The sequence below is a fragment of the Bufo gargarizans genome, chromosome 2 (genome assembly GCF_014858855.1).
Source record: "Bufo gargarizans isolate SCDJY-AF-19 chromosome 2, ASM1485885v1, whole genome shotgun sequence".
Taxonomy (NCBI): Eukaryota; Metazoa; Chordata; class Amphibia; order Anura; family Bufonidae; genus Bufo; species Bufo gargarizans.
This window is the reverse complement of record NC_058081.1, coordinates 57,221,258-57,365,436: the sequence shown is the minus strand read 5'-3', so window position 1 is coordinate 57,365,436 and position 144,179 is coordinate 57,221,258. Positions and strand designations below refer to the sequence as shown.

The 144,179-nt window shown below is 46.8% G+C and overlaps 3 protein-coding genes across 4 annotated transcripts; 1 reads left to right on the top strand and 2 right to left on the bottom strand.

The window, feature by feature from the left end:
* Positions 1 to 9,279: 9,279 nt before the first annotated feature.
* On the bottom strand, positions 9,280 to 16,807 carry NPM2 (nucleophosmin/nucleoplasmin 2). 2 transcript variants are annotated; one of them, XM_044282941.1, is made up of 9 exons: positions 16,738 to 16,807; positions 14,286 to 14,371; positions 13,992 to 14,111; positions 13,819 to 13,912; positions 12,262 to 12,395; positions 10,977 to 11,011; positions 10,592 to 10,622; positions 9,518 to 9,563; positions 9,280 to 9,443 (listed from the first exon to the last, which is right to left on the bottom strand). In XM_044282941.1, the coding sequence occupies exons 1-8, from the start codon at positions 16,793 to 16,795 to the stop codon at positions 9,519 to 9,521; spliced, it is 603 nt and encodes a 200-aa protein (XP_044138876.1). In that variant the 5' UTR covers positions 16,796 to 16,807; the 3' UTR covers positions 9,280 to 9,443; position 9,518. The 2 variants fall into 2 exon arrangements, with proteins under 2 accessions (XP_044138876.1, XP_044138877.1); XM_044282942.1 differs by having other exon boundaries at positions 10,977 to 11,008.
* Positions 16,808 to 53,533: 36,726 nt separating this feature from the next.
* On the top strand, positions 53,534 to 68,434 carry PBDC1 (polysaccharide biosynthesis domain containing 1). Its single transcript, XM_044278983.1, has 6 exons — positions 53,534 to 53,617; positions 62,446 to 62,511; positions 62,668 to 62,727; positions 63,680 to 63,820; positions 63,900 to 64,011; positions 68,047 to 68,434. The coding sequence occupies exons 1-6, from the start codon at positions 53,579 to 53,581 to the stop codon at positions 68,142 to 68,144; spliced, it is 516 nt and encodes a 171-aa protein (XP_044134918.1). The 5' UTR covers positions 53,534 to 53,578; the 3' UTR covers positions 68,145 to 68,434.
* Positions 68,435 to 74,495: 6,061 nt separating this feature from the next.
* XPO7 (exportin 7) lies at positions 74,496 to 131,786 on the bottom strand. The gene is given in 29 exon segments (XM_044278982.1): positions 74,496 to 76,634; positions 77,811 to 77,938; positions 78,034 to 78,132; positions 80,098 to 80,258; positions 80,824 to 80,962; positions 81,143 to 81,357; positions 81,776 to 81,858; positions 83,388 to 83,495; positions 83,896 to 83,984; positions 84,299 to 84,405; positions 84,487 to 84,595; positions 85,410 to 85,473; positions 90,580 to 90,660; positions 90,765 to 90,838; positions 91,696 to 91,831; positions 92,596 to 92,701; positions 109,524 to 109,680; positions 109,682 to 109,718; positions 110,599 to 110,771; positions 111,719 to 111,865; positions 113,144 to 113,263; positions 113,347 to 113,420; positions 113,504 to 113,669; positions 115,156 to 115,260; positions 116,377 to 116,442; positions 121,164 to 121,330; positions 121,751 to 121,844; positions 125,302 to 125,448; positions 131,672 to 131,786. Coding segments are annotated over 29 exon segments (3,264 nt in total). The 5' UTR covers positions 131,690 to 131,786; the 3' UTR covers positions 74,496 to 76,540.
* Positions 131,787 to 144,179: the final 12,393 nt, after the last annotated feature.

The window sequence follows — 144,179 nt, the reverse complement described above, 5'->3', positions numbered from 1 at the left end:
TACACTGATATACAGACCAGAGAACAGTCCTATTATATAAATTATATATATACACCGGAGACTGCATCCTATACACTGATATACAGCAGGAGAACAGTCCTATTATATAAATGATGTATATACACTGGAGACTGCGTCCTATACACTAATATACAGACCAGAGCACAGTCCTATTATATAAATGATATATATACACCGGAGACTGCATCCTATACACTGATATACAGACCAGAGAACAGTCCTATTATATAAATTATATATATACACCGGAGACTGCGTCCTATACACTGATATACAGCAGGAGAACAGTCCTATTATATAAATGATGTATATACACTGGAGACTGCGTCCTATACACTGATATACAGACCAGAGAACAGTCCTATTATATAAATTATATATATACACCGGAGACTGCGTCCTATACACTGATATACAGCAGGAGAACAGTCCTATTATATAAATGATATATATATACACCGGAGCCTGTGTCCTATACACTGATATACAGACCGGAGAACAGTCCTATTATATAAATGATATATATACACCGGAGACTGTGTCCTATACACTGATATACAGACCAGAGAACATTCCTATTATATAAATGGTATATATACATCGGAGACTGTGTCCTATACACTGATATACAGACCGGAGAACAGTCCTATTATGTAAATGATATATATACACCGGAGACTGCGTCCTATACACTGATATACAGACAAAAGAACAGTCCTATTATATATATATATATATATGAGATATATACATCAGAGACTGTGTCCTATACACTGATATACAGATCTAAGGACAGTCCTGTTATATAATATGTACATGAATATATTGAATTACCTGGTTAGGATATTGTTTGGAATGGTGTACGCTGGCATGTGCCCACCATAGCAGTGAGACTGACCGCAAGCAAGGAGAGGTAAACATTAACCAAGATAATTAAATGGTTGTAGTATAATCTAGCTATGGACACGTGGGTATGTCCATTCTGGCTGTATAAAGAACACAAGTACTGTTGGTTTTATTTGTAATATTCAGACTTGTGATAGAAATTTGTAGTGTATTTTTTATTATTTATAAGGATTTGACATCTTTACTACTCTAGATTTTTAAATGCAAACAATATTACATGGAAATCAGGGGCTAAGATCTGATATGTTGTTCCTTTAATCATTACTCACAGTTCCTTTGTCAGGAGTTGAAAGCCGTTCACTGTGAAATGTCATTTAGTGCGCTGGCCAATCAGCAACTGTCCTCCTAGGTCATGTGATGGAAGGTCAGTATAGCCATCAACTCATCAGGCTCTTATAAATCATTAGGATCAGTGACCAGTAAGTAGAGAAGAACTTTTTTTCTTTTAACCCTATATATTTTTCTATTTTGGCTTTTTTTTTATTTGATAGCGTGAAGTTTTTTTTTCTACACTTGTTTCATTGAATTCATATGAGATCTTTCTGTACGCAATATTAATAATATATATAAATAATATACCATATTACATTTATTGTGCATGTTGTATCAGTGGAGATATTATGTGTATTTTGATGTTTTATACATATTTATTAAAAATCAGTTTTATTAAAATTAATTTTATTTTATTTTTATATTGTGTTTTTTAACTTTTAAAATAAACGCCATTCTACCGTTGTATTCCACTTTAATACTGCCCGTGCATTTATTTTATATATTTATTTTATGCACTTATATAGCGCCACTATATCCCGCAGTGCTTTTACAGACATTAGCATCCAACTGTCCCCAATGGGGATCTCAATCTAAGTTCCCTATCAGTCTGTCTTTGGAGCCCGTGCATGGGGCTCATCTCAGAACAGCCCTGGGTGATCACACTGGGATAACCACTGTGCCCATGTGGCATTATGAATATATATACATGGTACTTGGCTCTAAATACCAGAACATAGTGCCATACATTTAGGCTGGGTTCACACCTGAGCGTTTTACAGCGCATTCCTACGCGCTGTAAAACACTCAACAAGGAGAAACCAATGATTCCCTATGGGAATGGTTCTCACCTTGGCGTTTTACAGTGCGTACGATCGCGCTGTAAAACGCCCGACGCCCCAAGAAGTACATGAGCTTCTTTGGGGCGTCTTGTTGCGCGTTCCCGTACATAGACTTTCGGGAACGCACGACAATGGGCGGTCGCTTGTCCCTGTATGCGCGATTGCAAACGCTGGTACAATCGCGCATACAGAGCGCTCCTTTCAGAATTCTGAGGTCTAAAACCAGCGTTATGGCATGTGGTGTGAAGGGGTTCGACTCCGTACAAAGCTTATACTGTAGAATGCATTATACCGAGTACAGGAACTGAAATAACATGGGGATCCTTTCCCATGTCCTTTGCCCTGCCCCTTCAGGCTCTGTACTAAGTAGAACACAGATTATACGTTTTGTCTGGAGTTTTACTTTAAGAAATTGGATTCCCTTGGTCTTTAACATTTCCATGTCTTAGTTTTCATATACAAACCACTAAAGACTGGAAAAGGTAGACGCAAGTGTAAATCTAGACTTGGTCTCTGTCACAGGAGTACGTCAGGATCTACCCTTCCATCTTCAAGGGCGATTCTGAGTAACCCATAGAAGAAAGTCAGTAATGGTTGAGTGGTAGTTCTCGTTGGAGCTAAATTCCCAAAGGACAGATCATATGACAGTAGATTGTAGAATGGAAATTTACACCTGAAACCACTGCAGCCTTATAACGGACAGAGCATCTGACGGTGTCACAGGGATTCTTAAGCCAAATACGGTATATATAATCTTCACACCCCCCTTCCCCACAAAGCTCATATCGGCTTGTGTGAAGGAGGCTTATATAGCCTAACTCCACTAGAGTGACTGCACTCATAGCATCAGCAGCATTACAGACCTCTCTAGAGTCTTCTTTTTCTTGCCTCTTTTAGCTACTCCATAAAGGCGTTCTTTGGGAATTAAATGTTGATGAACATTCCTCAGGATGTCACGATTATCAGACTAGTCGTTGTCCAACTCCCAGCAGCCTTGCCAGTCAGCTGTTTGAAGGGGGCTATATTGGTCAGATGAATGCTGTGGCCTTGCACCATACATTGTATAGCTTGGGGACATGTCACTGCTGAAGCCAGGCAACGGCTGCAGCAGTGCGTGTGACTAGTGATGAGCGAAGCGAGTTTTAGATGCTACATCCGAAGTCGCTTTGTTCAAAACTTCAGATTAATACTGTACGGAGATCCTGTCCCCTTACAGCATAAAAATGTACGGGCTCCAATGAGCCAAAGTCAGTTATTTGCCAAGTCGCACAAGTCTTCGTTTAAAAATCAACTACTGAAGTTATTTAAGTGGAAAACCACTTTGAAACTTGGAACCGAACTCTGCTTCCAGGTACCAGCCAGAACCGAAGCAGAGTTCAGTTCTAAGTTTTAAAGTGGTTTTCCACTTTAAAAATCAACTACTGAAGTTATTTAACGAAGTCTCACGTGACTTCGCAAATTACTGGCTTCGCCTCAGCAGAGGCCATACATTTTAATGCTGTAAGGAGACAGATCGCCATATAGCATTAATCCGAAGTTTTGAACAAAGCGACTTCAGATGTAGCATCCACAGCTTGCTTCCCTCATCACTACTTGTGACCATATTACGGCCAGTAGAAAATAAGCCAGGAACTGGAACAAGAGCTGGCGTGCAGGACTGCAGCCGTGTAGAGAGGCAAGTAGGTCGCTTTCAATAGGCGATGCAGGCTAGGGGCCTTTATTGTAAATTATTCATAGAAAACCAAATTTAGGCTAGGGCTACATGGCAAAATTTGTCAGGCGAATTTAGAATGCTAGTCTATGGTGTTACAATGCGACAACAGTCACAAAAACCCATCCAAGATGGCTGTTTGTGCGACTGTCGTGTTGCAGTCACAGCACAACACCATAGACTTGCATTGTAAAACATGTTGCGCAACTAGGGTTGCCACCCTGTCTGTGCCGGTAATTTTATTCTACCGGCAATGTTAAATGCCGGTGTTTTCTGGTTACTAATGAGCGCTTCCATTGCAGAGCACTCATTAGTACAGCCCTTACAATAGTAAATTCTTCTGGCAGAGGAACAGCCTGTCAGAAGACAGTGTTCAGCATAGTTTGAAAAGGCCAGAGCACCGCCAGCCCCCACTGACTATAATAGAACTTGGCAGGGATTCAGATGACCAAATACCACTCCAAGCGGCAGTTTTTGGCCGGCCGAATTCCAGCACTAATGCCCTCGGGGAGTCCAATTGCAGTCAATGGCCCCCAGCAGTGTCAGGTAGCAGGCCGTGACAAGCCTCCCTAGTGTCACCCACAATGCTAGGAAGGCTCATCCCCCCCCCATCACAGCCCGTTACTGGCTGCACCAAAAAAGCAGCTGTGTGAACAGGCCCCTAAGGGTAAGGCCAGACAGTTGCTCCATAGCAGATGTTGCTGCAGTAACGACCATAAATTGGCTCCTCTGCATCACAGAATGGAAGACCATTGCAGCTCCTATATGAGCCTCAAGGACCAGTAAGTGCATTTGAACTTTTTCCTCTAAACCCTTCAATCTCCCATTTGGGCCTTTACGCATTCTGGAGACCCAGATCTTTGCAAAAAAAAATAAACCTCATGTGTTAAAAAGGCAATTGTTTTATTAAATTAATCCAAAATGTACAATCAAGAACAGAAGTTCTGTGTTAGGTTTAAAACTGCAGCATATATTGACAAGCCAGTTCTCTGCTGTGTGTGAATAAGATCTTATCCGCTTTGCTTGTACCATAACGCTGTTTATTTTCTGCACAAAAACTCTACTGCACTGAAATCAACAGCATTTACACCAAGCGTGGCCACAGAACCCACCGCATCAATAGAAGGATGACCATCCACATGTGAAACCATAACTGTAAATGGCATGTCCTTTCTTGACACTGTTCAGAAGGCAGCACAGATTCCCACTGAAAACAATGGGAGGCACGGGCCCCATACCTACATGACAGATTTTCTACAGAGATGAATCCCCATCAGTCTCCATAGGAAGGTATGAGGTGGCATTGCCTGTGGAGAATAGCTCTGCATACTTTGGGAATGGAATAACGCAACATGGGTATTATGCTGGGTGCCAGTTTTTGCTTTACAAAAGCAATTGAAAAATAAAAAACAAAATAAAAACTTGAGTCTAATTACTCTGCAAACACTATATTTAAGTGGCCTTAGTATGGCTGCCCCCAGATCTAAGCTAATGTAGTCCTCTGGTTCCTTATGCGATTTACAGTTCTTACATCACCATTGATTAAAAGGGTTGTTTCATCATGGACAATGGGGGCATATCGCTAGGATATGCCCCCATTGTTTTATAGGTTAGAGTCCCTCCACTGGGATCCGCACCTATATAGAGATTGGAGCCCCACAAGGTGGTGGCTGGAGGACTCCAATCTGACCACCACCAAGCCAGCTCCCCATAGAAGTGAATGGAAGCGTACCGTGCATGCATGGCCCCCCGCTCCCATTCATTTTCTATGGGGCAGATAGAAATAGTCCCTTTTTTGACCCAAGTCCCTCTTTGATCCTTAACCGCTACAGGACCGCCATACGCAGGATTGCGTCCTGCCGGCGGCCCTGCTCTTCTGGGTGGATGCATATACGCGTCCTCCCGCGATACCCGAGATTTCCTGTGAACGCGCGCTCACAGGAACGGAAGGTAAGAGAGTGGATCTCCAGCCTGCCAGCGGCGATCACTCGCTGGCAGGCTGGAGATCTGATTTATTTATTTTTTTTAACAGGTATATTAGATGCTGTTTTGATAACAGCATCTAATATACCTGCTACCTGGTCCTCTGGTGGTCCCTTTTGTTTGGTGCGACTTTACTGAGCTACCTGTGTCCTCTGGTGGTCGATCCTACCACCACACTACACCCCCTCACCATTGATTCCCCCCTGTCATTGATCCGTTCAGACGTCCGTATGATTTTTACAGATCGGATCCGCAAAACACATACGGACGTCTGAATGGAGCCTTACAGGAGGGTGATCAATGACAGGTGGGTGATCACCCATATAGATTCCCTGATCACCCCCTGTCATTGATCACCCCCCTGTAAGGCTCCATTCAGACGTCCGCATGTGTTTTGCGGATCCGATCCATGTATCCGTAAAAATCATACGGACGTCTGAACGGAGCCTGACGGGGGGGGGGGGGGGGTGATCAATGACAGGGGGGGTGATCAGGGAGTTTATAAATGGGTGATCACCCCCCTGTCATGCTCCATTCAGACATTTTTTTGGCCCAAGTTAGCGGAAATATATATTTTTTTTGTTTGTTTTTTTCTTACCAAGTCTCATATTCCACTAACTTGTGTCAAAAAATAAAATCTCACATGAACTCACCATACCCCTCACGGAATCCGAATGCGTAACATTTTTTAGACATTTATATTCCAGACTTCTTCTCACGCTTTAGGGCCCCTAAAAAGCCAGGGCAGTATAAATACCCCACATGTGACCCCATTTTGCAAAGAAGACACCCCAAGGTATTCCGTGAGGGGCATATTGAGTCCATGAAAGATCGAAATTTTTGTCCTAAGTTAGCGGAAAGTGAGACTTTGTGAGAAAAAAAAAAAAATTCCGCTAACTTATGCAAAAAAAAAAAAAAAATTATGAACTCGCCAGGCCCCTCATTGAATACCTTGGGGTGTCTTCTTTCCAAAGTGGGGTATTTATACTGCCCTGGCTTTTTAGGGGCCTGAAAGTGTGAGAAGAAGTCTGTGATCCAAATGTCTAAAAATGCCCTCCTAAAAGGAATTTGGGCACCTTTGCGCATCTAGGCTGCAAAAAAGTGTCACACATGTGGTATCGCCGTACTCAGGAGAAGTTGGGGAATGTGTTTTGGGGTGTCATTTTACATATACCCATGCTGGGTGAGAAAAATATCTTGGTCAAATGCCAACTTTGTATAATAAAAAAAAAAAAAAAAAAAGGGAAAAGTTGTCTTTTGCCAAGATATTTCTCTCACCCAGCATGGGTATATGTAAAATGACACCCCAAAACACATTCCCCAACTTCTCCTGAGTATGGCGATACCAGATGTGTGACACTTTTTTGCAGCCAAGGTGGGCAAAGGGGCACATATTCCAAAGTGCACCTTTCGGATTTCGCAGGCCATTTTTTTTTTTACATTTTTATTGCAAAGTACTTACACATTTGGGCCCCTAAATTGCCAGGGCAGTATAACTACCCCACAAGTGACCCCATTTTGGAAAGAAGACACCCCAAGGTATTCTGTGAGGGGCATGGCGAGTTCCTAGAATTAATTTTTTGTCGCAAGTTAGTGGAATGAGACTTTGTAAGAAAAAAAAAAATAATTTAAATAAAAATTTTCCGCTAACTTATGACAAAAAAAATAAAGTTCTATTAACTCACTATGCCCATCAGTGAATACCTTAGGGTGTCTACTTTCCGAAATGGGGTCATTTGTGTGATTTTTCTACTGTTTGGGCATTGTAGAACCTCAGGAAACATGACAGGTGCTCAGAAAGTCAGAGCTGCTTCAAAAAGCGGAAATTCACATTTTTGTACACGCTATAACTTTTGCCCAAACATTTTTTTTTATCAAAGACATGTAGAACAATAAATTTGGCGAAAAATTTATATATGGATGTCGGTTTTTTTGCAAAATTTTACAGCTGAAAGTGAAAAGTTATTTTTCTGCAAAAAAATCGTTACATTTTGATTAATAAAAAAGTAAGTCAGCAGCAATGAAATACCACCAAATAAAAGCTCTATTAGTGAGAAGAAAAGGAGGTAAAAGTCATTTGGGTGGTAAGTTGTATGGCCGAGCAATAAACGGTGAAAGTAGTGTAGTGCCGAAGTGTAAAAAGTGGCCTGGTCATGAAGGGGGTTTCACCTAGCGGGGCTGAAGTGGTTAAAATGTCCCTCTTTTTGACCTGAGAAATCAATGTAAATATGCATTAATATATTTACTAAATTGCTTCTTCCTAAAGTGTCTGTCTGGTTGCTACCTGGATATCAGACCAGAACTTCATTTTTTTTGTGCAATTTGGACCTTAAAATAACAATCCAATGTTTTACATGACTATTTAATGGATATTGTAGCACAAGAATAGAAGTCCCAGGGGCTCTACATGCCGGGGGAAAAAAAAAAAATTAAATCTACTCGCCTAACTGATTCCAGCTGCTGCCATTGTGGTGGAGCAAGTAATTATTTGGGCAGTTAGAGGTGTGGCCTAGTACAAAAAAACTGGTCCCTCTTTGCGATTTTCAAAAGTTAGGAGGTATGACTTCTGCACCTGGCCAGCAGCCACAGTGCCCTCCTGAATTCAACTGTACCACCATCCCAAGTATGACAGTATTTTATGCTGCATTGTGGTACTGCTGGCCCACCTTCTGTCAATTAGGACTCAAGGGCTCTGGGGGAAAAAAAAAGTGGCCTCCAAGTTTTATGTTCCCAGGTTGACCCTGCTGACAGTAAGGCCTCATGCACACAACTATGTATTTTGTGGTCTTCAAAATGCAGATACTGTCCATATTGCATCCACAGGACAGGAGGAAGGAGAAATGCAAAACACAACTGACCCATTGAAGTGAAGGGTCCACAAAAATAAAATTTATATATATATTTGCAGACTACAGAATGGATACGGTCATGTGCATGAGGCCTGAGATACTACTGAGCTTTATGTTACTGTATTTTAGTGATAAGGTAGCTGTAAAGTGACAGTAAAGGAATATTTCAGCTCTGCCACCATGTGGTCATTATTGGTACTGCACTTAAGTTTAGGCAAATATTGGTTAGAGGAATGTCAGCTCGGCAAAAATGTCCACTTTAGAAAATACTTGTGATGGCCTTAAGACAATAATGGAGCATCTTCTCTTAGAAACCTGCATTATGATATTATTAGACAGTTAACTGTCTCTCCCCCCCCTCCCCTTTAACTGCCCATTAGGGACACGCCCTTTTGACAAGGGGAATGGCAACACCAGGTTCCCAGTTTATTCAGTGATCTCCAACAGGAACAGGAGTGACAACACCGAGAAGACACTCCATAAGTGTATAGTTCTAACATGGGGAATAGTCAAAGTTTCACAGACATGTAGCTGACTGTCACCACCCCCTTAGGGCTATATTACAACTTTAAGGTTCACCTTAAAGAAAACGCTCTACAGCTTAGAGGTATGACATCCATGAAGAGCCAGCATTCTCACTTCCCGTAGAAAAGGGACTTTATTTTACAAGTTACAAGACATGAACATTAGTGCATATATTACATCACATAGAGACGATATCCAGCCTGCCATCATCATAAGAGGAACGTGGTGAAAGGAAGGACCGGCGGCCATGATGGATGATATAGGCCACAAACGTTGATAGTGCTACAGGATATTTAAATACAGCCAAGTACATCTAGACAAGATGGCATCCAGCACCTGCAGAGACAAGAGAAGTGTCAGCTTCTAGCGCTGTGGTGGTTAGATTCACGTAGAACGTCAGATTAACCAACCTCATTTCTTAGCAGCTGGCTTCCTGCCTCGTCCTGCGCCTTTGCCCTGAAATATACGGTTGTAGTCACTCAAGAGGCAAAAAAAAAGTTTCAGGATGGGGCAGTACAGGGTCCACTTAGAGTACCCGTCACAAGCACCTCCCTGAACTGTTTGCATACACAGCTGTGGTTCACTTGTTGATCCAAGGCTGTTCCAAAGTTATACTTAACATGCAAATTGACCTGTGGAGCAATGAGGGCGTCACCGTTGCACCTGAGCTCCACTCCTTCCTGTGGCCACTTTGAGTGACAGGGCCAGGTAGTGGCAAGGGAGGTGCTGACCACAAAAGTGGAGCTTGGGTATAATGAGCAATGGTGACACCCTCATTGCACCAGAGTTCTAATTTGCATATAAGTATCATAACTCAAACAGCCTTAATCAACAAAAGAAAAAAGGAGCACTTTAATCAGGTGAACCGCAGCCCGCTATGCAAACAGTCTGTTAGGGAGGCCACTGGGACAGATCCCTGAAGGCAAATACTTTTGGGAATGCTCCCGCACCTTCAGCTTGACAACCACACGTTTATGCATTCTTCACATCAGCATTGCAAAAATAATATCAGTGCCAGATCTGTTGGCATTGCGGACACAAGTGGCACCAGACTGATCTCCTTGATCAATGCTAGGCCATTAATAAAATCTTGAGGAAAACCCCTTCAGGGCTCATTCACACAGCCATTGTTCTGTGCATTGTGGGCTGCAATATGCTGTCCCCAATGTACAGGCACCATCTGCATCTGCCGTGACAAATCCAGACCCGTTCAACTTGAGTCCATGATCAGTCTATTTTTTTTGCAGTGTGGAGGCACAGAGAAACTCCATGGAAGCACTCCGTGACTCCATTCAGCATCGACCTTCCAGATTGTGGACCTATTCAAGTGAATGGGTCTGCATCAGTGATGCGGGGTGCACATGGCCAGTGCCTGCAAATTGTGGACCTGCTGTTTGCGGGCTGCAATATGGGCAGTGCGAATGGGCCCCTTAACCTGCCCAGAGTTGCCTCCTTAGATTTTAAGGGTGTTTTAAAGACATTACCTTTTTTGCTGGACTGTCTTCTTCAGAACTTCTGCAAAAAAAAAAAAAAAAAAAAAAAAAAAACTTCCATCATATGAATCAATACTGTAGCCCATACACAAGCCCAACAAGTAGAAGCTGGGCACTGTTCGCACCAGATTTGAGTTCAAGGGTTTGTGATTAATGGCACCCACAGGCTCCCATGTTAGAACATATTGCACATTATACTCTGGGTACAGTATAGAAAAGCCAAGTCTAAGCCATTGGGGGCATAAGGTCCTATGGGTATGCTTGGCATCTGCTGTGGGAGCTTTACAAATGCAGTATTAATAGCCTTACCAACCAATACAAGCCAGCAAGGGCCCTCACTGTACACCACGAGCTGTGGCATCAAGGCTATACTTACTCTTCCTCCTTCTCATCTTTGTCCATTTTCTTCTTCTAGGACAAACACAATGTATTAACATGGAGTAAGAATGAATACTATAGACTCCGACCCAACAGAACACCAGCTTCAAAAAATTTCCAAAATAGAATTTTAAACTTTATGGGCTTATTCGTGCAAAGATTAGTAAACCATTCTGTTTTCAGAGCTCTGCAGGATGGAAGAGCATGGCGTTCTATGCTTCTGTACCCACACATATGAAACAGGTGGCAAAAATATGGTGGTACAGAAACTGGACAGTCAAAGCAATTGAGCTAAAGATGCACCATATGTAACAGACATCGTGTGACATTTGACAAGTAAGGGTCCATTCAGACATCTGTAGAATGTGTCCGGACCCATTCACTCTCTATGGGGTAGGAATGGATGCGGACTGCACGATCCGGTAAAACGTACGCCAACTGATGGCATTTGTTTTGTAAGACTGATCAGTCAGAAAAATGGCGGATCCGTCTTTTCGGTGTCATCTGCATACATTTTTTTTACTTTTTTCGGTCTGCGTATGCGCAGCCCGGAAGGACAGATCTGGCATTTTGAATGCTGGATCCGGCACTAATACATCTCTTAAAGTTCAGCAAAGCAGCTGAATCGAGTTTCAGAAAACTTGTGCATCTCTACTGACTATAAGTGAATAAGTTACATGTTTAGTGAATCTCTTCCCATAAAAGTATATCAATATGCTCAGCCCCCCCTGCAGCTCAACCTGAACGTCATGGTGAAAGACACCAAGAGTATTCTGCATTTCCCAACTCTATAGACGGCACACACTTAGATGGGCTCTCTAGGTCAGCATCAGAGGCTCAGGGAGAGATATGCTTCCCTGTCTGTATACCAAATTTTGGTTGTCTTATGGCAAGACAGAAATTACCACCACAACTGTGGTGCAAAATGGTGCATCTTAGACCACCACCCTCCCAAACCCTACTTGTGCCACATTGCACCAGTTTAGACTGATTGCAGCCGTTTTAGTTAATCTGGGCCTCTATAGCAAGACTGGCATTTGTAATACCAGTCTTAGTATTTCCCCCCCCCCCCCCCCCCCCTTAGAGCTTCAGTCATGATGACACTACTGGCTGCTGAAGTAACCTACAGATAGCCAAGTGCCAGGCTGAACCTGTACCATGTAAAGTCATGTCAAGCACAGATGCAGCCCTAGGCCACATGTAAACAATCTAAGTGTGGGCCAGCGCCATAAGAGTCTGCTGGGAACCAATTTCAATTTAAGTGTAAAGACAGTGGAGAGTACCTTAGCCTGGCTCCCCTTTTTGGAGGCTGCTGGCCTTTTTACTGCTTTTGGAGGAGATTCGGGATCTTCCTCCTCCTCTTCCTCTTCTACTTCCTCCTCACCTTCTTCCTCAGCCCATGAGTAGTCTTCTTCCACTAGGAACACATTTCTGTATTACAAACTAAAAAAAAATAGCCTTCTACAAGCATAGTAATAGTCCATGTTCTATAGCAAGATGACCATCGGCGGCTTCAGTGTGATGTCACCTTCCTATGACTAGTACCCACTTGGATACTGGAGGTTTTTGCTTTTTTTCATTTTTTAGCATGATGTGTAGTTTGATACTATTTTGGAGTGGATTTTTTATCAGATTTTATTCACTTTTTTGGGGCAAGTGAAGGGACAAAATAGGCAAATCAGCAATTTTTATTTTTGCCATTCCACTATTAGTTTGAGGGATAAATATTTTTATATTTTAATAGTACGGGTGTTTTCAGACGTGGCGATGCCCATGGTGTTTGTATATATTATGCGTTTTATTCTAGGGAAAATAGTCGATTTAAGTTAGTTTTTCATTTGCAACATTTTTAACCCCTCTAGGAGGCTACAGTACCATCAGATTTTTTAGCTTGTACTGTATTTCCATAGTACTACAGTATAGCTGAATTTGCCATTATCCATGTTGGCCTGCCCCCTGCAGCTCTAATACACTGGGTCTCTTCAGAGAGACTCCGCTTATTAACACGAAGACAGTCTCCTGGTCTCTGATAGCAGGTGCGTCTGTTATACATCCCCTGCACGCCATGCATGTACAGCTGTGTTAAGCCTCTTGCGCACAAACGTTTTGCGTTCCGTATATGGAACCATTCATTTCAATGGATCTGAAAAAATAAATATATATGGTACGCCGTATGGCTTCAGTTTCCGTATTTCCATTCAAAGATAGAACATGTCCTATTTTTTGCATAATGGACAAGGATAGTACAGTTCCATCAGGGGCCAGCTGTTCTGTAAAAAAAATCAAAACGCTATACGGTCATGTGCAAAAGACCTTAAGGGGTTTAAGTGCTTCTGAGTTTTTTCAAAGTTTGGCAGGGAGCAAGAGGTTGGCCGATTTAGTGATATCACATTCACTGTTCATACGACGGCTGCAGGCAACCACCGTGGTCGATGTGCCAAAACCGCGCATGACCGCTAAGGCTAGAGATAACCTGCTGTTCATCATTCCTGTGACTGCTGCAGCAACTACTGTAGGTCCTGCGGGACATTAAAAGGAGTTTACATGGGTCCCTGCCAGATTTTTAAAAAAAAAATCTTGGAAAAGCCCTTTCATTTTACATGGAAATATTGGACCATCTAGTTTTACATGTTGCACTGCAGTACTGTATGCACTACCATAACCAGGTGAATTTGCAAGCTAAGCAAGCCTCATTGCCTGACGGCAACACGGCATCATGTGACCCCTCCCAAAGTGATATTACCCACAGTATATAACTTACCCATAGGGAATTAATCCGCTTACACTGGCAGTTAAAACCACTATAATGACTCCATATGGACCCATAATACAATACTTACATGCGATATGCTGGCCGCTAATATATACTGGTCCGGAGCCAGCTTTGAGCCGGAAGGTGATTGGAGGAGTTAACTCGATGCCCACCATTGTAGCCTATGAGAGAATATTGCATTCAATAGCCAGCGACACTTAAGATTAATTCAAGGGAACCCATTCGCCAGTGTCAACTTACCATAGGCAGAATAGATGGCTTTAGACTGGCTATGGGAACAGGTTGTACATCGCTCCCTTCTACCTGAGGAACGATTTCTACCACATGAAATTCATCTTTGGCCTTGTCCCCCAGACATACCTTAAAGAAAGGGTCATCCTTACATCAGTACAGCTTAATGAAGTCTCAAATGTTCAAGTAGGGCTGCACCCAAAACGGATTGTGACCCCATCCCCAGACACCAGGAAGATTTTCTTAACCCATACCCCGACGTGCCCAGGAGGGTGCAGGTTAGCAGACCACCAGCGTACTCACAGTTCTCAGGGCCAGCTGGTGCTCGCTCTTGTCGTCATCCGACACTTTAAACACAAAGGTCTTGTTCTGCTCGTTCAGCTCACACCCTGTGGAGGCAGAAGGCCAGAAAGTGTAGTGAGGCACATTTATCACGCTCGCCTGTTTTTGGCCATAAATTAGGTGCAATTTATTAGTCTCTTTTGCAGAGTATTTCTTAAGACTCACAGCACTTTACAAGTTAGACTCAACATATTTTATTAGTCTGCCCTCTGGTGGTCATTTCAGTACAGCAGGTTCATATTCACTTTGACAGGTCCAATTTATTTGCGCATGAAGATTATAATATATATTTTTTTATTAAAGTAGTCAAACAAGGCACAATCTCAGTAAATGCCCAAAAAAAAAAAAGCTATAACAGCTCTTTACACTAAAAACAGGTAAACACTTTAGTAGATGTGCCCCAAATACACATTTTACATATGCCGCTACACCAGGGGTGCACAACCATTTTCTGGTTGGGGGCCACATTGTCAACCTGAACCAATTCCAAGGGTCAAAAATAAACTTTAAAGGGGTACTGCCAAGTGAAATACTATATTTATGGCATATTGAACATACAATATATATCATAAATGTCCATTTACACTTCTAGTAGTCCAATCTAATGGGACAATACATGAAAGATTCATGTGAGCAGCCACAAGACAGAGATACATGTCTGCTACCAGATGTTTGGGGGCCGCATAGAATTGTATTGAGGGCTGCATGTGGCCCCCGGGCCGCAGGTTGTGCACCCCTGATCTACACAGAAACAGGGCAATATATTCCGTTTCCATTTGCTTCTGCAACAAAATGTGCAGCATGTGAGCGCACCTTGAGCTAGGGCTACACGGCAACGAGTGACATTCGTGTCTCAACTTTTATAATGGTCAATGGTGTCACACTGCAACGAGAGTCACAAAAATCCAATTTTGCTGGATTTATTGCGACTGTCGTGTCACATGTTAAAGTGAGACACCATTGACCACCATGAAAACTGCTGTGCAACTTTTCAGCGAGAAGACGCCCCGGCATGTAGCCCTAGCCTAAAGGCTCATACACGGCAGAATTATGGTCTCATTTTGTATACAGCCATAATGGCACTCCCCTAGAGGTACATGGAGATCTAACTACCTCCCGATTTGGGAGAGAACACCAAGCTTGTCTTCTGTCTGCCTTGGCGTATGACCCCCATTGTTTACAGTGCTGAGCAGCTCAGAAAGTGATTGACAGCTCTGCCCCAAGCATGGGTGCCATGCTACAATAAAAATTTTCATTTTGTGACCCTGTATGTAGGGGCAAGTTTATTAGGGTTTGCACGTGTTTTTGTTAAAAAAAAAAAAAAAGCCATTTAAAAAAAAATAAAAATTACAATACTGTTTAGGTGCATTTCCTACTGAAAGTGACTGTTGTCATCTTTTGACACATTTTTATGACTGAAATATGCACAAAAACAGTAATTTTTACTACACTCCAGGGACGGCTTATTATGAATCAGTTCTGAGTTAAGAAATTAGACTTTCTGCATTAAAAAAGTCACTCAGGTAGACGTGGGACTTTTCACAGTCTTTTTTCATGCACATACTAATCAGACCAGTCTAATTGAAATTGAAGCCCCAGAGACCTGACTAAGGGCTCATGCACACGACCATTGCCCGTTTTGCGGGTCCACAGAACACAGATACCGGCTGCGTGTGCGCCACATTTTGCAGAATGGAACATCCGACCCACGATAGAACAATTCTATCATTGCCGGACAAGAATAGGACATGTTCTATGGTTTTGTAGGTCCACAGAACATACATATGGATGCAGACAGCACACGGTGTGCCGTCTGCACCTTTTGCAGCCCTGTTGAGGTAAAGGGACCCACATCCGATCTGCAAAAATAAATATTTAATTGTGGATCCGCAAAACAGATACCAGCCCATGTGCATTCCACTATTCACGAACCGCACATGACCGCCACCCTCATACAAAACACCTATGCTAGTTGACATTAGGACATGCTCCATATTTTTTTGGGGGGGGCTGTGGAACAGAATTGCAGATAGCACACCGTGTGCTATCCGCATCTTTTGCAGCCCTGTTGAAATGAATGGGTCCGCTCCCGTTCCACAAAGTTGTAGAACAGGTACAGACCCGTTCATATGGCCGTGTGAATGAGCCTTTAAAAAAAATAGCCTGCAAAATCCGGAGAGAATCCACTACTCCAGCCTAAGGGCTCATGCACATGGCCATACTGTCCATCCACATTTTTTTTGCAGATCAGAGGCCGACCCATTCATCTCAATAGGGCGGTAGAAGAAGCAGACTGCACACCCAACAGGTCTACAGAAAAAAATTATATAAAATAAAAATAAGTGACAAACTTGATGAATGTGCCCCATAAAGAAGAGTTAATGGACACATCAAGAACAATTGTGATACGTACCCCATATAAGAGACACTGGTTTCTCAAGCTTGCTGGTGTTACTGACGGTAGAGGCCATGTTTACAGCACACTCTGTAGAAGACACAGGTTATATGTATAGTGCAGAAAACACACTGCTAGGGTCAGCACCATACATCACAGAGCACCACCCCACCCTCCAAAAAGTAAGGCTCTATACGCCCCAGCGGTCACACACACAAACCCAGTTTCAGTTAAACCCACACCCAAAAGTACCCCCCAAGTACACAGAGCAGACCTGCAAGTCTACAGCAGGGAGACAAGTGAATGGCAGACAGCACCTGCAGGTTTATATGGCTGTAGGCAGACACCTGACCCTGATCAGACATTATTGTGTAACACTATTTAACCCATTATGTGCACAAATCTCAGCTGAACCCCATGAGAAATTGCTTTGTGAAGACTGCAAATACAAAGCGGGACATTTATTAGGCTAGGTCTACACGACGACATTTGTCATAATGGCAGTCTATGGTGTCGCACTGCAACATGCGACATGCTGCGACTGCGACGCGACAGTCGCAGAAAATCCATTCGAGATGGATTTTTCTGCGACTGTCGCGTCGCAGTTGCAGCATGTCGCATGTTGCAGTGCGACACCATAGACTGCCATTATAAAAATTGTCACGCGACATTAGTGCAACAAAATGTTGCGCGACAAATGTTGCGCCCTATCTGTCGCGCAACAAATGTCGTCGTGTAGACCTAGCCTTATTTCCTTTGTGCCAGAAAACTGCTTTTATCAAAGCTGGTGCAAAGGAAAACTGGCTTAGTTGCCCAAAGCAATAAAAAAAATTAAAGGCGGAATCTGATTGGTCGCTACTAGGGATGAGCGAATCTACTTTTGGATGAAACATCCGAAGTCGATTCGCATAAAACGTCGTTCTAATACTGTACGGAGAAGGAGCTCCATACAGTATTAGAATGTATTGGCTCCGATGAGCCGAAGTTATTGCTTTGCAAAGTCTCGCGAGACTTCGGGTAATAACTTCATAAATTAATTTGTACTGAAAAAAAAAAAAATTCCCGAAACTTGGAACCGAACCTGAGTTTGGAAAATGTTTTTTGACAGTAGAAATCAATTTATTAAGTTATTACCCAATAGTCTCGCGAGACTTTGCGAAGCAATAACTTCGGCTCATCGGAGCCAATACATTCTAGTACTATACAGAGCATTATATTGATTTATGATGCTATGTAACCCTTACAGTTCTGGAATGTATTGGATAACACTGGCAGAATGCTGCCTGTGTTATCCAATACATTCCAGAACTGTAAGGCCTCATGCACACGACCGTTGTTTTATTCCGTGTCCGTTGTGCCGTTTTTCGTGATTTTCTGCGGACCCATTGACTTTCAATGGGTCAGTTGAAAACTCGGCTAATGCATCGTTTGTCATCCGCGTCCGTGATCCGTGGTTCCAGTCCATCAAAAAAATATAACCTGTCCAATTATTTTCGCGGAAAACGGTTAGCGGACCCATTCAAGTCAATGGGACCGCTAAAAAACACGGAGGCACACAAGATTGTCATCCCCGTCCGCGTCTGTTTTTTTCCTATCATTTGCATGGCAAACCTGTCTTAGATTTTTTTTTACTTTCCTTCATGTCTGGTGATCCTCCAAAAATAAAGGAAGACACACGGAAACAAAAACGGAAACGGATCACGGAACAACAGAACCCCATTTTGCGGAACGGAACACAACAACGGTCGTGTGCATGAGGCCTAAGGGTTACATCAATATAGTGCTATGTGACCCCCAGCAGCAAGAGCAGTTCAGACCGGGTGCTGCGATGCGGACTCTCTGCGGGAGGAACGCTCGTCTGCAAGGGGCCTAGATGTTCAGCGTGCTAGCTAGAACAACAGTATGAAATAACCTAAGATAACGGCTGCTGCGCAGTTTTGCCGTACTTTTTCAAAATTGATTGCAAAAATAGCTAAAAAAATTGTAGGCCAGCTGTGTGTAGTCGAAGAAAAATGGTCCATGTGATGGCCCCGTGTCCTTCACCAACTGCTGCTTATCTGACCCAAGCTCACTGCAGCATAGTGATTTATGATGCTGTGAGTTCCACGCCCGACTGCTGGTATACTGTCACAGTGCCCTGTGAATACCGTACGGTAGACTCAGGATCAGGCAAGAACGCACAGCATTATAAATCACTATCATCCCATGAAACCAGGGGCTCATGCACACAAACGTATTTTCTTTCTGTGTCCGTTACTTTTTTTGAGGAACCATTCATTTCAATGGGTCCGCAAAAAAAAACAGAAGGTACTCCGTGTGCATTCTGTTTCTGTATGTCCGTATTTCCGTTCCGCAAAAAAATAGAACATGTCCTATTATTCTCCGCATTACGGACAAGGATAGGACTGTTCTATTAGGGGCAACCTGTTCCATTCCGCAAAATACGGAATGCACACGGACGTCATCCGTATTTTTGCAGATCCGTTTTTTGCAGACTGCAAAATACATACGGTTGTGTGCATGAGGCCTTACTGTAAGATTCTGCTAATTTACGACGAGGTATCAAGACTGATGCAAAGAAAAAACGTCTTAGTTGCCCATAGCAACCAATCAGATTCCACCTTTCATTTTTCAGAGCTCCTTTAGAAAATGAAAGGTGGAATCTGATTGGTTGCTATCGGCAACTAATACAGTTTTCCTTTGCACCAGTTCAGTGACGTGTCAAGGGGTGGGGGTGGGGGACCGATCTGCCCCGGGTGCCTGCTGTTAGGGGGGTGCCAGAAGTGATGTGTACTTCCATCAATAGAGTCACTGACCGCTCAGCTCCCCGGGCTCCTTCTCTTCCGTACTGAATGGTGCTTTACCAGGGGCGGATTAGCCATAGACCTTACAGGGAAAGTTCCTGGTGGGCCGATGCCGAAGGGCCACCTGGGCCCTCCTCACAGCTGGCCAGTGGAAGCTTTTGGGGATGTATTTTGTGCTCCTGGCAGTATTTTGTGCCGGACTTAGGTATTTGGCTCTGTTGGGGTGGTATAATGTGCCACAATATGGTATTGCTGCCTTCCATCCATTTGGACCCAACTACAAAACGGGGCCACTTTTAGTGTTTTTTTTCCAGGGCCACTTTAAGTTCCCAATCCGCCCCTGTGCTTCACAGTGGTCTGTGTGGGAGGAGCCTGCAGCCTGGGAATCTGCCTGTGCTCCTCCCACACAGTGCTGCAGCACTATCTGTGTATGGCTGCCTGCAGGGGAGAGCTGGATCTAAGCATCAGGAACGGGACATGGTGAGTAGTTACAGTTTATTTTATTTTATTAAGTGCTCATGCACACGACCGTATGGCTTTTTCTGTGTTTTGCAGTCCGTTTTTTACGGATCCGTTTTTTGTTTCTGTTGTGTTTCCTTTCCTTTCTGTTTTTCTGTTTGCCATATACAGTAATTACATAGAAAAAATTGGGCTGGGCATAACATTTTCATTAGATGGTTCCGCAAAAACGGAACAGATACGGAAGACATATTAGCGGACTTATTGACTTGAATGGAGCCAAGCACCGTGATTTGCGGACAAGAATAGGACATGTTCTATCTTTTCACGGTACGGAAATACTGAAACGGAATGCACATGGAGACACTTCAGTATTTTTTGCTGAACCATTGAAATAAATGGTTCAGTATATGTACCGCATACTGAACTAAAAAAACGGCCAGTATACTGAACGCAAAATACTGTCGTTTGCATGAGCCCTAACATTGAGTGGGCACTGAGGGATTTACTACTATGAGGGAGGCACAATGGACATTACTACTTTGAAGGTGGCACATATGACATTACTACTATGAACAGCATAAGGGTCCATTTACACGTCCGCAATTTCGTTCCGCAAAATTGCGGACCCATTCATTTCTATGGGGCAGCACGATGTGCTGCCCGGATCAGGAATTGCGTATCCGCACTTCCAGGTCCGCAATTCCGATCCCGAAAAATATAGAACATGTCCTATTCTTGTCCGCAATTGCGGACAAGATTAGTCATTTTCTATTAGGTGCCGGCGATGTGTGGTCCGCAAAATGCGGAACACACATCGCCGATGTCCGTGTTTTGCGGATCCGCAAAACACACACGGACGTGTGAATGGACCCTAACTGTTATGGAGGCACAAAGAGGGCATTACTACTGTGAAGGGGCATATCTGTTATGGGGCACAGAGTGGGCATTATTACTGTGAAGAGCGCACAGAGGGTATTACTACTGTTATGGGGCATAACTGTTATGAGGCACATGAAGTGCATAGCTACTCTGAAGGGGCACAGAGAGGGCATACCTACTGTGAAGGGGGCACAATGAAGGGATATGTACTTTAAGGGCATAAATACTGTGAAAGTTGTACAATGAGGGCATTATAATGTGAGGTGGCACGATTTTTTTTAAAAGTATTGGGGGGGGGGGGGCAGAGAAAGGATACACCACTGCACCAGTTTTTTTTTTTACTTTCCTTCATGTCCGTGGATCCTCCAAAAATCAAGGAAGACCCACGGAAGAAAAAACGGACACAGATCACGGAACTACGGAACCCGTTTTTGCGGACCGCAAAAAAAACGGTCGTGTGCATGAGGCCTTAGTCTGGTTGTGAGGTAGAAACACAATGGCTACAATGGATGTTTAAACTGGACTGTTGATTGGAATACTTCTCAGGCTGAGGGGAGGGAATGTGTGGGCTGTAACCAGTCTGTGATTGAAGAGCGTATCATTTTCTGTGGGTGTCTCCATTGCATGGGAGAGTTGCATAAAAGCAGGGTATGTGGCATTAAACCGGGTTCTGCTCCTGATACTGTGTGTCGTCCAGTTATAAGAGTGATCAGATATTCATGGAGGGTTTTATTTACTACTGATGCTGTTCTTCCTGTGCTAACTACTTGATCCCGAAGTAATCGGTGGAATACCGGCGGGGAAAGCCTATGTCGCACTAGCGCTCCGCTACAAACCTTTTTGAAGCTGCTTGAAAAATATTCCATAGAGAGAACCAAAACATTGCATCTGGTGTAATAAATACACAATTTTTTGGGAAGTGCCGTGGAATTTTTTCGCCTTATATAAATAAATATATATATAATATATGTATGTATATGGAGATACGGGTGAAACTCGAAAAATTTAAATATCGTGCAAAGTTCATTTATTTCAGTAATGCAACTTAAAAGGCAAAGGCGAAACTAAGGCCTCTTTCACACGGGCGTTACGGATTGGGCCGGATAGGATGCGGGTGCTAAGAGGGGAAATTGTGCAAGTGAGCACGCAATTTCAGTCAGTTTTGAATGCGATTGCGTTGTTCAGTTTTTTCCGCGCGAGTGCAATGCATTTTGCATGCGTGTGAGAAAACATGGTTATAAGGGAAAATAATAGCATTTAATACTGAATGCTTCGTAGAAGGTCAATTGAGGGTTAAAAATTTTTATAATTAACTCACCTCCTCCATAACTGCCGGTCTCTGCTCTTTCTTCAGGACCTGTGGTGACGTCACTGAGCTCATCACATGGTCCAATCACATGGTCCATCACCATGGTGATTGACCATGTGATTGGACCATGTGATGTGACGTCACCACAGGTCCTTTAGCCGGCAGCTCATGATTAAAGAAGTAAGACGAGATCGGCAACTACGCGATCAAGAGGAGGTGAGTTAATTTTTTTTTTTTTTTAAATCCCTCAATCCACATTTTACAAAGCATTCTGTATTGTGTATTGAGAATGCTATTATTTTCCCTTATAAACATGTTATAAGGGAAAATAATAAAGATCGGGCCCCATCCCGATCATCACTTGGCAACCATGCGTGAAAATCGCACCGCATCCGCACTTGCTTGCGGATGCTTGCAACTTTCACGCAGCCCCATTCATGCAACGCAGCGTGAAAAATGCACAAAATAGAGCTTGCTGCGATTTTTATGCAACGCTCAAGTGATGCGTGAAAATCACTGATCATGTGCACAGCCCCATAGAAATGAATGGGTCCGGATTCAGTGCAGGTGCAATGCGTTCACCTCAAACATTGCACCCGCGCGGAAATCTCGCCCGTGTGAAAGAGGCCTAACATGTGAGATAGACTCATTACATGCAAAGCGAGATATTTTAAGACTTTATTTGTTAGAATTTGGATGATTATGGCTTACAGCTTATTAAACCCCAAAGTCAAAATTTTGAGGTCCCCTTTGCTCAGGGGGTATGGATTAATTAGCTGACTAGAGGGTAACACTTTGAGCCTAGAATATTGAACCTTTTCACAAAATTCTAATTTTTAGCTGCATTAATGCAATTCCTTTAAATTTGCATTACTGAAATAAATTTTTTGCTTTACTGAAATAAACTTTTGCACGAGTTTCACCTGTATATATTTGCTGATCTATATCTCTATATACATATATATGTATATAGTGTATATGTATATAGTGATATAGATCGGTAAATAGATATCTCTATATACATAAGATATATATATATATATATATATATATACACTCACCTAAAGAATTATTAGGAACACCTGTTCTATTTCTCATTAATGCGATTATCTAGTCAACCAATCACATGGCAGTTGCTTCAATGCATGTAGGGTTGTGGTCCTGGTCAAGACAATCTCCTGAACTCCAAACTGAATGTCAGAATGGGAAAGAAAGGTGGGCTACAACAGCAGAAGACCCCACCGGGTACCACTCATCTCCACTACAAATAGGAAAAAGAGGCTACAATTTGCACGAGCTCACCAAAAATGGACTGTTGAAGACTGGAAAAATGTTGCCTGGTCTGATGAGTCTCGATTTCTGTTGAGACATTCAAATGGTAGAGTCCGAATTTGGCGTAAACAGAATGAGAACATGTATCCATCATGCCTTGTTACCACTGTGCAGGCTGGTGGTGGTGGTGTAATGGTGTGGGGGATGTTTTCTGGGCACACTTTAGGCCCCTTAGTGCCAATTGGCCATCGTTTAAATGCCACGGGCTACCTGAGCATTGTTTCTGACCATGTCCATCCTTTCATGACCACCATGTACCCATCCTCTGATGGCTACTTCCAGCAGGATAATGCACCATGTCACAAAGCTCGAATCACTTCAAATTGGTTTCTTGAACATGACAATGAGTTCACTGTACTAAAATGGCCCCACAGTCACCAGATCTCAACCCAATAGAGCATCTTTGGGATGTGGTGGAACGGGAGCTTCGTGCCCTGGATGTGCATCCCTCAAATCTCCATCAACTGCAAGATGCTATCCTATCTATATGGGCCAACATTTCTAAAGAATGCTATCAGCACCTTGTTGAATCAATGCCACGTAGAATTAGGCTAGGTCTACACAACGACATTTGTCGCGCGACAATTTTTATAATGCCAGTCTATGGTGTCGCACTGCAACATGCGACATGCTGCCACTGTGACGGGACAGTCGCAGAAAATCCATTCGCGATGGATTTTTCTGCGACTGTCGCGTCGCAGTCGCAGCATGTCGCATGTTGCAGTGCGACACCATAAACTGCCATTATAAAAATTGTTGCGCGACATTAGTGCAACAAAATGTTGCGCGACATATGTTGCGCCCTATCTGTCGCGCGACTTTTTGTCGCGCAACAAATGTCGTTGTGTAGACCTAGCCTTAAGGCAGTTCTGAAGGCAAAAGGGGGTCCAACACCGTATTAGTATGGTGTTCCTAATAATTCTTTAGGTGAGTATATATCGTCTATATAAAAAAAAAAAGTTTTTTTGCTGAACTTTGCAGGATGGAAAAACGTGGTACACTACACTTTCCCATCCTAATAGAAGCCTATGGGAAAGCATAACGGATCCGTCTGGGTCCCGTTATGCAAGACGGAAAACAAAGTGCTGTCGACAGGACTTTGTTTTCCGTCTTGCATAACAGGACCCAGACGGATCCGCTTTAATTCCTATAGACTTCTATTAGGACGGAAAGCAAACAGAATGCCTTTTAAAGGCTTCCGTTTTGCATTCCGTCATAATACAAGTCTATGGGCAGAAGAACGGATCCGTCCTTCCGTCTTATGGATTCCGTTATTTTTCGTTATAACCATGTTATACCGGAAAGCCATAACGGAATCCCTAACGCTAGTGTGAACCCACCCTATGTTGATCGTATAACAAAAACCAACCCTTGCGTGCCCGATCCAGTACTTCCGTTATTTTTGTGGTTCTGCTCTTTTAGGGTCCATTCACACGTCCGTATGTGTTTGGCGGATCTGAAATTTGCAGATCCGCAAAACATGGACACCGGCAATGTGCGTTCCGCATTTTGCGGACCGCACATCGCCGGCACTCTCATAGAAAATGCCTTTTCTTGTTCACAATTGCGGACAAGAATAGGACATGTTCTATTTTTTTGCGGAACGGAAGTGCGGATACGCAAATGCGGATGTGGACAGCACATTCCGGCCCCATTGAAAATAAATGAGTCCGCACCTGTTCTGCAAAATTGCGGAACGGATGCTGACCCATTTTGCGGACGTGTGAATGGAACCTAAGATGAGAAGAACAACGGAAATAAATAGCGCTGGTGTAAATGGGGCCCATTACTTGTGTAACATCAGGCGGATCTTCCCTGTACTTTATCACTTGGCTATAATAGCCTGTCTGCATTCATGCGTGTGATGTATTTGGTGCAGCGTGTGATGTGTGTGGTGCAGCTTGTGATGTATGTAGTGCAGGGTGTTATGTATATATGTGTGATGTATGTAGTGCAGCTCGTGATGTATGTAGTGTAGGGTGTGATGTGTACGTGTGCAGTGTCGGACTGGGGTACCTAGGGACCACCAGTATTATTTATTTTGAGGGCCCACCGTACGGATACATTCAAATATAATAAATAATCTAACAAGTTTTTTTATATGAACATAAGCTGGTTGAGGTGCTGTACATTGAATATCTGTATGTAGTGTACTAAATCTAATGTGTTATGTGCCACTTGTGCAGGGGGTGGGAGACTAGGGGCCCACCTTGCTCAGGGGCCCACCGGGGGATTCCCCTGTACCCCTGTGGGCCAGTCCGAGCCTGTACGTGTGTGATGTATACATGTGTGTGATGTATGTAGTGCAGATCTTCTGCCTGTGTGAGCTAGGAGATGATCATGTGACAGCAGGGCCGGGCTGGGGATAAAAACCAGCCCTGGAAAAAGTTGCACACCAGCTCCACAGCTTTGCGTCATTATTTACTTGTTGATAATAGGAGAAAGCATTCATTTTAAAACACGTGTGTAAACACGAATATGAACTTTGCCCCACGATAGCTCTTTTGTAGAACCCCTATTGTTCATATTATCACAGTAGACCAGCTTTTCGCAACCAGCGTGCCTCCAGCTGTTGCAAAACTACAACTCTCAGCATGCCCAGACAGCGTTTGGCTGTCAGGGCATGCTGGGAAATGTAGTTTTGCAACAGCTGGAGGCATCCTGGTAGGGAAACACTACAGTAGACCATTATCCCATCCAATTGGGTGAGAACTAAGAATAATCAAAGAACTTTACTTTAAAGTAGAGGTGGGACGAATCCAATTTCTTTCAAATCCGAATCCGAAAAGGTTCTCAAATCTTTCGAATCTCGAATCCTACGAATCCTGTACATAAGAATTGTGTGAACGGTGTAAGAAACAAAGTGTTTCAAACTCAATATTCTTTTAATATGAAGAAATAAAGAGTCCTTTTTTAACCACCTCCTGCCCGCACGTTGACTATAAACGTCCGGGAGGTGGTTCTCTATTTCTGAATGGACGTTCCAGAACGTCTGTTCAAAAACTGCAGCTGCACGCTAATCGTGACGTCAGTGACAGCAGGGCAACCCAGAGAGAAGGCAGGGACAGTGCCCAGGTGTCCCTGCCTTCTGGATCGCTGCATACACAGCGCTCACCGAGCGCTGTGTATGCAGAGCATGAAGCGCTATGCGCTTCCTGTTCTGGCTCGGCAGTCATGTGATCGCCGGGACCGGAGAGTGCAGGAGCTGTATGTGCAGGAGCGCTGTATTCTGCTGTACAGCCTCTCTGGGGGTGTATTTATCTTGTAACTGGGGCTACTATGTCAGCCCCAGTTACAGGAGAAATCAACAGTGAAAAAAAAGTGAAGTAAATGTCCCCCGGAGGTCTTGCATGACCTTATGGGGGACGAAAAGTGTAAAATAAAAAAATAAAGTGTTAAAAAAATTAAATAAAAAAAAAGGTTTCACATGTAAAAAAAAAAATTCGTAAGGAATAAGAAATGTTTTTTCACGCAACACGCAAGCAGGCTACTGGGGGAGCTAATGACCAGCACCAACATTATGTATCTTTCCTGGTAGATGTACTCATCATGCCTTCTGGTAATGCTGTATCTACGCCTTCTTCTCTGAACATCTTTAGCTAAGTATCATTGCATTCATACTATCACCCTTGTATCAGTTTCACATCTATATCTTAGCTGGACTCAGTCCAAATCTCTACCTACCTCCTGATGAGCCTGATTTCATACAGGCGAAACGCGTTGAGGTGTGTGTAATAGGATGTGTTTTTTTTTTTTTAAACGTGCGTATTGTATAGTTGAGTGGAACGGTTAGTATCTGGACTCCCCTCCACTCCTATATTGTGTATTTTTGATTTTCGGAAAAGGGTGGGTGGTGACCCCATATATTGTACCACCTTCCATTCCCGTGATATCTCTATCATATCATATAATTCTCCCTGGCTAGGGTCAATCTAGGGATTTGATAGTCTTAGGTTCGGGGACAGGGAACCCCCACCATTAGGAGGTCACCCTGGGCTGAGCAGCTTTTAGGGCTATTTAGGGTAAGCATTGTGTCTGCCCTGCCCTTTTCTCAGACCCTGTCTTATTCTTATTTTTTTATATGATCCTTGAACCGTATAAGTCTATGGACAGCATTGTATCACTAGTAGGGGTCACTACTCCCCTGTCAAAAGAAATTTATATATAATCCCTTTTGAAATTGTAGTACACTCTGTTGGTATATACATACCTATACCCACAATATCACTAATAAAGGTATTTTTAAAAGTCACTAATTCTAAATAGCTACCAATCTCTGAATGACTTGGATAAGTAAAGGCGTTCCAAAGTTATTACCACATAAAGTGAGATATGTCAGATTTGCAAAATTAGGCCTGGTCAGGAAGGGGGCAAATGGCCCCGATGGGAAGTGGTTAATAAAGTATTCGGATTTGGATTTGAAAAAAATTGGAAATCCAGGGTAATATAGCGCACATACCTCTTACATCCAGGGTAATATAGCGCACATACCTCTTACATCCAGGGTAATACAGCGCACATACCTCTTAAATCCAGGGTAATACAGTGCACATACCTCTTACATCCAGGGTAATACAGCGCACATACCTCTTACATCCAGGGTAATACAGCGCACATACCTCTTACATCCAGGGTAATACAGCGCACATACCTCTTACATCCAGGGTAACACAGCGCACATACCTCTTACATCCAGGGTAATACAGCGCACATACCTCCTACATCCAGGGTAATACAGCGCACATACCTCTTACATCCAGGGTAATACAGCGCACATACCTCCTACATCCAGGGTAATACAGCGCACATACCTCTTACATCCAGGGTAATACAGCGCACATACCTCCTACATCCAGGGTAATACAGCGCACATACCTCTTACATCCAGGGTAACACAGCGCACATACCTCTTACATCCAGGGTAATACAGCGCACATACCTCTTACATCCAGGGTAATACAGCGCACATACCTCTTACATCCAGGGTAATACAGCGCACATACCTCTTACATCCAGGGTAATACAGCGCACATACCTCTTACATCCAGGGTAATACAGCACACATACCTCTTACATCCAGGGTAATACAGCGCACATACCTCTTACATCCAGGGTAATACAGCGCACATACCTCTTACATCCAGGGTAATACAGCGCACATACCTCATACATCCAGGGTAATACAGCGCACATACCTCTTACATCCAGGGTAATACAGCGCACATACCTCTTACATCCAGGGTAACACAGCGCACATACCTCTTACATCCAGGGTAATACAGCGCACATACCTCCTACATCCAGGGTAATACAGCGCACATACCTCTTACATCCAGGGTAATACAGCGCACATACCTCCTACATCCAGGGTAATACAGCGCACATACCTCTTACATCCAGGGTAATACAGCGCACATACCTCTTACATCCAGGGTAATACAGCGCACATACCTCTTACATCCAGGGTAATACAGCGCACATACCTCTTACATCCAGGGTAATACAGCGCACATACCTCTTACATCCAGGGTAATACAGCGCACATACCTCCTACATCCAGGGTAATACAGCGCACATACCTCTTACATACAGGGTAATACAGCGCACACACCTCTTACATACAGGGTAATACAGCACCACATACTTCTTACATCCAGTGATGTCTCTTTGATGTAGATGTTCTCTTTCCTCATCTTCTCCTTTCGGACCTTCCGATCAGACCTCCAGTTTTCAGCCATTTTTCGTCTCTGCAGTTTGACAAACAAAATCTTAGTTTACTACTTTTCCATCATCCTCCCATCTTATGGACAAATCATCCTAAAACCCCCAATACTGTGCCGCTGTGCTCTCCAATATTATACTGCAGAAACAGATAAACCCCCTAATAATACTAGTACCACACAGAGCCCCACCATATAAAATACCCCTTCTTTGTGGCCTCAGTAAATGCACCCATAGTGCCCCCCAATAATGTGCCAGTAAAAAGGGCCCCCCAATAATGTGCCAGTAAGTGTCCCAATAGATGCCCCCCTTCATGTGCCAGTAGTAAGTGCCTCTCTCATCCCCCCACATGTCCCAGTATCATAATGCCATCTCGCCCCCCCAAAGTGCCAGTATCATAGTGACATCTCCCCCCCAATGTGCCAGTATCAAGTGCCTTTCTCCTTCCCACCCCCCCCCCCATGTGCCAGTATCAAGTGCCTCTCCCCCCCGTGTCCCAGTATCATAGTGCCATCTCGCCCCCCAAAGTGCCAGTATCATAGTGCCATCTCTCCACCCAATGTGCCAGTATCATAGTGACATCCCCCCCCTCAATGTGCCAGTATCAAGTGCCTCTCCCCTACCCCCATGTGCCAGTATCATAGTGCCACCCCACCCAATGTGCCAGTATCAAGTGCCTCTTTCCTTCCCATGCACACCCCCATGTGGCAGTATCATAGTGCCATCTCCACCCCCAATGTGCCAGTATTAAGTGCCTCTCTCCTTCCCACCCCCATGTGCCAGTATCATAGTGCCAACCCCCCATGTGCCAGTATCAAGTGCCATCCCCCCTCCCAATGTGCCAGTACCAAGTGCCTCTCTCCTTCCCACCCACACCCCCATGTGCCAGTATCATAGTGCCATCTCGCCCCCAATGTGCCAGTATTAAGTGCCTCTCTCCTTCCCACCCCCCACATGTGCCAGTATCATAGTGCCACCCCCCCATGTGCCAGTACCCAGTGCCTCTCTCCTTCCCACCCCCCCATGTGCCAATATCATAGTGCCATCTCCACCCTCAATGTGCCAGTATTAAGTGCTTCTCTCCTTCCTACCCACCCCATATGTGCCAGTATCTTAGTGCCATCTCTCCCCTCCCAATGTGCCAGTACCAAGTGCCTCTCTCCTTCCCACCCACACACCCATGTGCCAGTATCATAGTGCCATCTCCCCACCCCTCCCAATGTGCCAGAACCAAGTGCCTCTCTCCTTCCCACCCCCCATGTGCCAGTATCAAGTGCCTCTCTTCTTCTCACGCACACCCCCATGTGCCAGTATCATAGTGCCATCTTGCCCCCAATGTGCCAGTACCAAGTGCCTCTCTCCTTCCCACCCACACCCCCATGTGCCAGTATCATAGTGCCATCTCGCTCCCAATGTGCCAGTATTAAGTGTCTCTCTCCTTCCCACCCCCCACCCCCACATGTGCCAGTATCATAGTGCCATCCCCCCCAATGTGCCAGTACCAAGTGCCTCTCTCCTTCCCACCCCCCATGTGCCAGTATCAAGTGCCTCTCTCCTTCCCACCCACCTCTCTATGTGCCAGTATCATAGTGCCAACCCCCCCCCCCATGTGCCATTGTGCAGGTATCAAGTGCCTCTCTCCTTCCCCCATGTGCCAGTATCAGGTGCCAACCCCCCTTCCCCATGTGCCAGTATCAAGTGCCATCCCGCTCCCCCCATGTGGCAGTAACAGTCCAGTATTAAAAAAATAAAATAATAAACACTTATACTTACCTCCATGTCAGCGATGTGATGCAGCCTTCCGGCCTGTGTCCCGCGCTGTATGTCCATATATGGAGTCAGTGCTTGTGTATTCTAATTTAGCCTGTATTTCAGAAAAGTTTCAGATGGCACTATGATACTGGCACATGGGGGGGAGAGAGGCACTTTATACTGGCACATTTGAAGGGGGGAGATGGCACTATAATACTGGCACATGTGGTGGGGGGAGGAAAGAGGCACTTAATACTGGCACATTGGGGGGGAGATGGCACTATCATACTGGCACATGAAGCGGGTGGGAAGGAGATAGGCACTTGATACTGGCACATGGGGGGGTTAGCACTTGATACTGGCACATGGGGGGGGGAGATGGCACTATGATACTGGCACATGGGGTGGGTGGGAAGGAGATAGGCACTTGATACTGGCACATTGGGGGGGATGGCACTTGATACTGGCACATTGGGGGGGAGATGGCACTATGATGCTGGCACATTGGGGGGGAGATGGCACTATGATACTGGCACATGGGGGGAGAGAGGCACTTGATACATGGGAGGTTTTAGCACTTGATACTGGCACATGGGGGGGTTGGAAGGAGAGAGACACTTGATACTGGCACATTGGGGGGGAGATGTCACTCTGATACTGGCACATTGGGGGAGAGATGGCACTATGACACTGGCACTTTGGGGGGGGGGGGCGAGATGGCACTATGATACTGGGACATGGGGGGGAGACAGGCACTTGATACTGGCACATGGGGGGGTTAGCACTTGATATTGGCACATGGGGGGTGGGAAGGAGAGAGGCACTGTAATATTGTGGGGAGATGTCACTATGATACTGGCACGTTGGGGGAGAGATGGCACTATGATACTGGCACTTTGGGGGGGGCGAGGTGGCGTGTGCTGGGTGTGTTGGGGTAGCTGTCATGTGTATAGATGTACACTGGCTATAACAGCTGTGCTCTCCAATATTATACTGCAGAAACAGATAAACTCCATGATAATACTAGTACCACACAGAGCCCCACCATATAAAATACCTCTTCTTTGTGGCCTCAGTAGATGCCCCCATAGTGCCCCCCAATAATGTGCCATTAAAAAGGGACCCCCATAATGCCCCCCAATAATGTGCCAGTAAGTGTTCCCATAGATGCCCTCCCATCATGTGCCAGTATCAAGTGCCTCTCTCCTCCCCCCCACATGTCCCAGTATCATAATGCCATCTCGCCCCCCCCCAAAGTGCCAGTATCATAGTGCCATCTCTCCCCCCCAATGTGCCAGTATCAAGTGCCTCTCTCCTTTCCACCGCCCCATGTGCCAGTATCAATTGCCTCTCTCTATAGAGATATAACAGAGCTGAGTGTGCTGGGGCAGCTGTCATATAGAGATATAGCAGTGCTGGGTGTGTTGGGGTAGCTGTCATGTATATAGATGTACACTGGCTATAACAGCTATAACAGAGTCTACAGTAGAAGTCTCATATTTTTTCAGTCAGTAGTTATGCAGCTCTTATAGCTGTGTGGGTAAGTGCTTTGCCTCTGATACAGATGCATCACAAGGTCCCAGACGACTATGCCTGTAGCGTGCAAATTGTAACACAGGCAGAGCGTCTATACAGTAGTAAGGGAGGTGAGAGAAGGCTGCCGTCGTTATAGTATGAGGTGTTTGTGGCAGTTGCTACACCAGCCAAGGAGCCTCCTCGCTGTTGGCACACGGTAGTTGCCTTGCGAAAAGTCTATACCGGAAGTGACGCAGTCGCATGGGAATTAGCTGGAGGAGGGTGTGCGTGGTGCTGCGCAAGCACACATCCACTGGCTTAGCAAAGAATTATTGCAGTGCCGTGATAGAAATAAATAATAGTAAAAGTCCAGCTCACCTGCATCAACAATTTTAAGAGTGCACGGATGGGATGAGACCCAAGCATATAAACTTGAACGGAAAGGAAGAAAGATCCAGCACCTTGTTTTTCTTGCTTGACGTTTATTCCACAAACCAAATATACAGCGGTGATAGAAACCTCCAAAAATAAGCCCCAGTACGGTCTACATGTTTCGAACCAGATGGTTCTTAATCATCATGATTAAGAACCATCTGGTTCGAAACATGTAAACCGTACTGGGGCTTATTTTTGGAGGTTTCTATCACCGCTGTATATTTGGTTTGTGGAATAAACGTCAAGCAAGAAAAACAAGGTGCTGGATCTTTCTTCCTTTCCGTGATAGAAATACTTTGAACTGCAACTGATGATTTGTGCGCGCGTGAGCACTCAGGGGTAGGGAGATCTGATTAAACATTTTGCGCTGCAAAATCTCTATACCCCTAAGTGCACATGCGCAGTGTACGAAGTACTTCTATCGCGGTGCTGCAATTATTCTTTGCTAAGGCGGTGAATGTGCGCTTGCGCAGCGCCGCGCACACCCTCCTCCAGCTGATTCCTGTGTGGCCGCGTCACTTCCGGTGCAGCCGCGTCACTTCCGGTATAGACTTTTTGCAGGGTATAGAGATTTGGCAGAACACCTGTGTGACAGTGTTTGTATGCAAGGTTAGGTTGTGCAGAGCAAGCAGTGCAGAGGGAGGGGAGGGCAGATTATTCCCACCCACAAATATTCATGAGGGAGAGCTCAGTCATTGTTGTTACACGCCCCCACAGCTTTGCTGCAGCATGTAAACAACGCATGAATAACAAAACTATGCAAAGGTGTAAGGGTCCATTCACACGTCCGTAGTGGATTGCGGATCCACAATACACCCGGCCGGCACCCCCATAGAACTGCCCATTGTCCTATTTTTTTTCCCCGGAACTTCGGGACCGCGCTCCGGAAATGCGGATGCCCCTTTAACTAGAAAAAGCACAAGAAAACCAATATAAAATTGGTACCGCTGTAATCGTACTGACCTGCGCCATAAAGGTGACATAATTTTAGTACACAGTGAATCCTGTAAAAGAAAAAAAAAAAACACTAAAAAAACAATGGTGGAATTGAGTTTCTTTCTCAACTTTACCCCACAGAGAATTTTTTTCTTTTTTCCATTAAAAGATATGGTAAATTAAATGGTGCCATTAAAAATACAACTTGGCCCACAAAAAAACAGACCCTGCTATGGGTATGTCAATGGAAAATGTATGCGAGGAGGAAAAAATTTAAGCAAAAAAAATAAAAGTTTATGGCACCTAGGTGTATTCTGGGATTTTATTACTGATGGCCTACCCTCGGGATGGGTCATGAATATCTGATCGGTGGGGGTCTAAAACCTCGCTGATCAGCTGATTTGGGGTAGCTCGACAACTACACAGCTCCTGGAGTGCATGGGACCAGCTCTATCTGCAATGAGCTGGACCGGGGTATGCACTCTGACACCAAATTATGCAATGGCTTGGTCAGGTGTAGGTGATAGTCTATAGTTTTGTTTGTGACGCTTATTGCAGTGTGCGCAGGGTACAATCACAGGGCCATCCAAGGTGTTATAACTCACGCCCCAGGTTAGGAATGCCAGAGTGGTGTAATGTCTCTGTATGGTAGTAGTATTGGTGTCAACGGTGTCTCCTACCTGGGTACAGCTGGACTCCTGGATCCTGGCTCACTTGCAATAAATTGAGTGTGGTGCTAGTAGGTGTAACGGATCACCTGGCACCCCGACTGAGTACCTCCGTTGCTGGATGCTCCTAGCGTTTTCCTGAGGTCTCCAAGCACTCTGGCAGACACCACCATCACCGAACCGAAGAAGCAGATAAATCCTCTTCAAACATATGAATGCTGTAGACAGTGGAATAGGAAACCATACGAATAGGTTTACACTCCTATCAGTCAAACTGGAACAGCATACCATAAATCCTTCCCCAAGAATGAGACGACACTTCACTTTGAGGGTTAAAACAGGAACTCACTGTACTTCACGTACAGCCTCTTTTATTCACAAACCACCAACATAGTACTGCCCACAGGGTTTTGAAATACAACCAATCAATATATTACAACACATACAATGTAAGTACAGCAACCAATCGTTCACGCCCCTAGGGGACCAGAAGGGAGACTGCGACACAGGACAGATACAACACATCCCCACAATGCATCATGGTTTCCTCCTCTCTGTCCTGAAGACAACCGAGGAGCAATCCAATTATCTCTCAGGACAAAGGGAAATCGCCAATACACATGTGGAGACAACAGGACAGACATCACCATTTAAACACACAATGGGACAATAGAAACACACCCAGCATATTCCTCCCCTCTGTCTATCCACTCAACTATCTCCCAAGCTGACAAGTTACACTTATTATAAATTGATACAACTTTGTGAGTTTACATTGTACATACATATAACTTACATCAATTTAACCAGTATAACTTGGGGACAAACCTATCCAAAATTCACTTGAATAGGTTCAGGGGTTTAAAAGTGTCACGGACGGTGTACAGGAAACAAGACAAAGCAACATGCATATATGACTTACTGGATCCAATGCTAAGGAACCAAAAGGGGGACCCCTGCACAAGACCTAGCACTTTCCTTGGCTGCTCAGCCCATGCAAAGATCCTAAAGGTGGATGGTTGCATATCCACGTACCTCGACTATATAACCCCTGAACACCCTACAATGGTGAGGGGACACGACCACCGGCTCCCTACACCAGACACGGAGGGAGTCAGGGTCACCTGGGATCCAGCAAACAGAACATAACAGATAAATGTACAGCACTTAACTTTGTAGCAGACTGGGAAACAGGATCAGCATGCACACACACTCCAGGAATGCCCAGTAATGCATTATGGGGAGGAATTTAAAGGGAAGCAATCAGTCCAACTACATGACAGCTGAGAGAGGCTAACGAGATGAGGAACTGAACAGCACAACAAAGAAAACTCAAGGAGGAGGTTCTGAAAGGCTTCTGTCAGAGCTTCTCAGCTGTCTGGTTGTGACAAAAAGTTAGTATGGGCCATAATCCTGAGGCAAGAGGCTGGTAAACAGGCCTCTCCAAAACCCAGTGGCGAGGTTGGTTTCGCCACACATCTCCCCCTCCCAGGGAAGACTAACTAGATAACTGACCTCACGGTCAGTACCTGAGTTAGTCTGACAGTCCAACCATAACCCAATACTGGACCTGTTGAATCTTGGGGCCTGGCTCTGTTCTGTATGTCCCCAGATGTTGAGTGGGCATCTGCTACTCCTTGCTTCCTTGTGGTTCTCCAGCTTGGAGCTGTAGGCACTTGGTGGGCAGAGGCCGACTGCGCTCTGCCAAGATGCCAGCTCTTCCGCTGGGGATGCCTGTGGGAAGTCAGTCTCTGGACAAGAGGATAGGGGAGGGCAGAGGCCGACTGCGCTCTGCCCAGAAGCCAGCTCTTCCGCTGGGGTAGCCTGTGGGAAGTCCGGCTCTGGAGAAGATGATAGGGGAGGGCAGAGGCCAACTGCGCTCTGCCCAGATGCCAGCTCTTCCGCTGGGGTAGCCGGTGGGGAGTCAGCCTCTGAACAAGAGGATAGGGGAGGGCAGAGGCCGACTGCGCTCTGCCCAGAAGCCAGCTCTTCCGCTGGGGTAGCCTGTGGGAAGTCCGGCTCTGGAGAAGATGATAGGGGAGGGCAGAGGCCAACTGCGCTCTGCCCAGATGCCAGCGCTTCCGCTGGGGTAGCCTGTGGAAAGTCAGCCTCTGGACAAGAGGATAGGGGAGGGCAGAGGCCGACTGCGCTCTGCCCTGATGCCAGCTCTTCTGCTGGGGTGAGGGGGGTACAAGCCAGTCCTGTAACAAGGGGGTTGGTGGAGCAGAGGCTAGCGGCTCTCTTCCCTGATGCCAGCTCTTCCACTGGGAAGGGATCAGTGGGTATTGCAGGCTCATCCCCTGCCCCCAGAACTCGGTTGGAGAGATCAGTGGGTATCGCAGGCTCATCCCCTGCCCCCAGAACTCGGTTGGGAAGTAGCTGGGAAGGGGAGGGCTTGCTTACCTTCTCCTCCTGGTATCCCTGCGGAGATGGCTGGAGATCTGGACCAACCGTCCAGCATCCCTGTAGGACTGGCACCGAACCCGCGGTCTCATCTGCGCCCGTGTAGAGGGGTTTGTGTTCGCCTTTTCCCGGTATCTCTGGCTGCTGTTGGAAGGTGAGGCCGGTTGCCTCTCCTCCCCAGGACTCTGGTTGCTGTAGGGCAGAGGGACCCCGCATCTCCTCCCCCTGGAACTCAGGTTGCCGCTGGGGAGACAGACCGGTTGTCTCCTCTCCCTGTGATATGCACTGCCGCTGGAGATCTGGGCAGGCGGCCCAGCATCCTTGTAGGGCCGGTAGAGAGACCTCGGTCCCATCTCCACCTGCCATCTGTGGGTCCTCCCAGGACCAGTCTGTGAGGTCCCTCAACATTTGCGAGTAAGGACCACCTGGGTCCACACCTGGCAACTCCGGCTGCTGCTGAGGGTCTGGGCCAGCTGCCCAGCATCCCGGTGGAGAGCCCTCGGTCCCGTCTCCACCTGCCTGTTGTGGTTCCTCACAGGACCAGTCTATGAGGTCCCCTACCTCTGTAGCTGGTACTGAAGCAGGGGATACTTCAGTCGGGTCTCCCCAGCTGTAGGGTTGTAGGTCTGGGACTGCCACCCAGCTCTCTGGCAGTGTATATTGGGACCGAATTGAGCTGAAGAGGTATTGGTAGTCCTGCTCCAGCTCCCACTCCTTTATCACTAGAGATGCCAGGTCTTGTCTCACCTCTCTCACTGTAGCCCAATCATAGCCTCCCTGTAGTCATAAATATCCCAGAACCGGGACTCTCCAGCATCTCCGAACTCCGGTTCTGCGAAGGCCTCAAACAACAGGCCAGGGCCATCATAATCTTCACCCTCGGGTCTGTCGTGCTCAGCCATCCAGGGGGAGTGCCGAATCACATACCACCAGAGTGCCTGGTAGGCGTTGTCTAGCCAAAGCTCCTTCCATACCAGGCTCTCCAGTTCTGTCACCCACTCATTCAGGGGCTTCTCTCCCAGAAGGGGCATTCGCAGGGCCACTCGCATCCGCAACTGCTGCTCCTCACTGGTGAGACACTCGCCCCGCCGACGCTGTACATCTTCCAGGGCCTCGTGCCAGACGCCTTTCCGGACTGCATCCCTCCAGTCCGGGTCATCCTCCTCCTCGTAGTGGAACGCTGTTCGAAGACTAACCGATTCCATCCTGCTGTCGCCAGGGGCGCTGTACGGATACTAGCGTTGCCCTCAATATACTCCACGAACAGTGTCTCCGAGCTGCTTCTCCTAACACTAGGATGCCATCCCACTGCTTGCCACCAATGTAACGGATCACCTGGCACCCCGACTGAGTACCTCCGTTGCTGGATGCTCCTAGCGTTTTCCTGAGGTCTCCAAGCACTCTGGCAGACACCACCATCACTGAACCGAAGAAGCAGATAAATCCTCTTCAAACATATGAATGCTGTAGACAGTGGAATAGGAAACCATACGAATAGGTTTATGCTCCTAGTAGTCAAACTGGAACAGCATACCATAAATCCTTCCCCAAGAATGAGACGACACTTCACTTTGAGGGTTAAAACAGGAACTCACTGTACTTCACGTACAGCCTCTTCTATTCACAAACCACCAACATAGTACTGCCCACAGGGTTTTGAAATACAACCAATCAATATATTACAACACATACAATGTAAGTACAGCAACCAATCGTTCACGCCCCTAGGGGACCAGAAGGGAGACTGCGACACAGGACAGATACAACACATCCCCACAATGCATCATGGTTTTCTCCTCTCTGCCCTGGAGACAACCGAGGAGCAATCCAATTATCTCTCAGGACAAAGGGAAATCGCCAATACACATGTGGAGACAACAGGACAGACATCACCATTTAAACACACAATGGGACAATGGGACAATAGAAACACACCCAGCATATTCCTCCCCTCTGTCTATCCACTCAACTATCTCCCAAGCTGACAAGTTACACTTATTATAAATTGATACAACTTTGTGAGTTTACATTGTACATACATATAACTTACATCAATTTAACCAAGATAACTTGGGGACAAACCTATCCAAAATTCACTTGAATAGGTTCAGGGGTATAAAAGTTAGTATGGGCCATAATCCTGAGGCAAGAGGCTGGTAAACAGGCCTCTCCAAAACCCAGTGGCGAGGTTGGTTTCGCCACAGTAGGAATAATAGAGGAATTTGAGATCCAGACCTTGGGCGAAGTTCAAACTTGTTTTTACTTATTGTAACTTTCATCCAAGCAAGATACAGCTTTAGTCTTAAGTCCCAGCAGGTATTGACAATGGTTGGCAGGAATTTATCTTCTGCTCTCATGTACCTGGAGCTTGCAGGAAAATTCGTCTGCTTGTTAGCTCTATACTGTGGCAGGAATTTGGCTTCTGCACTCTCTATATTCTTCTGTCTGGGGACTTCTCCTGGGTCTCTGGATCTTGACTTACAGTTATCTTTTCAGGGTATGCTTTCTTCCTGTAACTGGAGTTGTCTGCTTGCTTCATCCAGCCGAGGCTGCAGGGCTCAGGCTGGGGATGATGATCAGTATCTCAGCCGAGACAAGATCCTGGCTTGGTTCCCTATGCAGGGGGACTCCTAACATGCACACCCTACCCCTAGCAGGGGGTGGGCTACACTCCTCTAACTTCCTTCTCCACACAGGGAGTAGGTTGTGGGATTAGTCCACACCTCCACAGAGGGGGAGCTAAACTGGAATGCACTATTCCAGATTTCCAGATTAGAAACACTAAACTGAAACTAACTGCTTACCAGAACATTGCTGCCACCTGCTGGTGAAAATGGAAATTACAGCAATATACATTTAACATGGTTTAAAATGCACAGTTGTGAGGATATAATGTAAAATTACATCAGATGACAAGGTTAATGCTCTTAGGAGATTGGAAAATTTCAAGATTTGCTTCTAAACTTCTAAGCCCTCTAACGTCCCAAAAAAAGAAAATGTAATTTACAAAATGATCCAAACATGAAGTAGACATATGAAAATTTCAAATTTTTCTGTAAATTGGATATTTTTTTTTATAAATAAAAATGAAATATTTTGACTCAAATTTACCACTGTCATGAAGTCATGAAGTACAATAGGTGACAAGAAAACTATCTCGGGCCTCTTTCACACTTGCGTTGTCCGGATCCGGCGTGTACTCCACTTGCCGGAATTACACGCCGGATCCGGAAAAACGCAAGTGTACTGAAAGCATTTGAAGACGGATCCGTCTTCAAAATGCTTTCAGTGTTACTATGGCACCCAGGACGCTATTAAAGTCCTGGTTGCCATAGTAGGAGCGGGGGAGCGGTATACTTACCATCCGTGCGGCTTCCGGGGCGCTCCAGAGTGACGTCAGAGCGCCCCAGGCGCATGGATGACGTGCCGTGCGATCATGTCATCCATGCGCCTGGGGCGCCCTGACGTCACTCTGGAGCGCCCCGGGAGCCGCACGGATGGTAAGTATGCTGCTCCCCCGCTCCCCACTACACTTTACCATGGCTGCCAGGACTTTAGCGTCCTGGCAGCCATGGTAACCATTCAGAAAATGCTAAACGTCGGATCCGGCAATGCGCTGAAACGACGTTTAGCTTAAGGCCGGATCCGGATCAATGCCTTTCAATGGGCATTCATTCCAGATCCGGTCTTGCGGCAAGTCTTCAGTTTTTTTGGCCGGAGCAAAAAGCGCAGCATGCAGCGGTATTTTCTCCGGCCAAAAAACGTTCCGTTCCGGAACTGAAGACTTCCTGATGCATCCTGAACGGATTTCACTCCATTCAGGATGCATTAGGATAATCCTGATCAGGATTCTTCCGGCATAGAGCCCCGACGACGGAACTCTATGCCGGAAGACAATAACGCAGATGTGAAAGAGCCCTCAGAATGGCTGGGATAAGTAAAAGTGTTTTAAAGTTATTACCACATAAAGGCCTCATGCACACGGCCGTTGTTTTGGTCCGCATCTGAGCCGCCGTTTTGGCGGCTCGGATGAGGACTCATTCACTTCAATGGGGCCGCAAAAGATGGGGACAGCACTCCGTTGCTCCGTTCCGTGGCCCCGTAAAAAAAATAGAACATGTCCTATTCTTGTCCATTTTGCGGACAATAGGCATTTCTACAATGGGCCGCCCATTCCGTAAATTGCGGAAGGCAAACTGAACGGTCGTGTGCATATGACACATCTCAGATTTGCAAAAAATGCCCTGTTCCTTAACCCGTTTAGGACACAGCCTTATTTCACCTTAAGGACCAGGTCATTTTTTGCAAATCTGACCAGTGTCACTTTAAGTGGTGATAACTTTAAAACACTTTGATTGATCCAGGCCATTTTGAGATTGTTTTTTCGTCACATATTGTACTTCATGACACTGGTAAAATTAAGTTTAAAAAAATAAATAAAAATTATTTATAAAAAAATACCAAATTTACCAAAAATTGGTAAAAATTGCAAATTTCCAAGTTTCAATTTCTCTACTTCTATAATACATAGTAATACCTACAAAAATAGTTATTACTTTACATTCCCTATATGTCTACTTCATGTTTGGATCATTTTGGGAATGACATTTTATCTTTTGGGGATGTTACAAGGCTTAGAAGTTCAGAAGCAAATCTTGACATTTTTCTGAAATTTTCAAAAACCCACTTTTCAAGGACCAGTTCAGGTCCAAAGTCACTTTGTGAGACTTACATAATAGAAACCACCCCAATCTAGAAACGACACCCCTCAAGGTATTCAAAACTGATTTTTACAAACTTTGTTAACCCTTTAGGTGTTCCACAAGAATTAATGGAAAATAGAAATACAATTTCAAAATTTCACTTTTTTGGCAGATTTTCCATTTTAATATTTTTTTTCCAGTTACAAAGTAAGGGTTAACAGCCAAACAAAACTCAATATTTATGGCTCTGATTCTGTAGTTTACAGAAACACCCCATATGTGGTCGTAAACCGCTGTACAGGCACACGGCAGGGCGCAGAAGGAAAGGAATTCCCTACGGTTTTTGGAAGGCAGATTTAGCTGGACTGTTTTTTTGACACCATATCCCATTTGAAGCCCCCCTGATGCACCCCTAGAGTAGAAACTCCAAAAAAAGTGACCCCATTCTAGAAAATACACCCCTCAAGGTATTCAAAACTGATTTTACAAACTTTGTTAACCCTTTAGGTGTTGCATAAGATTTAATGAAAAATAGAGATACAATTTCAAAATTTCACTTTTTGGGCAGATTTTCCATTTTAATAATTTTTTTCCAGTTACAAAGCAAGGGTTAACAGCCAAACAAAACTTAATATTTATGGCTCTGATTCTGTAGTTTACAGAAACACCCCATATATGGTCGTAAACCGCTGTACGGGCACACGGCAGGGCGCAGAAGGAAAGGAATGCCATACGGTTTTTGGAAGGCAGATTTTGCTGGACTGGTTTTTTGACACCATGTCCCATTTTAAGCCTCCCTGATGCACCCCTAGAGTAGAAACTCCAAAAAAGTGACCCCATTTTAGAAATTACGGAATAGGGTGGCAGTTTTGTTGGTACTATTTTAGGGTACATATGATTTTTGGTTGCTCTATATTACACTTTTTGTGAGGCAAGGTAACAAGAAATAGCTGTTTTGGCACCGTTTATGTTTTATGTTATTTACAACATTCATCTGACAGGTTAGATCATGTGGTATTTTTATAGACCAGGTTATCACGGACGCGGCGATACCTAATATGTATACTTTTTTTTTACACAATGATTTAATTTTTGAAACAAAAAAAATCATGTTTTAGTGTTTCCATAGTCTGAGAGCCATAGTTTTTTCCGTTTTTGGGGCGATTATCTTGGGTAGGGTATGATTTTTGCGGCATGAGATGATGGTTTGATTGGCACTATTTTGGGGTGCGTGTGACTTTTTGATCGCTTGCTATTACACTTTTTGTGATGTAAGGTGACAAAAAATTGTTTATTTAGCACAGTTTTTATTTTTTATGGTGTTCATCTGAGGGGTTAGTTCATGTGATATTTTTATAGAGCAAGTTATTACGGACACGGCGATACCTAATATGTATACTTTTTCTTTTATTTATGTAAGTTTTACACAATGATTTATTTTTTGAAACATAAAATCATGTTTTAGTATTTCCATAGTCTGAGAGCCATAGTTTTGGGGAATTATCTTGGGTAGGGTATGATTTTTGTGGGATGAGATAACGGTTTGATTGGCACTATTTTGGGGTGCATATGACTTTTTGATCGCTTGCTATTACACTTTTTGTGATGTAAGGTGACAAAAAATTGTTTATTTAGCAGTTTTTATTTTTTATGGTGTTCATCTGAGGGGTTAGTTCATGTGATATTTTTATAGAGCCAGTCGTATCGGACACGGCGATACCTAATATGTATACTTTTTTTGTTTATGTAAGTTTTACACAATGATTTCATTTTTTAAACAAAAAATAGTGTTTTAGTGTCTCCACATTCTGAAAGCCATAGTTTTTTTCAGTTTTTGGGTGATTATCTTAGGTAGGGTCTCATTTTTGGCGGGATGAGGTGACGGTTATATTGGTACTATTTTGGTGGGCATACGTCTTTTTGATCGCTTGCTGTTTTACTTTTGTGATGTAAGGTGACAAAAAAATTGTTTATTTAGCAGTTTTTATTTTTTACGGTGTTCACCTGAGGGGTTAGGTCATGTGATATGTTTATAGAGCCGGTCGATACGGACACGGCGATACCTAAAATGTCTACTCTTTCCCCCCTATATTTTTAACTTTATTTAGGGAAAATTACGTTTTTGTTTATTTTTACTTTAAATTTTACATTTTTTTGCGGGAAAACTTTATTTTTTCAACTTTTTTTTTCACTTTATTTTTTGTCCCACTTTGGGACTTCAACTTTTGGGGGTCTAATCCTCTACAATGCATTCCAATACTTCTGTATTGGAATGCATTGGCTGTATGAGTAATACAGGGGGCTGGATCTCACAAGCTCGTCACCGGAAGGCAGCGCGATGCCTTCCTTAGGCATCGCGCTGCCTTCCATGCCATCGTGTCCCCCCTACAGCCGCACGGGGACCCGATGGCACCGTCGCCCGCAACATAAAAAGCCACAAACTGCAGGTCTAAATTGACACCCCCCGCGCGCATTTAGTCAAGGTGTCTGCTCAATGATTTGAGCAGGCACCCTGTTTCGATCACCGCCCGCTGGGCGGCGGTCATCGGAAATACACATGACGTACCGGTACGTCATGTGTCCTAAATTACCGGGACAACATGCCGTACCGGTACGTCATGTGTCCTTAATTACCGGGACAACATGCCGTACCGGTACGTCATGTGTCCTGAAGAGATTAAGGTGAAAAATGGCAGGGTCCTTAACCCCTTAAGGACTCAGCCCTATTTCACCTTAAGGACTTGGCCATTTTTTGCAAATCTGACCAGTGTCACTTTAAGTGCTGATAACTTTAAAACACTTTGACTTATCCAGGCCATTCTGAGATAGTTTTTTCGTCACATATTGTACTTCATGACACTGGTAAAATTAAGTCAATTTTTTTTATTTTTTTGCATAATAAAATACCTAATTTACCAAAAAATTTGAAAAATTAGCAAATTTCAAAGTTTCAGTTTCTCTACTTCTGTAATACATAGTAATACCCCCAAAAATTGTGATGACTTAACATTCCCTATATGTCTACTTCATGTTTGAATTATTTTGGGAATGATATTTTATTTTTTGGGGATGTTTACAAGGCTTAGAAGTTTAGAAGCAAATCTTGGAATTTTTTAGAAATTTACAAAAAACCCAATTTTTAGGGACCAGTTCAGGTCTGAAGTCACTTTGCGAGGCTTACATAATAGAAACCGCCCAAAAATGACCCCATTCTATAAACTACACCCCTCAAGGTATTCAAAACTGATTTTTACAAACTTCGTTAACCCTTTAGGTGTTGAACAAGAGTTATTGGCAAATGGGGATGAAATTTGAGAATTTCATTTTTTTGCCAAATTTTCAATTTTAACCAATTTTTTCCACTAACAAAGCAAGGGTTAACAGCCAAACAAGACTGTATCTTTATTGTCCTGACTCTGCCGTTTACAGAAACACCCCATATGTGGCCGTAAACTACTGTACGGCCACACAGCGGGGCGTAGAGTGAAAGGTGCGCCGTATGGTTTTTGGAAGCCAGATTTTGCTGGACTGTTTTTTTGACACCATGTCCCATTTGAAGCCCCCTGATGCACCTCTAGAGTAGAAACTCCATAAAAGTGACCCCATCTAAGAAACTACACCCCTCAAGGTATTCAAAACTGATTTTACAAACTTTGTTAACCCTTTAGGTGTTGCATAAGATTTAATGGAAAATAGAGATACAATTTCAAAATTTCACTTTTTGGGCAGATTTTCCATTTTAATTTTTTTTTTCCAGTTACAAAGCAAGGGTTAACAGCCAAACAAAACTCATTATTTATGGCCCTGATTCTGTAGTTTACAGATACACCCCATATGTGGTCGTAAACTGCTGTTCAGGCACACGGCAGGGCGCAGAAGGAAAGGAATGCCATACGGTTTTTGGAAGGCAGATTTTGCTGGACTGTTTTTTTTTGACACCATGTCCCATTTGAAGCCCCCCTGTTGCACCCCTAGAGTAGAAACTCCAAAAAAGTGACCCCATGTTAGAAAGTACGGAATAGGGTGGCAGCTTTGTTGGTACTAGTTTAGGGTACATATGATTTTTGGTTGCTCTATATTACACTTTTTGTGCGGCAAGGTACCAAGAAATAGCTTTTTTGGCATTTTTTTTTTTTTACAACATTCATCTGACAGGTTAGATCATGTGGTAATTTTATAGAGCAGGTTGTCACGGACGTGGCGATACCTAATATGTATACAATTTTTTTTATTTATGTAAGTTTTATACAATAACTTCATTTTTAAAACCAAAAAAATGTTTTAGTGTCTCCATAGTCTAAGAGCCATATTTTTTTTTAGTTTTTGGCGATTATCTTGAGTAGGGTCTCATTTTTTGCGGGATGAGATGACGGTTTGATTGGCACTATTTTGGGGTGCATATGACTTTTTGATCGCTTGCTATTACACTTTTTGTGACGTAAGATGACAAAAAATGGCTTTTTTTACACCGTTTTTATTTTTTACGATGGTCACCTGAGGGGTTAGGTCATGTGATATTTTTATAGAGCCGGTCGATACGGACGAGGCGATACCTAATATGTATACTTTATTTTTATTTATGTAAGTTTTACACAATGATTTCATTTTTGAAACAAAAAAAATCATGTTTTAGTGTTTCCATAGTCTAAGAGCCATAGTTTTTTCAGGTTTTGGGCGATTATCTTGGGTAGGGTCTCATTTTTTGCGGGATGAGATGACGGTTTGATTGGTACTATTTTGGCGTACATGCAACTTTTTTGATCACTTTTATTACCTTTTTTGGGAAGTAAGGTGGTCAAAATTTCAATTTTCTCATAGTTTTTTTTTTTTATGGCGTTCACCGTGCGGGGAAAGTAATATGACCGTTTTATAGATCAGGTCGTTACGGACGCGGCGATACCTAATATGTGTAGTGTATTTTTTTAATTTTTATTCAGTGATAAATGTATTTTTTTATCTTAACTTTTTTTTTGACCCAGACCCACTTGGTTCTTGAAGATCCAGTGGGTCTGATGTCTGTATAATACAGTACAGAACCCTATATAGGGTTCTGTACTGTATTTTACTTTCACTGAACACATCTATGATTTTAACATAGATCTATTCAGCACCTGAGCAGGCGTCCTGTTGCCATGGGAACCTTCCCCGTCTGCCACAACTTCGCAGACGGGGAAGGGTAAGCACAGGGCTGAGCGGGGGCTGTCTCCCTCTCCATCGGGGGGCTGCAAAGGCACAGCAGCCCCCCGATGGAGAGGGAGGGAGCTCCCTGACCGATGACAGTTAACCTTTTCCATACAGCGGTCCGTACGGACCGCGGTATGGAAAGGGTTAAACGGCTGACATCTGCGCAGATGTCAGCCATTTATACCAGGGTGTCAGCAATATGCTGGCACCCTGGTATAACCCACTAGAAGCCAAACAAATTTTCAAGGGGAGGCGGGCAGGGGATCGCGATCCCGCCTGCCTCCCGCAACGCCCCTACCGCCTACGACACCCCCCCCCCCCCCCCGCCGGCATAAAATCGTGCAGGGGGGGGTGAAAAATTTAGGCACTCAAAAGTTTATGATCCCCGCGGTCCCTGACAGCAAAAAGCGCAGCAAACAGCAAAAAGCGCAACAAACCACAGGTCTGAATTGACCTGCGGTTTGCTGCGATAGCCGACATCCTGTTCAAATTAACCCCTGGGGCGCCGGAATCTGCATTTAAAGTTAGGACGTACCGGTACGCCCTGAGTCCTTAACCCCTTAAGGACACAGCCCTATTTCACCTTAAGGACCAGGCCATTTTTTGCAAATCTGACCACTGTCACTTTAAGTGCTGATAACTTTAAAACGCTTTGACTTACCCAGGCCGTTCTGAGATTGTTTTTTCGTCGCATATTGTACTTCATGACACTGCTAAAATTGGGTCAAAAAAGTTAATTTTTTTGCATAAAAAAATACCATATTTACCAAAAATTTTGAAAAATTTGCAAATTTCAAAGTTTCAGTTTCTCTACTTCTGTAATACATAGTAATACCCCCAAAAATTGTGATGACTTTACATTCCCCATATGTCTACTTCATGTTTGTAGCATTTTGGGAATGATATTTTATTTTTTGGGGATGTTACAAGGCTTAGAAGTTTAGAAGCAAATTTTGAAATTTTCGGAAATCTTCAAAATCCCACTTTTTATGGACCAGTTCAGGTTTGAAGTCACTTTGTGAGGCTTACATAATAGAAACCACCCAAAAATGACCCCATTCTAGAAACTACACCCCTCAAGGTATTCAAAACTGTTTTTACAAACTTTGTTAACCCTTTAGGTCTTCCACAACACTTCATGGCAAATGGACATACATTTTTAGAATTTAGATTTTTTGGAAAATTTTCCAATATAATAAATTTTTTCCTGGAAAAAAACAAGGGTTAACTGCCAAACAAAACTCAAAATGGGTTGCCCTGATTCTGTAGTTTGCAGAAACACCCCATATGTGGTCGTAAACTACTGTTTGGCCGAACGGGAGGACATAGAAGGAGGGGAACACCATATGGGTTTTGGAAGGCAGATTTGGCAGGACTGGTTTTGTTTATACCATGTCCCATTTGAAGCCCCCTGTTGCACCCCTAGAATAGAAATTTCAAAAAAGTGACTCCATCTAAGAAAGTACACCCCTCAAGGTATTCAAAACTGGGTTTACAAACTTTGTTAACCCTTTAGGTGTTCCACAAGAGTTATTGGCAGATGGAGAAACAATTTAGAAATTTCTATTTTTTGGAAAATTTTCCAATATAATCAATTTTTTCCAGGAGTAAAACAAGGGTTAACTGCCAAACAAAACTCAAAATGGGTTGCCCTGATTCTGTAGTTTGCAAAAACACCCCATATGTGGTCGTAAACTACTGTTTGGCCGAACGGGAGGACATAGAAGGAGGGGAACACCATATGGGTTTTGGAAGGCAGATTTTGCAGGACTGGTTTTGTTTATACCATGTCCCATTTGAAGCCCCCTGTTGTACCCCTAGAATAAAAATTTCAAAAAAGTGACTCCATCTAAGAAAGTACACCCCTCAAGGTATTCAAAACTGGGTTTACAAACTTTGTTAACCCTTTAGGTGTTCCACAAGAGTTAATGGCAGATGGAGAAACAATTTAGAAATTTCTATTTTTTGGAAAATTTTCCATTTTAACCCATTTTTTCCAGCAATAAAGTAAGGGTTAACAGCCAAACAAAACTCAATATGGGTTGCCCTGATTCTGTAGTTTGCAAAAACACCCCATATGTGGTCGTAAACTACTGTTTGGCCAAACGGGAGCACGTAGAAAGAGGGGAACGCCATATGGGTTTTGGAAGGCAGATTTTGCAGGACTGGTTTTGTTTATACCATGTCCCATTTGAAGCCCCCTGTTGCACCCCTAGAATAGAAATTTCAAAAAAGTGACTCCATCTAAGAAAGTACACCCCTCAAGGTATTCAAAACTGGGTTTACAAACTTTGTTAACCCTTTAGGTGTTCCACAAGAGTTAATGGCAGATGGAGAAACAATTTAGAAATTTCTATTTTTTGGAAAATTTTCCATTTTAACCCTTACTTTATTACTGAAAAAAATGGGTTAACAGCCAAACAAAACTCAAAATGGGTTGCCCTGATTCTGTAGTTTGCAGAAACACCCCAAATGTGGTCGTAAACTACTATTTGGCTAAACGGCAGGACATAGAAGAAGGGGAACGCCATACGGTTTTTGGAAGGCAGATTTTGCTGGACTGGTTTATTTACACCATGTACCCTTTCAAGCCCCCTGATGCACCCCTAGAGTAGAAACTCCATAAAAGTGACCCCATCTAGGAAACTACGGGATAAGGTGGTTGTTGATTTGGTACTATTTTAGGGGTAAATATGATTTTTGGTTGCTCTATATTACACTTTTTTGAGGCAAGGTAACAAAAAAATTAAATTCTAAAATTTTTCTACATTTGCTATTTAGTTTTGTGGAACACCTAAAGGGTTAACAAAGTTTATAAAGTAACTTTTGAATACCTTGAGGGGTGTAGTTTCTTAGATGGGGTCACTTTTTTGGAGTTTCTAGTCTAGGCTACATCAGGGGGGGCTTCTAATGGGACATGGTGTCAAAAAAAAAAACTGTCCATCAAAATCTGCCTTCCAGAAACCATATGGAGTTCCCTTCGTTCTATGCCCTGCCGTGCGGCTATATAGCCATTTACGACCACATATGGGGTGTTTCTGCAAACTACAGAATCAGGGCCATAAATATTGAGGTTTTTTTGGCTGTTAACCCTTGCTTTATTACTGGAAAAAAAGGATTCAAATGGAAATTTTGCCCAAAAATGGGTGTTTTGGCACCGTTTTTATTTTATATTTTTAACACCGTTCATCCGAGGGGTTTGGTCAAATGTTATTTTTATAGCGACGACTTTTACGCACGCGACGATGCCCAATATGTATGGCTCTCAGACTTTGGAGACACTAAGCAGGCATCCTAAAACTGCGGCCCTCCAGATGTTGTAAAACTACAATTCCCACCATGCCCTGCTGATGGCTGTAGGTTGTCTGGGCATGCTGGGAGTTATAGTTTTACAACATCTGGAGGGCCGCAGTTTGAGGATGCCTGTACTAAAACTAATATTTTTTTGGGGAAAAAAAATTGTTTCTGTGTCTCCAAAGTCTGAGAGCCATAGTGTTTTATGTTCTCTAGGGGACTGTTGGAGATTATAAAAATTTAGTACTCCATGGAAGTGTGATACTCCCTGAAGTAATCGATAATGCAGAGGCCCGGATGATCGGGGCAAGTGTCACACTGAGTAGTGGTGTCCTTCCGTATCCCCCTCTTGTGACACACTCTGCATCTTTTTTGGGTTCGTCCCTTCTTTCCAGTATGGGGGACCACACCTGGAAAGTGTTGGCCAGGGACGATCCGGGCGCCTCCAGTTCCCGAGGTACTCCGGCCTGCTCTTTCCCGGTCCGAAAAGATCAGGTCTTTGAGGACTGCCTCATAGAATTGGAGGAATGTCCCTGTGCTGCCAGCGCTTCGGGATAGTACAAAAGAGTTGTACATGGCAACCTGCACCATGTAGACCGCAACTTTTTTGTACCATGCCCGGGTTTTGCGCATGGCATTATATGGCTTGAGGACTTGATCAGAGAGATCAACTCCTCCCATATACCGATTGTAGGCGACGATACAATCGGGCTTGAGGACCGTTGCCGTGGTACCTCGCACAGAGACTGGGGTGGTGCTGTTACCGTGGATTGTGGACAGCATAAGGACATCCCTCTTGTCCTTATACCTGACCAGCAACAGGTTTCCACTGGTAAGTGCACGGGTCTCACCCCTGGGGATAGGTACCTGGAGGGGGTGGGCAGGAAGGCCGCGTTGATTTTTCCGCACGGTCCCACAAGCGAACGTGGATCTGGCGGCAAGGGACCTGAACAAGGGAATGCTGGTATAAAAGTTGTCCACGTACAAGTGGTAACCCTTATCCAGCAGTGGGTACATAAGGTCCCACACGAGTTTCCCGGTAACACCCAGAGTGGGGGGACATTCTGGTGGTTGAATCCGGGAATCTCGCCCCTCGTACACACGAAATTTGTAAGTGTACCCTGAGGTACTCTCACAAATTTTGTATAGCTTCACGCCATACCTCGCCCGCTTTGTGGGAATGTATTGGCGGAAACTGAGTCTCCCCTTGAACGCAACGAGAGACTCATCAACCGCGACCTCCCTTCCAGGTACGTAGGCCTGCTGAAATGTGGCCCCAAAGTGATCGATGACCGGCCGTATCTTGTACAGCCGGTCATAGGCAGGATCACTTCGGGGGGGACATGCTGCATTATCGGAATAATGCAGACATTTCCGGATGGCCTCAAACCGGGAGCGTGTCATGGCCGTACTGTACAGTGGGGTCTGGTATAGGACGTCCCCACTCCAGTACAGCCTGACACTGGGTTTTTGCACTAGACCCATATGCAGCACGAGGCCCCAAAATGTCCTCATCTCGGCTGCACTGACCGGCGTCCAGCCACCGGGTCTAGCCAAAAATGAGCCCGGGTTTTGAGCGACGAACTGTTGGGCGTACAGATTCGTCTGCTCCACCATCAGATTCACCAGTGGGTTACTGAAAAAAAAACTAAAAAAGTCTATTTCAGTAAACCCCACTGTGGGAATCTGGATTCCAGGATTGCCAGCGAAATCCGGAATCTCAGGCTCAAAGTCCACTGGGGGACACCAGCTAAGTTCATCGGCAGGGGGCTCCGGTGAACTTATTTGGTGGGCCGGGAAACCAGTACGAACCCCAGGGCGGCTCGTACTAGGGTGGGCCACAGGATCCCTAGCATGTGTGGCCCCTGGCTCCGCCTGGCGGCGTCTCCGCTGCCTTGGTGGCTCATCGTCATCCGATGATGATGAGGAGGATGCGGATGACAAAAGGAACGTGGGGTCATCCTCATCCTCACTGGGGCTCTCAGAGTCGGAGGCAATCTGGGCATATGCCTCCTCGGCCGAGAACACCCGGCGGGCCATGGGTGTGTGTGTGTGCGTGTGTATGTGCGTGCGTGTAAACCTTTATTCTATGTGCGTGTGTGTGGGGGCACGGGTGTTCACGTACTAAAAGTCCAGGCAAAAAAAATGGGCAAGTGTTAGAAAAAAAAAAAAAAAAAGTTCAAACTTGCTGATCAGCGGTTCAACGCTGATCAGCGGTCGGTGGGGTGGTGGGGCGGTGGGGCGGGCGATGCGCTAACAGTGGACGGACGCTAAAAAGTGCCGGCCAGTCAGCGCACGCAGAAAAAAAAAAGTGGTGGGGGGGGGGTCTGGTGGGGGGGCTGGTGGTGAGGGGGGGGCTGGTGGTGGGGGGGGGCAAGTGGCAGGGGGGGTCTGGTAGCTGAAACTACTAACTTTTCCCTTCTATCCCTGCCTAAAGGTGCCTCTCCCTCACTGACCCTAACCTACCTGGGTGGCGATGGGTGCAGGAGGGTGATGGATGGCGATTAGGGGGACACAGGAGCTGGTGCTGGACGATGCTGCCGGGTGCTCGTGCAGAACAGGAAGAGGAGGGGAGAGAGGAGCGCAGGAAGTTTGAATCTCGCGCCTCTCTCCCCTGCACCAATCAGCACCCTGGACAGCGGCGTTCAGCACCAGGGCCAGCTCCGCCTCTGCAAATCCTCGGACTGCGATTGGTGGTGTAAAATTACGCCACCGATCGCAGTCTTTTTCCGGTTCATCGGGTCACAGGACACCCGAATGGACCGGAAACGCAGAAAACCGCAGGTCTGAATTGACCTGCGGTTTTCTGCGATCGTCGATGCGGGGGGGTCAAATGACCCCCCCCTGCGTTGTTACGGGATGCCGGCTGAATGATTTCAGCCGGCATCCCGTTCCGATTAACCCCCGCGGCGCCGGCATCGCTATTTAAAGCCATGACGTACCGGTACGTCATGTGTCCTTAAGGACTCGGGAAACATGCCGTACCGGTACGTCATGTGTCCTTAAGGGGTTAAAGGGTTACTAAGACAGGTGCCATGGCTGCCCTGCTTGAATTATTCTAGAAACAGCTAGCTTTCCTCTCCACCTCCAACTACTCCCTGAAAAACTCCATCTAAAATCTCCTCACAACTCACATTCACTAACTAAGCGAGCGTCATTCACGGCGCAGTACACATCGACAAAAATAAAAAAGGCGGGAAACGGCTCTGTCCGTCACGTGGCTACCCCGTCTCCAGCTCATCAACAAACCTGCCAGGCTTCCATAGCAACCCCCATAACCCTGCACTGTCATTGGCTGGAGTGTCTGCCGCTTCATAGCGGCGTGCCAATAGGCGGACGCTTTGTGCGCAGGCGCACGCAGGATTCTGTGCTTACAGATGGCGGAACGAGCTTCATAATGATGGAAGAAGTGGGAGTGTGATCACTTCCGGGTGAGAGGGGAAATAGCACAGGGTGTCAAACATGGCGGCTCCGGGAGAGTTGGGTGGCTTGGGTTCACTGGTGAGGATTTCATAGTAACGTCTTGCTTTATAGATGACGTTGCAGTCTTATTATAATGTAGGGGGCGGACGGACGGACGTGTAATAGCTCAGCAGCCCCCCTACCTACTGCAGCCATACTGGTGCTGTCGGGAACACGTGTTATACTGGTGTGACTGGGGGCACTGGTGGAGTTGGCTTTGTGACTCTTGGCCCCATCACATGATCGTTATGAGGCCTCTATAGCAGTGCCTAGGACGTGTCTTGGGCGCCGTTCACACTGCTTTTGTTGTATCCTCACGAGGGGTATGAGCCACAGGATGGGGTGTGAGGAGTTGTGCCCCTCTGTATGGGGCTGTATTATGGCGGTGCCCCTGGAAGGGGAGTGCTTCCATAATGTGGCATTTGCTGAAACGTGCCGCAGTCTTTCTTCTGATTGCTTAAGGCAGGGCCACACTGGGAGGCGTCGTCATGGCTGAAAGCTGCCCCGCGTGCCACGCTGGACACAGACGCTTCGCCCACAGAACGGGGCGGCCATTACAGCAGAGGTTTCTCAGTTCCTGGAAGCTGTGGTCTGGAGATGATGGATATCTGTGGGGAGTGTTGTGACTGCCACCCATTGTGATGTCAATACAGAGGTGTTCTTTTGACATTGTAATCCTGCCTGTGATGATAATGTGATGACTGATGAGAGGTGATATGTGCAGAACAGGGAGTGTCAGTCTGTTATAAGGCTTGGTGGTCAGTGTACAAAAAATAAATATATTTATATTATAATAACCAAAAAGCTAAAAAAAAAAAAAATATTGGATCTCAGATGTAATTGGCTCTAACAGATGCCAAATGTGCATAACTAATGCTCAGGATTTTATATATAATTTTTTTTCTTTATTCTGTTTTCTGATCAGAAGAAGGGAAAAATAACGGAGATGTGAATTCAGCCTGTCGTTTAATCTTCTTTATTAGAGGAATTTGTATTTATTGTTTTTATAGAAAAATAAACTGCTGTAAAGTTTTCCATTTGCAGTCCCACCTAAAATGAGCGTTGGTAAGGACAACCCATCTTCGGCCGGCTGCCTCTAGCCCCCCTCCTACAGGTATATCCTTATCCAATATATAAAACTGACCTTATATTGCTGTAAATTCACGCCTTCCCTGTCCTATGTATACCGCCAGTGGTGAGCACTGACAGTGTATGGCCGGCACACTGACTAATGAGCCTCCGGGAGAGCGGTCAGCCAGAGCTCGCTATTGATGGTAAGTATAGAAGGCAGGGAGAAGCAGTTCTCCAGTATATAGTCACATACACTGACAGTCTACACAGATGGCAGGGAGACGGGGCAGAAGTGAAGTTACAGTAATATAAAGTCAGTTTTATTTGCGCCTGTTTGGCTGGTTTCACACCAGCGAGTGTCACGCTCCGGACTCGCAGCGCAGCTCCTGTCCTGACCTCCCAGCACATAGCATTATAGTGATTTATGATGCTATGTAACCCTTACAATTCTGGAATGTATTGGATAACACTGACAGCATTATGTCAGTTTTATACAATACATTCCTTCCAGACCTTTAAGGGTTACATAGCATCATAAATCAATGTAATGCTATGTGCTGGTAGGTCAGGACGGGAGCTGCGCTGCGAGTCCGGAGCGTGACACTCGCTGGTGTGAAGGCTAGAGGCAGCCTGGCGCTGGGAGCGTCTGCCGTACTGGATGGTGCTGAAGCAGCGTGTTCCTTAGCACTGGTTATTTAGGTAGGGTTCACATCCAGCAGAGGAACAGACTGCTGGAGTTACTGTATCTGGCACCGCCGGATCCCCATTCACTGTAATAGGATCTGGCTGCTTACCAGCGTATATGCCGCTCTTTCGGCTGGACAAACAATGCTGCATGCCGCATTTTTTTTTGTCTGTCCGGGGTCCGGCATGTACACCGGATACAGTGAATTCCTGCAGTCTGTCCCCCCCCCCCCAATGAAACAGACTGCCGGCATTAAGGACGCACATGTGAACCCAGCCTTAGCGAGCAATGCTAAGGGAAAACCTCAGAGCCAATTTTTCAGTAGAAAAGTACAAATTCACCTAATATATACATTTCTTATCACTTTCCCTACACATTAGAAGAAAAAAAACAAAGAAATGACATTCACACTTTAAGGCCTCTTTAACACTACAGTATGTTGAATTCAGTGTTTTGCGTTCCGTTTTTCACGGATCCGTTGTTCCGTTTTTTGCTTCCGTTTCCGTTCCGTTTTTCCGTATGGCATATACAGGATACAGTAATTACATAGAAAAAATTGGGCTGGGCATAACATTTTCAATAGATGGTTCCGCAAAAAACGGAACGGATACGGATGCATTTCCGTATGTGTTCCGTTTTTTTTTGCGGACCCATTGACTTGAATGGAGCCACGGACCGTGATTTGCGGCCAAATATAGGACATGTTCTATCTTTTCAACGGAACGGAAAAACGGAAACGGAATGCATACGGAACACATTCCGTTTTTTTGCGGAACCATTGAAATGAATGGTTCCGTATACGGACCGCAAAACGGAAAAAAAAAACGGTAGTGTGAAAGAGGCCTAAGCAATAGGTCATTTTCTGTTGACGCATTCCCTTTAACAACCAGGGTTGATGGGCTGACCCCACAGTGAAGTCCGGGGTATCTACCTGAAAACCTCCAAAATCAGAGACCGAGTCCACACGTGGCTGGTATTTCTCGCCCAGTTTCCTTGGGGGACACAGAAGACCTTGGGTATAGCTCATCTCCCTAGGAGGCGTGACACTAAGTGAAAACTGTTAAGCCCCTCCTCCACAGCTATACCCTCAGCCTGGAGAGAGAGACTGCCAGTTTTTGCTTAGTGTCCAAGGAGGCAAGACACTCCCTGCTACTGCAGGGCTGTTTTCTCCTGTTTAGTTTTAGTTTTGCTTTTTACTTTTTTTCTTTTCTTTTTCTTCAGATCATCAGGGACAACAGAGACGCACTAGACCTCTCTGTTTCTCCCGGGGTTGAGCTGCGCCAGTGCCGGCATCCGCACTGCTGCCTCCCCCACAGAAGACAAGGTGGACCAGGGCAGCCTAGCTCCCCTGCATCCCGCCAGCGTAAGGGTCGCCCGCACGCCAAGTCCCTCTTCCAGCGTCCTGCCACTACGGTGCCAGTAGCTGAAGGGGCGACCCTGCTGGAACAGACCGAGGGTGAAGACGGCTATGGTGAGAGATTGGCTTCTCCAGCCCTACGTCCCCCCCCTCACCCCTCACCCCACCCCGGTCTCCTGCGTGCCTGACCCCCATACTGGGCCTCTGGACCCTTCTGTCCCTGCTAGACTAGGCTGGCCCCTGGGCTGCCGCAGGGCGACATTCTGCTCCCTCTCTCCTGGTCTCCATAGGACATTAGCACCTTCTCTCTGCAAGAAGGATGCCTAGGGAGCTGCAGAGGTCCGCACCTAGCTGCCCCTGACGGAGGGGTTATGCAGGCTTCCCACCCTCACTGGCACCCGGTCTCAGGTCTCCCTCTCTTACCGGCCACTGCTTCAGGGCCAGGGGGCCCGCGCCTTGCTGCCCCTGACCCTCCTCTACCCTCATGGGCACCGGTCCAAGGGCAAGGTGGTTGTGGCTGCCGGCCATATGGTGCAGTGAAATGGCTGCCGGGCGCAGGGTCCTCGCTTCCGGGCAGCGGGGTGGGCACCCGCGGCCTGCAAATGAGCGCTATGCTTCAAGCCCCCGGCCGACCGTCGGAACATTCCGGTCGGCCGGGCGCAGCGAAATCAGGGTCCCCGGCTCTTCCGGCCCGCGGGGTGGGCATCCGCGGCCGGTATGTGCAGGCGCCGCTCCGTAGGCCCGGCCGGTATTTGAATACTGTGCGGCCCCGGTCAGCCGGGCGCCGCTACAAATTTAGGCCCCGGCTTCACGGCCTGCTAGGCCGCAAAATTCCGGCCTCTGTTGGAGGGGGCTGGAACTTCTCCAGGCGCGAATTCTTCGCGCCTGGAGGTTCCCCCGCCCCCAGGGGATCGCAGCGCCGCCCCCCAGGCCGGATCCCTGTTAACCCTTTGGGTACAGGCCGGCTTCGGATGGGCCTGTGTGGCTGCCCCCCCCTTTTTTTCCCTGCTTCTCAGGGATTCTGTGCCCCTATAGGTGGCTCACCTTTCTGCCTCAGTGAGGCTGTTATAATAATAAAAAAAAAAAAAAAAAAAAATATATATATATATTATTTATTTATCTATTATATATACCTTGTGGGCTGCGCAGGACGCTGCAGCCTGATCTCAGTAGTGCTGCCTGTATACATGCCCCCCTTCCATAGGCGGCATGTCGCGCTCCCCGGCTGCGGCGCTGCCAGGGTCATTTTCCCCTTCTAGGCGTTTTTCTTGCCCTCTTCCGCGATACGGCGCTGGTCAAGTGCATGCGGCCCTTTCTGTAGGCAGGATTCGTCACCCTCTCCAGTTATGACGCCTGCCATGTGCAGGACCCCCCTCCTCGGCGGGATACTGCACTCTCCCTGGCTGCGGGTTGGCCTTGTGCATGAACCCCTCTTCATTGGCAGACTACGGCAGTTTCTCCGGATACGGTGCTGGCCATGTGCACGGCCCCCTTCCACAAGTGGGACGCTGCCTCTCACTGGTTTCGTTGCCGATGATGTGCATGACCCCCATCATTCTTAAGCGGAATACTGCACTCACCGGATACGGTGCTGGCCATGTGCACGACCCCCTTCCATAGGTGGAACGCTGCACTCTCACTGGATTCGCTGCTGACCATGTGCGTGACCCCCTTCCATAGGCGGAACGCTACACTTGTGCGTCGCTGACGCCCATAGGCATGGCTCCCTTCCGTGGACGGCATTCGGCACTCTCACTGGATTCACTGCCAGCCATGTGCATGACCGCTTTTCCATAGGCGGTACGATGCGCTCTCATTGGATTCGTTGCCGGCCTTGGGCATGCCTCCTTCCCTGTGGCGGCATACATACACTCCCTCGGTCGGTGGTTGTTCTCTAACCGGTACGTTGTTGGCCATGTGCATGAACCCCATACGTGGCGGGGTGCTTGCACTCTCACTGGATCCGCTGCCGGCCGTATGCATGACCACTCTTCCGTGGGCGGTGTACGCACTCTCACTGGTTTCGCTGCCGGCCATGGGCATGCCTCCTTCAGGTGACATACACACATTCTCACCGACTGCTCGCACTCTCCCTGGATGCGATGCTGGCCATGTGCATGACCCCCCCCCCCCCCCCACTTTTTTCTGGGCGGCATACTACACTCTCACCGGATACGTTGCTGGCCTTGAGCATGGCCCTCTAACATGGGTGGAACGTTTACGCTCCCTTTGTATACGGTGCTGGCCTTGTGCGTGACCACCCCTCATTCCTGGGCGGAAATTTGCACGCTCACGAGGTTCAAGGCTGTTCTTGTATGTGCTGTGTTGGACTTGCACATGTTTCCCTTTATTAGCGGAGTTGTTACACTCTCACGAAATTTCGGTGTTGGGTGGATTGTTGCACACTCACTTAATGCTAGGATAGCCCTGTGCATGTCCCCCTTTCACTAGGTGGACTTCCTGCTGGATACTGTGTGGCTATGTGCATGGCCCCCTTCTGGGCGAAGTATGGTACGCCCTACTTCTCTGACGTAGGTACGACCTTGGGCATCACCCCCCTTTTTGGGGCGGGCCTTTGCACTCTTACAGACTACAGTTTGCCAGGTACATTTCCCCCCTTTCGGGGCGGTCAGTTTGCGTTCCATCGCATAAAATACTAGTCTTGTGCATAACTCTTTTTCAGTTTGCACTTTGCACTTCCGTAGATTCTGTGGCGCTCTGTGGCTGGCCCTCTTCGCTGAGTGATATTTTTGCAGTGAGCGGACGCTCTCGTGCGTTGTTCGGGCCGCGTATGCCTCCTCGTTCCGTAGGTGGGTTGGCCTCACTGCTTACGGGGCTACTCGTACGTATGCCTCCTTTCCTCCTGCGACATATTTATTATCTTGGGAGTCGGTGGTTGCAGCAAGACTTGCATTATTCTCTACAGAGATCATTCTGTCCACCTGTGTGAGCCTCAGGTGTTGTCCAATGAACAACAAATGAATACCTTTTATATATATAAGTAAACGGGCTCTACCTGCTCGCTACTGCACCGAGCTGGGCGGTGCTCATTCATTTCGTTGGCCCTTCCGCCCGGGGAGTGTTCGTGGTTCCTAGATACGTACCCATTCGTCCTCCCGTGGCATTGTTTCCCTGCGCTGGTGGTTACATGGTCGAGAGTGCTGTCTGCAGCGCCCGTCGCATTCTATGTTGGCTCTGGCGGGTCTACAGTCCCCTCACCTACTACTATTTCCTCCTCTGCGAGTGCGGTGTGGTATGATTCTTTCCGGTTGGCGCCCTCGGCGTTCAGTCTGCTCTGCTACCAGGTTCGGCCACTCTTCTTGGGAAGGTCATCCAACTTCTCTTGGGTGCTCGCTTACCCAGGTCCGGAGGACCTCCACCTTGGGTTCTTCAGGGTATTCGCCTTCTGCGAGGCGGTGAACCGGGCGTCTCAGTGTAGCGGGGTTCTGCCTTTGAGCTGTCCTATGGCTTCTCTGTTACCCACTCCTCCTTTCGTTTGGAGGGTGTTATGCCGGCCTCTTTCTCGACTGCCTTTTCTCGCCGTCTCTGTTTGGCTCCCACTCGGTACGGATCACTCCGAATGTGGCTTCTGTTCCGGCCACGCTTCAGAGGCTGTTCCTTCACTGCCCTCCCCTCTGGGGAGAGCATGGTTGTTCATGTTGATGGTTCTGGTGTTCCTTTTGGCCTCGTACTGTCCCCCTTGTTCAAACTGGCTGTACTTGCTGTGTGCCTATTTACCGGGTCTACCGCGTTCTGTCCTCCCGCTGGGTGCAGATTGCGTTTTTTCCATTCTAGGCAACGTTTCTGCTATGGACTTACCTTCTCGGTAACTTGGGAGGACTACCATTTAGTCAAGATTGTCTTTAGATCCCCCACACCGGGACTGTAGTCCGTCTTCCTGTGGTGGCTACATCGGCTTGGGCTTTAGCCTGTCTTGTACTGGCATCTGGCGGTTGCTGGACGGACCCTTTGGTCCCTGTCTGTCTGTCCTTCTGCTCCCCCACTCCGGTGGATACGGAACACCTTTGTTCGGGGCCGACGGGACCAGTTCTACGACTGGTCTGCGCCTGTTCATTGTGTTTTCGCCCGCTTGCCCAGGCGACTATTGTGGGCTCGCTAGTGTCACTCCTGGCCGTGTTTTCGTCCAGGATCTGTGGTAGGAATTAGGGCTTTCCTTGGGGTTCTGTGGGAAGCTGGGCGTTCCCCCACTCTGCCTTTCTCTCTCCATGGTTCTGTCTTTCTCCAGTCCGGCCTGGACCTGGGACTGGGACTCTGTTGCTTGAAGTATCAGTGTCTGCGCTGTCCTTCCTCTTTCAGCGTTCCCCGCCCCTCTGGGCCTGTCAGGACCTTCTTCCGTGGAGCGGCTCTTGGTTTCCTTTTGTACTGCCCTCCGGTACCGCCCTGGGAACTACATACTGGGCTCTTGGCGCTCCAATCTTTCCCTTGGAACCGTTACAGCAGTTCTCTCTACTCCTTCTGTCCTGTACGGTTGTGTTTCTGTAGTCATCGTGTCTATGACGGGTGCCTGAGTGGCGGCCCTTCTTGTTCCGAGCCTTCTGTCTTTCCCCAGGACAGGGCTGTTCTCCATTCTGTCTCTTCCTTCCTTCTGAAGGTGGTGTTCGTCTTTCCTTTCATCAAGGCAGTCGTCCTCCCCTTCTCACCCCCGGGAACGGACACTTCACCGTTTTGGACGTTGTTTGGGCCTTGCAGTTTTTCCTTGGGGATCTCCGACTCTTGTCGACGTTTGGTCTCTTGTGTTTCCAGGAGGTCCGCGCAGAGGGTGGATGGCCTCCAGGGTGGCTTTCCTCCGCTTTCTCGGAGTGGCTTTTGCTGTGGTTGCCGCACCAAGGGCAGGGTTCTGCTTTTGGTGTCGCCATTCATTTCACCAGAGCTGTCGGTTCCTCCTGGGCCGGAGACATTAGGCTTCGGCCATGCATTTGTGCAAGGCGGTCACTGGTCTTCCTTGCACACCTTACCGAGTTCTGCAGGGTGCATACTCGGGCTTCGGCGTATGCTGCCTTGGGCCGCCTGGTCGGCAGGCGGCGGTTTTTTGATGCCTTCGGGTGCTTCGCCTTGGTGCTGTGGTCCCTCCCCTCTTGGACTGCTATTGAACGTCCCAAGGTCTTCTGTGTCCCCCAAGGAAACTGGGCGAGAAAACGAGATTTTTGTATAACTTACCAGTAAAATCTCTTTCTCGCTCTTTCCTTGGGGGACACAGCACCCACCCATTCTTTGTTTTTCTTGGCACGGTTTCCGAGTTGTTTTACCCTTTGGGTAGTTGGCTTGTTGGTTCCACTTTTGGACTTTGCCTTTTTTTCACTACTTGGACACGCAACTGGCAGTCTCTCTCTCCAGGCTGAGGGTATAGCTGTGGAGGAGGGGCTTAACAGTTTTCACTTAGTGTCACGCCTCCTAGGGAGATGAGCTATACCCAAGGTCTTCTGTGTCCCCCAAGGAAAGAGCGAGAAAGAGATTTTACTGGTAAGTTATACAAAAATCTCGTTTTTCATATGTAAGATTTTCCACCTCTGAACACGGCCGCAATTTTCTTAAGACACACACTAGACTTGGAGTTTGTATGGATTTATATGAAGGCGCACCCCCCAAAAAAATAAAAAAATTTATAAAAATGATAGTATGAACCTTCGTAATTCTCTAAAGAATTCTATTAGAATAAAGTACAAGCTCGTGCCAAAAATAGTGAACGCTATGAAATCCACTTACAGCCACCATTACTTTTCTCCCCCTTTCTAGGGAGCGGCCGGAGCGCTGTCCGTGGCGGAGGCGCTGTCTCTTCCAGCAGAGTCGTACGGCAATGATGTAAGTGTGCATTGCACTTGAAGTTTCTGTGATTGTGCCCTGCAAGATACCCCAGATAGTGACCACCGGAGAGATGCATAGGGATTTCTCTAGAGTCCCTCTAGTTTCCCCATGAACGGCTACATGATGGAACAAGTACTGTGTTTTATTTTGCAGCCCAATGTGGAGATGATCTGGGCCATGAAGGCCTATCAGCATGCAGAGGTGTACTTCAATGTAAGTAGGGACACTGGGTGTAGATCTTGCGGTGCCAAGTGGTTTCCAGCAACTGGCATTGGTATGAAAATCACCACTGTTTAGTTGTCAGACCATAAGATAACTTGCCTAAGGGCTTATTAAAGGGGCTGTTCCAAGTTTTGAAGTTATCCACGATCCACAGGATAGTAGATCGCTAACAGATTGGTGGGGTCTAACCGCTGGGACCACCACCGATCCTGAGAACGGGGGTCCTGTCCCCCTGTCTAAAGGAGCGGCAGGTTGAGCATGCACCCCGCCACTCGATTCATTCTCTATGGGACAGCGCTGTACTTGCCTAGAGAAGGAATGGAGCAGCAGGGTGCATGCTGAACCTGTCCCTCTATTAGATTGGGGGGGTGGGACCCCTGTTCTCAGAATTGTGATGGTCCAGGCTGTTGGGGGGGCCCCCACCGATCAGTTAGTTATCCCCTATCTAGTGATTAGGTGCATCAAAACTTTGTACAACCCCTTTTACACAGCTGTATGTGCAACGTGTGTATTAGGCCTCATGCACACGGCCCTTGCCCAGCCGTGACCGTATTGCAGCCCGTGTGCGGATGCGGACCTATTCACTTGAATGGGCCCGCAATCCGGAAGGTCGGTGCGGAACAGAGGCACGGAACCTCGCAGAAGGCTTTCGTGGGGTTTCTCTCCATGCCTCCAGACCGCAAGAAAGTAGTGCATTCACTTCTTCTTTTGCGGTGCGGATCGCGGACCCCATTCAAGTGAATGGCTCAGCATGCAGTGGCCCTATGGTTTGCTCGTCTGGACCACGTTCGTGTGCATGAGGCCTAATCCACATTTCTCGCCAGAAACAGATAAAATTGGTTCCTGCTTTTGCCAAGACATATACAAAGGAAGCGTTAGCCAAAATCCTGGCTGAGTGAACACGCCATTAAAGTCATGCTCCGCTACTGTATTCTGTCCCCAGCTTATCTCCTCTGTTGACCCTCGCCTCCTAAAACTGACCCGGTTAGATGACGAGATCTACACGGCCTTCCGAGCAGAATTTCCAGATCTTCGTATTGATGTCATCGATCCTGAAGATCTGAAGTCTCCAGCAGCCAAAGAGGTAAATTTATACCCAAGGAGCTTCTGCTTGTCACCTGCCGATCTCTGCAGGACACTGACTGTTTTATAAACCCTCACAGAAGTGGCGGCCTTTCTGCATGCAGTTTGAGAATCAGGTGGAAGATTTCAACTACGGAACCTTGTTAAGATTGGACAGCAGCAAGGAGTACGCGGAGGAGAATACCATCTTCTGTGAGTGTATAGAAAGTAGCGCACCTAGTCACGGTCTCTGAGAAAGTGTCACCTCTTTACCTGTAGCTACATAGTATGCTTCCTGTGAGACACCTTAGGTAAGTACATGACACCCTCAGGCCAGGCTGACACTTTTGATGCTCTATTCCCAGTAAACAAGTAGTGTTGACCTGGGGCCTCATACTGAGCATCTGTGGGACCCCCTCTCCTCACCATTAGCTGTGCTGAGAGGACTCTTCACGAGTCCGGTCTTTTTATAAAACGCATATGGCGGCTGCTCCTTTTGTGCCTGTGCACACAGTTGTAATATGGATTTATTACACAGCCCTGGACTCCTGTGGGCCCATACTATACCACTGTGTCTTAGCAGTAGGCACCATTAGGGTACTGTGCCTGCATATGTCTCATGACAGGCGCCATATTACAGAGGTATGTCTCCTACAGCATGGCTTCTAGGAGAGAACACGTGCCTCATGGAGGCGTCTTACAAGGCCATGTAGTGTAGAGGTCATGAGAACTAAGCAGGGCCTGATTCAGATCGTTGCAGTCACAACTCAGACGATTTTTTTATATGAAAGTAAGGTTCCATATGTCCTTGTAGGACATGGATCTGGTGAGCGCCAGAGACCTCTCCAGGTCCACGTTCTATGACACGCGGACCAAAGTATTGCATTCTCTGCGGAGGTGGGGCTGTGTGATGGCTGCATTTCCATGTACAGGACACTGCTTCTCTAAGGGTACTTTTACACTAGCGGTTTTCTTTTCCGGCATAGAGTTCCGTCTTAGAGGCTCAATATCGGAAAAGAACTGATTAGTTTTATCTCCATGCATTCTGAATGGAGAGCAATCCGTTCAGGATGTCTTCAGTTCAGTGACTGAACGGCGTTTTGGACGGAGGAAATACCGCAGCATGCTGCGGAATTATCTCCGCCCAAAATGCCGGATCCGGCATTAATTTACATTGAAATGTATTAGTGCTGGATCCGGCATTAAAAATACCGCAATGCCGGATCCGTCCTTGCAATGCATTTGTAAGACTGATCCGTCTACAAATGTTGTCCGTTTGCATACAGATTGCCGGATCACTCTGCTGTAAGTGTGAAAGTAGTCCTCACCCAAACCCACAGCATCATAATGATCCATGGTGCTGTCAGTTCCTGCTTGAGCGTGGGTCTTCTGTACTGAAGGCATTATGTGAGTACAGTAGACACATGGTTAGGCACAAACTCGCAATATCATAGATTATTATGATGCTGTGTGTTCAGGTTAAAGGGGTTTGGTCCAGAAAATGCAGCCGTCACATGGAGCACGTTTCCCGGACTGATCATGCTAGTGTGAAATTAGCCTAAGGGTCCATTCACACGTCCGTTGTTTCTTTCCTGATCTGTTCTGTTTTTTGCGGAACAGATCTGGACCAGTTTTGTACCCATTCATTTTCAATGGGTCCTGGAAAAAATAAAAATAAAAAATATATATATATATATATATATAATCGGACATTGTGCTGTCCGATTTATTTTATTTTATTTTTTTTTCTTTCAGGACCCATTGAAAATGGGTACAGAACTGGTCCAGATCTGTTCCGCAAAAAACTGAACAGATCAGGAAAGAAACAACGGACGTGTGAATGGACCCTAAGGGTGTTATCCAGTTCTGTCCATGCACATTTGGTACTGCTATAATTCTGTCCGTTCTAGTTTATAATCAGTGTCTGCACTTGGCATCTGTATTGTACTGCTAGGAATCAGTCACATGTTATTCATCATATGCATGTAGCAGAGCTGACCAGTGACATTTTTATATGGGCTATTTTAACATTTTTGGCTCTATACACCACCACAATGGAATTGAAATTAATTTGAGGGTATTTACATCCAAATCAGGTGAACGGTGCAGGAATTACAACAGTTTGCATATGTGCCTCCCACTTGTTAAGGAACCAAAAGTAATGGGACAGAACAATAATCATAAATCAAACTTTCACTTTTTAATACTTGGTTGCAAATCCTTTGCAGTCAATTACAGCCTGAAGTCTGGAACGCATAGACATCACCAGACGCTGGGTTTCATCCCTGGTGATGCTCTGCCAGGCCTCTACTGCAACTGTCTTCAGTTCATGCTTGTTCTTGGGGCATTTTCCCTTCAGTTTTGTCTTCAGCAAGTGAAATGCATGCTCAATCAGATTCAGGTCAGGTGATTGACTTGGCCATTGCTTAACATTCCACTTCTTTACCTTAAAAAAACTCTTTGGTTGCTTTTGCAGTATGCTTTGGGTCATTGTCCATCTGCACTGTGAATCGCCGTCCAATGAGTTCTGAAGTATTAGGCTGAATATGAGCAGATAATATTGCCCGAAACACTTCAGAATTCATCCTGCTGCTTTTGTCAGCAGTCACATCATCAATAAATACAAGAGAACCAGTTCCATTGGCAGCCATACATGCCCACGCCATGACACTACCACCTTAATGCTTCACTGATGAGGTGGTATGCTTAGGATCATGAGCAGTTCCTTTCCTTCTACATACTCTTCTCTTCCCATCACTCTGGTACAAGTTGATCTTGGTCTCATCTGTCCATAGGATGTTGTTCCAGAACTGTGAAGTTTTTTTTTTTTTAGATGTTTGGCAAACTCTAATCTGGCCTTCCTGTTTTTGAGGCTCACCAATGGTCTATATCTTGTGGTGAACCCTCTGTATTCACTCTGGTGAAGTCTTCTCTTGGTTGTTGACTTTGACACACATACACCTACCTCCTAGAGAGTGTTCTTGATCTGGCCAACTGTTGTGAAGGGTGTTTTCTTCACCAGGGAAAGAATTCTTCGGTCATCCACCACAGTTGTTTTCTGTGTTCTTCCAGGTCTTTTGGTGTTGCTGAGCTCACCGATGCGTTCCTTCTTTTTAAGGATGTCCCAAACAGTTGTTTTGGCCACTACCTAATGATTTTGCTATCTCTGATGGGTTTGTTGTGTTTTTTCAGCCTAATGATGGCTTGCGTCACTGATAGTGACAGCTCTTTGGATCTCATCTTGAGAGTTGACAGCAACAGATTCCAAATGCAAATAGCACACATGAAATGAACTCTGGACCTTTTATCTGCTCATTGTAATTGGGATAATGAGGGAATAACACACACCTGGCCATGGAACAGCTGAGAAGCCAATTGTCCCATTACTTTTGGTCCCTTAACAAGTGGGAGGCACATATGCAAACTGTTGTAATTCCTACACCGTTCACCTGATTTGGATGTAAATGCCCTCAAATTAAAGCTGACAGTCTGCAGGTAAAGCACATCTTGTTTGCTTCATTTCAAATCCATTGTGGTGGTGTATAGAGCCAAACATTTTAGAATTGTGTCAATGTCCCAATATTTATGGACCTGACTGTACATAGGACTGCAAGGTGCCATAATGCTCAACTTAAAACAATTCTCCATGTTTTTAACACTTTTTGGCTCCCTTGTCCTTGGGCCAAAAAGTGTTAAAAAGCTGGAGAAATCCCTTTAAATGAGTTTAGCACATCTCACACCCTGGTGGCATAGCATTAGATGGGCGAGGAGAGCTCACCACGCATGTGCAGTGTGCTCTCAAATCACTTCTATAGGAGTTCCGGAAATAGCCCCAATGTGAACGAGTGGCCACCGTCCATTCACCTCTATAGGAGTTCTGCTCACTCTCGTTTACTTTGGGGGGCCCCACCTATCTGACATTGGAGGCATATCTTAGTAGTATGCCATCAATGTGTAAGATGGGACAACCCCCCTACTCAATTTCTGTAGGATGTGATTGTCCTAGTAGAGGTTCTATATGAAACTCCAGCAGTAGTAATGCAGCTGCTTCAAAGGTGATTACTGAATTATTACATAAATGTTCCTCAACCTATAACCCCCCATCATGCCCTGACAGCTGGAGAGAGAGAGACGGGTTAGAGGTCACTGTTTTACATGACTACTGCCCTCAGCATCCATTACATTCCTGTATATGTTGTAATGTGCTTGACGTCTCTGTTTTTTTTCCCCCTCGTCTTTGCCTTCCAGCTACCCGAATCCAATTTTTTGCTATAGAAATTGCACGGAACAGAGAAGGATGTAACGAGGTCATTTACAATCACAGACAAAAAGAAGCTGCAAAGTAACAGCACGAGGGTGGTATACGGCGGCAGACGGGGGATGTCTACATGTTGTGTTGCTCAGCTGGATGACAATACCAGTTACCAAACAATTCAAATTTTATTTTCTGCAGTTTCCACTATACACTCATTTTGGCAAACAGTAAAATACCCAAAAGTCTTTGCTGCCACCACAGACTTTTTTTTTTAAAACCGCCTCAGTCTTCACAAAGTGCTATCTAAGAGTATTCGGACACCTGGGGTTTTTTTCTTCTAATTTTAATAAATTGAATGTATATTTACAGTTTTCTCATGGATTGCCTTGTCTTTATAGTTGCCTCACTCCTGGACGAATCTCCACAACTGGGTGGTAAATTTTAGCAATTTCAAAACTAAATTTTTTGATTCACGCACGCATCCCTGAAACATGACAGCTCGAGATGAGCGAATTTCATATTTTGGTGGCAAAAGCCGAATCGCGTTATAGATTCTGTTACTATGGACCATAACGCAATTCTATGACAGAATGCCGTTATTCATTCTGTCATAATAGAAGTCTATGGGCTGCAAAACGGATCCGTCCCGTTTATGTTATGCAGGGAAGTCCTCTCCTGATCCCTCTCCTGCATAACGGAAACGGAACGGATCCGTTATTCAGCCCATAGACTTCTATTCTGACGGAATGAATAACGGAATGCCTCTAAAGGCATTCCGTCATAGAATTGCGTTATGGTCTGTGGTAACGGAATCCATAAAGCAATGCTGCTTTTACCACCAAACTAAGCCTGAACAAATTTCATAAGCAGAAAGTCGCTCATCTCTAACGACAACCATGTTTTGCCATCAAGAAGGTTGTTGCTTCCCTCCCCCAGACAGACTTGAAGGAGAGCGGAGTGGAGTTTGTGGAATACAATCTTACAGATGAAGACTGAACATGGACGGTTTTGTACAGATTGTCTTTTTGTTCATATTGTTTTTAGATCTAGGTAAAGATGGTTCCATATGACAGTAAAACTTAGTGAGGCAGAATTACAAAACTGTCTAAAGTAAAAACCGTTGCCCGTAGCAGCCATTGGTTGCTATAGGCAAGTCTTTTTCTTTTTTTCCTCCTCCATTGCACAGAACTGACCGATCCAGTTCACACTACATTGTTTTTTGCAGCAAAAATAAAGTTAGCCTAAGTTCCCATCTCTGAATGTTTCCGGCAGAGAACAGCCTGCCGGTGTTCACCGGATCCGGCACTGCCAGATTCCTATTGGCTGCTTTCTGGCATAAATCTAACAGAGATGTGAACGTAGCCTTAGGCCCCTTTCACACGGGCGAGTTTTCCCTGCGGGTGCAATGCGTGCGGTGAACGCACTGCACCCGCACTGAATCCTGACCCATTCATTTCTATGAGACTGTGCACACGAGCGGTGATTTTCACGCATCACTTGTGCGTTGCTTGAAAATCGCAGCATGCTCCTCTTTGTGCGTTTTTCACGTAACGCAGGCCCTATAGAAATGAATGGGGTTGCGTGAAAATCGCATGCATCCGCAAGCAAGTGCGGATGCGGTGCGATTTTCACACATGGGTTCTAGGTGACAGTCTATTCACTGTATTATTTTCCCTTATAACATGGTTATAAGGGAAAATAATAGCATTCTGAATACAGAATGCTTAGTATAATGGTGCTGGAAGGGTTAAAAATAATAAAGTTAACTCACCTTCTCCTCTTGTTCGCGTAGAGGCCGGTCTGTTCTTTATCTGTGGGCTGAATGACCTGTGGTGATGTAAGATCACATGCTCCATCACCATGGTGATGGACCATGTGATTGGACCATGTGATCTGACATCACCTCAGGTCATTCAGCCCACAGCTAAAGAACAGACCGGCATCTAGGCAAACAAGAGGAGAAGGTGAGTTAACTTTATTATTTTTAACCCTTCCAGCACCATTATACTAAGCATTCTGTATTCAGAATGTATTATTTTCCCTTATAACATGGTTATAAGGGAAAATAATAGCAATCTTCAGAACATCAATCCCAAGCCCGAACTTCTGTGAAGAAGTTCGGGTCTGGGTACCAAACATGCGCGATTTTTCTCACGCGAGTGCAAAACGCATGACAATGTTTTGCACTCGCGCGGAAAAATCGTGCATTTTCCCGCAACGCACCCGCCTCTTATCCGGGCAAAAAACATGACGCCCGTGTGAAAGAGGCCTTAGGGTTAAGTAGAGGTATGAAGACTGTATGTTTGAAGACTATGGATAGAAAAGTGGTTGTTGTTTTTTTTAGCCCGTTTTTATGAATGATCCCCAAAGTGTTCTTGGCATCCCATTTATTTCTTTAGGATTTACGGTTTATTTTTGCTACCAAAAATAAATAAATAGGCATACCGAAACTGCACAATGTGAATAAGGTCTCTGATCTGGATATCTGTGGCGTAATCTGGACTCTGTATTATTCCTTCTATACCCATTCAATATAATTGTATCTGAAAAGAGCAAACTTTGTAAATCCAAAACCCAGTCCACACCATCCAGTTACCCGAACCTGTTTTGCCCTCCTCCAGATTTGCAGGGTGGCAAATCCACAAGGTATTACAGTAGTAGAGGAGACCTTCACAAATCTCATCCATGAGCTGCGGGAGTAAAGAATCCATGCGGTGCAGAACTTAATGTCAATTTGTGTGAATGTAACCATAGCCCTGTGTTTAGTGTATATGCTTAAAGAGGTTGTGTCACCGTAGCCTAGCGCTATACCTCACCCATCTCTCGAACGGAACACCCAAAGAGATGAAAAGCACCCGGCATGTGCGCGGCCGCACGCCATTCATTTCAACGGCAGTGCCAAAAATAGCCAAGCAGCGCTCGGCTATTTTCAGAAGTCTCCTAGAAATGGGGAACCGCATGAGAATGGCCACTGCTGCTATCACTTCTATGGAGCTGCTGGAACTAGCAGAGCCAGCAGCTAATTTCAGCACTCCCATAGAAATGAATGAATGAATGGAGGGCGGGCGCACACTTTATGTGCCCGCATTGTTGGCGTATCCTAGCCCTATGACATCAATGTTTGAGGTGAGACATCCCCCCTTTAATGTATTCATAGGCCCCTTGCAGATAAGCGTTCCTCCGCAGCCCAGCTCCTGTCCTGAACTCCCAGCGCTGACGGGGGTCACATAGCATTATATTGATTTATGATGCTATGTAACCCTTAGACCCCTTTCACACGAGCGAGTTTTCCCTGCGGGTGCAATGCGTGACGTGAACGCATAGCACCCGCACTGAATCCTGACCCATTCATTTCACACGAGCAGGACAGATTAGGTCCGGATGCGTTCAGGGAAACTCGCACCTTTTTGCAAGCAAGTTCAGTCAGTTTTGTCTTCAATTGGTTTCAGTTTTTTCTGCGCGAGTGCAATGCTTTTTGATGCGTTTTTCACGCGCGTGATAAAAAAACACCTGAATGTTTACAAACAACATCTCTTAGCAACCATCGGTGAAAAACGCATCGCACCTGCTTCCGGATGCAATGCGTTTTTCACTGAAGCCCATGTACACAAACCCATTGAAATGAATGGGTCAGGATTCAGTGCGGGTGCTATGCGTTCACATCACGCATTGCACCCGCATGGAAAACTTGCTCGTGTGAAAGGGGCCTTACAGTTCTAGAATGTACTGGATAACACTGACATAATGCTGCCAGTGTTATCCAATATATTCCAAAACTGTAAGGGTAACGGCATCATAAATCATTATAATGCTATGTGACCCCATCCGGCCGGGAGCTGCGCTGTGGAATCGCTGCCTGACAAACGCTCATCGACAAGGGGCCATAGGGTTGTATTCTCCTGACAAGGGTGCCCTTTAAAACTGTGTCAGGGAAGTATGTTCTTGGGGGGGTTGATATCAAAGCCTTCCATTAAACATATACCTTAGGCCCCATGCACACTTCCAATGTGTACGTTTGATGTAAACAGGACCCTATACATCAGGCATGCACAACCTGCGGCCCTCCAGCTGTTGCAAAACTACAACTCTCAGCATGCCCGGACAGCCTACAGCAGGGCATGGTGGGAGTTGTAGTTTTACAACAGCTGGGAGGGCCGCAGGTTGAGCATGCCTGCTATATATATGATATGTAACATCCAGGCGGCTGTTGTCCTCTAATAGTGATACTCCATCATGAGTATAAGGTAAGACCATTATTTTCTACTGCAGATGGGTAACTGTAAGTGTCCATACCCCATTTTTGATGTTGGGTATAAAAGCTCATGCACGTGACAGTGATCAGGCTGGGAGACACGGTGTCCGTGTCGGTCTCCTCTCCTGTAGTGTTGAGCGAATCAAGCTTGGGATCCTAGATCCGAAGAGGATTTGGTCAACACTTCGGTTAAATGCTGTACGATGATCCGTCTCCGTACAGCATCAAAATGTATGGGCTCCGGTATTTATCGAACTTAAAAACCATTTTAAAACAGGTATCTGAAGTTGGCTTTGGATCCCAGTTTTAAAATGGTTTTTAGGGTTTAAAAATCTAATCCCGAAGTTATTCACCAAAGTCCCGCAAGACTTCAGGAATAACAAATGTTCCTCCTTGGAGCCCATACATTTCAATGCTGTACAGAGACGGCTCTCCGTATAGCATTAAATCGACATTTTCAGCAAATCGGATCTAGGATCCAAAGCTCACTTCTCTCCAGAGCCGGCCGCAGATCCCCTGACCCAAACTACCTGTTCCATAGTAATTTCTGAGCGGTGTGTATCTGGGGCTATTGCTGTGCACTCACGCGGTAATAGTCCTGTAATCAGACTGTACCATAAATGACTGATAGTAGCCGTGGCTGACACATGGACCAGATTTCCCCGACCAGTCGTGTGCAGACCTAAGTTGGCCACTGTGGTAACCAGCTCCGTCCACAGATTGAGGGGGGGGGAAGGTGGCCCCTGCTGCTCAGATATCGATGGCCCGTATCCTGAGGATAATAGTACCGGCCAACCCCTTTAACTAGCACTTCTTCAGGTACACTTTTGCTTATACTTTAACTGCGTTAAATGGAGTAAGTAAGTATTCTAGTATCATATACTGAAGTATGGCAGAAGCCTATAAAAAAAAACAAAAAAAAAAAAAAAACCTTCATAGTATTAACACGACGACTATTGACAGCTCATCCACTATATAACGTATCATTTATACCTAATATGAACTAGTAGAAATTCTAACACAAACAGGTTCCTATATCCTTCATATAACTGCTGATTGTTAAAGGGATCCCTGACTATCCCCTTATACATATAGAAACGGATTGGACAGAATTAGAAAAACATGGCAGCTCAAGTGACACCCAGAACAAGGCGGCCGCTTTAATTTGTCTACTACCTTCCGTGGTGGTCTTCAGGATGGCCACCGTGCCAGCCGGCTCTCCTACCATGTCTATTTTAATATAAAGACTTGTATCCCCCACAAAATAACAATTCTGGAACAGAGTGCTGTTCTGTTATTGCTCCTAGAAATGTATAATATTAAATTAATAACTGGGGGCTACCAGTACTGCCTGTGTCTGATGGGGTAGGAACACCCATTTTTCAGTTTATTCAGAAGGAATAACAGAAAACAGAGTTCTAAGAATGCATGCTCCAGAATTATTACAGGGAGAGGAGACCGCTCCTGTATATCCCATAAGTGCTATAAGAAGGGGCCTATGTCTTCCACGTGCCCACATACCTAACAGGTACCTGTTCTCCAGCTGTGACAAGTCTTTACATCCCAGCATGCTGGGAGTTGTAGTTGGAGACCTCTGGTATATAGTGTGTCCACAGTCTCCCTGTCAGACATATCCCTATAGTGACAGCCCCTTTAAACCATTTCTGGCCAAGAACCCATTTACGTGTTCCTCTGTAAGAGATGCTGACACCTTGATCTTCTGGCATAAATGCAATAATCATGTCATTCGTTATAAATCGGACCGTGAAAAATTGGACTACAGGCAGATAATGTCGATTTTGGGGCATGTTATAAGAGATAACCCCCAACATTGTCTGTGGGACCTGAAGACTGTAAGGCCAGCTCTAAACAGGGATGATGTGGACAGGCAGGTCCGTCACAGGGAAAAAAAGATCTGCCAATGAGAAGGGTGGCCTTTATGCATTGTCTGATGTGTCCATGATCTCCACAGCTTTAGGGTCCATTCACACGTCCGTTGTTTCTTTCCTGATCTGTTCAGTTTTTTGCGGAACAGATCTGGACCCATTCATTTTCAATGGGTCCTGAAAATCCTGAAAAAAAAAAATCGGACATTGTGCTGTCCGATTTTTTTCAGGACCCATTGAAATTGAATGGGTCCAGATCTGTTCCGGAAAAAACTGAACAGATCAGGAAAGAAACAACGGACGTGTGAATGGACCCTTAGGAATACGTTCCCATGACTTTTTTACAGGAAACATTTGAGGCTGACCCTGCCGCGAATTTGCAGTTTGAACTGAAAATGATTATAAATCTGCAGAGAAAACAGATTGTAGGACGGCGACAGGAATTTCCATTGAATTCAATGGGAGTCGGGTTTCCCAGCTGAAAATGCTGCCATGTGGACAAACCCAAGGCGGTTTTTCTGCAGTCCGATGCCACCTCATCGACTCTGTAGTTAAAGACACACTGCATCTAAAAGGAAATCGTTTATCAAGACCCCCACTTGGCCTGTGACGGCTAACCTCCGGCACTCCAGCTGTGGTAAAACTACAACTCCCAAGATGCACACTTGCTTGGCTGTTCTCAGAACTCCATAGTAATGAATGGAGCATGCTGGGAGTCGTAGTTTCACCACAGCTGGAGTGCCAGAGGTTGCGCTTCATTTATGACCAGGCTCGATGCCTCATGATAAGCACATCCTCTTTCAGTCGGTGCTCTTGTAATGAAATCTATGCCAGTTCGTAGATTGTGGTGTAAGCAAGAAGGTGGGGGGCGCGCGTAGTAAATGACCCCCAAAGTGTTTTGGGCTATGTTATTTCTTTAAAATGTAGCAGGCTATACGGATGTTTTTTTTCCCCCCATAGAAGATGAAAAGTGCATGAAAAAAGTGTCTGGCAGCGGTGCTCTCATCCCCCGCCACGCGCGGCCGCGGCCCCCCCTTAGGCTAATTTCAGAAAAGTGTGTCCACTTGTGTGAACAGGATTTCCCATTAGGGACACTGCTCCTGTGACATGAGTGCACAGCCTTATAATGCTGTGTGTCTCTGCCCGACCTCCGCTCTAATGATTTGTACTGACAGCATTATGCAAGTGCGGTTCATTACGGCTGATGTTGGGCAGAGACACGCGGCATTATAAATCATTATTAATGCCCTACGGTCAAAGGAGCAGAGTCCACAACCGCAAATCATGCTCCCACACAGAGCATGTTTCCCCATCATGACACTGCACAGGAGTCCATGGCATTATAATGATTTATAATGCGGTGTGTCTCTGCCCAAACTCCACACTAGGAGTACAGTTCATTACAGCTGATGTCGGGCAGAGACGCACAGCATTATAAATCATTAGAATGCCAAGGAGCACAGTACATATCGGAAAATCACGCTCCCACATGTGTGTTTCCCGCAGTGGACACGCTCATCTGACATTGGCCTTAAAGTGAAATAAGCACGTTAAAAAAAAATCTATCATCAGGGAGACGGGTGACATGTGAAGCAACCATACGATACGACAATAGGATATAAATACAGTTCTGAGAGATCCATCCAGGACTGGTGAGGCAACTATTGATTACAGCACAGGCTATAATAAGCCCTTTGTAATAAACCTATTGGCCTCCCAATACTTCAGTGTGAGCTGTGTATGTGCTGAATGGTGGGGCTGCATTCTCTGGGGCTACGTCCAGGTGGCGCCAAAGATCCAGCTGCAAATCATTCATCCCACAGTCAAAATAAGAGCAGTGCGAGGGCTGCATCCCTCAGTATACAGGATCGTTTATTACAAAATGTCCTTGCAAAACCTGTTCACCCTTTCAGTGCAGTCTCTGCAGAGCTTCACTCTGAACAATGCAATGCTCTGCCACTCCTCCGTTCATCCACGCTGAGGGAAGGGGGGGGGGGGGATAGGGAATCTGCGGAGGGGAAGGGGGGGGGGGGGAGGGGGGTGATTTTACTTGTCACTCCAAATGACACATACATACATATATTTATATATATATATATATATTTATATATTTGTAATTTATCAAGAGGGGCTCAGTCCAGGTGAACAGGCGTGACTCTCACATTCGCTCATCAGCACCCCGTCCGCCTCCACTCGGTGGAAAGAGGGGGGAGGAGGCAGAGATCCACTCGCCATATATTTCCCCTGTCCGTAGAAAGAATTCAAAACATTACCAAAAAATGTGCAGGGTTTTGTACAAGGGGAGGAAGATGGTGGGGAGAGGAAGATGGCTGGAGGTGTGGGGAGAGGTCAGCTCATCATTTCGTTACTGTTGGGGCCGCAGGTTGAATTTTTCATCGAGTCGTTGACTTCTCGTCGGAAGGCTGAGAGATTTTGCGTAAACCTATCAAGAAGATAAGCGGCGAGAACAAGTCAGGGCTAATAATCCACAGAAGCAACCGTGGCCTACTGCACATGATGTAGTGCAGAGGTAGGCAACACCTCCAGCACGCCTGCTGTTGTGAAACTACAACTCCCAGCATGCATACTGGCTCTGCTCTTCTAAGAACTATTATAGAAATGAACAGAGCATGCTGGGAAATGTAGTTTCACAACAGCTGGAGTGCCGAACGTTGCTGACCCCTGATGTAGTGTTTGCAATCTGGCTCACAAAAATTTTAAAGGGATATTAAAAAAAAAAATAAAAAAATTAAAATAAACATAGCTGCTTTTCTGGGAAAACTCCAAAAGAGGCCTGAGGAAACGGGCCCGAGATGGTGACTGAATCACTTCAAATCTATGCAGATTTATGGGCCAGTTGTACTGGAAAGTTGGATGTCAGCCATGTTAGTAGTCACCTAGCTCCACAAATAGATGGATGAACAGAAAGTTTAACAGCATAGCAAAAAAGGGAAATGTTCTTTAAAGGAAAGGAGGAAACTGGACAACCTAAGGGATCCGTCTGAAAGAAAAAACTGGGCATTACTTACCTGTCTGATCCCTGTTTTCCGGGCCGGGCTCTATTTACCAGGCTGCAGAGGTGACTTCTCACTGACGACACGTGACCACTGCGGCCAATCACTGGCCCCTGCGGTGCATCTTGATGAAGCTAGTGATTTGCTGCAGCAGTCACACGTTCTCGACGTCACTGCTGCAGCCAGGTAAACAGAACACGACCAGAAGAAGAACCAGAGTGGTGGCACGGGATCGGAAAGGTAAGTAATGGCCAGTTCTTTATTTCCTGGGAGTCATCTAGTTTCCTCCTGAAACCGGGCAACCCCTTCAAGGCTAAATGCACACAAGCGTGACTGCAAGAGGAAAATCCGCACCGTAGGTCATGTATATTGTATTCTATGAGAATTTGATATTCTCATGTACACAATGGAAATTTTTATTTTATTTTTTCCTGGGCGGATTTTGTCTATTCAATTCAATGGAGAGAGGAAAAGCCACACCAAATCGGCATGCAAATTCCTCCCCCCCCCCCCCCCCCCCCAGAAACAGCACCACTCTTGCACTAGGCTGTGTGAGGCATTGCAATTGTGAGATTACTTGGAGCAATGACTTTGACACTACCAACCTGTCTCTGTTTTTCGTCAGTAGGTTCCCCTCAATTCCTTCCATTAAGTTCTCAAAGCAAAGATGCATGGCTTGCTGCTTCTCCGGGGGCTGACTGCTGACAATGCTTCTCCGGAGGTCCGAGAAATACTAGCCGACAAAAAAAAAAAAAACAACACATTAAAGATGGCGGACGACGGACCCAAGAAATGGTGCCCTGTAATAACGAGCTGTAGACTGGTCACCTTGTCATTGAGGAGGATGAGGCCTAACAACGGCCGGCTCATTGACCACTGATTTCGACAGTCTTCAAAGATAATGATGTTGAGAACCGTGGAAAGCATCTGGTGGAGAAGAAGAAGAAATATAATATCACAGGGATTATACAGATGGTCCTGGGCTGGACTTAACCCCTTAGTAATCGCCAATAGCCCATTATATGGAGCAGCGCAATGGGTGTCCTGTGCTAAGTGGAGCGCGTGCTGTGCTGTCTAATGACAGCCGAGTCCCTGCCCTAACAACAGGGATAAGAGAAACCTCAGATCTGGGCTGTTTAACCCCTTACATGCTGCTGTCAATAGAGACCATGTCTAAATGGGTTCAAAGATAGGGGGCTCTCTCTTTTACCTATGAATGCAATAGCGGGGTGTCAATATATTTACATGGCGGCCGGGAACCTAATGAAGGCCCCCATAGTTGCTTTCTGTAGCAGGACCATTGGATGTTTACAGTCCATAAATTGTGGATCCGCAAAATACGGATGACAGCCGCCTGCATTCCATGTTTTGCGGAGGGGAACAGATTGCCCCTAATAGAACAGTCCTATCCTTGTCCGTAACGCGGACAATAATAGGACATGTTATGTTTTTTTTTCCGCAGAATGGAAATACATAAACAGAATGCACAGTCTCATTTCCGTAGTTTTTTTTTTTTTTGCGGCCCCATTGAAGCGAATGGTTCTGCATACGGGCCGCACAAAAAAAAAAAAAGGGGACGGGGGGGACGGGGGGACGGGGGACTTGCACGGAAAGAAAATACGTCCGTGTGCATGAGCCCTCAAGCTGTGCCAGAGGTACAGCCTAATAAATTGCTGGTCAGTTTACCACTGACATCGCAATACACAGGACTAATAAATGGTAATAAGGATTTAATATTAAGACACAGGTGTAATGTATTGTAACATTTTGTATTATATAATATACACACACATACAGGTGAAACTCGAAAAATTTGAATATTGTGCAAAAGTCCATTTATTTCAGTAATGCAACTTAAATTCAGAATATTGTGAAAAGGTTCAATATTCTAGGCTCAGAGTGTCCCACTCTAGTCAGGTAATTATTCCATACCCCCTGAGCAAAGGGCACCTCAAAATTGTGACTTTGGGGTTTCATAAGCTGTAAGCCATAATCATCCAAACTATAACAAATAAAGGCTTGGCATATCTCGCTTTGCATGTAATGAGTCTCATATGTTAGCTTCACCTTTTAAGTTGCATTACTGAAATAAATATTACAATTTTTTGAGTTTCACCTGTATACATATGTATCTTAGAAAAAGTTTAATGTTAAGTTATGTATTAATATATATTTTGTGACCTGTATTTGTCACAAAAGATTCTAAAAAATCTTGTTAAAAAAAAATCTAATGTTCTGACAATTGAAAACTAAAATAAAAATAGTATAAATAAAAAGGTTTATAAATAAAAATAATTTATGAATAAAACCATATAACTAGTACTGCCGCATCCGTAACAACCTGACATATACCACTATTATATTATTTATCCTGTGAATGTCATAAAGAATAATAAAGTTGTGGCTCTTGAAATGTGATGATGGAAAAAAAAAAGATATCAGCGTATTCCTTATTGGAGACCTGCATGGTCAGTGACTTGGTAATGATGGTATACCACACCCTGATACCAGTCGGGCGTGCAGGGGCAATGAGGACCGGGTGTCTCAGCAGTAGACAGGAAGCTCCCCTCTTATTCCTCAAAAAGAGGATCTGCAGCAGCTGAGGTACACAATTTACAAAAATAAGATATCCCCTACAATAAGGAGCAATCTCTATTCAAATATAAGTTAGGCCTAATACATACAACAATTATTTCCGTCTCTGCTACCTGGAATGCAAACGGACCCACTAAATAAATGGCGCAGTTCGCACTTCAGTTTTTTCCAGACTCATTAATTTAAATTAAAGGGTCCAGAAAAAAAAAAAAAAAAAAAACGGACACACTGTCTAACCCAGGCCTTAGGGTCTTGTCCAATAGAATATATAATACAATCTTAAGACAGAGGTATCACCTGCTGGATCATCTCCGGGTGCTGCTGCATTATGTGCAGGAAGCGCTCACTTTCCTGCGGTGGCGGCGCTCCTCTTTTCTTACCACTGCGAGATAGCTGTTTGAAGAGGTATGTGACTATGTGGTCCAGGCAAGAGCAGCACCCTGTGCACACCATGGTGTCTGTGGACAGAAGGCACACGAATAAAGGGGCTGTGTCACTTCAGCAAACAGCATTTATTATGTAGAGAAAGTTACTACAAGGCACTTACTAATGTATTGTGATTGTCCATAATGCCTCTTTTAAAGGCTGGATTCGTTTTTCTATCACATTATACGCTGCACGTTTCCATGGTTATGACCACCCTGCAATCCATCAGTGGTGGTCCTGCTTGCACATTATAGAAAAAAGCACCAGCCTATGTGCGCTCCCACGGTTCTGACCACCAAAGAGGCCAGGAGTTTTTCCTATAGTGCTCAAGCACAAACACCACTGATGGATTAGAGGTTGGTCATAACCATGGAAACGAGCAGTCTACAATGTGATGGAAAAATGAATCCAGCCAGCAAAGGAGGCAACATGGACAATCACAATACATTAGTAAGAGCCTTGTAGTAACTTTCTACATGATAAATGCCACTTGCTCAAGTGAGACAACCCCTTCAACTAGAAAAAAATATAAAAATAAAAAAAATCACACAACATGAAGTGACTCTGAGGAGACACAATCAGGCACCCCCTGCTTACCCAGAGCAGTGAGCCCCTCGGAGATGGAGGAGAGAATGTACATGATTACATGTGGCTCCAGGCTGGCGATGAACGACATGTGATCCTGAGTCAGCACCTCGAGGAGCGAATAATAGGACTGGCTGAGCTTGGGATAATCCTACAAAACAGGAAACCAAACACAACTATCATCCACTGGGCCCTTCCTCTGTTATTCCTCCTGGAAACGTGTCTATATGTATTTTTCAACTGGATGTTACCAATCTCCTTGTCAATGTGGACTTGTACTTTATACATTGATGGAGGACATTTACAGACATAATGTGGTGAGGTTAATTACCAGTAGGTCACTGTGTGGAACAGACAACAGTAGTTTGACAAAGGTCTGAAGAGCGTTGTCCAGAGCTTCATCACCGTACAGGCGGAAGACCCCAAAATTGACATAGCTACCGCTGAGAGCAGCTTTTAGCACCGAAAAACATATGGAGATTCCTTTCAACTTCAGAACGTACAGCTGCTCCTTAGGAAGCTCACCCAGGGTCAGGATCCTGTTACCTGATGGCGAAAACCATGACACGTGAACATTAAATGGTCACTGGGCTTTCAGAAAACATTTGATAATGTTATAGGGACAAAAGTTTAGATCGGAAGGGGAGGGGAGTGCTGAGACCCCCACCGATCTCTAGAATGAGGGCAAAGAAGAGCTCTCTCCTCATATGAGATGGGCCCATAAACTTTCTATTAAGTCCATCTTGCTTTCTGTCCTGCAGCGACGAGAGAGAATGCCCTAAGCAAGCGCTTCTCTCCCCTCGTTCTGGAGATCGGTGGAGGGTCTCCTCACTCAGACCCCAACCAATCAAAACCATTCATATGTCCCTATAACATATCAAAAGTTTTCTAAAAGCTCAGTCGCCCTTTAACACCTCCCCAGGGACATGGGGCAGGGGTTATCATAAGGCACTAGGTGACGTACCATAGGTTGTGATCATTTTGCTGGTCTCTCGGAACAGAAGAATGCCATTGGGAGATGAGACGTCAAATTGTAACCTCTGTGACCTGCAGGGGAAGACAAAGTCATTGGTAAAAACTAGATGGACTGGTGGAGTATGACAATAAGTGACTATAAAACTGATAGAAATATTCAAAAAGCGCACCCCCCCCCCAGAAGCGAGTCCCTCTAGGGCAGGGATCAGCAACCTTCAGCACTCCAGTTGCTGTAAAACTACAACTCCCAGCATGCAAACAGGCTCGGATGTTCTCACAACTCCTGTACAAGTGAATGGAGCATTCTGGGAGTTGTAGTTTCAAAACACCTGGAGTGCTGGAGGTTGCTCATCTCTGCTTTAGTGTCACCTTTAAAGGCAATTTTTTAAATAATACATTTTAGACAAAAAACAAAACAAAAAAAACCCTCACTACAGCCCAATTACGATCAAACTGATAATAATATGGCTTAAATAAGTGCTTATGAAGTCAGGAGATCAGACAGACAATCTAATATTGATTATCTATTAGTTCTGGATAACCCCTTTAACCCTTTCACTGTCAGTGGTTTTGGGATAATTTCCACATTTTTGACATAAAAACAGTTACAAGATAATGAAAAAAAAATCCTATTAAACCCTAATACATTTTGTAAAGCTGGACAACCAGCACTTTACACACAGAAAAATGAAGGCACGACGCTGCAAAAAAAAAAAAAAAGAAGAAAAGTTCAAGATGTGCAGAGTTCATATATGACCCTAACAAGCTATGATTGGTAAGAGGGGTGATAACATGGAGAAAAGATCCTGCATCGGTCACTGGGGGCTCTACACTGGTGGAGAGTAGACAATAAAAGGCTGTGATTGCTACGAGCCTCCTGAGGTCACTGGAGGCTGTGTGCAGATGACAGTAGTTAAGCCCTCACTTACACAGGTATAGAACCAGTCAGTAAGGGCTGTTTTACACGAGCGGATGCCGTGCGTGACATCCGCTCCGTGAATGACAGCCAAGACCCGATGCGGACAGCAGAAGCACGGAGCAGTAACATGATTGATGATGCTCCGTGCCTCTCTGTGATCTCTTTACTACGAAATCACAGTGACAACTTTATCTCACTCGTAGTAAAGAGGTCACAGAGAGGCACGGAGCATTATCAATCATGTTACTGCTCCGTGCTTCTGCTGTCCGCATCGGGTCTTGGCTGTCATTCACGGAGCGGGTGTCACGCACGGCATCCGCTCGTGTGAAACAGCCCTAACACTTTTCATACTGTTCCCAACTTCAAATGAGTGCAGGACTTGGAAGATTGCACTTAAAGGCATGGTAGTATTTGAAAGCGAAGATTCTGGGTTTTCTATCAGATTTGTCACCATTCAACACACCATACAGGGCAGCCGAGCATGGTGACAGATCTACTTCAAGATCTAACCTCTATAGAAGGTATGCTCCAGCTGTGGCAAGTCAAGGCAGTACAAAAGTAAGAAAATAAAGAAGAGTAAACCCAAATAATGATGGATAAAAAGGAAAAAAAAAACACACCTACATAGATGTCATTGACAGGCAGAGAGTGAATCCATGGAAAAACAGAGGCGGAAACAAACCTGTTGTGCACCAGTTCTGCCATGAGCTTGAGGATGGGCGTGGTGCAGGCTGGGTCATGGAACCAGAGTTCTAGCGCCCTCTGCAGGATGGGCATGTATGCGGGGTAGCTGAGGAGGGCTAAGGAATAACACAGACACAAGAACACTAATTTCACCTGGAATCTTCAGCCCTTGACCGACACTGGATCGTAGTGGACCCGTCTTATTTTTGCATCATCAATTCCTATAATGGGACACTAGTCCTGGATATGATGATAAATAAAACTAACCTATCAGGATCACGCTGCCCTTACTATATGCAACAATAAAGCAAAATAAAATGGCCCAAAGTGTCCCTCAGGGTGCCTCCATTCAGCGCGCCCTCTTTCTAGAATGATTGAAAGGTCATGCTCTATTATATAGGATTATAAGCGCTATATGAATCTCAAGCAGACCCGAAATAGCATGAGGCATCTAGAATATATCTGTACAGCCTAACTGTTCTCATATCAAGAACCATTCAGGATACATCCAGTCAAACAGCATCATGAAGCTGCTCTTCGCACTGAAAGCAAAGGCGATTCCTCTCAGATCTCTCACCAGTCCAACCAGACTCCTCTGAAAACACAAGGGAAAATTATATTTTAGAGTCAACGTCAAAACACATATTTTTTTTGATAAATCTAAGTATGTTCGCTACGCCACTAGGGGGCGTGCATACTGCTAGCTCCCTCTTCTGGTGGCTGCAGGCAAATTATTTGCTTTGCACCAGTTTCAAGTGCACAATTTTCGCCTCTTGCCATTTTTGAAAAAGAATCGTGCAGGGGATTTGCACTGGTGGAAGGCGGCTTTCACACTGCCCGACTGTCGTATGTGCCAGGAGCTTTCAAAGTGTCTCCATAGGCCCCCGTTCAGAGCTTCTCCCTTATTACCTTGGCTTCCTGCTCATTGAAGCTGTTGCTGTTGAACATCTGAGCCATGGACTCGAAGGCAGCGGTGAGCGGCATCATGAACTGTGAGAACTGCTCCTCATCCTCTCCTACAGACGAAGCAAAGGATTGCAAATGATGGGTCTCATCACAACTAGGTTTTACCTCTGCACTTAATTACAAGGCAGTACCTAAATCCACCATGAGGAGGCGTCCCAGTGCGGTGTAGAAGGTAGTCCGGCAGCGCATGTCTGACAGGTTGGATTGGCTGTTGATTCCCAAGAAGGAGAAGTGCTCGCTCTGTAAGACAATGCACACGCCTCAGTCTTATAATGTTCCGACAGCAGCGCCATCAGCTGAGAACAGGCGGGGATCGGGTTAACTAGGTCTGAGCTAATTTCTCTCCTGACCCCCCGTGTCTACAAGACTGAGCAGACCAACACAGAAACAGCAAGGCAATAGACAGCGGCCTATCTTAGGTGAACGCCCAAAGGAATGTAGATATTTACCCGCCAGACGCCGGGGGATGCTGAATATTTACCAACCAGACACCAGGGATGATGATTATTTACCCACCAGACAATAGGAATGCCATTAATTTACCCACCATACACCAGGGATGCCGTTTATTTTACCCAATAGACACAAGGGATACCACCTATTTACCTGCCAGACAGCAGGGATGTTGTTCCCACCAGACAATAGGAATTTCATTAATTTAACAACCAGGGATGCTGTTTACTCACCCACCACACACAAGGGATGCTGTTTATTTACCCACCACACACAAGGGATGCTGTTTATTTACCTGCCAGACACCAGGGATGCCATTTATTTACCCACTAGACACCAGGGGTGCCATCTAGTTACCCGCCAGACACCAGGAATGTTGATTATTTACCCACCGAATACAAGGGATGCCATTTATGTGCCCACCACACACAAGGTGGTGGCCGGTTATTTATCAGTCCCAAGAGAGGTCATATGTTAAACCCCCTAGACAATAGGCACGTTATGTATCAGCCGGCTGGACACCATGGACGTCACTGTTACACCCAAGACATAAAGTACACTGTTTGACCACTATGCATTTCCTCTTGTTAGCTGTACTTACCGTGTGGTTGTTTAACATGAACTGGACGGCACTGAGCTTCACCAGTTTCCTTACACTGCTGTACGTGCGAGGGGTTAAGGACAAAAGGAGCAAAGGAAAAAAAGAGATTTTTGTGGACTCACCTGGGGGAAACAGGACCGTGGGTATAGCTGCTGCTGCCACTAGGGGGCGACACTTGGCTAAAAAGTGTTAGCTCCTCCCGCCGGCTATATCCCCTCCAGCCTGGAGTGAGCATATCAGTTTGTGCACAAGCAGTAGGAGGAAAATAAATCAGAAATGAAATAACATAACAATAACCAGTGGGTCCGAACCCAGAACTTATATCAGAACCCTATCAGTTAATCAACTGTCGTCACCTGCGGCAAAATTAGAGAACAAACAAAGGGTGGGAGCTGTGTCCCCCAACAAACTCAGCAAGAAAGAGATTTTACAGGCGAGTCCACAAAATTCCAGTTTCCTCGCTTTTATCATTGGGGGACACAGGACCCTGGGATGTTCCAAAGCAGTCCACTGGGAGGGAAGAAACCACAAATCCATGGAAGACACAGTTGCGGGAGTCTAACATACTGCAGCCCACTAGACCTTGCGACCCAGAGCAGCACCTACCGACGCAAAGGTACGCACCTGGTAGAACTTGGTAAACGTGTGCAAGGAAGACCAGTTTGCCGCCTTACACAGCTGCAAAGCGGAAGCCTGGTGGAAACGGGCCCAAGAAGCGCCCACCATCCTGGTCGAGTGAGCAGTGATATAGAGGGGCGGAGCTTTGCCCCGGGAGTGATACCCCTCGGCAATGGCCAAGTGGATCCACCTGGCAATTATTGAGGGTGCCAAACCCTTGAGAGGACCCTCAGGAATAACGAACAGTGAGTCGGTACGCCAAAAAGACTCCAAAGTGGATAAATAAATCTGCAGGACATGAACCATGTCCATCTGGTGGAGGGCCTGTTCCCTAGGATGCGAAGGCGAGGGACAAAATGAGGGAAGAACAATGTCCTCGTTGACATGGAAGGCGGAGACTACCTTCGGAAGAAAGGAAGGCACAGGGCGAAGCACCGCCTTATCTTGGTGCAGAATAAGAAATGGCTCCTTGATGGAGGTGACCACCACCGGAAAGGCTACTTTCCAGGAAAGAATGCAGAGAGAAACTGTGTCAAGAGGCTTGAAGGGAGCTGACCAAGCACAAGGTTCAAATCCCAAGAGGGTGAAAGGGGAGGGGGCGAAGAGTAGCCACAGTGTGAGCTACCCCTTGGAGAAAGGTCTTAACCGGGGCCTTTTACGCCAGAGGTCGCTGTAAAAAGATTGCAAGCGCCGACACCTGACCCTTTAGAGAACTAAGACCCAAATCCAGCCCCATCTGCAAAAAGGAGAGGATTGTGGGAAAGGAAAAACAGAGCGGAGAGAGGAGACGGTCCGCACAGAAGCGCAGGAAAGGCTTCCAAGTCATGTGATATATCTTGGACGACATCGGCTTCCTGGCCTTAATCATGGTGCGAATGACTCTATTGTAGCCACGCCGTCAAAGTAGTGATTCTAAATGCTGATGGAAGATGGGTCCCTGAGAGAGAAGGTTGTCCCTGAGTGGAAACGGCCACGGAGCGTCTCCTAGAAGAAGGTTGAGACCGTGTACCAGGCTCGGCGCGGCCAATACTTCGCGATGAGAATTGTCTGGATGCCCTCCCTCTTAATCCTGCAAGGGATGGGCAGTCTGGATTCCAACAGAGACCTTTTGCCTTGAACTGTCCAAGGTGGGAAGATTCCGCCCCATCCGAGGAGACTGGCATCGGTGGTGATGACCGACTATGAGACCGGGAGAAAGGATTTGCCAGAGACCAAGGTTGGAGTTGAGAGCCACCACCTGAGATTCAACTGCACCTGCGGGGAAAGGGCGATGGTATGGTCCAAGGAACTAGGCATCTTGTCCCAGGATGACAAGATCGCCCACTGGAGAGGATGAGTGTGAAATTGCGCAAACGGAAGCGCCTCGAAGGAAGAGACCATCATTCCCAACACTCGCATGCACCGGAGGAGAAGACGAACCGACCTCTGAAGGGATAACCCCTTATCCGAGGGGAGGTGGACTGTCACCGCGGCTGTGTCAAGGATCATGCCAAGGAAAGTAATCCGCCTGCTGGGATGCAGTGCTGACTTATGGAAGTACACCAGCCAGCCAAAACGTGCCAGGGCATCCAGGGTGATGTGTAAACTGTCCTCGTTCTGACCGAAAGTCGCAGCCTTGACGAGGATGTCGTCCAGATAGGGGATCAGGGTGATGCCCCTGGAACGGAGAAGAGCAAGGAGAGGAGCGAGCACCTTCGTAAATACTCACAGTGCTGTTGCTAGGCCGAATGGTAGAGCCATGAACTGGTAGTGGTCAGGCTCTACCACAAAGCGAAGAAAACGCTGGTCCTGAATGTCCAATGAGGAAAGGAACTCGCCCCGTTCCAGAGAGGCAACCACGGAGCGGAGAGACTCTATCCTGAAGTGCTGGACCCTAACAAACCGGTTCAGCAAATTGAGGTCTAGAACCGGGTGAACGGATGCCTCTTTCTTGGGGAAGACAAACCGGTTTGAATGAAAAGCTGTGAACTGCTCCACAAGTGGAACTGGGGAGATCACTCCCAGGGCGAGAAGGGACTGTAATGCCTGAAAAAAGGCAGTGGCCCAAACTTAGTCTCTGGACGGCTGGGAAAGGAAGAATCGTTCCGGCGGGGTGGAGGCCAACTCCATCTTGTAACCCGGGGTTACTATCTCGAATAGTGTGAAATGTGGGACCATCAAAGTTCCTGAAAAAGGAGGAGCCAACCCCCCACCCGAGAGGGCGTTGGCGCCTCTTCATGTTGAAGATTGTCTATTGGCCGGGGCGCCAGGATGGTTGGGGACGTCCTAAGGGACGTGCCATCGGCCACGGGGATAGCGGTATGCTTAGCAAGACGCGCGACAGGCAGGTCCACTTTGGGCGGGGACGACCATTTCGCAACCAGGTCTGACGGAATAGGGTATAACAGATCGAGGAGCTTAGAAGCTCTGAAACGACGATCTGGATGGTCCTATGCCTTGGCAATGACGACCGAAAAATCATCATGCAAGGGAAAGGCCTTAGGGGCTTGTCTCGAGCGGAGAAAAGAAACTCCATGGGGGCTAGACGAAGGAGAGTTATCCTGAACCTGAAAGGTGTTGCGGACAACCACGACCAGGATATTTACCATGGAAACAATCTTAGAAGATTGTCCCTGATTCAGATCCAAGTCTGAATCAAGTACCCTTCAGACAGTGTCTTGCTTGGGAGGCAGGACATATCAGAGCGTGTCCTCGTGGGAGGTGGAGACACTGAGGCGTCAGAAGAGGAAGTGTCCTGTTCTGGGACGCTTGTGAGAAGGCCTGCCCCTGGGTTGGTCACCCGAGGAAGGCGCGGGATGCACAGGTGAGGACTGGTCAACCAATTGACCCATGAGAGAAAGGGTGGATTGGGAAACTTTCGATAGCTCTTCTACTGCCCGGGACAGGGCACGGGTCCATTCCAGTTCCACACGGTCAGGCGGGAAGTGCGGCTGCTCGGGAGGGATGGCTAGGTCCGGTCTAGGCACACGGCATGCAGTACACAGGGAGTCCGACTGGCCGCAAAGAAACTTGAGCTCGCATTTTGCGTAAGCGTAGTGGGTGGTGGCTGGTGGGCGTCAGTCGTGGGTTCGGACATGGCTCTAAGAGCTGGTCTCAGGGCTGGAGGGATATAGAGTTGTCCTACCAGAAAAGCTGCAGGTGGAACTAGGTCCTGATGTCCCCCAGTGAAGCTTCCTGCCGACCAAGGCGAAGAGTGAGAGGAACGCCGGCTTCTCCCAGGGCCAGCGTGGGAAAAAGAGGCAACCCCGCCCTCCTAGGTGTGTCCGGCGGGCAAGGGGCCCGCCCTGCAAGCATAGGGGACGGGGGAAGGTTCCAGAGAAATTGAGGTTTAGTAGGCCCCCGAGACCGGGTGCTAAATTAGTTGCGGCCGAAAACCGAAGGCGGAATGGGAGGAGTGGGGGCTGCCCATAAGAGAGGGCGCACGCCGAAGACCACACCAGAGGAGGAAGAAAAGAGCCCGAGGCGTGCAGGGTCCGGGAAGGCTGCAAACCGGCCGAAAACAGAAGGCGGAACGGGGGGAGCGGGGGCTGCCCAGGAGAGAGGGTGCATGCTGAAGACCAGCCGGAGGAGAAGGAAAAACTGCGCTGGGACCAGGAAAGCCGCAAACCGGAGTAGTCCCAAATGGGGACTGGGGACTAAATTAGAGGGGCGGGGCGGCTGCAACGGCACTTCCGGGGCGGCCGCCAGAAGGAGTGAGATGCCTCCTCAAGATCCCCGAACCAGAGCCAAATCCCAAGTGAGGAGGACATGTGGGCCCCACGGAGAGAAGGAGGGGGCGGGCAGGTGGGAATACAGGGGAACACAGGAATACTCACCCAATACGGCCTACTCACACCATCTTGCTCCTCTTCTGTTCACCCTCCCTCGATGGGTCCAGCAGGGTCACCTCCTCAGCTGCTGGCACCGAAGTGGCAGGAAGCTGGCAAGGAGGGAGGGCGGATCCAGGTGACCCCTTGGCTGGCGGGAAGCAGGGGAGCGAGGCTCCCCTGGTCCTCTTTTTCTTCTTGGGGGAGCTGGACTGGAAGGGAAACCGACCAGGGCCATGGTCCCCGGGAGAACAGGGAGGCTAGGCGGCCCTGTTCTCCCAGCCTAAAAAAGGAAACAAAATACAAATAAAAAAAATAAAATAGCAGAATTGACCCTGCAAAGCAGGGAGGTCTGCCTCCTAAAACACTAAGCTAAAAACGGATATGCTCTCTCCAGACAGGAGGTAGTATAGCCGGTGGGATGAGATAACACTTTTTAGCCTAGTGTCGCCTCCAAGCGGCAGCAGCTATACCCACGGTCTGGAGTCCCCCAATGATACGAGAAAGAAACTAAATGGTCTTCTAGCTTCTTCAGCTATACACAAGGCATGGATGATTCGTCCCACATGAATGGCGTACATAGAGGCAGCACTGAGCTGTAAGCACACTGCTGAGCTGTAGGACTAAGTATGGAAGGATCCTACATGAATATAGCAGGGCTATCCCATTTACTCCATTGTACATTCCACCCTTCTATGGTTACATCCACCCCATATCCTCTATTGCCACCAGCCAGTAAAGGATATCCTATAGACAGGTCATTCAGCAGCTGTAAAGTCTTTGATGTGATGGGCTCACAGCGACCCCAGTACTTGAGATTGGTGATACTGTCAGAAACACAAAGCAACAGGTTAATCTTCTCTTATTACACAATATAACCTGGCCGGTAATTGTATATAATGATATTCCCATTAGTCTGACATCAACTCACATTTTGCCAATGAAGATGCTCAGCACCATAGTCTCATCATTCAGGCCCAAAACGTCTGATAGACGACGATAAAGCTGTAAAAAGAGAGAAAATGGCGCTGTATTAGAAAATGGACACACAGATGAGGAAATACCTCTGTAACCTACCGCTCTGATTTATTGATCATCTTTTAATGGGCTGGATCATCTGGGACATTGATGGCATATCGCTAGGAGATAGATAGGTGGGGGTCTCACCTCTGAAACCCGCTCCTATCTTCAGAAAGGGGCCCCAAAGTGAAGGAGATCGCACGACACTTGCAGGACAAGCTCTCCATTCATCACTATGGGAGTTCCAAAAATAGCCGAGTGAGTGCACTTTTGTATATTCTCTTTGCGGTGAATGACGGACGCACCGCGTATGCGCAGCCACCTCTCCATTCACCTCTATGGGACTGCCTGAGTCGGTGCTTGGCTATTTTAGGAACTTCCAAAGCAGTGAACTGGGTGGCTGCTCTCTGTTCGCTTTGGGGGGCCCCGTTCTGGAGACGAGATTGGGTTCCAGAACTGGGGCCTGCACCAACCTGACATTGATGGCACAGGTCCTTTAGGTTATAGCATAAAGGGCACTGTCCGTGCAAGACAAGGAAACTCATGATTGTTGGAGTCCGACTGCTGGGAGCCCCATCAAACATAAGAGCAAGTGCCCAGAGTCCTCCACGTGAAGTAGAGTGGCAGGCTGAGCATGCATGCTGCCACTCCATTCATTCTCTATGTGACTGCTTGAGAGCGTGGATCGCTGTACCCTACTGTCATACAAGACAAGGACTGGTACCGCACCATTCTTTTGAAGGACTCTAGTCCCCTATTTTCATGATCGGAGAAGGGGGGGGGGGGGGGGGGTCCTTATCCCCTCTATCCACTTTCTATTTTGCAAGACTGGTTCCACTTACCTTGGATGACTTTTGCACTTGATCCCCAATGTAGATTTTCCTGAATTGCTCAAAGAAGCTTAGCATTGACAGCTCCAGCTTCTCATTGCCAGCCTGGGCTAGACGTGAATCTGTGAGGTTCATGAGTTGCAGCACACTGTAGGGAATGAGAGATTTCTTTAGACCTCTGGCCATTATGTTTAATGGTAACCATTTCCATTTTCCTATGAAACTAGTCATTAAATCAGAAGTGGGGCAGGGTTTATAGTAAGCACTGATCGTTTCTCTTCCCGTTCAGCAAGAAGTGAGGCAGTATGTAGCGGTGCCAAGAATATGCTTTCCTGTTCTAACTGCGGAGAAAAGGATGCAGCTTTTGGGAGCGAGATTTCCCCTTCTAAACTCCACCTTGAGGGCTCATGCACACGGCCATTGCTCGGCTGTGCCTGTATTGCGGTCCACAAACAGCGGGTCCGCAATATCCGGCATTGGCCGTGTGCACACTTGAATTGGTCCACAACGGAGGCATGGAACCCCACGGAAGCACTGCACCGCAAAAAAAACAAGATGAATGGGTCTGGATCAGTCTGCGGAATCCGCATGGATGTTGCCCGTGCATTTGGGACCAGAAATTGCGGTCCCCAATGCACGGAACGGCCGTCCAGCAGTCGTGCGCATGAGCCCTGATTCTGAGTTGGATGGTCATAGCCGGACAACCCCTGTTGTGAAGTAAGTCACAAGTAGCTGTTAACCACAGATCTGGCAGCTACAACTAGCCATAAGATGAGGGGACTTGCACATAGCTGATACAGTGGAAATACAGCAGCAATGGGCGCCCATACACCTGAACAGGCCTGCATGTAATCTATGATCTGGCCAGGCCTCTCAAGATGTTGCTGGAGATACTATACAAGCAATACATACCGACACACTAACTCTCCATCCATGGCGTCCTGTTCATCAGTACTGGCAAAAGACACTCGGCCTCCTATCACTGCACCGATAATGTAAACCAACCAAGTCAGGCGACCTTCAAGAAAAACAGAGGAGGAACATAGAGAAACCCAAGATCCAAGAGATATCCAGACATAACAGAGAAAGGTGTCAGTGGCCAGTGCCGGGTAACTGTAGCATTAAAGGTTTATTCCCAAGTCGGGCCTTTCATGGCTGAGACAGACGTGCTCTGTTCCCATTCACTTCCACGGACACAGCACAGTCCGCCCGCCATGGCTGCTACGTCGAAGAGTCCTGCCCCTTTTTGACACGGAAGGCATACCCTAGCAATTTTTTGTTTTGATCAGTAAATTTTTATTGGTTTTTGATATATTATAAGGCAGTGATGGCTAACCTTGGCACTCCAGCTGTGGTAAAACTACAACTCCCAAGATGCTCCCCTTGCTTGGCTGCTCTCAGAACTCTATAGAAATAAATGGAGCATGCTGGGAGTCGTAGTTTCACCACGGCTGGAGTGCCAAGGTTAGCCATCACTGGTATAAGGGGTTACATTTCATATTTTTTATTTAACAATTGATCAGTAAACAGAACTTCTACAACAGCATCTTTGTATTATCGTCATTTGTTAATTATTGTGGTCGAATTATATAATATTAGTGAGCGGAGAATAACCTGTCGTTATAACATTTGGTTTACAGTTGTTATTAACCCATGTATATCCACGTAAGAAGACACGCGCGTATACGTGCATATACACACATACCTATGTAGAGACGTACACACACACACCGGTGAATGTCCCCTATATACATCAATAGCGACAAATTATTATATAGGTTATCAATCACTCAAGTGATATTAAAATGAATAAGAGGGCTGGGGGGGTAGGTTGGACAGGCCGATATGAGATAATAAACAGTTAATAACATTGGTTTTTAAATATGAATGTAAACATGTGCACGGGCATCAAGTAACAGTTCAAATATATGTGCATATGTGTAAACGTACGCACCCACAGCCGCACACATGTATATTCATCCATCCTAGATTGTCCACATATATGCACACATGCCCATATATATATATATATATATATTTTTTTTTTTTTTTTTTTGAACAGTAATTTTTTTTGGTTTTTGATACATTTTAAAGTTAGTTATTTTCATTCATGTGAAAAATATATAATAAACAAAACTTTTACATCAGTTTTATTGGTTTGTTAGTTATGAATTTGAATAGAAAATAAAAGACACATGCCCATATACACACACATACATATCTAGATTTACACGTCAACATATATAATACGCACAATATATTTGTAAAGACTATAGTGTACCTGCGTACATTATGTGCACACCCCCACATATAGATTTATCTTAAATAACAAAGGATTTGCTATTATATATTTTTAGAATATAGATATAATAGGTAAAGGATATCAACATTAGCCTTCATTCACACGTCCGTGGTGTGTTGCGGACCCGCAACACACCCGCCCGGCACCCCTATAGAAATGCCTATTCTTGTCCGCAAGCTGCGGACAAGAATAGGACATGTTCTATCTTTTGCAGAGCTGCGGACATGAAGAACGGGGCCGCGCTCCGCAAATGCGGATGCTGACAGCACAGTGTGTGCTGTCCGCATCCATTCGGTCCCCCATAGAGAATGAATGGGTCCGCAAAATTGAGGAACGAATGCGGAGCCATTTGCGGACGTGTCACAGGGCTGACTGAGTATTACATGGACATATGTTTTATATTATGTGCATGTAGATTTTATGAGTTTTATGCCAATACATTATTTTTATGCAAATAAATTAGGATTATTGATATCCTGCCTTGAATGTGGTCAGATATTCGAGTGCCCTCCAATTACTTTATTTCTGTGTGAATGGAGCCTTAGTCTAGAAATTATCTATGAATAAGGGTAAATCAGTTTGGTCTGGTACTTAGATAGTTCGGGTTCCATAGAGACCAATTGTTTTTCTCAAAGATAGAGAATATGATGCAAATTTAATTTCCATGCTGTGTGCGTGCGAGACCGATGTCCATACTTCTGAGATGGTGGGGATTTCTGGACCTCCCCATTTTTGTGCTATGAGGCTTCTTGCGGCTAGTATTATATGGGCTCCCACTGTTTTGGTGTGTTGTGGAAGAGGTTGATTTGGTAAAAAAAAAAAAACATAAGGCAAAGTCTGGAGATGGTTGAATGTTTATATGGAGCATCTTGTTTAGTTTTTCAAATACCGTTTTCCAAGACATTTGAATCCTTGGACATGACCACCATAGATGTAGATAGGTTCCTTGAGCTCCACAATTTTCCCAGCATAGATCAGAGTAGCCGGGGTCAATGTGGTTTAGTTTTACCGGTGTCCGATGCCATCTCAGAAGTATTCCTGGTGCATTCCTTTGGATATTTCATTAGTCCAGTTGAACGCAGATCTCCAATTTTCGGAGGAATAGGTTGTTCCTAGGTCTCTTTCCCATTGTAGTAGATATTTATTCTTTAGCTTAGTTTCGATGTTATTAATATCAGCATAGAAGTTAGAAATACCTTTTCGTTATTGGATTTTGAGTAGAGAAAAATGTAAATGCAGATTTAGGAAAATCTGGGTCCTTAATTTGGATTTGGGAAAAAGAATGTCTGATTCTTAAATATTTGTAGAAATCTGTGTTGGGTAAATGATATTGGGAAGGTAAATGGGTCAATGAGTGTAAGGCTACTTTCACACTGCCGTTTCTGGGTCCGCCTGCGAGATCCGTTCAAGGCTCTCACAATCGGCCCAAAACGGATCAGTTTAGCCCCAATGCATTCTGAATGGATAAGGATCAGCTCAAAATGCTTCAGTTTGGCTCCATTCCGCTCTGGAGGCGGACACCAAAACGGATCCGTCCTGACTTACAATGTAAATCAATGGGGACGGATCCGTTTTCACTGACACAATATGGTGCAATTGTAAACGGATCCGTCCCCCATTGACTTTCAATGTAAGTCAGGACGGATCCGTTTGACTTACACTTAGACTTTTTATTTTTTTTACAGAGTAATGCAGACGGATCCGCATCTAAACGCAGGTGTGAAAGTAGCCTTATTTGTGTTGGTTATCTGGGTCGGTTAAGTCTTACTTTTTTTTTTTATTCCGTTTTTTTCACAGTTGGAAAGATTGATATCTGGACAGATTGTTTTGATATATATAATTGGCAATTGATGTATATTAATTTTGTTAGCTATAACGCTGGGTTCACACCTGAGCGTTTTACAGCGCGTTCCTACGCGCTGTAAAACGCACAACAGGCAAGAACCAATGATTCCCTATGGGAATGGTTCTCACCTGGGCGTTTTACAGCGCGTACGATCGCGCTGTAAAACGCCCGACGCTCAAACAAGTGCTTGAGCTTTTTTTTGGGCGTTTGTCGCGCGTTCCCGCACATAGAAATTCGGGAATGCGCGACAATGTGTGAACGCCAATCTCTGTATGCGCGATTGTAAACGCCCGTACAATCGCGCATACAGAGCGCTCGTTTTTCGAACGCTCAGGTCTGAACCCAGCGTTATTGACATAATTTTCCCAGATGGTTTGTGTGGCCTTTTGTGTTGTTCCTTTTTTTGTGGTTTAATTGTTTTAAAGGGTTTCTACCACTTGGATTTCACATAATTAGGTGTCAGACACTAGCGCTCCGCTAGTGTCTGCTCTGCCAAACTATCCTGCTATAATAGCTTTTGGGGCAGCCGTTTACCTAAAAAAAGAACTTTTATGAATATGCTAATGACCCTCTAGGTGCTATGGGGGCGTCATTAGCACCTAGAGGATCGGTCTACCTTCTCAAGATGCCGCCGCTCAGCGCCTCCCTCCAGCCTGCCCATCTGCTTCGGAATGCATCAAACGGACGACTTCACGCGCATGCGCCGTGCGCGGCTGTATATGACGTCATCGGCGCAGGCGCAGTGGAGATGTCTGAGCAGGGAAGCGGTCGGACATTCACTGCGCATGCGCCGAATACAGCCGCGCACGGCGCATGAAGTCGTCCGTTTGATGCATTCCGAAGCAGATGGGCGGGCTGGAGGGAGGCGCTGAGCGGCGGCATCTTGAGAAGGTAGACCGATCCTCTAGGTGCTAATGACGCCCCCATAGCACCTAGAGGGTCATTAGCATATTAATAAAAGTTCTTTTTTTAGGTAAACGGCTGCCCCAAAAGCTATTATAGCAGGATAGTTTGGCAGAGCAGACACTAGCGGAGCGCTAGTGTCTGACACCTAATTATGTGAAATCCAAGTGGTAGAAACCCTTTAAGTATAGTAATGGGGTCTGATTTTTAACCCTTTCATGACCAAGGGTCATTGATGCCCCAGTGTCCAGGTCAAAATTTACAAATCTGACATGCGTCACTTTATGTGGTAATAGCTTTGGAACACTTATTTATCAAAGCCATTCTGAGATTGTTTTCTCGTGACACATTGTACTTCATGATGGTCATAAATTTGAGTCAATATATATCACCTTTATTTATGAAAAAATCCCAAATTTACCAAAAGTTTTGAAACATTCACAATTTTCAAAATTTAAATTTCTCTGCTTCTAAAACAGAAAGTGATACCTCATAAAATATTTATTACTTAACATTCCCCATATGTCTTCTTTATGTTGGCATCATTTTGGAAATGTAGTTTCTTTTTTTTTTAGGACGTTTGGAAGGCTTAGAAGTTTAGAAGCAATTCTTAAAATTTTTAAGAAAATTTTAAAAACCCACTTTTTAAGGACCGGTTCAGGTCTGAAGTCACTTTCTGGGGCTTACAAAGTAGAAACCCCCCATAAATGACCCCATCGTAGAAACTACACCCCTCAAGTTACTTAAAACTGATTTTACAAACTTTGTTAACCCTTTAGGTGTTCCACAAGAATTAAAGGAAAATGGAGATGAAATTTCTAAATTTCACTTTTTTGGCAGATTTTTTTTATTTTATTATATTTTTTCTCTTCAACACATTGCGGGTGAACAGCCAAACAAAACTCAATATTTATTACCCCGATTCCGCGGTTAACAGAAACACCCCACATGTGGTCGTAAACTGATGTAAGGGCGCACGGCAGGGCGCAGAAGGAAAGTAATGCCGTATGGTTTTTGGAAGGCAGATTTTGCTGGACTTGTTTTAGATGCCATGTCCCCCCCTGATACACCCTTAGGCCTCTTTCACACGGGCGTTGCGGGAACACGCGCAATTTTTCCGCGCGAGTGCAAAACATTGTAATGCGTTTTGCACGCGCGTGAGAAAAATCGCGCATGTTTGGTACCCAAACCCGAACTTCTTCACAGAAGTTCGGGCTTGGGATCGGTGTTCTGTAGATTGTATTATTTTCCCTTAGAACATGGTTATAAGGCAAAATAATAGCATTCTGAATACAGAATGCATAGTAAAATAGCGCTAGAAGGGTTAAAAAAAAAATATATATATTTTTTTTTTAACTCACCTTAATCCACTTGATCGCGAAGCCGGCATCTCCTTCTGTCTTCTGTGCTGTGTGGAGGAACAGGACCTGTGGTGACGTCACTCCGGTCATCACATGATCCATCACATGATCTTTTTCCATGGTGATGGATCATGTGATGACCGGAGTGACGTCACCATAGGTCCTGTTCCTCCACACAGCAAATAAGAAGACAGAAGAGAAGCCGGGCTGCGCGATCAAGTGGATTAAGGTGAGTTAAATTTTTTTTTTTTTAACCCCTGCAGCACTATTGTACTATGCATTCTGTATTCAGAATGCTATTATTTTCCCTTACAACCATGTTATAAGGGAAAATAATAATGATCGGGTCTCCATCCCGATCGTCTCCTAGCAACCATGCGTAAAAGTCGCACCGCATCCGCACTTGCTTGCGGATGCTTGCGATTTTCACGCAACCCCATTCATTTCTATGGGTCCTGCGTTACGTGAAAAACGATGCGATTTTCACGCAACGCATAAGTGATGCGTGAAAATCATCGCTCATGTGAACAGCCCCATAGCAATGAATGGGTCTGGATTCAGTGCGAGTGCAATGCGTTCAACTCACGCATCGCATCCGCGCTGAATACTCACCCGTGTGAAAGGGGCCTTACAGTTGAAACTCCCAAAAAGTGACCCTATTTTGGAAACTAGGGGATAAGGTGCCAGTTTTATTGGTACTATTTTGGGGTACATATGATTTTTATATTACGTTTTTAGTGAGGCAAGGTAACCGAAAAAATAGCTGTTTTGGCACCGTTTTTTTTTTACAAGATTCATCTGACAGGGTAGATCATGTGCTATTTTTATAGAGCAGGTTGTTACGGACGCAATGATATCAAATATGTCTACTTTCTTTGTTTCAGTTTTACATAATAAAGCATTTTTGAAAAAGAAATTATGTTTTTGTGTGTCCATTTTCTGAACGCCATGTTTTTTATTTTTCTGCCGATTGCCTTGTACAGGGGCTCGTTTTTTGAAGAAAGAGTTGAGGTTTTTATTTGGTACCATTTTTGGGTACATAGGATTTTTTGATCATTCATTACTACACTTTATGGGGCAAGGTGAACAAAAAATTGGCCGTTTTGGAACAGTTTTTATTTATTTATTTTTACAGCGTTCATCTGAGGAGTTACGTCATGTGACAGTTTTAAAGAGCAGATCGTTACGGACATGGCAATACCTAATATGTATACTTTTTCTTATTTATTTAAGTTTTACACAATAATAGCATTTCTGAAGTCCCAAAAATGATGTTTTAGTGTCTCCATCGTCTGAGAGCCATAGCGTTTTTATTTTTTGGGCGATTGACTTAAATAGGGTATCATTTTTTGCGGGATGAGGTGACGGTTTGATTGGTACTATTTTGGGGGTCATAAGCCTTTTTGATCGCTTGCTGTTGCTCTTTTTGTGATGTAGGGTGACAAAAATAGCTTTTTTGGCACTTCTTTTTTACGGTGTTCACGTGAGGGGTTAGGTCATGTGATATTTTTTATCGAGCAGGTTATTACGGATGTGGCGATACCTAATATGTACACTTTTTTTTTTATTTCACTTTAACACAATAATAGCATATTTGAAATAAAAAAATTATGTTTTAGTGTCTCAATGTTCTAAGAACTATATATATTTTTTTTTTTGAGCGATTTTCTTATGTAGGGTCTCATTTTTTGCGGGATGAGGTGACGATTTTATTGGTACAATTTTGTTTGATATACACCTTTTTGATCGCTTGGTGTTGCACTTTTTGTGATGTAAGGTGACAAAAATGGCTTTTTGTACACAGTTTTTATTTTATTTTTTTATGGTGTTTATCGGACGGGGTCTATCATGTGATATATATTTATAGAGACGGTCGTTACGGACGCGGTGATACCTAATATGTGTATTTTTATTTTTTATAGGAAAAGGCAATACATTTTTTTAATTATTTTTTTTACTTTTATTATTTTCAATTATTTTTTTATCAAGTCCCTCTTGGATCTTGAAGATCCAGTGGGGCTGAGGACTGTACTATACTTTGCAATGCTCTTGCATTGCAAAGTATAATACTATCAGATGTCCTGTAGGTGGCAACATCGGACGCCTTTGCAAAGCGTTTGGTTGCCATGGCAACCATCGAGCGCTGCCATCGCAGTGCGGCAGCTCCGATGGTTAAGAGAGGGAGCCCCCTCCCTCTTTTAACCCCGTCGATGCCGCTGCCGCGGCATCTAAGGGGTTACAGCAGAGTGTCAGCATAGAGCTGACACTCGCTGCTGATGGCGGCGGCTCAGGAATGGAGCCGCCACCATTAAACACAGCAGGGGGACCGCACTGCATCGGGGGCAGAGGGCAGGGGTCAGCGCTGGAAAGGGGGAGGGGGAAGGTAAGGCCAGCATTGAGGGAGCACAAATGGGGGCAGGATGAATGTATGGGGCGGGGGCAGACCGCATCAGGGGCAGGCTGCATGAATATGGATGAGGGGCGGGGGGGAACTGCATCAGGGGCCGACGGGGATGGGAGGAGCACAGGAAGGGGGCACAGATCGGGGGGCACGAGGACACTACCTGATTTCAGGCTCTGATCTGCAGAGCGCAGAGCCTGGAACAGGCATTTTTTCACTGCCGCGATCCAATTGGTATTTTTTATTGCGATCATAACTTCTCTTTTCTTTTTATCCATTGATGCTAGGAATATGTGTGGGAAACTACCGTAGGATGTTGGCATCTAGGGGGTTTTATCTTTATGGAATTTATGTGTTTCTTGTGAGAAAAGACTATCACATTTTAAAGATATTGCCTCGTTCCACAGTAAGAAACGTTTAGTGGGACAATTTAGGCCTTTAGCATTAATAGAGGTAATTTTTATAGTCCTATATTTTTAATAAAAAATAAAAAAAAGGAATAAATAAAAAGAGAATAGATTTGACCTTTTCAGATAATGTATGTTCAGATAGTGTGTGTAGTGGTGTATATTTACTTATCTTGCAAGACAGTATGTTGAGTGGTGTTGAGTATCGGCATGTCCAATCATAGGAAATTCTCATCTTAAAAAATATAATGAGAAATATTACATAACATAAGAATAAATGCAAATATAAACGGTTATAGTTTATATTGCCGATAGTAGGCATATACCGTAATCTGTGTGGCGGAGAGATCAGGTTGGGCGGATTAGTGCCATTTGGTGGTGTTGTTAGATTAGTTATGTTTTAGGAGCGATTTCCTCTTTTTCCGACCGTCTTCCATTCTTGTGATTTTTTTTTTTTTTTGGGTGATGTTTTGGGCTGGTGTTTGTTTGGATGCTTGCGTTAGGTTCCATTGTTGTAGTAGCTTTTTCCCTTCTTCTTGGTTTCGTATTATATATGTAGTATCTTTTTTTTTATTATTATTTTCGTGGGGAAGCCCCATTTGTATCCGATTTTCTTGCTTGTAGAGTCGTTGCTGAAAGATCCGGGAACATTTGAATATTTTGATAGGGCTCGAGTAGGGCTTTCCGTCTTCTGTTTTCCTGTTGAAATTGATCTTTTATATGGTAAAAAAAGTGTATTCTAGTTAGCACATCTCTTGGAGCGTTTGGGGGCGCAGATTTAGATTTGGGTATCCGGCGTGTTCGATCAATTATGAGTAGCATATTGTCACGTGTAGGTAGAATTGATTTGAGACAATGTTGTACGTAGTTTTCTAGATTGGGGGGGGTGTCAACTTCTTCAGGTATTCCTCTTATTTTTACATTATTTCTGTGCGATCTGTCTTTTAGATCCGTAATTTTTTCCTTCAGCCGTTTTATCGTTGTCGTATACGTCTGTTAGGTCGTTCTGGGCAGTGATAAATTCCTCCATTTTGGGAGGTACGCAAGCATAGATTTTCTAGGTCTTTATGGACGTTTTGCATTATTTGTCCAATATTGTCGCATATATTGGTTTGTAGGGATGTTAGCATTTCTTTCAGTACGTTTTCTGTAATGGGTTGTTCGTTTGGCGACATATCATGGCTTGGAGAGTATTTTGAGGAGTTTTGGGAGGGTATATTGCGTTTTTTGCAGGTTCGTTGGCGTTTGAGGAGAAAAGGTTAGCATCCCTTTTTTTTTTTTCTAGTTTATTATATGAGGTAGAAGTGTGTTTTTTAGGGTTAATAGCCGATTTGTTTGGGGTTAATAGCGGCATTTTACTGTTACTGCTGCCCCCGCTGGTTTCTTCATTAATACCAGCCGTTGTTAGGCTGTTTTGTGAGGGACCGGCGCCATCTTGTGGAGAGTTCGTCGCTGTGACTTACTCTGAAATGCGGCGCGGTGCCCGCTCTCTTCTCTTCCCCTTCACATCGCGGGAGACCGGGAAATCGGTGAGTATATGGAAGTATATTTGAGTATATTTCTATTCGTTTTGGTTTGTTATGTGCCGTTATTGCGGCTCTCAACCACGGAGATTACGGGTCAGGCGACCATATCGCGCAGCCAAGCTCCGCTGCAATATGCCATTAATGCCTTAGGCGGGCCAACCCCTTTAAACGCCAGCCATTCAAAAGAAATATAATGGATGGAAATACCAGGGTCTTCCAGAGTGGGAGATGCACTTTAAGAAGATCCGCTGTACATGGACAGAAGTCCTTTCTTTAAAAATTACGCCCACGCCAGAGCGCCATAGCCCCTGGGTTTCTGCTGTTTTAAAGAACAGACACCTGGGGCTAATATCTGTGATTATAACACCAATCACTGACATTTAACCCCCTCAGATGCCGTGGTCAATTTTGAACGAATGACTCCTCCGTGCGGCAATCAGGACAGCTGTTCGTTCCCTGTGCCTGCTGCAAGGCTCCATAGGAACATATTAAATGTCTCGTAGGCTGCAATGGTAATTCATTGCAGTCTATGGGACAAGCGATCTAACAATAACAAGTTCAAGTCCCCCAAGGGGACTTAATATAAGTAATAAAAAAAAAGTTTTAAAAAAAATATATATATAAAAAAATAAAAAATTTAAAATAACTCCCCTTTCCCCATAATAAAAATTAATAAAATAACACAGACCATTCGCAACGCTGCGTCTGAACTACTAAAAGATAAATGTATTTATCATTTAAAAAAAAAATCTAAAATGGCCGATTTGACATTTTCTCATTTCTTCACCTCTTAAATTTTTTTTTTAACAAAAACTGATCAATAAGTCATGCACTCTCCAAAATGGTGGCACTGAAAACTACAGATCGCCCTGCAAAATAATAAGCCCTCACACATCTCCCTAGATGTAACCATAAAAAAAGTTATGGGGTCAGAATATGGAGATGCACAGAAAAAAAACAAAGTTTCTATATATTTTTAAAAAAGTTTTACGGCATCGGGAACAGCGTAAAAAACAAACACATAAAACTGGCAGAATATTTTTTTTAAATTTCGCCCTATTTGGAATTTTTTTTCAGCTTCCAACTACATTGTATTCAATATTAAATGGTACCAACAGAAAGTGCAACTTGTTCCGCAAAAACGAGATTTTTGTATAACTTACCAGTAAAATCTCTTTCTCGCTCTTTCCTTGGGGGACACAGAAGACCTTGGGTATAGCTCATCTCCCTAGGAGGCGTGACACTAAGTAAGAACTGTTAGCCCCTCCTCCACAGCTATACCCTCAGCCTGGAGAGAGAGACTGTCAGTTGCGTGTCCAAGTAGTGAAAACAAGGCAAAGTCCAAAAGTGGAACCAACAAGCCAACTACCCAACGGGTAAAACAAACCCGGAAACCGTGCAGAGAAGAACAAAGAATGGGTGGGTGCTGTGTCCCCCAAGGAAAGAGCGAGAAAGAGATTTTACTGGTAAGTTATACAAAAATCTCGTTTTCTCGCCCAGTCTCCTTGGGGGACACAGAAGACCTTGGGACGTTCAATAGCAGTCCAAGAGGGGAGGGACCACAGCACTAAGGCGAAGCACCCGAAGGCATCAAGAAACCGCCGCCTGCAGACCAGGCGGCCCAAGGCAGCAGACGCTGAAGCCCGAGTACGCACCCTGTAGAACCTGGTAAGGTGTGCAAGGAAGAAGTGACCGCCTTGCACAAATGCATGGCCGAAGCCTAATGCCTCTGACCCAGGAGGAACCGACAGCTCTGGTGAAATGAACGGTGACACCAAAAGCAGAACCCTGCCCTTGGTGCGGCAACCACAGCAATAGCCACTCTGAGAAAGAGGAGGAAAGCCACCCTGGATGCCGTCAACCCTTCGCGCGGACCTCCTGGAACCCAAGAGGCCGAACGTAGACAAGAGTCGGAGATCTCCAAGTAAAAAACTGCAAGGTCCAAACAACGTCCAAACCGGTGAAGTGTCCGTTCCCGGGGGTGGGAAGGGGAGGACGACTGCCTCGACGAAATGAAAGACAAACACCACCTTCAGAAGGAAGGAAGAGACGGAATGGAGAACAGCCCTGTCCTGGGGAAAGACAAAAGGCTCGGAACAAGAAGGGCCGCCACTCAGGCACCCGCCAGAGACACGATGGCTACAGAAACACAACCGTACAGGACAGAAGGAGTAGAGAGAACCACTGTAACGGCTCCAAGCGAAAGATTGGAGCGCCAAGAGCCCAGTATGTAGGTCCCAGGGCGGTACCGGAGGGCAGCACAAAGGAACCCAAGAGCCGCTCCACGGAAGAAGGTCCAGACAGGCCCAGAGGGCCGGGGAACGCTGAAAGAAGAAGGGCAGCGCTGACACCTGATACTTCAAGCGACAGAGTCCCAGTCCCAGTTCCAGGCCGGACTGGAGAAAAACAGAACCATGGAGAGAGAAAGGAAGAGCGGGGGAACGCCCAGCTTCCCACAGAACCCCAGGTAAAAACCTAAGTCCTCCAACAGATCCTGGACGAAACACGGCCAGGAGCGAACACTAGCGAGCCCACTAGAGTCGCCTGGGCAAGAGGGTGAAAACCCAATGATCAGGCGCAGACCAGTAACACGGGTAGAACGGTCGGTAGAACTGGTCCCGCCGGCCCCCGAGCAAGTTGTCCCGGATCCACCCTGAGTGGGGGAGCAGAAGGACAAACGGACAGGAACCGAAGGGTCCGTCCAGCAACCGCCAGATGCCAGGACAAGACAGGCTAAAACCCAAGCCGATGCAGTCACCACAGGAAGACGGACTACAGTCCCGGTGTGGGAGATCTGAAGACAATCTTGGCAAAAGGCAGTCCTCCCAAGCTACCGAGAAGGTAAGTCCATAGCAGAAACATTGCCTAGAATTGAAAACAAAAAAACAAAAACGCAATCTGCACCCAGCGGGAGGACAGAACGCCGTAGACCCGGTAACTAGGTACACAGCTAGTACAACCAGTGTGGACAAGGGGGACTCAAAGGGAACACCAGTACCATCCACATGAACAACCACGCTCTCCCCCGAGGGAAGGGCAGTGAAGGAACAGCCTCTGAAGCGCGGCCGGAACAGAAGCCACATCGGAGTGATCTGTACCGAGTGGGAGCCAAACCGACCGGCGAGAAAAGGCGGTCAAGACAGAGGCCGGCATAGGAGTGGGCAACAGAGAAGCCATAGAACAGCTCAAAAGCAGCACACCGCTACACTGAGACACCCGGTCCACCGCCTTGAATACCCTGAAGAACTCAAGGCGGAGGTCCTCCGGACCTGGGTAGGCGAGCACCCAAGAGAAGTTGGGTGACCTACCCAAGAAGAGCAGCCCGAACCTGGTAGCAGATCAGACTGAAGCACCGAGGGCGCCAACCGGAAAGAATCATACCACACTGCACCCGAAGAGGAGGAAAAGGTACTAGGCGAGGGGACCGTAGTCCTGCCAGAGCCAACATAAAATGCGAAGGGCGCTGCAGACAGCACTCTCGACCATGTGACCACTAGCGCAGGGAAACAATGCCGCGGAAGGACGAATGGGTACGTATCTAGGAACCACGAACACTCCCCGGGCGGAAGGGCCAACGAAATGAGTGAGTACCACCCAGCTCGGTGCAGTAGCGAGCAGCAGAGCCCGTCTACTTAAATATAAGGTATTCATCTGTTGCTTATTGGACAACACCTTAGGCTCACACAGGTGGACAGAATGATCCCCTTAGAGAATAGTGCAAGGCTTGCTGCAAACACCGTCTCCCAAGAGAAAAAGTATGTCGCAGGGGGAAAGGAGGCATACGTACGAGTAGCCCCGTAAGCAGTGAGAAGGCTAACCCGCCTACGGGACGAGAAGGCATACACGGCCCAAACAACGCACAAGAACGTCCGCTCACTGCAAAAATATCACTCAGCGAAGAAGGCCAGCCACAGAGTCCCACAGTATCTACGGAAGTGCAACTGAAAAGGAGTTATGCACAAGACTAGTAAGGTATGCGATAGAACGCAAACTGACCTCCTCGAAAGGGGGGGACATGTACCTGGCAAACTGCAGTCAGCAAGAGTGCAAGGGCCCGCCCCAAAAAGGGGGTGATGCCCAAGGTCGTAACTACGTCAGAGAAGTAGGGCATACCCTACTTCGCCCAGAAGGGCGCCATGCACATGGCCACACAGTATCCAGCAGGAACGCAGGAGGTCCACCTAGTGAAAGGGGGGTCATGCACAGGGCTATCCTAGCATTAAGTGAGTGTGCAACAATTCACCCAACACCGAAATTTTGTGAGAGTGCAACTACTCCACCAATGAAGGGGGAACATGAGCAAGTCCAGCACAGCACATACAAGGACAGCCTTGAATCCCGTGAGCGTGCAAAATTCCGCCCATGGAATGAGGGGTGGTCACGCACAAGGCCAGCACCGCATCCAATGGGAACACAAGCGTTCCACCCATGTTAGAAGGCCATGCTCAAGGCCAGCAATGTATCCGGTGAGAGTGTAGTATGCCGCCCAGAACACGAAGGGTGGGGGGGGGCCATGCACATGGCCAGCATCGCATTCAGGGAGAGTGCGAGCAGCCGGTGAAAATGTGCGTATGTCACCTAAAGGAGGCATGCCCATGGCCGGCAGCGAATCCAGTGAGAGTGCGTACACCGCCCACGGAAGAGGGGTCATGCATATGGCCGGCAGCGGATCCAGAGAGAGTGCAAGCACCCCGCCATGCATAGGGTTCATGCACCTGGCCAACAACGTACCGGCGAGAGAACAACCACCGACCGAGGGAGTGTATGTATGCCGCCACCAGGGAAGGAGGCATGCCCAAGGCCGGCAGTGAATCCAATGAGAGTGCATCATACCGCCTATGGAAGGTGGTCATGCACATGGCTGGCAGTGAATCCAGTGAGAGTGCCGAATGCCGTCCACAGAAGGGAGTCATGCCTATGGCAGGCAGCGAATCCAGAGACAGTGCGGCGTTCCGCCTAAGGAAGGGGGTCGTGCACATGGCCAGCACCGAATCCGATGAGAGTGCAATATTCCGCCTAAGAAGGGGGTCATGCACATGATCGGCAACGAATCCAGTGAGAGTGTAGCGTTCCGCCTATGGAAGGGGTCACGCACATGGCCGGCAACGAATTGCCGTGTTCCACCTATGGAAGGTGGTCGTGCACATGGCCAGCACCGTATCCGGAGAAACTGCAGTAGGCCGCCAATGAAAGGGCGATCATGCACAAGGCCAACCCACAGTTAAGGAGAGTGCAGTATCCCGCCAGGAGGGGGGTCCTGCACATGGCAGGCACCCTACAGAAAAGGCCGCATGCACTGACCAGCGCCGTAGCGCGGAGAGGGCAAAAAAACCGCCTAGAAGGGGAAATGACCCTGGTAGCGCCGCAGCCGGGGAGCGCGACACCATGCCACCTATGGAAGGGGGGCATGTATACAGGCAGCACTCTGAGATGAGGCTGCAGTGTCCTGCGCAGCCCACAAGTCATATTAATAAATAATTTAATTTCTTTTTTTTTTTTTTTTTTCTTAATTTATTTATTATAACCCAGCCTCACTGAGGCAGAAAGCCACACAGGCCCATCGGAAGCCGGCCTGTACCCAAGGGGTTAACAGGGATCCGGCCTGGGGGCGGCACTGCGATCCTCTGGGGGCGGGGGAACCTCCAGGCGGGAAGATTCGCGCCCGGAGAAGTTCCAGCCCCCTCCAACAGAGGCCCGAATTTTGCGGCCTAGCAGGCCGTGAAGCCGGGGTCTAAATTTTTAGCGGCGCCCGGCTGACCGGGGCCGCACAGTATTTAAAGTACCGGCCGGGCCTACGGAGCGGCACATACCGGCCGCGGGTGCCCACCCCGCGGGCCGGAAGAGCTGGGGACCCGGATAGAGTGGGATCGCTGCCGCGAAGTGTCGCCCAGGAGGGGAACAACATTTTGCGGCGCCCGGCCGACCGGAATGTTCCGACGGTCGGCCGGGGGCTGTTGAGGCATAGCGCTCATTTGTAGGCCGCGGTGCCCACCCGCTGTCGGAAGCGATGACCCGGCAGCCATTTCACCCCTGGAGCGGGCCCTTGGCCTAGAACAGCGCTCCATATGGCCGGCAGCCACAACCACCTTGCCCTTGGACCGGTGCCCGTGATGGGTCAGGGACAGCAAGGCGCGGGCCCTCTGGCCCTGAAGCAGTGGCCGGTAAGAGGGAGGGGGACCCTGAGACCGGGTCTGTGAGGGTGGGAGGCCTGCATAACCCCTACGTCAGGGGCAGCTAGGTGCGAACCTCTGCAGCTCCCCAGGCATTCTTCTTGTCAGGGAGAAGGGTGCCAATGTCCTATGGAGGGGAGGAGAGGGAGCAGAATGTCGCCCTGTGGCAGCCAGGGGCCAGCCTAGGACTAGCAGGGACAAAAGGGTCCAGAGGCCCTGTCAGTATGGGGGTCAGGCACGCAGGAGACCGGGGTGGGGGGGGGGGACGTAGGGCTGGAGAAGCCAATCTCTCACCACAGCCGTCTTCACCCTCGGTCCGTTCCAGCAGGGTCGCCCCTTCAGCTACTGGCACCGTAGTGGCAGGACGCTGGAAGAGGGACTTGGCGTGCGGGCGACCCTTGCGCTGGCGGGATGTAGGGGAGCTGGGCTGCCCTGATCCACCTTGCCTTCTGTGGGGGAGGCAGCAGTGCGGATGACCGGCACTGGCGCAGCTCGACCCCGGGAGAAACAGAGAGGTCTAGTGCGTCTCTGTTGTCCCTGATGTTCTGGAACAAAAAGAAAAGAAAAAAGTAAAAATCTAAAATTAAAACAAGGAGAAAACAGCCCTGCAGAGCAGGGAGTGTCTTGCCTCCTTGGACACTAAGCTAAAAACTAAAAACTGGCAGTCTCTCTCTCCAGGCTGAGGGTATAGCTGTGGAGGAGGGGCTTAACAGTTCTTACTTAGTGTCACGCCTCCTAGGGAGATGAGCTATACCCAAGGTCTTCTGTGTCCCCCAAGGAAACTGGGCGAGAAAAACAAGCCCTCATATGGCTAAGTCAACAGAAAATGTTATGGCTCCGGGAAGGCGGGAAGAAAAAAAAACTAAAATGCAAGAACTGAAAACAACCCGGGGGGGTTCAGAATGGGGCATATGCCCTGCTTACCTTCCTGCACGGTCAGCTCCATGCTGGGGGCAGATCCACTTTGCAGAAGCTCCTGATAGGTCTGAGCCGACTGGTCAAACAGCTGCACCAAGAGGGCACACGTCTTGTCATATTCGCATCTCCCGATGGTGGAAAGCTGATCCAACTGCTGCTGTACCTAGACCTGCATCATCAAGAGGGTCTTCCAGGCCATCTCTGTAGACAGTACACAGTTAGATGCTACCGTCACACAGTGCAAATTCTAAAATATCTCCTAAACTGCAGAGACACTGTATTATGCCTCAAAATCTGGTCCCATGGATTTCAAGGGAGCCTGCCACCACTGGCGACCATTATTAACCTTTTACATTGCAGCATAGCTCTCCTATTGTGATTCCTAAATATATATATATATATATATATATATATATATATATATATATATATATATATATCTTTATGACCTGATCCCTCCTATTTTGGCCTCTAAAAACAGGTTTTTATAATAATGCTAATGAGGAATAAAAGAGCACAAGGGGCTGAGCTCCTCCACCTACTGGATAGTCTAACCTCCTCGACGTCATCATGATGCCGCTTTACATCATGCGCAGGCGCACATCTCTTTTATGTACGTGCACCAGCAGTATGCAAAGTTCAGATGATCCAGAAATGGAGATCTTCCTGGCATGCGCAGTTCAGCTGAAGAAGCCAATGCCTACAGAGGTTCACAGACAGCGCAGGCGTACACATAAAGGAGATGTGCGCAAGATTTGAAGCAGAATTAAGATGATCTCAGGGCAGTTAGGCTAGGCGGTAGAGAAAGAAGAGGGGAGGGGGATCCGTTCTGTTGGGCACGGCTTGGCTCATTTAGGTGAAGAAGAAAAGGGAGAAGGACATAAGATATATTTGGAAATCACAAAAGGAGAGCTACACTGCGATGCAAAGGGTTAAAAATAGCTGTCAATGCAAAAATAGTGCGAAACTATTGTGCCAGATCAAGTTTACCGCTGAGAAACCATTATACGGAAAAAAAAACATGGACGTTCAGTTTACAGAAATGGCAGCGATTCTGTTATACACCCTGCGGTTCTTGTACCTGAGGATAATGTGCACAGACTCCAGGCGGGATGTGACATAGGCTTTGGTCACCTCTGGTGTGTAGGTCTCCAGAAGATGAGGCTCCGTCGCCTTCACATAGGGCACAGATGCGGCAAGACGCTGCCATAAGCTCAGGAGATAATGTACCGAATTGGGGGCAAATTCCCAATGCTGCAAGAAAAGATTAAGAAAAAAAAATCCTAATAGACTGATGTAATTAAGAGAAATGATATAAAGAGACCCGTTAAAGAAAGCAAAGAAATAGGAATAGAAATAAGTGTTTTACCTAAAAATATCAGCTAATATAGATCATTAAAAAGCAGCGGCAGACACGGGTTCCTCATGTTAGGTCATCAATATCTGGTCCGACTCCTGGGAACGCCACCAATAAGCTGCTGGAAGGGAATGTGGCGCTCGGTCTCTATCAAGGCCTGTGACGTCACATCCGTTAATCGCTTGGCCTTTATGCAGCTCAGTCCCATTTAAGTGAATGAGACTGAGCTGCAACTCTGGCGCTGTGCTCGGTATACTACGAAAAATCCATACATAGCACCAGAGCGGTCCTGCGCCCCTTTATCTCCCTCTGCTCCGTTAGAATAACTTACTTTTTCCGCTGTTAAGAAAGGGATCATGGGGTTGATAAAGCTCAGCCAAAACACTGCTGTCCTATGTGTATGGTCATCTTTAGCGGTATAATGGCTCCAGAGCAGTAACAGGGCACCCATAGAGTTGCATGGGGCCATTACTGTATTCTATAGGCCTCCGATTGTATACCATTTTTCACGTGTAGTCCATCATATTTCAGCCACATTCTCCTCTAGAAGAACTGACATATGGCGGCAGAAAAAAAACTGTCGTAACTGCAGAGGACTCCGCCATGCAGCTCCTGGCACACGAGTCTCCCGCTGTTTGGCCTCTCTCATACAGGCACCTCATCCTCGCCACAACGGAAGTTCCACAGCAGCCATATGGAAAAAAAAAAGGGGGCTTAAAACAAAATCCTTGGGTAACACATGACCTCACCATCGCAAGAAAGCGACAACGTAAGAATGAGTGAATCCTGAATGAAGGTAGAAATGGATTAGATAGATGAGAAGGTGATTTTCACCGCTACGTACCTGTAGACTGGTGACAGTGAAGTTTGCTATGAGTCTGATGACCTCGGGGTAGTTCTCCACCTTCACCAGCTCCCCTAGCTGGTAATTACTCTTCAGGCGTGCCAGCAAGCGGCAAAATTCATGGTAGTTATTGGGGTCAGAGAGGCTCTAGGGGACAAAAACACAGTGAAATTCAGCTGATCAATGCAAGAGGAGGGATGGATGGATAAGGGTGCATTCACACAACCACAACATGCGGGTCTGCAAAAAATACAGATGACGTCCGTGTTGCAGCCGTTTTTTTTTGCGGACTCATTGCAACAATGCCTAATCGTCTCTGCTAAACGGGCAAGAACAGGACACGTTCTATTTTTGGGGGCCGGGACGGTGGAACGGACATATGGATGCAGACAGCACATGGTGGGTTATCCATTTTTTTTTGTGGACCCATAGAAATGAATGGGTCTGTGTGCAATCTGCAAAAAATTCAGATTGGATGCGGACCAGACATACGGTCGTGTGAATAGGGCCTAACTATAGTGGGGGAATGGGGTAGGTTCTCAGCAAATCCGATATGCTACCATAATTGCGCACGTACAGTATTAAAATACTCAAGTGGGAGATGATATTCTAATTGACAAGTAGGCCTCCTGCACAGGACTGTATCCATTGTGCCGTAATACCGATACTAGCCGTGCACATATTTCAATTTTATCTGACCCCGTATTAGAAATGCCTATTCTTGTCCGCAAAATGGACAAATATAGGGCAAGTTCTATCATTTGTGGCAAGGCCACAGGCAAGCGGACAACACACAGAAGACATCCATGTGCTGTCCTCGTTTTTTGTGGGACCATAGAAACTAATAGGTCCACGTGCAATCCGCAAAAAAAAAATATGCTAATCGGATGTGGACCAAAACTAGTCACGTGCATGAGAATCCTTTGGCATAGATTTTCCCACACTGGGTTCAGGGTCACTCTAGAGTACCAAGTACTAATGGCGGCTGATTTGCACTGCTCCGTTCAGGTCAACAAGGCAAAGGTGGGACCCGCACCTATAGGACATTGGTGGTATTTCCTAGCGATATGCCACCAATGTCTCAGATGAGAGAACCCCCTCTAAATACATTTTGAAGTCTAAAGAGTTAATGTATAATACTGGGTTGGGAGGCTTTTTGGGATGTGTGGCCTATGCAAAGGGGTGAGGCATGGATCCATTAATAGTTTAAGGTGGCCATTATATTTTGCTCCCTGTTGACTCCTTGGTTATACTGATGACACATTAACTGGTTTCGGTGGTCAACTGCAACCTGCAAAGGTGACGTCACTGTGGACCACGTTAAACATAGGTACAGCCAAGCAATTAGCAATAGCCCCGACGCGGTACCAGTGGCCCGAACCTCAGATGTAATAGCTTCCCTATACAAACCCTTCAAATACTTACTTGGGGATTTTCTAAGATCCTCTTCACTCCGTCCACCAGGTGCGAGAGGAACTTGGCTCTTTCTGCATTATTAAATAAGGAGCGGCGGACAGAGGCAATTTGTACTAGACATGAGAGGACCTGAGGAGGGGAAAATGTCAGTAACAGCCTCGATTAATGCAGAACTAAGCCAGCCTTGCTTCATCTAGCAGCCGCGTACTCACCAGTGGGGAGAAGTTGGGGGGGATGGAATGATACAGGTCAAAGAAGAGTTGTAGTGTGGAAGAATCCAGGAAAGCTGCGGGGACATCGAACACTGCATGAGAACAAGTAGTTGTCTTCTTTTTTTCCCTACCATTTTGGCCTCCTCTTCTCTCTCACCTGAACGCCAGCTTGTGGGGATCTGTACTGTGCAGAGGTCGTCAGAGGACTCGTCTGTGGAGGTGCCGATGAAGTCAAAATTTAGGCAGCTGTGGGTAAGTTTGAGGAGCTGCATAAGGAGGTCTTGTTGAGATCCATCAGAGAGAAGCAATGACTTTCCAGATGCCTAAAGGAAAAAAGAAGTACATAACCAGGCTCGGACTGGCCCACTGGGGTACAGGTGAATCCCCGTGGGCCCCTGCACAAGTGGCACATAACACAGTAGACTTCATGCACTACATACATATATTCAGTGTACAGCACCTCCACCAGCCCATGCTCATATAAAAACTTCATAGATTATTAAAGAAACTCCCCAGTGTATTATTATAGACACGTTCAGAGCCGAGATGACTCCTAGGTATAGAGGAAAGCTGCCAGTGTCCTCTTCTCCCCAGGACCTACCTTCTCAGAGGTGCTGCATGGACCCCCATATTCAATCATCTGGTAGCATCTTGCTGCTTCGTGAGCAGGTAATATTTGTATGTATCCGTACGGTGCGCCCCTAAAATACATTTTACTGATGGGCCCTAGGCACCCCAGTCCAGCACTGTATATAAATGAATCAATTCTAGGCCGCTGTAACAAGTAAAATCATTATCTACCATGGAATTAAAAGGGGTTGTCCAGGATTAAAAAAAACGCCCCAAAATTGTCCGTTGGTTGTGTTGGATATTGCAGCTCAGCTCATTAAAGGCTATTTTTGTTTAGGATTGCAATTTACTCATTCTTGGCTGAACATCATATTTTCAATCGGTCTTTAATAAAAATATTGAGCCGTTCTGTCAAAGGGTTAACAGTTTTTTTTCTAGCTGTGTGACTGGTACTTTCCCTGGTCATCTAAAGAAACCTTATCTCTAAACTAGTGAGAGGTCATAAAAACTATCTGCGACTTCGCCCTGCTCATTCAAGGTCTAAAATTGTGGGCGGTAAAGGGGACGGGCTGGCGGACCCGTCTCATTTACCATTTTCTATGCCTGGTTTAGGCGCACAAAATGGTCTAAATGTAAGACAGCTCTGAAGAGGTCTTACATTTAGAACTGACGCTGGATGCGCCAAAGTTATGGAGAGGCCTGCGCCTCTTCAGAACTCTGGCAGATCCACCGCCAGATATAGGGCTTTATTAAGACCGGCGTCTAACACGCCGGTCTTAATAAATGTGCCCCACAGACTTTAAAGTGAAAGGGGCAGAGTTGTAATACCACACACAACCTGTGGACAGGTGTGGCGCTGTTTTTCAGGTCCTGGACAAACCCTTTAAAAGTCAACTCCTGTCCGTGTGCCACAGTCTCACTTGCAGGGGCGTAGCTACAGGGGCTGCAGTAGAAGTCGCATCCAGGCCATGGTACTCAAAATCCTCTTAAATAAATAGAGCATGATGGGTGGAGGCTCGGTTACAGATTTTGCATTGAATCAAGGACTTAATGTTATACCTCTGCACATTCGGGAAGCCCCCTCTATGAGCCAGAATCCACTAGTTGCTCTCCTGTCTGAATGGCCGGCAAGTACTTCTACATTTCCCTTGCTACTGCTGCATAGTATGTAGATGACAACATGTGCGCGGTGGTCACTTACTGTGTAACACATGACATTTCTTGGGTCCTCATTCATACCTGTTTCAAGAGGTTACACGACAGGGTGAAGATATCAAACAAAGAGGAGTCTCGGAAGGATGAAGCGATTTTGCGGTGCTTGGTCAGAGGGTGTGTGGCGTCTGCCTGCAAGAATACAAACGTGCCAGAAATCTCATTCATCTGAACCACTGCTGTATCACACTGCCCGCTCATGTCTGTAGGTGGGCACATGGGGACGTCTATCCAGATAAAGAAAAGAGTGGGTCCCATTCTGGAGGTCTTGAGCCCTACTTGTATCACAAGGACGGCCATTCATATAGCAGCCATGTCTTACTACATTTTCCCCTGCAGCGGTCGCACTTCAGCCGTGAACCAGGATCAGCTGAGCACCCTGACGGAGGCTATATCTGATGAGACAACCCCCTTTAACAGCAGCATGGGTCAAGGGATTGTTTCAAGTTTATTACACCTGTAGATCAGCTTGACAGCCAAGCTCCTGCGTTAACCCTTTGATCACCACAGTAAAAAGTGACCACTGCACTATAATAGAAATGCCTTTTCTTGTCCGTGTTTGCGGACAAGAATAGGACATGTTCTGTTTTATTGCGGAGCCGATGAATGGAAGTGCGGATGCGGACGGCACACTGTGTGCTGTCCGCATCTTTTGCGGCCCCGTTGAATATGAACGGGTCTGCGCCTGTTCCGCAAAATTGCGGAACGGATGTGGACGTGTTAATGGACCCTAATACTGTACGGAGACGGATTATTCTGAAGTTTTGAACAAAGCGACTTTGGATGAAGCATCTGAAGCTCGCTTCCCTCAACACTAATAATAAAAGTTATTTATATGGCGCCATCATATTCTGCAACATTCAACTCAACACTATGATCACGTGTGGTCCCCGGTGGAGCTCACAATTCTGTTCACCTCTAATGTTCCTTCCTTAGCTTATCAGGGTCGTGTGGATACCTAAAGTGCAGGGGTTTTGTCCTGATGTAATATATGTTCAAGGACAAGTACTTTCTACTGAATAATTAGGTTTTTCTACACTCGCACGGCAAAAGAAATTTAAAAAAATAAAACTAAAAAAAATCATACAAATGACAGTTATAGGCTAGAATGCATAGCTGGTCACTAGTAGGTTTAAAGGTGATGAGCGGACTTCATCCTGTAAATTTGCCATGTTTGTTGGAAGTCAGAGCTGTTATAGAGATTCAGTAATAAAATGCCTGGCACGGGTTCAGGAGGGAGTCTCTTACCTGGTTGATTTCATTGGTCAACTGCGATAAAATACTGACTCCGATGACACAATAGTCCACGCTGTCCTGTGGAGTGTACACAAGAGCGGGTCAGTGCATAGTAATAAACAGAGGAAAGAAGCAAAAAACCAAACACATTGACTGATAAAAAAAAACATCCTGCACCGAGGGCATTCTATGTGTGAATGTAATGTCGATATATGGAAGAGATTACAAGATTAGAGGAGAGAAGACGTTTATTGTGGAAAACTGTACAATTGATGGAGGCTCTAGGACCTTGTTGTGCTGCCTCTGGCCTGGACACAAGATCAGATACGGCCTCTAGCCTGGACACAAGATCAGATACGGCCTCTAGCCTGGACACAAGATCAGATACGGCCTCTAGCCTGGACACAAGATCAGATACGGCCTCTAGCCTGGACACAAGATCAGATACGGCCTCTAGCCTGGACACAAGATCAGATACGGCCTCTAGCCTGGACACAAGATCAGATACGGTTGGGCATGAAGGCATGCAGGTTCTGTACGGTAACCTGCTGCACATTTGCCCACAGATGTTATAGCTGGGCCTGTAGATCCTGCACACTGGTAGGATGCTGAAGTTGGCATCTCAGCTGGTCCCGTAAATGCTTGATTTGTGATAAATCTGGTGACCGGGCAGCAAAGGAAGTGCTGTAATCTAGAGACATTCCTGGGAAACCCTTGCTGTGTGCGGGCGTGCATTACCGTGCCATGAGAAGAAGACAGGCGGCCCTCGTATTACTACTGGGGGTGACGGGCTGTTGTACGCAATGGCTCCCAGATCATCAAACCAGCAGTTGGGGCAGTGCGTCTCTGCCCCAAACAGAACCTGGATTCATCACTAAAGAAGATAAGGTTTCAGTCCATAGCAGTCCAGGTTTCTCGTTCATGACACCACCACAAACAATGGCGATGGTGGCTAGCTGCTAATGTCAAGACATGCAATGGGCGCCATGATACAAAATTCCCTTCTGCCAGGCGCCTGGAAATGGGTGTGTATTATAGGGCCCACTTGTGTCTGGATGTTGGACAACCAAACTCTGCTCGTGCTTGTTGGATGATCAAACTGCTCGCCGTGTGTGTGTGCCTTCACGTAACCACTGCTCCCAACACCTCCTAACAGCTAGGTCAGCATGGCCTAGATGGCGGGCAATTTGTCAAAACAACCATTCTGCTTCTCTCAGTCCAATGATGCGCCCCCTCTCAAAGTCTGTCAACTTGGCAAAACGTGTTTGAGTGCGTTGTAGAGACATCGTGTTTGAGTGCGTTGTAGAGACATGCCTAGCAGTCAACGATCTCTCATCAAGAGGTAAACTACCCAAAAGTAGCCTCTGAGAGCCTTTTTACAGGGCAGCAATGCAAGCTTTTTTACAGCCTCTTGTGGCAAGATCCAGATCACATCTGCAATGTACATATCTGTCCGAGACACAACTGCATGCTGAGTTTTGCAGCAATCCGACATTTCAATCTGGGTGCAGTATATATTTTTTTTATCAGTCAGTGTATATCAGATCCAGAATAGATCATAACTGGCCTGTAATACAATCAGGAAACGGAAATCATAAGACCAGTGTGACCAGAGCCTAACTGACTGAGATTCCTTTCATCAAGTAAAAAATGGGTAGCACAGCAAGGACAGAACCTGATCACATGGACATTAGTGCCCTGGGAGAGATTTAAAGGGAATGTGTCACCTAGATTATTTTTTATTTATTTTTTTACTAATAAAAACCAGATAGTGACACATTCAGTTTTTTTCTCATATGTTTTTATTTGCTGACATTTTTAAAATTCAATTTACTGTACATGATTATAGGGGCCTTCTTTAGAACAGTATCCAGAGATACGCTTTATAGCAGCCACATGACCTGCAGGAAACTGTCGTCCGGAGAGTGTCTTCTAGAAGGACATGTTGTGGGCATGCTCTGTGACCTGTGCAGAGGTCACTGCGCACGGAGGAGGTGTAAGCTGTCATATTACCTACTGTGAATGGTGCATCCTGGTTTATTGAAATTATGGACCAGCTCTGAACCCGGACAACCCCTTTAATGTCCCCGATATTGCCCTCATGAATATTAATGCTTCCATTAGTTGCCCCCAGTATTAATATTGCCCCCATTAGTGGCTGTCAGAATTAACAATGCCCCCGCTTTGGCCCTCAATCTGCTTCTATAAAAAATAAAAATACTCACCTCATCCACTTGAATACTGAACACTGGCTCCTCACTGGATGCTGCAGGACCTGATGTTCCCAGCGTGATGACATCATCACCCTGGGAGTGCAGTTCCTTTCCTGCTGCGTCCAGTCAGGAGCGAGTGTCCTCGAGCTGTAAAGTGTACCATTGACGGCCGCTATTCACTTGTTGTTATGGCCATGTGAACAGTTCCATAGACTTCTATTGATTCTAAAAATGGCTGTGTCACGGCAGTTACTTAAACGCCTGTCACCCGGCCATTTCTTCCCGCTCATGTGAATATAGCCTTAAAGGGCTTCTGTCACCCCACTAAACTCATTTTTTTTATTTGGGTACTTATAATCCCTATCCTGCGATATAGCTATACATTATGTTATTAATCATTTTCGTTCTGTAGATATATGCTAATTACCCGTCTACCAGCAAGTAGGGCGGCTACTTGCTGGTAGCAGCCGCAAAAAACCGCCCCCTCCTCCTGTTGATTGACAGGGCCAGCCGCGATCTCCTCCTCCGGCTGGCCCTGTCAGCATTTCAAAAATCCCGCGCCTGTCTTCATTCGGCGCAGGCGCTCTGAGAGAAGGAGGCTCGCCTCCTCAGCACTCTTCTCTTTCAGTGACGTCAACGGCGCAGGTGCACTGAGGGAGTGCTGATGAGGCGAGCCTCCTTATCTCAGAGCGCCTGCGCCGAATCAACACAGGCGCACGATTTTTGAAATGCTGACAGGGCCAGCCGGAGGAGATTGCAGCTGGCCCTGTCAATCAACAGGAGGAGGGGGCAGTTTTTTGCAGCTGCTACCAGCAAGTAGACGCCCTACTTGCTGGTAGACAGGTAATTAGCATATTATAAAAGTACGTTTTTTGGACATATCTACAGAACGAAAATTATTAATAACAATGTATAGCTATATCGCAGAATAGGGATTATAAGTACCCCAAAAAAATAATAATGAGTTTAGTGGGGTGACAGAAGCCCTTTAAAGGGAAGTAAAAGTAATCTTCTCAGGGGGAAGCAGTAGGCTTTCCAAACTTTTCTTATAAATGGGGCAGATGTAATTTAAGGCCGTCTGGTCTAAGGTCATGTGGTCTACAAATTAGAGAGGATTCAGAAGAACCTCAGGGCGCTCCAGTTTTCATCAGAAGGGTACAATGCCGCCATGTTAACCCGACTGATGAGCTTCATGGCACACAGACGGTTCTTAATGTCGGCCTCCTCTTTAGGATCCGCTGATTATAGCATGAGGTCAAGCTCTTATATAAACCTCAACATTACAACATTATAAACCTCAAAATCAACAACAACATTACAAATCATATGATCATTACTCCAAAGCATGTGATGAAGCCAAACAAGGCTGCGGGCAAGTATACCCCATCTACAAGCTGCATACACATTACATAGACGCCTGTCACAAACAGATCCCAGAGCACCGCCGCCTCACATCTGGCTTCTATGCCTCATGAAAAAATGGTGCGTTTGTTTCTTATAACTGTAACAGTCCTCTGTTATTCCTCCTGGAAACATGTGAATGAACAACTATTATTATTTCTGCTGTTAAAAGGGGTGTACCCCTACACAGTCAGCACTGATTGGACAGAGAAGGTGCAGAGGAACCCCCCCCCCCCCCCCATCCAAAACTGGTAATAACCAATTGTCAATTTATTCATACATTTTTAAGAAGGAACAACAGAGGAACAGCAACTCAAGAGAGGATCGACTGGAATTGTTATTTCATGGGGAACACAAGCAGACATGTCAGGACCGATGGCACTTCTCCTTTCTGTGGCCAACTCCTCCCTGGCTGCTTTGGCAAGGGAAGTGGCAAAGCAGTGAGGGAGCGGCTGACCACGGAAAGGAGCGGAGCTCGGGTGCAACAAGAGCAATAGTGATGCCCTCATTTTCAAATTAAGGAAATCTTTTCTAAGTCGGGAACAAAGCCTCCGATCAACAAAAGAAAAACAGGGTGAACCACAGCTATGTGTCTATGCAAAAACTATCATGGGGGGGGGGGGGGGGGGGGTCGCTGGTGACAGGTTCCCTTTAAGGAGCAACCACATATTAGGTGTGAATGCCGTTAAATGGTTTGTACCAAGATGAAAACGTACCCCCTATCCATAGGATAAATATAAGCACCTGGTCTGTGGGCTTCGGACCATTAGGATCCTCAGGGATACCAGAAATGGGCTTGGCTATCTCCAGCAGTCCCAGCGAAAATGAACGGAGTAGAACACATGCCAAACCGTGTGCTGTCCGCATTTGTACTTCCGTTCCGCGGCTCGCAAAAAAAAAAAATAGAACATGTCCTATTCTTGTCCGCAATGGCGGCATTTCTATTATAGGGCTGGCCGTTCCATTCTGCAAAATGCGGAATGCACAAGGCCGGTATCCATGTTTTGCAGAACCGCGATTTGCGGACGGCAAAAACCGACACAGTCATCTGAATGAGCCCCAATACTGGGCAACGCAGTCGTGGAGCTTGTAGTGAATGGTAAGAGGTCTGCCGGGCTAATTTTGAGCACTGCATTAGTCCAGCAGACTTGAGGTGACTGGTGAATCTGCTCGGCGACCACTAACCTGCAGGAAGCGGGTAACATCCACGATGACGCTGCGGAATACATATTCGTCCTTCTGACTGTCGAACCAGCCCAGCTTGGTGATTCGGGCATACAGCTGAATCAGGGCTTGGGTAACGAAAGAAGCAAGTTTTGGGCGGGTGGCCAAATACGTCAATACATAGTTCCCTGTAACGAACATGAAATGCGTGAAAAATGACAAAAGACTCTGCATATCCGGTGGCCTCCTCTCCGCACTACCATAAGAAGCTGCATCCACAAGTAGATGCCAGAGAATTATATGGCCATCCATGTAATCCATCCATTGGCCGGGGCCACCGAGAGCCATTCTTCATCAGCGCCATATAAAGAGGAGGGTGTCCCCACCTCTATGATGTCCACACGTCTTAACAGGGCAAGTCTAAAGCTGGCCATACACATTAGACGTGGTGGACCAAACCTGCTGGTTTCAGCGGGACTGGCCGACCATCTAATGTGTATGGTGGCCCCCTGACTCTTTCCAGAAGGAATATGTGAAGGGGGCAGCTGGATTTCAGATCAGAACTAATATTGGCATCGCGCGATCAGGTTTCTCCGCTGTGTACTTACGGATGTCAAGTCTTTGCTCCAGTGGCAGGGGATTACTGGTCCGGGACACCAGCTTCGTGAGGCATGTGGCAGCAAGTAACTGGGAATAGGAAGACTGCGGACAAGAGAGGAGAAACTTCAGTGTTCATTAAGACAAAGAAATCTAACGACTAGAAGGGTCCCAATAAGCGGATCACGAACTGCTAGGACCGTCAGAGATCAGCTGTAATTTGTGGAGAAATCTGGAAGTGTCAATCATCCTGCAGCGCCACCACAGGAAAAACTAAGCATTACACAAGTGTGCATTCAAATCAGCGTGTTGTCAGTGCAATGCAGGACAAGACGGGTCCTCCAGAGCCAAAGACGCTCTCCAGTCTGGCCAAGAGATGAGGATCCTGGACAGAGGACCCCCCATTATTTAACTGGACAACCCCCTTTCTATATGGACTAACCCCCTCATATAAGGGTTAGAGCTCCATTTTTCCAATACACGTCGTCAAATCCCCCAAGCGCAGCATTTTTTTCCCACAGAAGTGAAGGCAGAGTGCTGCAGATATGCATGGCCACCTCTGCATTTCTTCTCCGCCTGGACCCACATCTAGGTCTAACAACGGCCTTCTTGTCTGCCATGTACCGCAGGCCCTGCACTAAGCATCATAATACAATGGAATACATAACCTGCTTAGGAAAGTGTTAAAAACTATTCTAAGTAAAATCAAACAAAAAAAAAACTTTTTCCGTACTGACCTGAGACGGATCCGCTCATATAATGCAGACGGTGGCTTCGTTCAGAACGGATCAGTCTGCATTATATTGTTAAAAAATTTCTAAGTGTGAAAGTAGCCTCAGACGGATCCGTCCAGACTTTACATTGAAAGTCAATGGGGGACGGATCAGTTTGAAGATTGAGCCACAGTGTGTCATCTTCAAACGGATCCGTCCCCATTGACTTACATTGTAAGTCTGGACGGATCCGCACGCCTCCGCACGGCCAGGCGGACACCCGAACGCTGCAAGCAGCGTTCAGGTGTCCGCCTGCTGAGCGGAGCGGAGGACAAACAGTGCCAGACTGATGCATTCTGAGCGGATCCGCGTCCTCTCAGAATGCATTAGAGCTGGACGGATGCGTTCGGGGCCGCTTGTGAGAGCCTTCAAACGGAGCTCACAAGCGGAGCCCCAAACGCTAGTGTGAAAGTAGCCTAATAAACTACACATATAGGCCATCTGGAACAACCCACGACATTTACCAGGTTATTTATTGTGCACAGTGAACCTCTTTAGAGATAAAATTAAAAAAAAAACTGTGACAGAAGTGCTTTTTGTGTTCATCTCACCTCCAAAACAAAAAAAACTGAACATGATAATAAAGTCAACAGTACCCCAAAATGTTACCAACATCAACTAAAGTCCTCTAGCGAGGGACAAGCCCTCGGATATAGAAATACAAATGGTCTTGTATAAATAAAAAGTGCTTTCATTGTGCAAAAGTAAAACAAAATGAAACTAAAAAAAAATAAAAAATCTATATATACACATTTTGTGCTGCCATAATTGTAAAAAAAAAAAAAAAAAAATTTAGAATAAGGCCTCATGCACACGGACGTTTTTTTTTGCGGTCCGCAAAAACGGTTTCCGTTGTTCCGTGATCCGTGTCTGTTTTTTCTTCCGTGGGTCTTCCTTGATTTTTGGAGGATCCACGGACATGAAAAATGAAAAAAAAAATCTAAGTCAAGTTTGCCTTTAAAATGATAGGAAAAAACGGACATGGATCACGGACACGGATGACAATCTTGTGTGCAGCCGTGATTTTTCACGGACCCATTGACTTGAATGGGTCCGTGAACCGTTGTCCGTGAAAAAAATAGGACAGGTCTTATTTTTTTCATGGACTGGAAACATGGATCACGGATGCGGATGCCAAACTGAGCATTTTCAGATTTTTCCACTGACCCTTTGAAAGTCAATGGGTCAGCGGGAAAAAAACGGAAAACGAAACAACGGCCGCGGATGCACACAACGGTCGTGTGCATGAGGCCTAAAAGTGAAATTTTTACTGCATTGTGAAAGGGGTTTTCTGAAACTTTTCTACTGACGACTTATCCTCTGGATAGGTACATCAGTATCTGATCGGATGGGGTCCGACACCCGGGACCCTGGACAATCAGCTGATGACTTATCCTCTGGATAGGTCATCGGTATCTGATTGGTGAGGGTTCATCGCCCGGGAACCCCGAGCATCAGCTGATGACTTAGCCTCTGGATAAGCCCATCACTATCTGATTGGTGGGGGTCCGACGCCCAGGACCCCTCAACAATCAGCTGATGACTTATACTCTGGATAGGTCCATCAGTATCTGATCAGTGAGCCCAGGACCACTGACAATCAGCTGTTCGAGAAGGCACTGGGACTGGCAGTAGTGCCGCAGCCTTCTACGTGCTCACCAGTCACAGTGCCGTACATTGTATAGCTGCTGTGCTTGGTATCGTGCTCGGCCCCGGTCACTTCAATGGCCATGTGACCAGTGAAAGGGACATCAAACTGAGCGAAGGCCACGGCGCTACTGCAAGCGCTGGTATCTTAAGACAGCCACCAGCCTCCCCACCGATCAGATACTGGTGACCTATCCAGAGGTATAAAAGTCTCGGAAAACCCTTTGAATTTCTCCATACTTCTATTTGCCCCATTAAAAAAATACAACTCATTCCTCATACGGCCATAGCAACGGAAGCTCTCAGAAGGCTAAAACGACCTTCGATTCAGTACCTCAGACCTTGCCCCTTGGCTACTTTTTATCTCGGCCCAGTTAGACCAGAGCTGTGATCTTATCTACAGAGCCTAGGGGGAGTGGGAGACACGCCTCCTGTCTCATCATTGGTTCAGGCGGCAGCACTCTGACAGGAGGCGTGACTCAGACTACCTCAGACTCCCTGTAGATACTGTAGATAAGCCGTAGTCACAGATCACAGCTCTGGCCTAACTGGGCTGAGATAAAAAGTAGGCAAGGTCTGAGGTAATAAAGAGAAGATGATCACTTGTATATCATTTCTGAGCTACTGGATGGAAGCTCATTTCACAGCTCTGCCCTGCATGGAGGGTCACCTTAAGGCTCCATTCACACGTCCGACTGTCGTCCGCAACCTGTTTTGCGGAAACACGGAGCCACGGATACGCAAAACACGGAAAGCGGCAATGTGCATTCCGCATTTTGCAGACCGCACATTGCCGGCACTAATAGAATATGCCTGTTCTTGTCCGCAATTGCGGACAAGAATAGGACATGTTCTATTTTTTTGCGGAAACGGAAACACGGATGCAGAAGTGCGGATCCGCAAATGTGGATGCGGACAGCACATTCCGGCCCCATTGAAAATGAATGGGTCTGCACCCGTTCCGCAAAATTGCGGAACGGATGCGGATCCATTTTGCGGACGTGTGAATGGACCCTAATCCGTGAAAACTTAGACACTGCATATAACCTTCTCAAAAAGACAAAAAAAGATGACCCTTGTTAGCAGGAGGTTGCATCTGGTCTACCCCGGGCTCACTACTAATGTATATGGTGTATACTCACGCTGCCCCTCTCCAGCAGCAGCTGGCACTTGCTCAGACACTCTGGGCTGTTGGTGAACTCCACCAGGGCTTTCTCGGCCTGCAGTCGGGTGCTGGTGTCGGTGGTCTCATACAGCTGCTTGCACAGGATCTCTAGCTGGGCTAGACTCTGAGAAATAAGGGACAGGAGGTGAATTACATGGGGGCAAAGGCAGAGAAAGGGGCGACACAAGCAGAGCACTGTTACCAAGTCATGCATGGGAGCACGCAGAGTCACCACCACGGTGCCAGATCTCCTCCGTGCACCTCATCTCCTCTCTATAAGCCTAGGTTTTACATAATGTAAGCAGCAGAGGCACATGTTTGCATACGCTATGAGCGTGCGGTGTATAACATACATTACAAACTGGTCACAGTGCCCTAGGGGGCACAACTGCCAGCAGGCGCCACAACGTACCCTGGCATCTGATATCTGTAGCGGTACGTATCTGCGTCCTTAGGACCGTGCCATGAAGGGTTATCATAGTCACGTGATGCCAAAACCTGGAGGACGAGTGATCTGGGAGGAATCTTCTTCAGGAGTGGAAGTATGGTTTAAAGGGGGATTAGAAGAACCAGGCTGCTTTTTAGCACCACACCTGGTGATGTCTGGTATTGCAGGTGACTTACACCTGCAGATGAAGTTTCCTGTATGCAGGGGTCACACTGACTCCTGTAAGGGCACGTGTACTCTTTACAATCGCTCTCCTGCATTTTTTTTAGGCACGAGACTGAGCGAAAGTTTTTTTTTTTTTACAAAAACTGCTGCAAAAGTTCAGCATGTCCGCAGAAAAATGGATTGCGTTCCGCATTTTTGTGTACCCCGATTTTCACTGACGTGTATTTTATTTGTTGTGGAATGGAAGAAAAGATGCAGGCAGCACACTGTGTGTAGTTCGCATCTTTTGGGGCCCCATAGGAATGAACAGGTCTGTACTTACTCCGCAAAATTGCGGATCAGATGCCGAAAGCAACATACGGCCGTCTGAATGAGCCCTAGGCCAACTAACAGGGTACGGATAAAGCTCCAAGGAATCTCCTGCAGGAAAAATGCAGCATTAGGGCTCATGCACACAGCCGTAGCCGTTTTAGCGGTCCACAAATTGCGGATCTTTGAAACACGGATACTGGCCTTACGCGGTTCCGCATCTTTTGCGGCAGCATTGAAATTAATGGGTCCACATCCGATCTGCAAAAAATGTGGATCGTATGCGGACCAAAACTACAGTCGTGTGCCTGAGGCCTTACCATGGGCAAAGAGGTCAGAAATGGGGGTCCCAAAGATGACCAGACAGTGCACCACGAGTGCGTCTCGTCCCCGCTATGCTCCCCTCGGACATGGAACATACGTGTAAAAAAACTGAGAAACAGCCATGCATGACCAGGTGGCTGCATGCAGCGACACAGTGGGCTCCGTGCCAAGTTTTAACGTATCACCTATCGACCGGAGAGCAGCAAGCGTGACCCACCACTCCATTCAGAATCCCCTCCGGATCAGTGGTCAGATCCTGAGACTGGGGGTCTGCTCCCCGCCACGAATGGAGAGGAACGTTGCTCTTGCATGCTGCTGCCCCCCATTCATTCTCTAGGGGACTGCGTGACATAACAAGAGAACATGGTGCTAAGCCATTTCCATAGAGAAGGACCATTGTCATTCGCTGACAGCAAGCAGAGATCTTGAAACCTACGAGAAGCCGTTTCAATGCACAAAAATAAAACGTAGATTGCTGCAGCCTGGCGGAGAGATACAGCGATCCCTCAGGATACAATATTCTCACCATACAATGGTCTTTTCTCACCCATCGTAAACCAGACTCCGATCCAACCAATCAAGGCCTCTTCTCTGGTAAGACAGCTGTATATATGTACTTAATGACTGTTATATGTAGGGATTAGTTTTATCTGTCTAAGGCCTCTTTCACACTTGCGTTGTCCGGATCCGGCGTGTACTCCACTTGCCGGAATTACACGCCGGATCTGGAAAAACGCAAGTGTACTGAAAGCATTTGAAGACGGATCCGTTCAGTGTTACTATGGCAGCCAGGACACTATTTGGTTGCCATAGTAGGAGCGGGGAGCGGGGGAGCGGTATACTTACAGTCCGTGCGGCTCCCGGGGCGCTCCAGAGTGACGTCAGAGCGCCCCATGCGCATGGATGACGTGCCATGCGATCACGTCATCCATGTGCGTGGGGCGCCCTGACGTCACTCTGGAGCGCCCCGGGAGCCGTACGGACGGTAATTATGCTGCTCCCCGCTCCCCACTACACTTTACCATGGCTGCCAGGACTTTAGCGTCCCGGCAGCCATGGTAACCATTCAGAAAAAGCTAAACGTCGGATCCGGCAATGCGCCGAAACGACGTTTAGCTTAAGGCCGGATCCGGATCAATGCCTTTCAATGGGCATTAATTCCAGATCCGGCAAGTCTTCAGGATTTTTGGCCTGGAGCAAAAAGCGCAGCATGCTGCAGTATTTTCTCCGGCCAAAAAACGTTCCGGTCCGGAACGGAAGACATCCTGATGCATCCTGAACGGATTTCTCTCCATTCAGAATGCATTAGGATAAAACTGATCAGGATTCTTCCGGCATAGAGCCCCGACGACGGAACTCTATGCCGGAAGAACAGAACGCAGGTGTGAAAGAGCCCTAAGGGTACTTTCACACTAGCGTTTTTCTTTTCCGCCATAGAGTTCCGTCACAGGGGCTCTATACCGGAAAAGAACTGATCAGGTATATCCCCATGCATTCTGAATGGAGAGTAATCCGTCCAGGATGCATCAGGATGTCTTCAGTTCAGTCGTTTTGACTGATCAGGCAAAAGAGAAAACCGTAGCATGCTACGGTTTTATCTTCGGCGACTTGCCTGAATGTTTTGCCTGAATTTTTTTTCCATAGGAATGTATTCGTGCCGGATCCGGCAATTAAAAATAACGGAATGTCGGATCCGTCCTTCCGGTCTGCGCATGCGCAGACCTTTAAAAATAAGAAAAAAATTAAATACCGGATCTGTTTTGCCTGATGACACCGGAAAAAGGGATCCGGTATTGCAATGCATTTTTCTGACTGATCAGGATCCTGATCAGTCTGAAAAAATTACATGAGTTTGCATACAGTTTGCCTGATCAGGCAGGCAGTTCAGGCAACGCAAGTGTGAAAGTGCCCTTAGTTATCTGCTTATTTTTCTTAAATCTTCATTTTCTCTTATCTTGGCTAACATTTTGGGGCTTTGGAGCTGATTACTCAGCGTACAATGGTTTAAACATACAATGGTCGTCCTGGAACCAATTAGTATTGTAACTTGAGGGACGGCCGTACATGTCATCAGCCGTGCGCTGGAGGAGCAGGCAGCGGATGACGGTCACATGCCAGCGACACGGAGCTTTCTAAATATTTCTGACGTCAGGATAAACTGACTGGGCAGAACTGGAGAACAGGGAAGCCAGGAGGGCGTGTGCCCTGTGATAAGAGGACGCTACATATAAGAGGGCGATCTGCCTCCCCGAGATAACCCAGCGCTGGAGCAGGGTGACGCAGCAGTCGCTGCACCTCTATTATGTGCCCACATTATTATCACACCAGCTGAAGCATTAACAGCGGGGGGCGACAATATGGGGGGGGGGTCCATGCACAGAGATGTTGGGCTCAGCCAGGTCACAGGCAGAGGGAGGCGCTCTATGCAGCTCCCTAGGGGTCAGTGACAGCTAATTTCTAGGTGCACCGACTACCGGCCTCCAGGGATCTGGCCAGGTGTGGCTGCATAGGCGCGTGTACCAGAGAGTGTCAGACTAGACGCGAGGCGTCCATTGCAGGTGTATGGACTGGACGCGGCAGAAACCCTGGCGGTCAGATTGCTTGCTTATCGAATACGGCTGCAAAGATTTTCAGGTTAAAGTTTCGCTATCAATCCGTGTAATAGAAAAACGGCTTGGTCGGGTGGTCAGACACCAGTCGGCCGACAGCAGCACCCGACGACCCCTCCGCACACCTCCACACTTGGCTCAAAAGTCAAGACGAGCGCCGATCATCACAGCAAGTCGACCAGGGCTCGTTTACCTTCCTTTTTCATGTTACAATGATCGGGAGGGGATTAAAATAAAGGATCGTATGTGAGATCATTCGTTCCCCCTCCTCTCATACAGTGTCGGCGTACTCTCAATAAACGCTAATTTGCAACACCCAAAAGAGGCAATGAATGACAAACGAGCGCACAACGGTCATACAGCGGATGAGTGAAAGGCCTTCCGTGCTGCGCTTTAGCTGCACCCTCCTGACCCCAGACAACTGGTGACATGAGCCTCCGCCCTCGCTATCTCGTCAGTGTCACTTTGGGTTTTTGCTACTTCTTCAAAATCAAATATGAATTCGCCTCCTCCCTCCGCTCCGAGCACCAATGAGATACCACGCCGAGCTCTTTAAAAGTATACAACAACACGCGTGGAGGCGCAGTGTGGACGCCCACAAATACCGAATGTGCACGAAGGCACGTGACTGCGGTGTTCACATTAGCAGGGCTCATAACCGCTTTCCACAAGGAGGGGGGGGGGGGGGTGCTGCGGTTTGAACGGTCAGGATTGGGGTCTCTTCACATGGCACTCTATTATACCAACTGGGGCCTCCGTTTAATGGGGGGGGGGGGGGTCTCTCCGTTTATCACCTCATGTAGTGGCATAACAGACTAAAGGGGGCATTTTTCTTTTCAACTTTTTTTTTTTTCTTCTTCTAAAGATGAGCTCCTATGGGCGACCTCAGTTAAAGGGGTTGTCCAGGGATAGAAAAACATGGATCCAAAAACAGCGCCACCCCTGTCCACAGGTTGTGTGTGGTATTACAGCTCCATTCACTTCAGTGAGCTGCAATATCGGACACAGCCCCTGGACATTTGTAGCGCTGCCTAATCCTGGACAACCCCTTTAAATGCATGCACAGTGTGAACACAGCGCTAGTCCCAATGTCACTCCATGAGGTTAATCCCCTGGATTCACGCGGCCATTTGCCCGTGAATTGGAGACCGCAAATTGCTGTCCCCAATGCATGGAACAGATGCACCAGTATGACCGGTGACGCGTGGCCCCTTCAGACAGTATGACCGGTGACGCGTGGCCCCTTCAGACAGTATGACAGGTGACGCCTTAAGACAGTATGACCGGTGACGCGTGGCGCCTTCAGACAGTATGACAGGTGACACGTGGCCCCTTCAGACAGCATGACAGGTGACGCGTGGCCCCTTCAGACAGCATGACAGGTGACGCGTGGCCCCTTCAGACAGCATGACAGGTGACGCGCGGCCCCCTTCAGACAGCATGACAGGTGACGCGCGGCCCCCTTCAGACAGCATGACAGGTGACGCGCGGCCCCCTTCAGACAGCATGACAGGTGACGCGCGGCCCCCTTCAGACAGCATGACAGGTGACGCGCGGCCCCCTTCAGACAGCATGACAGGTGACGCGCGGCCCCCTTCAGACAGCATGACAGGTGACGCGCGGCCCCCTTCAGACAGCATGACAGGTGACGCGCGGCCCCCTTCAGACAGCATGACAGGTGACGCGCGGCCCCCTTCAGACAGCATGACAGGTGACGCGCGGCCCCCTTCAGACAGCATGACAGGTGACGCGCGGCCCCCTTCAGACAGCATGACAGGTGACGCGCGGCCCCCTTCAGACAGCATGACAGGTGACGCGCGGCCCCCTTCAGACAGCATGACAGGTGACGCGCGGCCCCCTTCAGACAGCATGACAGGTGACGCGCGGCCCCCTTCAGACAGCATGACAGGTGACGCGCGGCCCCCTTCAGACAGCATGACAGGTGACGCGTGGCGCCTTCAGACAGCATGATCATCATTATCCATTGTCGCCATGACTACGGTGCTAAAAATGATCAGTTTGTTGCCAGAATTGCGCTTACTTTGCGCAGGCGCGATCTGCAGGAACAGCATGGCAGCCACCAGCAAAGCGGAGGCACACGTCAATAGAGGGAGGCACCCGACGGGCAGCGCTGTAGATGGGCACTACTTTAGCCTCACATGTAATACACAGCAATACTGCACCAAGTATCTAGGTAAGTAGCACTGCAGGTAAGTGCTGGCAGTGTGCACTGCACTGTGCCATGGTGCCAGTGTGTGCCCGGGGTGGCCCTGCAGTGACATGTACACATGCACCCCCCTATGTTTATGTCCACACAGCTCCACAGTCTGCAGGCCTCAGGCTCATGTCACCCTGTGCTGACACACTGCCACCCAGCACCTGCTCACAGGGGGTCCAGAAACCGCTCCCCGGGGCCCCCGGAGTGCCCATCTGCCGCCTGCCTCCCTCCGCCTGCAGCACACCCCTGCACATCCAAAGGATCCCCCCCTCACCTGCACAGGATCCGCCATCTTGCTCCATTCATGCTCCTCTGTCCCCCCGAGGAACAATCTACGCGTGCGCAACAGCTCCGGCCGAGCACTGCGCAGGCGCCATCAGGGATCCCCGCAACCATAGACAACAGAGGAGGGGCTGAAGGCGCACCGCCGCCATGTTGGTTAAGGGTGAAGGCGCCGAGCGGACATGTTGGTGAAGGGCAAGTGAGGCCAGGGCGACATCTTTGTCGAGGGAAGCGGCGGGGAGGAGATAAAACCCCACAGAGCCGCTCTCTCACTCGCGATTTGTTTTAAAACTGAAGCTGTCCAGGCAGGTAAAACCCGCCATGTTGGTTGAGGAAATAAAAACAAATAAGGATCCATTTTACGGGGGAGCGGGCGCCATCTTGGAAAATAAATCTGATAATTATTTAGCAGGCTTACTCTCCAAGATTATATAATGTTCAGATTACGTGGAATTATCACTGTTTTCTGCAGAATGACGAGGGAATGCCCCTAGACTATAATGGGAAGTAAACTATGAGCTCATTTGCAGGTAAATCCGTGTTCTGTAGGACATTCACCTTTACCACAAGTGTCTCCCGGGAAATTACCTTGGATTATAACCGTTTTCTATAGAATGACTGAAGCCAACGTCAAATCTACAGCATCAACTATGTGCAGGATACAGTAGGTTTGACTACACCGTTCGGGTAGGGTCACACTCAGCGCATACGCAGCGTATTTGAGGCGGCGAGATATGTGCCGGACAGCGGGAAATACACTGCGTATGCGCTAGGAGCAGACACACCCGGCTTTCCCTCCACGGCCATGTGTGTGCAGTAAGGTTCGGAGGCGAGCGCACCGACGTAACTGTGACGCGCGGGGCCACCTCCAGACCTCGCTGCAGCGGAGAAAAGCCCTGTGTGTCTGCTCCTAGCGCATACGCAGTGTATGTTCTGCTGCCCGACACATTCCTCGCAGCATCAAATACGCTGCGTAGGCGCTCAGTGTGACCCTACCCTTAATTTGTACAAAAAATGAACAAAGCAATCTGTTCGGTTGCTATGGGCAACGGTCAGCTGTTCCTCTGTACAGATTTGGATCAATCTCCCCCTATGTTTTTAGGTTTATCAGTTTGTTGTACCATTGTTCCTGGTTTGTTCACCCTTTTCTCTGACGATGTCCTTTGCTACTTCATACTCTCCCCTATTCTTTACCACCGCGTTATTTTCTGTCTCGGAGTGTCACGTTTTTCCTGCTGGGACAGAAATGTCGATGTTTATTTGTATACTTTTTATTTTGATCCATTCTTTGCTTTTGCCTCCCTCCTATTTTTGATTCCTGTTCTACAAAAAAAAAAAACTTCAATAAAAGTTCTGTTGAATGCAAAAAAAATGAAAGAAGGTTATTCCGAAAAAAAAAAAGAGCTTATTTCTTCCAAAAACAGCACCACAGTTCCGTGCATTGCGGACCGCACATGGCCGGCACTATAAGGCCTCTCGCACATGAATGTTGTGCATCAGTTCCGTGCATTGGGGACCGCAATATGTGGTCCCAATGCACGGGGAAACGTCCGTGTGGCGGCCGGCACGGATCGAGACCCATTCAACTTGAATGGGTCCGTGATCTGTCCGCACCGCAAAAAAATAGAACTCCATAGTACGTAGAACTCCGCAATATGGCCACGGGCACACAACGTTCGTGTGTAACCCTAAGTTCAGACCTGAGCGTTTTACAGCGCGTTCCTACGCGCTGTAAAACGCTCAACACAGAGAAACCAATGATTCCCTATGGGAATGGTTCTCACCTGGGCGTTTTACAGCGCGTACGATCGCGCTGTAAAACGCCCGACGCTCAAACAAGTACAGGACCTTTTTTTGGCGCGTTTGACGCGCGTTTGGGCCATAGACTCTTTGGACAACACTGCTGTCAATCACCCAAACGCGCGTCAAACGCGCGTTCACTATTAAAAAAAACGCGCATAAAAACGCGCGACAAAAACGCGCATAGAAACGCGCGTTTGAGAAACGCCTAGGTGTGAAACCAGGGTTAGGGTAAGTTCACACCTGAGCATTTTACAGCGCGTTCCTACGCGCTGTAAAACGCTCAACAAGGAGAAACCAATGCTTCCCTATGGGAATGGTTCTCACCTGGGCGTTTTACAGCGCGTACGATCGCGCTGTAAAACGCCCGACGCTCAAACAAGTTCTTTTTTTTTGGGCGTTTGTCGCGCGTTCCCGTACAAAGATATTCGGGAACGCGCGACAATGTGTGCACGCCTGTCTCTGTATGCGCGATTGTAAACGCCCGTACAATCGCGCATACAGAGCGCTCGTTTCAGAACGCTCAGGTCTGAACCCAGGGTTATAGACATGCCTTTTCTTGTCTATGGCTGCAGACAAGAATAGGACATGCTTTTTTTTTTTTTGCGGGCCGCAGAATGGAAGTGCGGCACCTGAAGGGGTTAATTGTATTATCATATCCCCCTGTAAGAGATCAGGGCTGCCAGGCAGCAGGGGGCAGACCCCCCTCCCCAGTTTGAATATCATTGGTGGCCAGTCCGGCCCCCCCCTCCCTCCCTCTATTGTAATAATTTGTTGGTGGCACAGTGTGCGCCCCCCTTCCTCCCTCTATTGTAATAATTCGTTGGTGGCACAGTGTGCGGCCTCCCCCGGCCCCCCCCTCCCTCTATAGCATTAACAACATTGGTGGCCAGTGTGCGGCCTCCCCCCCCCCCCCCCCGATCATTGGTGGCAGCGGAGTTCCGATCGGAGTCCCAGTTTAATCGCCGGGGCTCCGATCGGTAACCATGGCAACCAGGACGCTACTGCAGTCCTGGTTGCCATGGTTACGTAGCAATAGTACAATAGTAGAAGACTCATACTTACCTGCTGGCTGCTGCGATGTTCATGTCCGGCCGGGAGCTCCACCTACTGGTAAGTGACAGGTCTGCGCGGCGCATTGCCTAATGATCTGTCACTTACCAGTAGGAGGAGCTCCCGGCCGGACACAGACATCGCAGCTCGCAGGTAAGTATGAATCTTTTACTATTGTACTATTGCTAAGTAACCATGGCAACACACTGTGCCACCAACCTATTATTACAATAGAGGGAGGAAGGGGGGGGGGCGCACACTGTGCCACCAATGCTATTATTACAATAGAGGGAGGGGGGGGGCCGCACTGGCCACCAATGATATTCAAACTGGGGAGGCCTGGCAGCCCTGATCTCTTACAGGGGGATATGATAGTACAATTAACCCCTTCAGGTGCGACACCTGAGGGGTTAATTGTGCTGATCACGGCCCCCTGTAAGAGATCGGGTGCTGCCAGGCAGCAGGGGGCAGTCATGTACACAATTTATAGTATATTCTAACTAGAAGCGTCCCCATCACCATGGGAACGCCTCTGTGTTAGAATATACTGTCGGAAATGAGTTTTCACGATCTAACTCATATCCGACAGTATATTCTAACATAGAGGCGTTCCCATGGTGATGGGGACACTTCAAGTTAAAATATACCATCGGATTGGAGAAAACTCCGATCCGATGGTATAAAAGGGACTCCAGACTTTACATTGAAAGTCAATGGGGACGGATCCGTTTGAAATGGCACCATATTGTGTCAACGTCAAACGGATCCGTCCCCATTGACTTGCATTGTAATTCAGGACGGATCCTTTTGGCTCCGCACGGCCAGGCGGACACCAAAACCACTTTTTTTTTCCATGTCCGTGGATCCTCCAAAAATCAAGGAAGACCCATGGACGTAAAAACGGTCACGGACCTACGGACCCCGTTTTTGCGGACCGTGAAAAAAAACTGTCGTGTGCATGAGGCCTTAGTCTGCTAAAGATTTATTTCTATGTTGAATGGTTCAGACACCAAGTCACATTTTACTTCCCATTATAGTCTAGGGGCATTCCATTGTGTCATTTACACTTGTCATTCCATAGAAAGTAATGATAATCCCACCTAATCTCAATTTAGATCAATGCTACTGTGTTCGGCTAGTATGCCTGCTAAAGATTTATTTGATGTGTCATATGGTTCTCGTCTCCAAGGCCCATCTTTCTTCCCATTATACTCTATGGGCATTCCGTTGTGCTATTCACCTGTCATTCCATAGAAAACAAGAAAAATCCAGTTATTTCAATTGCAAAAGATGTTACTATACACGGGGAAGATCTGTGGTAAAGGATAAATTGACATTTTTTGCAGATTTGCCTACAAATTATCTGATACTTTGCTTCCCATTATACTCTATGGGCATTCCGTTTGGCTTCATTATTCTCTATGGACATTCTCTTCCTCTGTCAAAGTCTATGGGCATTCCATTCTGTCATTCCTTTTAGTATGTCCCTGTAATCAGAATCGATTTATAGTGAATTTTGGCGCGTTTTTCCCATAAAAATCCATGGGATGCAGTTTATGGGTGTATTTCATGCATTATATTGATGTGAAAATATGTAGTGTGAACATACCCCTAGGGAGACTAGAGATATAGCGTACTTAACACGGCCTGGAATAAGTAAACCCCGCCCACAGGCGAAGGCCACGCCTCTAAGTATCGGCACCGCCTGTTTAGAATGACAGAGTAACCCGACTGGTGGCACTGCCAACGCTACATAGGCCCGATTACCCTTAAAGGGGTTTTCCAGGCGTAGAGTCTTGATTAGGGTCCATTCACATGTCCGCATAGTGGGTCCCCATCCGTTCCGCAATGCAGACCCAATCATTTCAATGGGGCCACAAAAGATGCGGACAGTACACCATGTGCTGTCCGCATCCGCACTTCCATTCCGTGGCCCGCAAAAAAATAGAGCGTGTCCTATTCTTGTCTGCAGCCATAGACAAGAAAAGGCATGTCTATTAGTCCTCTTGCACACGAACATTGTGTGCCCGTGGCCATATTGCGGAGTTCTACGTACTATGGAGTTCTATTTTTTTGCGGTGCGGACAGATCACGGACCCATTCAAGTTGAATGGGTCTTGATCCGTCCCGGCCGCCACATGGACGTTTCCCCGTGCATTGGGACCACATATTGCGGTCCCCAATGCACGGAACTGATGCACAACATTTGTGTGCAAGAGGCCTTATAGTGCCGGGCATGTGGTGTCCGTGTTTTGCAGATACTTAATTTACGACCGCAAAACAGTTGCGGATGTGTGAATGGACCCTTAGCAGAGGTCATCAGTATCTGATGGGCAGGAATCTGACACCCGGTTCCTCCACCAATCAGCTGTTTGAAGAGGCCATCAATACCTAGGAGAACACCTACAATATATAGGAGAACACCTTCAATAGGGTTCTTGAGTTAACTCAATGGTGTGCGTCATGTTACTAGCAGAAAACAGCACGGCGATAGAGCGTCCTGCACAGATGTGAACACAGCCTTAGGCTACTTTCACACTAGCGTTCGATCGGATCCGTTCTGAACGGATCCGATCATAATAATGCAGACGGAGGCTCCGTTCAGAACGGATCCGTCTGCATTATATTAGCAAAAAAAAGCTAAGTGTGAAATTAGCCTGAGCGGATCCGTCCAGACTTTCAATGTAAAGTCAATGGGGGACGGATCCGCTTGAAGATTGAGCCATATTGTGGCATCTTCAAACGGATCCGTCCCCATTGACTTACATTGTAAGTCTGGACGGATCCGCTCGCCTCCGCACGGCCAGTCTGAGCGGATCCGCATCCATTCAGACTGCATCAGGGCTGGACGGAAGCGTTCGGGTCCGCTCGTGAGCCCCTTCAAACAGAGCTCACGAGCGGACAGCCGAACGCTAGTGTGAAACTAGCCTAAGCAATATTACCTGCAGCAGAGCGCCTCCCTTCATCCACTCATATAGATTATAAAATGTATGGGGCAGCCACTACTTATCTAGGTTTTCAGTATCAGACTGGAGGTGGTCCAGCACTGAGCACCACTGTCGATCTAGAACCAGGTACTGGAACTGTAGTGGCTGTGCCTGCTTACTACAGTGTTGCTCCCGTTAAACTCCGTACACAGTGTAGTGGCCGTGCCTGGTTACTACAGTGCTGCTCCCGTTCAGCTGTGTACACAGTGTCGTGGCCATGCCTGGTTACTACAGTACTGCTCCCGTTCAGCTCCGTACACAGTGTCGTGGCCATGCCTGGTTACTACAGTGCTGCTCCCGTTCAGCTCCGTACACAGTGTCGTGGCCATGCCTGGTTACCACAGTGCTGCTCCCGTTCAGCTCCGTACACAGTGTAGTGGCCTTGCCTGGTTACTACAGTGCTGCTCCCGTTCAGCTCCGTACACAGTGTAGTGGCCATGCCTGGTTACCACAGTGCTGCTCCCGTTCAGCTCCGTACACAGTGTCGTGGCCATGCCTGGTTACTACAGTGCTGCTCCCGTTCAGCTCCGTACACAGTGTCGTGGCCATGCCTGGTTACCACAGTGCTGCTCCCGTTCAGCTCCGTACACAGTGTAGTGGCCATGCCTGGTTACTACAGTGCTGCTCCCGTTCAGCTCCGTACACAGTGTAGTGGCCATGCCTGGTTACCACAGTGCTGCTCCCGTTCAGCTCCGTACACAGTGTCGTGGCCGTGCCTGGTTACTACAGTGCTGCTCCCGTTCAGCTCCATACACAGTGTAGTGGCCGTGCCTGGTTACTACAGTGCTGCTCCCGTTCAGCTGTGTACACAGTGTCGTGGCCATGCCTGGTTACTACAGTGCTGCTCCCGTTCAGCTCCGTACACAGTGTCGTGGCCATGCCTGGTTACTACAGTGCTGCTCCCGTTCAGCTCCGTACACAGTGTCGTGGCCATGCCTGGTTACTACAGTGCTGCTCCAGTTCAGCTCCGTACACTGTGTAGTGGAAGTGTCTGGTTACTGCGGTTCTGCTCCCGTTCAACTCCATACACTGTGTAATGGCCGTGCCTGGTCACTGCAATGCTGCTCTGGTTCAGCTCCATAGACTGTGTAGCGGTCATACCAGATTACTTCAACGCTGTATTTCAGACCGTCATTTTGATTTACATCCGAAAGGCACCTTCCTAAGGGAAGGTGCCTCAGCAAAAAGGTTCCTAGCTTGCCTAGTCCCTGCAAATCTGATCTTCTGTGCCTGACCTCTGCCCATGTACTATTTTATTATTGTTCCTGTACCACATGCCCTGACCTCCACTTGTTTATCATACTGACACTATGCTGCCTGTCCTGACCTTGGCCTGTTTACTGGATTGAATGAATGCTGCCTGCCTTGACCTCAGCTTGACCACTCACTACGATTCTGCCTGTCCCCTTTGGTGCCATGCATGGGTTTCTCTTGACCCACCTGGCTCAGCTACGGTATCACTCGACAGAATGCAGCGAAGACCAGATCTCTGTGTGAAAAGGTGAAAGCCAGGAGGCACATAGATGACCATATGGTCAGCCGGGTCACCAAGCAAGCCCTCACTAGAGGAGTTCCTCCCTAAATCCTTGACCTAAATATTCTAGTCTTTGCATATTATCAAGCCCGTAGTTACATTAATTTTGTATTACCCATCTGGCCTCAACGATTGGAAGTCCTTTTTATGTACTGTTCTCACATAATGTGGCATCTCACAAGGGCATATTTTCCGATTGGGCTGGCAGGAGGAAATCACTGACCAGATTACTAAAATGTGAACTAGGCCTTAATGTGATTTTTTTTCTTTCTTAAACCAGAAGACCACTTTAAGAGCTCCTTTCAGGAGCTTGACAAGATTTTACATATTAGTGCCTTGGAAGGGTACTGCCAATTGTCGCTGGCACGTGACAGACTTAAAGGGGTAGTCTCAATGCAACATTTATGGCATATTGCTAGGATATGCCTTAAATGTAAGATATGTTTAGGTCCTATGTCTGGGACCCACTCTTATCTCCAGAATTAGGCCCCCGAATTAAAGGAGAACCTGTCACACCATGTTCTCTCCATTCACTGCTATGGGCCTTCTATAGATAGCTGAGAGAGTGTGCCCACCTGTCCATTCATCGCTGTGAGACTGTCGGACATAGCTGAGCTCTATTGTTTTCGGAACTGCCATAGCAGTGAACACAGAGTTGCCGCACATGGGTGGCGGCTATCCCTTCGCTTCAGGGTTCATGTTCTGGAGACAGAAGCAGGTCTCAGAGGTAGGACCCACAACTATCTGACATTTGTGGCATATCCAAGAGATATGCCCCAAATATTGAGATGGGCCAACTTTTTTAAGGCTACATTCAGACCTCCAGTGTGAATTCCGGCAGGCTGTTCTGGCAGAAAACAGCCTTCTGAAATTCACCACCAACAGAAGTATAATGAGATCCATACGCATTCCAGCAGTCAAGCGGAGGGCCAGACACAAACCTCTGCATGCTGCAGTTTGTGTCCGACCGATTCTCTGCTTGTCTGCCGAAACAGCCATGCCAAAGTTTCACACCGGAGGTGTGAAAGTAGCCTAAGATATTTTTCCTCCTGGCTAAGGCCTGTTTCACATCTATGTATAAGCAGATCCTGCAGGCTCTTCGGGATCCCTCACTGCAGTGCGCTGCCAGAATTCCTCACGGCCCCATTATGCAGAGAAGCAGATGGACAAATACCGCTTACCTGCTTATTGCAGATGTGAAACATACGTAAGTCTTTTTGTTGCCATCATTCTTACCTTACCTAATGAGACACATTCAGATGTTTACTGTTTTATTGTTATTTTTTGCAATTATATATATATATATATATATATATATATGTATATGGATGACAAGTCAGCCTGCATTTGTGGGAGGGGCGCAGGCACCTATAAAATGGAGGCACGGCCTTACCTGCTTGCGTGCGTTTCCAGTGCAATCTCCACCACGGCCTCCGTCACAGCGCGCCTTCTCAGGTAAGCAGGGCCCGTCGGGGTTCCTCTCGTCCACCGCCGTCCTCGTCTGACATGCAGGGTAAGTGCGCCCCTGTGACGAAACCAACCTCGCCACGGTGTTTTGGAGGGGGCTGGTTGCTAGCCTCTTGCCTCAGGATTATGGCCCATAGTAACTTTTAAACCCCTGAACCTATTCCAGGGAATTTTGGATAGGTTTGTCCCCCAAGTTATGATGTTAGTTATATGTATGGACAATGTAACCTTACAAAGTTGTAACAACTTATAATAAGTGTAACTTGTCAGCTTGGGAGGAATATGCTGGGTGTGGTTCTATTGTCCCATTGTGTGTTTAAATGGTGTATCTGTCCTGTTGTCTCCACATGTGTATTGGTGATCTCCCCTTTGTCCTGAGAGATAATTGGATTGTCTTCAGTCGTCTCCCAGGCGGAGAGGAGGAAACCATGATGCATTGTGGGGATATGTTGTATCTGTTCTGTGTCACAGTCTCCATTCTGGTGCTTTAGGGGGCGGGAACGATTGGTTGCTGTATTTACATTGTGTGTGTTGTGAATTACTGACTGGTTGGATTTCAAAACCCTGTGGGCAGTACTATGTTTGTTTTTTTTATCAATAAAAGAAGCTGTACTTGAAGTACAGTCAGATCACTGCTGACCCTCAAGACAGAGCCTTGTCTCGTTATTGGGGGGATTCCCTGTATGCTGTTAGAGACTGATTGCCAGGAGTGTAAGCCGAGTGTACGCTTTTCCTGTTCGCCTGCTGACAGCTATTTGCGAGGTTCCAGTTTGGAGTGCTATTTTGTATCCAGTTCGGGAGGTTGGTGTTCTGCAGTAGCTGTGCCTGTCTCTCAGAAAGGGGTATATCGCCTAAACGGATCTTAACCCCTTGTCTGCTGAAACGGTCCGTTACAGCCCCTCCTCTGATTCCTCGCTCCCTACCCCATGGCCTCATTTTTCCCTTGGTCACCCGCTACGCTCCCGGCCGGGCTCCGCCAGTGCTTCCTGCTTGCCGACCAGGTATAGAAGCGTGCTGTATTCCGGTTAAGGGGGCCTTTGGAGATGGGGGTTCTGGGCATCGCCTGGCCCCCCCCCCCCCCCGACCGTAGAAGAGTTCCTAATAAGTCTCCATGTCCATCCTCCAACTGTCACTGACTCAGCTTCATTCAATGATGAATAACATCGCTTCCTCAGTCTCGGACGTGCAGGCTAGGCTCCTAGCAGTAGAATCCTGTCGGAGGTCAGCGACTTCCCAGCCGGCATCACCCCTGGCAGTAGCCTCCACTTCAGGGCTGTTTCGCCCAGGTAGGGTCCTAAGCACGCCAGAAGTAGCTCCCTCACATTTCATTCCCAGCAACATCAAAAAAGACATCCTAGAGGGAAAAGACGTCAACCTAGCGTCTATCCTCATAGCCACTCACGACGCAGTGGAGAGCAGAATGATCGCATGCGGCAACGTGTCCATCATTCTCAAAGCCAGGGATGCCCGCCTAAACAAAAAGCTCTCCATCACTGAGTTTGTCCTGGCTTTCAGCCTGTTCAGGGATGTCCTTTGCCCAGCCCGGGAGGCGGGAGGAGTTGGATACCTACCTTTACCGGATCACGGACTTGGGCCACAAGTACGGTGGGCATGCTTTCTACGATTACCACTGCTCTTTTTCTGCCAAAGCAGCCGCCAGAGATTTCTTAAGCAACAGTCGCTTTGAAATCTTCTGCGTTATTGGAAATCTACCCGATTGTGGCGGCCGCCCATGTATGGGGCAAGCAATGGGCCAATTCTTCCCTGTAAGATCCCAGTCGCCTAAGATCATGTCTTTTGTCCGCAGGCTGGTTTGGCTCTCCCTGCAGTATAATTTCCACGTATCATGCAGGCACATTCAAGGCATACGTAACGTTGCCGCAGACGCACTATCATTTAATTTGAATGCTTTCTTCCAGATCATGCTGGAGGCAGAACGAGTGGGGCTACCCCCTCTGGTTTTTCAGTCACTAATAATGGATTAAAAACATATATTTCTTCAGCCAAGTCTCTGATGCAAAAGTCTCTGTCTCTTAACACAGCCAGGAAGTATAGAACCACTTGGAACACGTTTAACAGATTCGCACTCCTTCATCCAAGGAAGAATACTGACAAGACCAGTGTCATGGCCATGGTCATGGTCGTGACTCCTGTGGCCGCATGCGGTTGCCTGCGGTCTTGGTTTTGTTGTCGGTCACGGGTGGGGGCTGGGGTGTGTTGCCTCGCCTGTGGTTGCCGCTGGCGGCGTTTGTGTGGCAGCGGAGCGGCCTGGGCTGTTGCTGGGAAGCTTGCTGCGGTCTGCATGCGGTTGCACTTGGCAGCGTGTGTTTGTATGTGTGCACTTTCCTTCTGGTGTGCACAGGGTTTGTTGTGTGTATTCTCCTTTTGGTTGCTGTCTTCCCTTCCCTGGTGTTGGAGGGGTTGGCTTCCTTCCTGGTGTGTGTGCACTGGGTGTGTCTGGTTGTGGGTGTGACTGCATGGGCTGTGGAGCCTTGGTTGGGACCTGGTGTCTGGGGGGTGCTCCGGCCTTGTGGTGGGCTGGAGGCACTCTCCTGGTCCCGTGTGCCATCTGCCGGTGAGGGCCACCCTTGTGGTTATAAATTGTGATACTATATGTTTATGTGATGTTAAGTTTATGTCTATGTGGTGTCTGTTATTATTGCAGCTATGGTTCTGGGTCCCTGTGTGTTTATCCCTGTGTGTTTATGTGTGCTGTGTCCTTTTATGTCTGTGTGTGGACTTCAGCACTTGTGTCCAGGGATCCAGTCAGTGTGTCTGTGGCAGGTAGAGGTGGAAGTCTTTCACTCACCTGCCATATCCATAGTCTGTTTATGGTTACATCCCATTGCAGCCCGGCAAGTTTTAGACTCCTGTTTCTCCGCATCCAGGAGGAACGGGTGGTCTACCCAGCTCCTAGTTCAGGGATCGGCGGAGGGTGAGTAGGGATCCGAGGTTCCTGAGCATGGGCCCTCCTACCTTCAAGGTCGGAGTCAGGGTCGGATAAGGGATGCGATAGGAGGTGACCTGCTCCCTAATTCTGTTGCCCTGACCGAGTAGCGACCGGACATCTTTGAGCATCGCACGGCTGAGGGTTTCCCCCATCCTCAGCCGTGACAACCACGTACATCACATCCTTCATAGCTTACTGTCATACTGACCTCAAATTGTCCTAAAACACTATCGAGTTGTACTTGGCCGGGGTCCAGCATTTTTCCATGTTGGAGGATCCAGTAAGTAGGTCGGTTTTCCTATCCCAGGCAGTCAAAGCGACGCTCAGAGGCGTCCAGAAGCGTAGCGGGGGGTCTGTTCCTAGCAGACAGCCAGTGTCAGGGGAACTCTTCAGGAAGCTTTCCACCTCCCTAGATGGTCTTCTTTTTGTTCTCCATTCCAGCACAGTCATCAAAGCGGCCATCTACCTTAGCTTTTATGGGTTTTGAGACCCGGCAAATTCACCAGCATTTCGGCCAAGGCCAAAGGTTTAACTAGGGGGTCATCTGGTATGGTGTAGCGACCATTTCTCCCTATACCTTCTGGCGTCCAAAACTTCTCAGGTAGGGCCTCCGGTGGAGGTGAAGTACTTCCAGACCTTGAACACCTGGTGCCCCGTTCTTAGGAACTTGCTGGCAGTTTTGTGGGACTCCGTCCCGGACAGTCCTTTG

What these genes read in the sequence shown, in the direction of transcription:
- NPM2 (XM_044282941.1), bottom strand. Translation starts at nt 16,795, where the DNA reads ATGGCCTCTACCGTCAGTAACACCAGCAAGCTTGAGAAACCAGTGTCT. An exon ending in AGCCATCTATTCTGCCTATG is followed by an intron (nt 13,913 to 13,991) that starts GTAAGTTGACAC and finishes ATTCTCTCATAG; the next exon opens with GCTACAATGGTGGGCATCGA. An exon ending in AAAGATGAGAAGGAGGAAGA is followed by an intron (nt 10,623 to 10,976) that starts GTAAGTATAGCC and finishes TTTTTTTTGCAG; the next exon opens with AAGTTCTGAAGAAGACAGTC.
- PBDC1 (XM_044278983.1), top strand. Translation starts at nt 53,579, where the DNA reads ATGGCGGCTCCGGGAGAGTTGGGTGGCTTGGGTTCACTG. An exon ending in TGGGTGGCTTGGGTTCACTG is followed by an intron (nt 53,618 to 62,445) that starts GTGAGGATTTCA and finishes CCCCCTTTCTAG; the next exon opens with GGAGCGGCCGGAGCGCTGTC. An exon ending in CAGAGTCGTACGGCAATGAT is followed by an intron (nt 62,512 to 62,667) that starts GTAAGTGTGCAT and finishes TTTATTTTGCAG; the next exon opens with CCCAATGTGGAGATGATCTG.